This window comes from Manis javanica, chromosome 12 (genome assembly GCF_040802235.1).
Source record: "Manis javanica isolate MJ-LG chromosome 12, MJ_LKY, whole genome shotgun sequence".
NCBI lineage: Eukaryota > Metazoa > Chordata > Mammalia > Pholidota > Manidae > Manis > Manis javanica.
Genome location: NC_133167.1, coordinates 84,659,952 through 84,775,083, shown reverse-complemented (window position 1 = coordinate 84,775,083; position 115,132 = coordinate 84,659,952). Strand labels below are relative to the sequence as shown.

General features: G+C 43.7%; 2 protein-coding genes across 15 annotated transcripts; both read left to right on the top strand.

The window, feature by feature from the left end:
- Window positions 1-36,693: 36,693 nt before the first annotated feature.
- On the top strand, window positions 36,694-70,884 carry LOC140845311 (disintegrin and metalloproteinase domain-containing protein 5-like; the record flags this gene model as incomplete). Its single annotated transcript, XM_073219290.1, is given in 8 exon segments — window positions 36,694-36,912; window positions 44,163-44,221; window positions 44,223-44,256; window positions 54,639-54,834; window positions 57,315-57,317; window positions 66,682-66,772; window positions 67,288-67,507; window positions 70,631-70,884. Coding segments are annotated over 8 exon segments (1,047 nt in total), but the record flags the coding sequence as incomplete, so codon positions are not given.
- Window positions 70,885-71,187: 303 nt separating this feature from the next.
- Window positions 71,188-112,554, top strand: LOC140845179 (uncharacterized). 14 transcript variants are annotated; one of them, XM_073218934.1, is made up of 15 exons: window positions 72,320-72,480; window positions 76,347-76,541; window positions 77,565-77,727; window positions 102,322-102,410; window positions 103,584-103,702; window positions 104,445-104,719; window positions 104,938-105,104; window positions 105,248-105,573; window positions 106,299-106,511; window positions 106,842-106,945; window positions 107,382-107,448; window positions 108,207-108,269; window positions 109,560-109,681; window positions 109,790-109,893; window positions 110,261-112,554. In XM_073218934.1, exons 3-14 carry the CDS (start codon window positions 77,636-77,638, stop codon window positions 109,872-109,874), a joined length of 1,722 nt encoding a protein of 573 aa, XP_073075035.1. In that variant the 5' UTR covers window positions 72,320-72,480; window positions 76,347-76,541; window positions 77,565-77,635; the 3' UTR covers window positions 109,875-109,893; window positions 110,261-112,554. The 14 variants fall into 14 exon arrangements, 7 of the variants coding, with proteins under 7 accessions (XP_073075029.1, XP_073075030.1, XP_073075035.1 ...); XM_073218933.1 differs by having other exon boundaries at window positions 76,347-76,772; XM_073218932.1 differs by having other exon boundaries at window positions 76,347-76,874.
- Window positions 112,555-115,132: the final 2,578 nt, after the last annotated feature.

Sequence of the window (115,132 nt, the reverse complement as noted above, 5' to 3'; positions counted from 1 at the left end):
AGGGAAGATACACACACACACACACACACACACACACACACTGCATGTGTGTGTATACACATACATACATTCTGTGTGTATATATATATATATTCTATATATTCACATATAGATATATCTATAAAGAAATATGTATTTACCTATACAAATATATGAAGTTATATGAAATTTCACATATGAAATGATAATGTTGGATAATAATAGGTGCTATGAATAAAAATAAAGTATGACAAGATAACAGAAAGTGACAGGGTCAGAGAAGGCATCTCTAATAAAGTGAGAGTTGAGCAGAGAACTGAATGAAGATGAGTGAACCATGTAAAAGTGGGGGAAAGAGCTCGGTAGGCAGAGGGAACTGATGCTCTGTGAAGAACTCAAAGGCGGCCAGTGTGGCATGGAGCAAATCTTGTAAAACCTTGTGAGCCATTATAAGGACTTTCACATAAAGAGTGAAGCCAAGGATGACCTCAAGTCTTTCGAGTGATCCATTTAATGAGATGGGGACACTGGCAAAGAAGCAAGTTTGGAGAAGGAAATTATTTTGTTTGGTCACGTTAAGCTGCCAGTGCCTATTAGATACCTAGGTGGAGGTGTTGGGTAGGCAGCTGGCTTAGCAGTCAGCTTAAAGATGGTATTTAAAGCCATGGAACTGGATGAGCTCATCTTGGGAGTGAAAAAAAACACAGAAAAAAGGTCAAGGAATGAGCTCTAGGATGTTCAAAGAAAGACCAGCAAGGATGCTGAGAGGGGGCTAGCGAAGGAGAAAGAGAACCAAGAGACAGTGGGTGTCCCAGGAGCCAAGTGAAGAAACATTTCAAGAATAAGTCAACCAAATGTCAAATACTGATGCGAGGTCATGCAAGAGGAAGCTTTAGAATTCACCACTAGGTTTCGAACCACAGAGACCTTTAGTAGGCAGTTTCCATAAAGTGATGGGGATGACTGCCTGCACACTGAGGAAGTAGACCAAATGTCCAGACAATTCCTTTAAGGGTTTTGCTAGAAATAGATGCAAAGTAATAAAACAGTAGCAAGAGAGGGATACAAGGTTGGGTGCCAAGGAGCTAATTACAGAACTGTGTATGCTGGTGGTTCAAATCTAATGAAGAGAAATTCGTGATGCAGAGAGAGAAGGGAGCAAAGCCCTCAAGTCCAGGCCCCCTCGGCCCCCTCGGTTGGCTCCACGCCCCTGGGGTACCCCATCACAGCTCTTATCACACTTGTTCCTTTGTCACTTTCTCTCCTGATAATAAGCAGCTGGGGGAATAGACAGGGCTACATTTAGGAAGAAAAAACCAGGTTTGCCTAAGAAAACAAAGAGTATGTATATTTTTTTAAATAATTCAAAGATTGAGTACATTTTAACCTCTTCCTCTTCCCTTCCCCTCCTTTTCCCCAACAGTTAGGCCTTTGCCCCACCTCAGATGGGCCTCCCTGGCAGCAGGTGGCCTGAGAGAGCCAGAGACCAGCCAAGGCCCAGAACCTGCTGGCTTCGAAGCACCTTTGTGCCTCCTCCCATCCCTTCACCCAGGCTTCTGCTTTTGAGTACACGTTCTCTGTGTCTTTGCTAACTCAAAGCTTCTACCTTCGAGGCCTGGCACACAGAGCCCAACAAACATGTTTAGAATATCGAACCTGCTCATTGTTGCCATAACTCAGACTTCCTCTTTCTCTGTTACTAAACCCCACTTACCTTTCAATGAGGGATGTCGAAATGAGGAGGCAACAATGTGAAGGAGGCACTCCCTGGTCTGACAAATAAAAAGAATAGCCACAGGTACCCGAGTTTAGTGTGCAGTAGCTATATGACCTCCTTTATGTGCATTAACTCATTTCATCCTCATAGAAACCCAGTAGAGGAAACACTATCTCTATTTTATATATGAAAAAAGAAAGGCAGAGCGATTAAGTAACTTGCCCAAAGTCACCCAGGAAATTAAGCAGTACTACACAGGTTCAAACCCAGGCACCCTAGCTCCAGAGCCTGCTAACCAGTGAACCATACTGCCTCATGGATGACCTCTGTCTCCTATACCTCCCCCTCCCCCAGTCACTAATCAGCCCCACCCCTAATTACTCTACCTACAATAATACTTCCACTAATTTCAACCATATCAATTCTAAATTAGAAATTCAGGTTACACAGACCAAAAGTCTTCAAAGCTCTAAGCAAGCATAAAACACTTAATTTCTGATCCTAAGGACTGTAAGACTCTATCCTACATCACTTGAATGCAAATCAAACACTTTTCTTAAGCTAAATTCTCACTAGATTGATGGGATACAAACCCATGAAACTTTAGTTAACAGCTAAATATAATAATCAACTGGCTTCAATCTACTTCTCCTGCCATAATAAAAAAGGTGGCAGGAGAAGGCCCAGCAGAATTGAAGCTGCTTCTCTAAATGTGCAAGTCAGTATGTAAAACACCTCAAGACTTGGCAAGAAGAGGACTTTACCTCTATCTTTAGATTTACAGTCTAATACTTATTCAGCCACCTTACCCATGTTCATCAATCGTCGATTATTTTCAACTAATCCCAAAGACATCGGCACATTGCACCTTCTTTTTGGTGCTTGAGCTGGAATAGTGGGCACCGCTTTAAGCCTCCCTATCCGTGCTGAACTCGGCCAGCCTGGGACCCTCTTAGGCGATGACCAGATCTGTAATGTAACTGTAACTGCACACGCCTTTGTAACAATTTTCTTGATGGTGCCATCAAGTATCTTTAGTATATACTAACATTATATTGGCATTTATTATTTTCCTCATAGGAATACTGATATATCGACCACACCTTATATCCTCACTACTAGGTCTAGAGGGCATGATACTATCTTTGTTTATCATACTCGCTATTACAATCTTAAATACCCATTTCACACTAGATAGCATAGTATCCATTATTCTGCTCATATTTGCAGCATGCGAAGCTGCCTTAGGCCTGTCCTTACTAGTATTAGTATCCAATACATATGGCACAGACTACTCACAAAACTGAAACTTCTCCAATGTTAAAACTAATTATTCCCACAGTTTTATCTAATCTCCCTAACATGATTATCAAACAAGAATATGGTATGAATTAACGTAACATCTCACAGCATGCTCATTGGCCTTGTTATCTTTATCCACCCTAAATCAGCATGACAGCAACAGCCTAAACTTTTCACTTTTTTCTCTGATCCCTTATCAGCACCTCTACTAACAACAGGACTTCTACCTCTACTACTAATAGCTAGTCAAGCCCTTTTATCTAATGAGCATTTAGCCTGAAGTTATGTCACTATATTAATTACACTTCAAATACTACTGATTATAACATTTACCCCCTCTGAATTTATTATATTTTATATCCTATTTGAGGCAACACTTGTACCAACTCTTACCATCGTTACGCGCTGAGGAAATGAGACCGCTTAAATGCAGGATTTTACTTTCTCTATACAAGAGTAGGCTAACTTCCTCTCCTAGTAATCCTCATGTACACTCAAAATATAATAGGAACTCTCAATGTACTACTACTACAATACTGAGCAAAACCTATAAATGACTCGATCCAATATACTGATTCGACAACATGTATAATGGCATTTATAGTAAAAATACCATTATATGGCCTACACCTTTGATTGCCCAAAGCCCATGTTGAAGCCCCCATCGCGGGATCCATAGTGCTTGCAGCAGTCCTACTGAAGCTTAGGGGATACGGAATATTACGCATTACTATTATACTTGAGCCAATAACAACTTTCATAGCCTATCAGTTTCTAATATTCTCTCTATGAGGCATGATTATAACAAGTTATATGTTTATGACAAACCAATCTAAAGTCACTAATTGCCTACTCATCTGTAACTTACATAGATAGCACTTGTAATCATAGCAAGTTTAATCCAAACACCATGAAGCTACACAGGGGCCACAGCCCTCATAATTGCACACATCATCTATATTATTTTGCTTGGCCATCACAAACTATGAACAAATTCACAGTCAAACTAATATACTAGCACGAGGATCGCAGACACTCCTACCATTGACAGCTGCTTGATGCCTTCTAACAAGTTTAACCAACTTAGCACTGCCGCCTACAATTAACTCAACTGGAGAACAATTTGTAGTAATAGCAGCATTTTCATTACCTAACGCTACCCTTATTCTAATAGGAACAAAAATATTATCTGGCCATCTACTATTGATATATATTAATATCTACTCAACAAAGTAAATATACACATCACAGTAACATTAAGCCCTCCTTTACACGAGAGAATACTCTTAATAGTCCTACACATACTGCCCCTCATAATACTATTAACCCCAAAATTATCCTAGGCTTACTTTATGGTAAATATAGTTTAACAAAAACATCAGATTATGAATCTGATAATAGATGACTCTGACTTCTTATTTACCTAAAAAGCATGCAAGAACTGCTAATTCATGCTTCCATATGTAAACATATGGCTTTTTCAAACTTTTAAAAGGATGGTAGTTATCTATTGGTCAAAGGAATAAAAAAATTGGTGCAACACCAAATAAAAGTAATTATTATCCTAGTATGCTCTTCACTTATGTTAGGAAAGAGCATAAAACCTAATGTGATTTATGTAAGAATATAGTAGTTTATCCTTCATTTACCCCATGGTCCCAAGCACATAAGCCAGTGAGAATTATGCCTGGGCTTGCCTGGGCTTACCCTGCCTTATGCCTAAACATCCCAACCCTCCCCCAAAGCAACAGGCTGAGCGGATCTGCCACAATAAAAGGCACCTGGCTGCTGCCCTCTCTCTCTTTTTTTGTCTCTGTCTCTCTTTCCTCCTGCTCTCTCTCCCTCTGCTCTCTCTCTCTGCTCTCTGTGTCCCACTGCTCTCTCTGCTGCCCCCCCCTCTCTCTTTCTCCCCATCCCCTTCTGGGGCACCCACTCTCTCTTTCAGATAATAAAGTCTGTTGCGTGGGCCCGTGTCTCCTGAGTCGTTCTGAGTAAGGAGGGTCGCAGCGAGATACCCTTTCAATTTCTTCCCACGAAGATGTTTAAACATTTTAACAGTAAGGTATTAACAAATAGCCACATGGTGGAAGATGCTCAGGCTGAGAGTAGGGGTGGAGGGGGGAGGAACTGGTAAGGGCCTGGCTCTACCTGTTTGAGTTTTTTCAACTTACCAATAAAATTAAGACAAATGTAAGGGAAAGATATAGCTGGCTTAGGGATGTCAGGAAAGAATGTGATCCCTGTAGTACTCAGCCAGTGAGGAACCAGGGTATGGACTTGCCCTTTAAGAGATAAATTACTGGTACCAAACTCCCCAGGTGTGCCTGCTCACCAGACACCAGATCTTGCAAGACAGTCATTAAAGCCTCACTCCGCTGTTTTCTTCGTCTCCGTGTCCACTCATTGAATTTGGACGAGTGTGTTTCTCACACTTATAACACTAACAATATTAGTTGTGCCAATCTTAATTCGTCCTATCAGTATGTACGTAAACAAAAACTACCCTTCATACGTAAAAAATACAGCTGCATTTGCTTTTGCTATTAGCATAATCCCTGCAATAGCATTCAGTTACTCAAACGAAGAAACAGTCATTTCTAACTGACACTGGGTGTTAGTCTGGGGAAAGGAAATCCCAGGGAAAAATACCTCTAAAAACCGAAATCAGTCAAAGGGAGAAATAAAGTTTAAAACCCGCTTATTGTTCACAAACTGCAGTTTGGCCCATCTCTCCTGCTCAAGAAGCAGCAAAACCGGCCCTCCCCTTCACCTCTCAGTTACAGATAAACCCCCAGTTGCACAGGTAATTACCCACTGATATGGAGATGAACTTCTCCACCCCTGAAGAAAGCTGCAAATGCACTAAAGCCAGACTTCTTTCCGCCTCTGAACTCTTGTTGATATGCAGATGTACTAAAGCCAGGTGAGATACTCTGGAAATATTTCAATCTTACCCAATTTACCCCCACTGGATAACAATCAAACCATAAAAATATCAATAAGCTTTAAATTAATTATTTTTCTATGACACTTATCCCAGTAGCACTGTTTGTCACATGATCCATCATAGAATTCTCCTTATGGTACATAGAGTCAGACCCTTATATTAACCGATTCTTTAAATATCTATATTATGTTTCTTAATCAGTAATAATTCTAACCACCGCCAACGATCTATTCCAACTTTTTATTGGTTCAGAAGGAGTTGGAATCATATCCTTCCTACTCATTGGCTGGTGATATGGGTGGACAGACAGATGCAAATACTGCTGCCACACAGGCAATCTTACACAATTGTATTGGACACATTGGATTTCTTGTATCTACAGCATTTCTTTCTAACCTAAACTCATGAGAATTTCAACAAATTTTATTCTTAATTCTGAAAACACAAACAAACATTCCTCTAATTGGACTATTACTGGCTGTAGCTGGAAAATCTGCACAATTTGGCCTACATCCGACTTCCTTCTGCTGTAGAAGGGCGAACCCCAGTATGAGCACTGTTTCACTCTAGCACAATAGTTGTTGCAGGGGTATTTCTCTCTTTTAATCCGATTTTACCCTCTAATAGAAAACAATAAAAAAATTCAAACAAAACGTTGTTTAGGAGCCACCACAACTCTGTTTACAGCTATTTGCGCCCTTTATCCAAAACGACATAAAAAAACTGTAGCTTTATCAACTTCAAGCCAACTCGGCCTAAAAGTTACCATTGGCATTAATCAGCCACATTTAGCCTTTCTACATATCTGCACCCATGCCTTCTTTAAGGCCATATTGTTCACATGCTCACGGTCAATTATTCATAGTCTGAATGATGAACATTAAGTTTCTTAACAGTCTTCCCGTTATTTACAAGACATTTACTGCTCTGATTTCCTCCCAGGAAAGCAGATATCCTGGTGTGCGAGCCTATCAATCAAAACTGCCTGCTTTGGTGGGCTGAGTTATCATTTGTTAAACAGTATGTTAAGAAACTTACTTTTTTTACTAATTTTAAATTTATTTTAAATGCAATCTTATCTGTAAGGTGGAATCCTTCCTGTTTTTACTACATGTTTATTACTGGGCTTGCTTGCTATATCGCTGCTGGTTGCAAATTGTTTTGGTAGGGGTTTCATTGAACATTGTTACATTTTTCTGTGATTATCTTGCTTTATTTTTTTCTGGAGGCCCTCAACCTACTGGTCCCCGTCTCAACTGGAGTCCAGTGGAATGTGAGTGATCCATGTGAAGTGGAAATCTAGAGGGATTTTCTTCAACAATTCAACTGGCACAGTCCCCATATCCTTTTTGAAGCCAACCTGTGCATTTGCCCTGCTGGGCGCTGGGTGACAGCTGCTTGCTTCTGTGGACCAGGGCCTCTTCCTACTAAATTACCCCCCAGAGCAGGCCTGGTGGTTGGGGAGTGGGATGCAGAGCAAAGTGGAAATTTTCCCTGTGCACCCATCACCCAGAGGATTTGTTCAAATGAACGAATTCTTCCTTATGTCTGAAAATACTTGGGATGGAAGTAAGACAGGCAGGGGCCATGGCTTTAGACAGACTAGGGTGAGGGCCTCTGGTAAAAAAGCAAAGCAGATTAATCACAGTCAGAACAATATAACAATGTGCAAAGAAACCCCTACGAATGTTAAACATTAAGCAAAATCAGTCACATTAATTCTTTAAGGTAAAAATATCTAACAGAATATAGGCATTCTTCAGTGAAATGAGTTAAAACTAAAAAGCCAGGAATAACTTGGCCTAGAATGTTTGAATATCCCCCAGATAAGAAAATACCTCAGTATAGCCCAAGTCCTCATTGTGTCAGTTAAGTCATACTACGGTAAGATTTACTTGACCTGCTGAAAGACCCAGCTTATGTTTTTAACTTTACTCAGATGCTGCTTTTCCTCCGCCAGCCCTAATGAAATAATTTGCAACCTGGGCAACTGATTTCAGCAAACAAGCCCAGTCATTCATGTAGTAAAAACAAGAAGGATTCCATCTTAAAGATAAGATTGCATTTTAAAACCCAAGATGTTAAAAAGTAAGTTTCTTAACATACTCGTTAACAGACAGACAATAACTCAGCCCACCTTGAAAGTAGAGCAGGCCGTCTTGGATGATATGCTCCGAGACCAAGAAGCTGCTATCCTGAGAGAATCAGAGCAGTACATTTCCTGTGCTAAGCAAATTTTGCGTAAGACCGATAAGAAACTAATGTCTCCTCAACGATAAACATTTTGGGACTGTAACGGGAGTGCAGAGAGCATCAAGAGTCAGGAAAAAGAACTAACTAATGACACTTAACCTGACTGCCTAGAGCGAGAACCACCCAGTCTTTTCTTGTGTAAATTACCCGAGGCTTCTGAGAAATGCGCCTACCCTAAGTTAGATAACTAGAAGTGGGCAATAACCTGGGAACACCTGGGGATGTAACCCGTGATAAGTCGCATAGACATGCTTGGGTAAGCAAGAGATAACAATTGAAGCAGGCAGGCAACTGGTGCATTCCCTAAAAAGGTTACAATGTTTCCCATTGGTTACAATATAGAGTGTGTTTTAAACCTATTAGTTGTAGAACTGTGCAGGCTTTGGTGTAATGGCTGTGAAGATCCTATATAATCAGTACCCAAAGTTGCTTCGGGATCAGCAGCTCGGACTCAGCCTGCATGTCAGGGGAGGTGCTGTCGACCTCAGCTTGTTGGCTGAATAAAGACTTTGCTTGGATTTTCATCTCCGTGTCCGTGTGTCTTGTTCCCTGGGAAACTCCGGAGTCCTAGACCCTAACAGGGACCACTTAGCAAGTCTGCATCCCTAGCCCTTTATCTCTCAACCGCCCATAAATCCCCTACAAAACACACCACCCTGGACTCTCTTGTCCCCTCCCAGTGTGAGCCAAAAGCTCTGTCATCAAGCTTAATCTCTAAATAAAAGCCTCTCCCTTGCTCTCCTACTCTGAGTGTTTGCCAAGTTCATTCTTTGACTCCATGAACAAGAACCCACGGAACAGAAGGGTTCATTTATGAGTTAGGAAGCTGGCCTTAATGGGTTGCTTAGCCAGCTGCCTGGAAGGTGGGAGTTCTGGTAAAGGGAGGGTTGGGGCAGGAAAGGAAAGCAGCTTCGGTGGGGTCGTGAGGGGTGCGTTTTGCCTGGAAGGGAACTCCCTCCCTGACTCCATGGGGCACGCCCCTTGTCCCTGGCCTTTCCATTTTCCCCCCAGTTCCAGCTGTAGGAAAAGGGACTCAGATTGACTGAAATCTAGCTCCACAGCTGCTGCTTAGGCCCCAATTCCCCTCTGGGGCCAGAATAGGCAGCTCTGGTCTCCTCTTCTGGCCTCCCCTTAAGGCCTCAGAATGTCTCTATGATTACTGCCTGGTGTGGTCTTTTTCCAACCAAGTCCCTCCCTTCTTAGATTCTTCCACTTATTTCCAGACAGCCCTCCTTTGGCTCTACGTTTTCATCTGCTCACAGGCCATCTCTGCCTGGACCTTTATGGAATCTTCCACCATGCTCATGAGTGGGTAAAACTGTAATATTTTCAATATATCTCGCCTGGTTTTAGTACATCTCCATATCAGTAGGCAATCAGAGGAGGAAAGAAATATGGTTTAGTGCATTTGTATCATTCCTCAGGGGTGGAGAGGAGTTCATCTCCATACCAATGGGTAATTAGCTGCGCAATGGAGGGCTTATCGCTGTACCTGAGAGGAGACGCGGAGGGCTGCTTTTGCTTCTGCTGGAGCAGGAAAGAGAGAAGCCCACAGACTGCAGTTTGTAAGCAATAAATGAATTTTAAACTTTATTTCTTCCTTTGACTGATTTCTGTTGTTAAAGGTATTTTGCCCTGGGATTTCCTCTCCCCGGACTTACATCACAGATCCCTCTGCCACCAGCAGCCAACCAGGAGGCCAGGCAGAAAGGGATAGCTGGCCCCAACTTCTGTCCCTCCTGTCATCCTTTCTCCTGTAGATGCTGCAGCACTCCAGGTACCGCACCTTGTAGATCTGGAAGAGAATCAGATGTGAGCATAACGTCATCAAGATAATGAAACAGGTGCACTGTTGGCAGTTTCTCCCATGCTGCAAAGTCCTGGGCTACAAATCCGTGACACATGGTGGGACTGCAGAGGTGTCCCTGCAGATAGACAGCGAACATCCTCAGCCAGCCTTCCCACATGAAGGCAAACTGTTCCTGGCTCTCCTGTGTTATGTCAATAGAGAAGAAAGCATTAGCAAGGCCCTCAACATGATGTGTCACACCAGGGAAGTAAAAGGACTATGAGTGCACATTATGATGTCCACCTTCTCCAGCTCCTCTAGGGTTTCTCCGATTTCTTTGTGCCCCCTGGCAATACATACTGCTTAGCATTCGTCACTTGCCGAAGCGAGGTACAGACAGAGCTATGGGCGAGTGCTTAGCAAGTCCCCTCCGAGCTGCCTTTACCACACAAATCCTGTCGGAACTCACCTGCAGTGGTCTGTAACCACAGGTCCTGCAGGGTATCCAACCCCAAAATATATATTCAGGGATTGTAGAAATATACACAGTGTACTGCTTTGGGGGTAAATGCCCCATTCCCAATGTATTTTAGGCTTTCTTCACTCTAACTGCCTTACCCCTGAGCATCTATCACAGTAGGAGTCCCAGGAAACCACTCAGGGTTACCATAAATCAGAGAACATTCAGCTCCACACTCCACCAGTGCCAGAACACATTGTACATTCACTGCGGACCAGTGAATTGCTAATTGTACATGTCATGTGGCCTTCAGTCCTCACCGCGCCCACAAAGTGGGGGCCTTGACCCCCCCACAAAGTCAGACTGCAATCCCCAATCACCCTCCTGTGGGGTCAGAGACCCAGGAAGTCCTGCAGGCACATGGGCCAGAAGAGGGGCTTTGCCTCTGGCTTCCGTGTCTTGTACGTCAGAGGCTTGAACCGCTGCTTTGGCTTTAATTGGTGCCACAGTTCTAGGAAGATTCTACTGGGCTCTCCATGGAATATTTCTTTCACTGCCCCCGCCTTTATCAAATCAACCCATAATCTGGGCCCTGGAGACCTTCAAAGGGCCCTGTAAACCTCTTCTTTCAGTCACAGACCATATTACCTTCTGAGCTCTTCTGATTTCAGCCTCTCCCAGATCTGAGCAGCAGGAGTGACCTCACTTATGGGTTTTCCTACGTGGAGGAGCAAGAACAGTCACTAGGGACCCAGAGAAGGATGGAGGAGCTGTAGGGAGCACCAGAGTCCTCATCCCCGTGAACAACCCCTCACAGGGGCCCTGTCGGTCCACATAACAGCTGACACTTTCCATGCCCAGCTCCCCAGCACCTGCTGCAGTGCTGCATGTTTTCCAACTAGCAGGGAAAGACAGCAACTCACCCTAATTAGGCCAAACTGCCCTTAGGGCTGCAGTCTGGCAATTCAAAAGTACATCATTCCCTGGTGCTCACAGGCATTTTGTATCCTATGCCAGAGATATGGGTGAGTCATCAGGGAAGCCACTTTACTCATTTCTGACCCAGATGGAACAATGCCCTCTACTTCTAAACCCCAAAGATGCAAAGGCCGTGTAGTAGGAGGCTCCAGCTCGGCCTGGGTATAGGCGTGGAGCGTGGAATGCTCGACAGTGGGGTGGGGTAGGCTCCACTCAGCAAAGAACCTGAGGTTGTTGCATCTTTAGTTGCCTAACAAACTGGGTAGGCCTTCAATATGGGAGGGTTGGTGCCTCAGGCAGCAGACTCAGCAAAACTCTGTCCTCGGCCCCACCCCGCCATTGTCCCCTGCACCTCCTACCCTGCCATGTGCTTGGCTGAAGGCACCACCTCATCCTCCAAACCCCCCCCCACAAGGTCTCTATCTCTGTGCTGCCCCCTCCCTTCCCACCAGTATGTCTCTCAGCAGTGGGACCTGTTTTCTTTCCCTTCTAAGACCACCCCACAACTCATCTTCCTGGACGCTTGCCACTGGAGGGCATTTCTCTCATTAGTAACCCTTTCTAATGCTGTGAGAAACAACCACCCCACTTTTCTTGCCACGTTATGGCCACTCAGTTCCCGAGTTCCCCATTTTACACGGGGCTGACTCCACTGCCTCCAGGGTCCCCATTTTCCCCAGATTCTGGGGAGAGGCCCACTCCTCCAGGAGGCACTTTCCCGCAGACACCATCCCCACTGTGGGATCTCCAGGTGAAGCCTTGCCACCCAAACGGGAATCCCCTGGGGAAGTCCTGCCATCCCTAGGGGTGTTCCCAGATGTATCCCCACCGCCTCTAGGGAACTAAGAGTACCTCCACACCATCTATAGGAGCAGTCCGCACCAACAGGGAACCATGAGGACCGATTTCAGGTTCACCAGATCCTGCCAACTATGCCAGGGCGAGTCCCCCTATGAGACTGCAAAACTGAAATCAGTCAAGGGAAAGGGCAGGTAGAAAGGCTTTTATTTGTTACGGTCGCTAGCCAGGCTCAGCACCATCCATCTCGTCCAGCCGTCGATGGTGCTCTCCTTCCCCTACCCGCCCCTTCTAGCAGGAACTCCGTGAGTGGGTTTTTGGTGCTTGGCAGATGCCAGACCAGTTCATACCAGGAATGGACGGGAGGAGAGAATGGCCATTTCCTCTCCACTCCTTGTCCTGGAGGTTGCAAGGCCCTGCACTGGTTACAACCATTGATCTGTAAATGGACTATGCCTACGTGGGAGGTTCTGGAAATTCTGCATTGACTCCCTTAGCTCTGTGCCCTCTGGAGCTTACAGACAGGTTAGAGGAATGTAACAATAGATTTATACTAACTAGATGAAGCACTTGTGATGTGCCAGGGCTTCCAAGCCTTCTTCCCAGGGTAACTCTTTCAATGTTCTTTCTCTGTGACCTCATGTAATCAAGATCCTATGATGATGGCCAAGGGACGGGTGGAGAAACTGAGGTCCATGCTAACAATGTCGGTGACTTACCCACAGTCAAATGCCTATTAAGTGGTTAAAGCTGGATGTTGAACATGAGCTAGTAGCTCCCTCCCTATTCTGCCATCTTAACCATAACATTTCTTCTGTAAATATGTCACACCGTGAACAAAATGCATGAATGTATCCATTTTCTTGCTGCATCTAAATCCCACTCCCTTACGTCTGAAAAATAGAATATGTGCGTAGAAGCCGTAACACATACACACTGATATGGGCTACCAAGCTCACTGCCCTGGGCAGTGTCAAGACCCTTTTGTACAGAAAGTATGAAAAGTGGGGAAGTGACTGCTTGTCATGCAATGTGGCTGTGACAGCACATCCCCTTGGCTGTGCTGTTCACACCACGCAGTGGTCGCAGGGTATGTGCTTTCTAGGAGGGATTACTTGGTTCACCATACAAGGATGCCCACCACATATGTCAACGGGAGGCCCTTGGGTATGGTCCTCAGAGAACGGAGACCTCTGAAAGGTGGATACCATGGGAGTAGATGACAACCCTGGGTCTCCTGTCATTGCCACTCCTTCAAGGTGCACACCTGAAAATGGCCTAGAGGGGGGATGACTTGCTCAAGATCTCATGCCCCGAACCCGGGCCTGACTTGTGTAGTATTCCACGCCCCATGCCAAGCCTGCTTGGCATTGTTCCATCTCTGAGCCTGTGTGTCAGACACACATGACACCAGCCCCCAGGAGTTGGAGGTGTCATCCATATATCCCTGAGGATGTCCCTAGGGAGAAATGTCTGGCATGACCCTGCCTGTGCAGGTTGGGACATTGGGTAGCTCCTGGGAGGCACTGTGGGTTCAGCAGGACAGGGACCTGGTGAGAAAAAGAGGTCTGAGCTCAGCTCGTCTCCTCAGAGATGGGACCCTAGAGACATAGCCAAAGAGCGAGGGGAGGGCTCTGGTGGAGATTTGTGTAGTCATGCATGGCAAGGGGGCCAGGTGGATGGGCAGTCAGCAGCCCAGAGGGGCATGTGGCTGTGTTTGAATGCAGGGAGGGGCCCACGAAATGGAACCTTCAGGAAGTGATGTCACTGATGACACGCCCAGTAGAACCTGAATAGTGACCTGGTGCCCAGTTCCTGGACACAGACCCCAGTCCTGCTCACTTAACCGGAGACGCTCGACAGAGCAACATACGGTCTTGTTGTGCAGAGCCTCCTGAAGGCATGGAAGTCAGGGAAGCAAAGAGGGACAGTCTTCCTGCTCGCTGTGGGCATTGGCTCAGAGACCACCTCCAATGCCTCTGTCCGTGTTGTCCAAGGAACCCCAAGGTTAACACAGGACAGCCCAGAGCGGGCCACTCCAGGTCCAGGCCCCAAGTGTGACCCATCCCGGGATAACCTTCCCCTCCGCCCCTTCTGTGTGTGTGTGTTGGGTGTGGGGTATGGGCAGGACTGAAGGCTGGGGAGGAGGGGGGCCATTCCTGGGTGCCAGCATGTGGTGAGGTGGTGGCCCCCTCGTGGGGCAGTCAGTGTCACACCTCTGCTCTCATCATTCAGGACAGGAGGTGAGTGTTGGGACCAGGTACTTCCACCCACGTGTTAGTCCTGAGCCCAGGGGGTGTCCTCTCCTTCCCTCAGGGACGAGTCCTGTGCAGATGGCCTTGTGTACTGATGTCAGAGGCAGGGACTGAGGCCCATATTTCCCCGAGGGGAGGTCCAGGCAGTCCCGGGTGGCACCTCCCAAGCTACTAGGCACTAGCTTTTCGGAGCTCCACCCTGGGGAGCGTGGAGGAGCTGGTGGATGGATTCACCTACTCCATCTCTCTAGGCCCGGGGCAGGCTGTCTACACCCAGGACCCCATTCCAAACCTGGCGGCCTGCCAGGGCCCTCCCAGGGCTTCCCCACGAGAGTGGTTGACAGTCCCACTCCAGAGGGCCTGGAATCTCATTCCCTGGGGGCACCCCTTCCGTCTCCTTGATCGCACCCCAGAGGGCTGGGGACTCTTGGGTGTGTTGCAAACCTCCCTCGTCCTGGTGGTTCCTGGGTTTCCCGCTGACGATATGCCCCCTGCCTCCTTCAGCATGAAGAGGAGTCAACTCTCCGTGGGAATAAGGTCTGCAGGCGGAGGGCTCCCTGGACAGGTGTGAGGAAGAAATGGAGAATGAGGACAGCACGAGAGACCCCTGTGCTGGAGCTACGTCCGGTGTCACCTGCTTCAACCCCTGCAGAGCCAGAGGATGTCCCACCAGTGGCCTCAGCCCTGGGGCCCAGAGGACCTGCCGGAATGGCACCGGGCCTGGCAGAACCAGCGCCAGGTCCAGAGCCCACCAGCCCCTGTGGGGCGAGCATCTGGGACATCCCGGGAGTGGTCTTGGCCCCCAAGGTGGAGCCCCATGAGCCTTCAGAACCCAACAGGTGACCAATCTTTGGATTCCCACAGGCGGGCTGCTGACTGGGGACTTCCTCTTTGGGAGGATGGGAAAGGATAGGGTCCCAGGACAGACACACAGGGTCAGGAAGGGGAAGGAGCAGTTCCCTGGACAGGCAGGGGAATGAAGAGTGGCCAGGCCCACACAAGGGTGGGCTGGGAGGGCAGTGTGGCTGGGAAGACCAGGCTTCTCACTCTTCCACCCCCAGGCCTTCCCACAGCCCCGGGATGGGCCGGGCTAGGCGCCATGCCTGGGAGCCTGATGATGTGACCAGCGTCCTCCATGGCAGCCAGCTTTCATCCATCCCAGAGGGCCGAGTCCTCCACCACTTGGCCCAGGAGGAGCACCTGGGGCCCACTGTGGCAGAGCCGGAAGGTGAGGGGCTGCAGCCAGGGAACCGTATAGGGTGGGCTTCCCGGACCGGGGTTGCCTTCAACGCAGTGAGGGCTTTTCTGTCATTGTAAGGTGTGGGGAATCAGCCCCGGGGTGACCCTTTCTCTGTGGCCTGCCTGCTCCAGAACCATGGCAGACGCAGCTGGCTCCAGAGACACAGGAAGGGCTGGCTTCATGGCTAGAATCAGTTCAGGAGCTCCCTGAGACCCCTGTGCTGGAGCTGCGGCCAGTGTCACCTGTTTCAGCCCCTGAAGAGCCGGAGGATGTCACAGCAGTGCCCTCAGCCCCACCGCGGAGCCCTGAGCTTGAGCCCCATGAGCCCTCGGGCACAGGGCCCAGGGCACCTGCCAGAATGGCACTGGGCCTGGCAGAGGCAGAGCCAGCTCCAGAGTCCACCATCCTGGCATTCCCGCCCCGCCTGGTGGCCGAGCAGCTGACTCTGATGTATGTGGTGAGTGGAGCGGGATCGAAGTTGGGGTGGGCCTTCCCTGTGCCATGGGCTGCCCCAGACCTGCTGTCCCGATGTGCACTCCTGTGATCTGGGCCCACGTGCCACCTTCCCACCATGTGCCCTGAGAAACTCTCCTCACTCCCAAGTCTTCACTGACCACAGGGACAGTAGGGCTGGCACTTAAGGATCCTTGCAGACCAATGAGAAATAGCAGAGGGAAGGTGGGCAGGGCCTGGCTGGGGTGGGAGGGGCAGTGTAGTAGAGGGGTGCTCAGAGAGGTGCTGCCATGGCATTAGGTCCTCAGGCCATTGGCCTGGCAGGCCTCCACAGCCTCCACACTTCAGAGGCCCCTGCCATGTACCTGACTGCATGGGAGACACAGACAACAACAAAGGCCTGGTTGGAGTTGTTTTAGGGGTAACTGCACCTGAGTGGGTAGCGGGATCCACAGGGTGACAGAATGGGAGGCAGATGCCCCAGGACATGCAGGCCTGAGCTGCCTTGTGCTGTAGGGACGAGGTGAGGGAGGATGCCTGTTCTCAGTGAATCCCTCTGTTCCCCACCACTGTGGGGTCCAGTGCATCCGTTCCTGGGTGCCTCAGTGGATGGAGTCCAAAGCCTGGATTGCCATAAGGCTCACACCACATCCTCAGTGGCCTGGGCTCCAGCTCTGACAGGTTACTGCCTGGGCCCAGGGGCACTGTGGACACAGCTAAATGATCCCCCCTTGTTATCCCCAGGAACTGTTCACCAAGGTGGCAGTGCCCAACCGCATGACCCGCTACGGGAGCCAGTCATATAACGGAAACGTTGAGCACCTGGCCCCCACCGTCAATAAGATCATAAAACAATTTGATGACGCAGCCAACCTGCTCATCTCCTCCTGCCTCGGGGGCCCAGGCATGACGGCGCAGGACAGGGCCCAAGTGGTAGAGTTCTGGATCCGGGTGGCCAAGGTGTGCCATGGAACAGCCCCCAGGGTCCATCCTGGCATGTTGGGACCTTCTTCCCTCCTTAGCCAACTCTCAGGATGGAGTCCTACAGTCTGACTCTGCCCAGTCCCTGGGCCCCTCCTGCCAGGGGTGTACTGACCTGGACTCTCAGGCCGCGGGGGTGGGACAGCCATCCCTGGCCCCTTCCTTGGGTTGAGATACAGTCCTCCACCCAGGAGGGCTGCTCAACAGGTCCTGGGTGTGCTGGGCTCCCTGGGCATCTGTCTCCTTAAGGACAGGAGTTCATAGGGGGACAGAAGCAGGCCATGTTCACAGCTCTGTCTTCCCTCCCAGGAGTGTCTGGACCTTGAGAATTTTGCACACCTCCACACCATTCTCTTGGCCCTGCAGAGCCCTGCTGTGAGTCGTCTGCAATGCACCTGGGGACATGTTTTCTGGTAGGTAGTCCTGTCACTGGGACCAGGTCACCTGAGGGGACCAGGTCACCTGAGTGGACCAGAGACACCACCCCTAGGTCTGGCAGTGTCCCCTCAGTCGGCTGGGGCTCCTGGGAGGCAGCAGACCCTGGGGACAGGCGCTTACAGGATGGCGGTCTCTCAGAGCCCCCGTGGGTTAGGCCAGCGGTTCCCCCTCAGGAATCGGGTTTCTTCGTCAGGTGTGGGTTGAAGCCAATGGGAGATGTTCAGCATGTGTTCTGCAGCAGGAGGTCTCTGCCCGAAGGACAGGCACCTGTCCCAAAGTAGACCCGCCCCCAGGAGAACTGCAGGCCTCAGATTCCCCAGGGTTAAGAGCCATGGTGGAAAGCCTCATGCAGGCTAGTGGAAAAGGGGTCCAACACCACCAAAGCCTCCACCTGTTGGCCACATGTCTCCCTCCTCTCTCCTCCCCTTCAGAAGAGCTCCAGGATGCATAAGAGGCTAATAGAGGAGAAGTGGCTTAACCAGAAGTGGCTCCTCAAGGTAAATGGAGGCTAGAGGTCTGGAGGGAGGGGATCCTTGGGGCAAGCCCTCTGCCGTGCTGTGGCCCAGCCTAGGGGCTGACTAGAGGTGTGCATGGTGAGAGGGGACAGCTGATGGGAGAAGTAGGCTCCGCCTGGCCCCCAAGGTGTCCTGTTTGTCTCCCTCCCTGGCTCTACTTGACTGGAGGCCTGACATCCAGTGAGGACCCAGAAGACAGGCTCCTGGCCAGGGCTGGGGCTGGGGCTGGTGCTGGGCTGGCAGCAGGGGTGGGGCCTATGGCTGAGCAAGATCGGCCCCTCCGTAGGGCCCCCTGAGCCCATCACTGCCCCTCTGAGGCCTCAGGCTCCTCATCTGGTCATGGAACGTTGTCACCCTGGGGTGTGGGACTCCCAGGTGGGCAGGGTCCAGGGAGCACAAGATGGCCTTCAGCTTTGTGCCCATCCCACCTGGTCGTGTGTGGGGAGCCGTGGTGATAGCCAGGTGACAGTGAGTGCTCAGGCCTCCCTGGGAGGCAGAGGGAACTCCCCTGACCTTCTGCAAGTGAGGAAGCCTCTCAGGGTGGCCGGCCGTGGCCCAAGGACACCCATGAGTATGAGTGTGTGCTGGAGCTGCGATCGCCCTCAGCTGAGAGCCTGCTGGAGGTGGCGACAGCATAGTACCAGGGGACTCGGGCGAGGCATCCACCAACCAAGGTCTGGTATGTGGGAGGCCATGTGGGAGGGGAGCATGAGCACCTGAGTGTCCTGGACCTTGCAGGAGGGGACCTCCATGGTGACGCAACAGCATCGTTTCCTCCGGGGATCCGAAGATAGGCAGGAGGTAAGAGTGGCCTGGCCAGGGTCATGGCAGTGGGGGCGACCCTGCACTTGCTGCTGGTGCCATCAGCCCTGAACTGCCAGCACTGGGGTGACCAGGAGGGAGAGAGCAGCTGGGTACAGAGAGAAGTTGGAGGACGGGTGCAGGGACCACAGGTCTTGGGGATTGGCCAAAAGCCAGCCCTGGGAGGGACAGGAGGGGAGAGCAAGGCCAAGGGAGGGGTGGGAGGCAGCACAGAGTGGTCCAAGGGAAGCTAGGGGCTGCGAGTGAGGGGTTCAGGGGAGGCTCTACAGGCGCCCCTGAGGTATACAGGGCACCTCCCCACCCCAGTGGCACAGCATGGTCCCCTTCTACGGATTGTTCATGGCTGGCCTGCGGGTCGTAGACAAACCCCTGGAACATAATGATGTCAGTGAGCCCAGAGGGGCACACGGTGTGCAGGATGGTGAGCTTTGAAGAGGAGAGAGACCCTAGTGAGGCAGAGCTCTCAGCACCAGGCCACCTGCCTCTTGGGAGTCTCCCCTCCACCCCAGGGGCTGGGCTCCTTGGAGAGGACAGACAGAAGGACCCTACCCTCCCTTAAGCGCAGCTCCTGGCCCCAGGGCAGGTGGGGCTGAGGGCTACAGTCTGCAGCCTCTGAGCAGGATGGCCTCTCCATCAGGCCATGCCCACGGGGAGGGATGGTGCTCCTTCAAGGCAGGAAGCACAGGAGGGGGCTGCCCATGCCTTCCTGCCTGAGGCCTCAGTCTCCGTGTCATCACAGAGTCATCAGAGAGAGTTGCATGGGAAGCTTGGCCTCAGCTCCCCAGGCCAGTCCCTCCTCCTCCTGGCCTAGGTCTGGGTGCTGTTTCTGGCAGGCCTGTCACCTGGAGGGCCCCAGTGGTCCTCCAACTTGAGAAAGGGTGAGGAGGTTTGGGCCTCGTTCTCGGTGCAGGGGGCTGTTTCTGATGCACTTTGGCTGCCTTGGTGCCTTCTAGGGTGACAGGATGAGAAAGACAGAGTTGAGCTACTGTAACACCCCGCCACAGAAAGTGAGAGGGGGTGCAGAGCCCCTGGGCAGGACCCTGTCCGGCCCAACTCCTGGGTCTGACATGTCTTCAGAAAGTTAACACACCCAGAGCTGAGGACACTCAAGGCTTTGTCGGGTGGGGGATGGGGGTGGCATCAAGATGGCCTTCCTGGAGGAGCAGCTAGAGACCCAACAGTGGAAACAGGCAGGGCTGGATAGCATTGGAGGGAAGGCGGGTTCCCACGTGAGCAAAGATAAGGGACCATCCCAGTGCTCCGCTCCTCACGCCCCTCCTTGTGTGCATCCTGTCCTTCCTCTGCGTCAGGAAAGTACGAGTACCATCGTACGTGAGATGCTCATACACAAGTACGTGGCCATGACGCATCACCTCGAACCCTAGGAGCACTTCAGATCCTTCTTTCAGACCGTGGAGACCCTGGATGAGCAGAAGAGGTGAGGCTGGGCAGGAGTCACGTGTGGGTTCCAGCTGCTGGCAGGCTCTGGGAGAAGGGCCCCCCTGACATGTGGCTCCAGGGACTCACAGGTGCCCCTCTGTCCTGCAGATACACCCTGTCCTGCCAGCTGGAGCCCCCAGGCCAGAGGGCCGGCAGAAAGGGACTCTTGTTCTTCAGGTCCCGCAACATTTAAACTTAGTGGCCAGAGCCAGGTAAGTTTCTGGCCTGGGGCCATTCGCAAGGGGTGGGCTGCTCCCCAGCCTCAGGGAAGCTTTGGGCCATGTTGGGTGTGGGGGGTTGTACTAAAGACAGGTTGGGCTGGGACTCTGCTCCACCGCGCAAACAGGCCTGTCAGGCTCAAGGGTGATTCCCCTCCCTCTCTGGGACCCAGTTTCCTCCTCTGTGAGTGGGTGATGCTCATGCGCCTCACCATGACAGGGACCCTACGGGTGACGGTGATTGACAGGACCCTCTGCATAGGGCCAGGAGCACAAAGGGTAGTGAGGACAGGGTGGAAGAAGGATAACGGGGGGAACCTGGGATAACCTGCCTCTTCTGTTCACCTGCATGGCCCTGTAGCTGCTGTCATCAGGCCCACGACCCAGCTGGTACCCTGGCTGTGTGCGGAGGAGAGCTTCCCCTTTGGACAGGAGGCACCCGGCGCCCCAGGACCCTAGTCTGCTTCCTGCTCCTCTTCCTCCCGCTGCTCATCCTGAGCCTCTGCTGGGGCAGGTGCTCTTGCCCCTCTTCCATCAGCAGACTTGGGCAGCTTCCCAGGCTGCTGCTGCAGGCTCAGGGACCCGTACGTAGCTGCAGCCAATGGAACAGACTGGAGAGCCCAGATACACATCCAAGTATATATATGGTCAATTAATACATGATAAAGGAGCCATGGACATACAATGGGGAAATGACAGCCTCTTCAACAGCTGGTGTCCACATATTGGATAGCTACGTGCAGGAAAATGAAACTGAATTATTGTCTATCCCCATACACAAAAGTAAACTCGAAATGGATCAAAGACCTGAATGTAAGTCATGAAACTATAGAACTCTTAGAAGAGAACATAGGCAAAAATCCCCTGACTATCAGCATGAGCACCTCTTTTCTGAATGCATCTCCTCAAGCAAGAGAAACAAAAGCAAAAATGAACCGATGGGACTACATCAAACTTAAAAGCTTCTGTACAGCAAAGGATACCATCAACAGAACAAAAGGGCATCCTACAGTATTGGAGTATATATTTGTAAACGACACATTCGACAACGGGTAAACATCCAAAATATATAAAGAATTCACAAGTCTCAACACCCAAAGAGCAAATAACCCGATTAAAAAAATGGGCAGAGGATATAAATAGATAATTCTCCAAAGAAGAAATTCAGATGGCCAACAGGCACATGAAAACATACTTCACATCACTAATTATCAGGGAAATGCAAATAAAAACCACAATGAGATATCACCTCACACCAGTTTGGATGGCCAGTATCGAAAAGAGTAAGAACAACAAATGTTCACGAGGATGTGGAGAAAGGGGAACCCTCCTACAGTGCTGACCGGCATGTAAGTTAATTTGACCGTTGTGGAAAGCAATATGGAGGTTCCTCAAAAAACTAAAAATAGAAATACCATTTGACCCGGGTGTTCCACTCCTAGGAATTTACCCCAAGAATGTAATTTCTCGGACTCAAAAAGACATACCCACCCCTATGTTTATTGCAGTACTGTTTACGATAGCTAAGATATGGAAGCAACTTAAGTGTCCATCAGCAGATGAATGGATAAAGAAGATGTGGTACATATACACAATCGAATACAACTCAGCCATAAGAAAGAAACAAATTCTACCATTTGCAACAACATGGATGGAACTGAAGGATATTATGCTCAGTGAAATAAGCCAGGGGAAGAAAGACAAGTACCAAATGATTTCACTCATTTGCGGTGTATAACAACGAAGGAAAACTGAAGGAACAAAACAGCAACAGACTCAGACTTCAAGAAGGGACTGGTGGTTACCAAAGGGGAGGGGTGAGGGAGGGCCGGTGGGGAGAGAGGGAGAAGGAGATTCAGGGGAATTTTGATTGGCATAGATGGTGGGGTGGAGGGAGCCGGGGGATAGACAGTGTAGCACAGAGAAGGCAAACAGTGACTCTGGCATCTTACTACACTGACGGGCAGTGACTGCAATGGGGAAGGGGTGGGGCACACGATAACAGGGGTGAATGTAGTAACCACATTGACTTTCATGTGAAACCTTCATAGGAGTGTATATCAATAATACCTTAATAAAATACGTAAATAAATAAATAATCTTACTTCTTGGCAAATAGTGAATCTGTGGCATCTTACTTCACTGATGGACAGTGACTGCAAAGGGGTATGGGAGGGACTCGATAACATGGGTGAATGTATTAACCACATTGGTTTTCATGTGAAACCTTCATAGCGCTGTATATCAATAACACCTTAATAATAATAACAACAAAGAATCTTACTTCTTCCTGAGTGTTAAAATACAATCTATCTTTAAGATGGGATCCTTCCTGCCTTTCACTATGTTGCTGTGACTCGGTTTACTTGCCATAGTAATCGCCCAGGTTATGTATTACTTGATTAGGGGCTGGAGGAGGAAAAGCAGCATCTGGGCAAAGTTAAAGATAAACTGGGCCTTTGAGCAGGCTAAAGTAAATTTTACAATAGTCTCATTTAATTGACACAATGAATACATGGGCCATGCTGATGTATTTTCTTATCTGGGGGATGTTCAAACCTTCCAGGCCAACTTACTCCTGGCTTCTTAGTTTCAACTAATCTTCACTAAAGAATGCTTATACTCCTAGTTTGATATTTACTTTGGAGAATTAACATGACTCTGATTTTGCTTCATTGTTTAATAGGGAGTTTTGGTAGGGGTCTTTTTCCAGAGGCCCTCACGCTACTCTGACTACACCCACGGTTCCTGTCTCAGAATCTCTGTGGCTGGTTATAAATTACTCAGCTGCAGATTACAAACCGAAATGACAGAAAGATACCAACTTTTAAATACAAGAAAATGGACTGTCAGTTCCCAGACCAAGGAAAGAAACTTCACTCCCAAGTAAAAAACACGAGATACCTCATGAAACATTTTTTAATTTTAAAGGCGCTTCCTCGGGGCGGCCTCTTCCCCGCCGCCCCGCCGCGGGTCACACTTGAATTTCAGCTCGCCCGGCCCTCGCCCTCGAGGCCCCCGCCGGGATGAATCCACAAAACGCAAAACGCCCGCCGGCCTCCCCGCGCGGCCTAGCCCGGTCCCTCCGCCTGCGGCCCCATCCCGGGCACGGAAGCAGGGCGGCGCCGCAGCTCCAGGCCGGGCGGACGCGCGCAGCGGACCGGAGAGCAGCCGCGTTCACCAGATGGGCCCGGACAGACCAGCAGCGGCTCCGACGAGCCCCGCCCCCTGCCACGGCGAACTTCGCCGGCCACTCGGACGTCCGCTCTCGGCGCACCCGCTCCCCTCGCTCCCTTCCCGGGATGCCCCTCTGGCGGGGCGCGCCGACACCCGCCCCCCGGGTGGGCTCCACGAGCCCACCACCCTCGTCAGCCGTTTCCCGGCCGCACGGGCCACGCGCCGCCCCCTCACCGGCTCCACCTCGACCTCAGGCGGGGGCAGGGGTACCCGCGCCCCGTCTGGCTCCGGCTGCGGCCAGCGGCTACCTACCTTCCAGTCCGCAGGGACGTCGCCGTCCCCTTCATCCCTGAAGTAGGTCCCGCTCTGGACCCTACACCGCAGATCTGCGGCGCCGGGATCTCAGCGGGCGCGAGGAGGCGATCCGAGGCTGGGGGCGAAGTTGGTGCCGCCAGCGGACGCGCACCTGGAGGAAGCCGCAGCCGAGCACTTCGCGGGCCCAGAACTTCCCGGGTCCATCAACATCTGGTCTCCGCCGGTTCCGCTGCGCAGACGAGACGGTGGGCCCGGGGCGCCGGGCCGCTCCTACGGACAGGGCCAGCGGACCGAAGCACGCAAGGTGCCGCCAAGACCGTGCTCTCCCGCCGGCGTTCTCCACAATACTAACTGTTGAATACTGCGGCGGCAGTGCCCGCAGCTACCACGCAGCCGCCGGACTTACGTGTTTCCGCGAGCACCCAATGGCTGCCTTCGCTGCGGCACCGGCCCACCTCTGACTGACGGCGCTGCGGGACAGGCAGCCATTGGGAGCGCGGCTGGGTGGGGCCGGGGCGGAAGCCGCGCAGGGTCGTGTTTTTCTTCACATACCGGCTCGCCACCTCGGGAACGCTTCTGTGTTCCGGGCCTTTTATGGTGTCTTAGGCCCCCGACCGCGCAGTGCGGGGCCGAGCGATCGGGGAGCTCGCCGGTCCGCCTCTCCAGACCTCCGCGCGCGGCCGGGGTGGCGCGGGGTTCCACTCTGTATAGTAGCACCACAGCATTCTGTGTATTAATTTTGTATCCTGTAACTTTGCTGAATTCGGATATTATCTAGAGGTTTTGGAGTGGATTCTTTTGGGTTTCTATTATATACAATATCATGTCTTCTGCAAACAGGGACAGTTTGACTTCTTCCTTACCAATCTGAATACTGGTTTTTATTTCTACCTGGCACAACTTCATTGGGTAATTGCCATTCATATTGAAGTGCTAAGGTAACTAAAGTACTACAGATAAGTAACATATCAGGAATGTGCATTTTAAAATAAGTTATCCGGTTTTTTTCTTTGTATATATTTTTTTCAGATGGATTGCAATTACCGTGGATATGTTGCAGGTTCCCAAATTCTCTTGTGTCACTCAACACTTATTCAGGACTCAGGTTGTAGCCTATTTAAAGATATTCCATGGGCAGTATTAGGTCCTGGTAGTCTATGAGCTGACCCTGTTTTTCTTTTTTTTTATTAATTAATTAATTTATTTATTTATTTATTTTGGTATCATTAATCTACAGTTACATGAAGGACATTATGTTTACTAGGCTCCCCCTTCACCAAGTCCCCCCCACATCCCCGTTCACTGTCACTGTCCATCAACATAGTAAGATGCTGTAAAATCACTACGTGACACCAAGTTCACAGTCACTGTCCTTCAACATAGTAAGATGCTGTAAAATCACTACCTGTCTTCTCTGTGTTGCACAGCCCTCTCCGTGCCCCCCAACACTATACGTGCTAATCGTAATGCCCCCTTTCTTTTCGTCCCACCCTTATCCCTCCCTTCCCACCCGTTCTCCCCAGTCCCTTTCCCTTTGGTAACTATTAGTCCATTCTTGGGTTCTGTGCTTCTGCTGCTGTTTTGTTCCTTCAGTTTTCTTTTGTTCTTATACTCCACATATGAGTGAAATCATTTGGTACTTGTCTTTCTCCACCTGGCTTATTTCACTGAGCATAATACCCTCTAGCTCCATCCATGTTGTTGTGAATGGTAGGGTTTGTTTTTTTCTTATGGCTGCGTAATATTCCATTGTGTATATGTACCACATCTTCTTTATCCATTCATCTGCTGATGGACATTTAGGTTGCTTCCATATCTTGGCTATTGTAAATAGTGCAGCCATAAACATAGGGGTGCATCTGTCTTTTTCAAACTGGAGTGCTGCATTCTTAGGGTAAATTCCTAGAAATGAAATTCCTGGAGCTGACCCTGTTTTTCTAGTTCTAGTCACCTTTATTATTTCAGTTCCCTAGAGGGTGAACCAGACTTCCAATAAGATAGAGTTGATCACTGTGCCAGCCTCTGTTCACGAAGGGAGGCTGCATATTGATTGTGCTGAGATCTGCTGCTTGAGGCTTTGAACAATCCTGAATGCAAGAGGTGTTGACTGGTCTCTCTATACTCCTTTAGTTTTCCCAAATTCCTTCTTTTTACCAAGTTCTTAATTTCCTGTTATGCGTAATAATTGTAGAATGCCTGGATCTGATGGAAACTTTGGCTCTGCTCCCATTAATTTTTAGATGAGTAGTATCTTCAGCCCACACAAAGAAATTATTTAGGACATTGAATGTCATGCGGGACCTGTCTCATGTCTCAGAAAGAAGAAAGGGACCTAAGACTAAGGAAGAGAGTGCCTAAAGGTCCTACAGGCTATCTATACCTGAGGAAGGGGCCTTAACCAGTATAAGCACATAGATCCATGCCCCCAACATACTTTCTTTTAGATGTTCAAATATTTCTATTAGAATATTTGTAATATAAAACATTATGCGTCCTGTGGTATTAGTGGTCCAGCTCTGGGGTAACAGAGGTAAAGAAGAATTAAGAGGTAGAGTAGAAAAACCAGGGTGACTTTAAATGTAAAAAAAATATTCTGACCTAACTTTCTCATTAGAGTATTAGATTATGGTTTTGGTAGAATCATTTCAGACTTGTTTGATTATTTTAACATTCCAGGGAACACTGCAGTTTAAAAACATCTCATATGGAATTGAACCAATGGAGACTGTATCAGGATTCGTGCACATCATTAATTAAGAAGAAAATGATAACCCTAATATTCCTCTCCTGGAGACAATGACACATACAGCCATAATAATTTGCAGTATCAAGACAGTAAAAGTTCAGAAGTAAGTGTTGGTTTTTTAATTTTATCTTATTCGGTATAATTTTGTGAAATGAAAAGCATTTCCAGAGCAAAATTTGGTGACTTGCAAATGTTCAAGTCATTTTACTTCATGAAGGCCCTGCATGATTTTTAAAATGGATAGAGAATGAAATTAAGCTTTTTGTTATTCTTGTTATTAGGTGAAAATTTAGCAAGAATGTAGGTAATCAATCTTGGAAACAGATATACGAACATAGGATTAAAGAAACCAAAGATTTAATTTTCACATGTGGGTATTTGGATAATTAATGTAAATTATTTCATTTCCTGAATTATTCTGATAATTTAGGTGAAAATACTATGTGATCTGGATTTCTAAGTTAAGTCTTTGTTTCATGAGAGTTCAGAAATGAATCATATTAGTGGCCTACATAAGGTGCATGTAAAGCAAAGTGATGAATTCTTCCTCCACAAAGACCTGTAAACTGTCATAGAAACATTCCCAGCTCAAGTGAACTGCCATTGATCATAGACTTTAGCAATATTTTTCTAAACCATATTTTTTTATCATGATATTTGGTAGTAGGAAAATGTGCCCACATGGAAGGTTACTATGAAAATCCAAGATTAAGGAAAGAAAGATTTATGTTATAAACTTAATATTTCCAGTTTCAGCTATTGCTCAACTCAGATGATTCCTGGCTTATTGTATAGCTTGGGATCTCATTGAAAATTCTTACTAACCATGGGCACTTTTTGGCCTGGAATTTTCTTAATAGTACCTAACTTTTGTTTTTGAAAGCAGTCTTGTTATGTAATCAGTAGCGACACACCTCTCAATTTATCTCTGAATATAATTTCAACAGAAGGTAAATTTGGGCAAATTCCTCAGAATTCACGTGTGTTTTTCAGAGACCCAGAATTTTTAAGTTACTCCCTCGATATCTTGCAATGCATATTGTTGTGGAAAAAAATCTGGTAGGTCCTTTTTTATGCATTGTATTTTTAAATGATTTACATTTGTCTGTGATTTCAATAATGTAATAAAAATTTTGACCTTTTTTGGATAAATGTTTATTTTGCTTTTGCAGTTAAGTTCTTTGAAATTGTAAATAAACCAAGTGTTTGTTGATTCATTTATTATATGTATAGGATGTCTAACTACTTTTGTAAAGTGAAACATCTTTTCATCTACTAAAACTTGTCAGTTATTTTTCTCATTTTCAAGAAGACTACCAGTGAAAGTATAGATTAGAGCTCTCTCTTATTCAGCTAAGTCAGTGCCTTTTTCATGTCTATAATTAATCTTTTTTTAGGGGGGTGGTTTCTATTAGATTAACTTCTCATTTTATTCATATGTTATTTTCCTAATATTGTGTGTTCTTGTAGACCATGAAACTTTCTTAAGACAATTATTCTGAATTCTTTTTTTCTGATAGAGTCTAATCTTATTTCATTAGGGTCAGTTATTAAAGCTATAGGTTTCCTTTGGTAGCTTGTTTTCCCTTTTTTCCTGATCCTTTGAATTCTTATGACAAAATCCATTCATTTGAGTAAGTGGTCTCCTCTAGTTTGTGCTCTGGTAAAAATTAACCCCAAAATCTTAGTGGCCAAACACTGCTTATTTTCCATTCATGCAATGTCAGCCTCTCCAAGGCAGCTGTCTTCCAGGTGTTGGCTCAGTGCTCCAGAATGCTTAGATAAAATTATTTTGGCATTTTTATATTGATAGCTTCTTTTCCAACTGTCAACGCAGTAGAAGAGCAGACTAGAGACCTGGACCGCAGTAAGGAGATACTGCCCATCTGAAGCGACAGTCACCACTTTTGCCCTCATTTTATTGGCCAGAATGAATCACCTGGCTATGTCTGTCTTTAAAAAAGAAAGGGTTCCTGCACCTTAGAAGAGAACTGAACATTGGTAAATAAGGATAATGCCTACTACAGAGGACAGTACCAAAACTAAACACAAAGGGAATTCATATTCTTGAAAGAATTTGCTATTAGAAAAGTAAGGGTGAAAATGTATGAACAGGGTTTTCAACGGAAAAACTAAAAAAGAGAAATGTAAGAGAACAGGCAAATAGAGCGTAAGTTGATGATAAACAGAAACATTAAAATCAGCAAGTAAATTGACATCTGGTTGGTACAAAAGAAAAAAAATGGGTAGAAAGTATAATTAGGCAAAAGAGAAGTAAACTTGTTAGGGTACTAAAAAGGATAAATGATGTAACTATGGCTTTGGAGAATATTAAAACAAACCAAATTCAATATTAAAACAAATTTGCAAGTGCAAATTTGATTGTGTTGTATACCTTAAACTTACATGATGTTATATATAAATTATATATCTAAAAGCTGGAAAAAAAAGAATTTGGATCAGTTACCAGTATTAGGTATAGCTTTGAAGGAGAGTTCTTTAAAACATTTCAGGAAGTCATAGTTCATATGCTAACACTAGTTCTAGGATATAGGAAAAGCATGGTACTTAAATTTAGGTGGACTGCGAATATTTACTAAGCAACATTCATTTGCTTAATTATGACAGTGTGTACATGCACACACACATCCTAAAGCCACAAATGTCTAAACAAAATATTGCATTAATTTTGATAGCATATTAACAGAATATAATGATCTGGTCAAGAAATATGATGGTTTAATATTAAATAATGTTACTGAAATACGTCAAAAGACAAAAATCATTATGAATCTTTATCAAAAAAGCCTTTGATAATAATTGAACTCCCAATTTTTATAAAGACTTTAGTATAGGCAGATTTACTGAACATGTATGTAGTGAATTGATAAACATTTAGTAAATAGGTGTTTCTGAACATGACCTAGAAGAATACTAATCTTAAACAGAGCTCCACTTAATAAATATTTGAAGTTTTCCTGTGAAAAATTGGGAGCACACCTCACCTAGGTGGCATAACCATTGCTGCTTAATCTTGTCCTGACATTTTTAAGTAATTAGACATAGAAAGAGATTATTGAAATAAAGATTACATTAGAGCACGAGTTAATATGGTAACGTGAAAGGATGTATTCAAACACAGAATCCAGGATCACTTCAACAGTGAACCTGTCTTGAAGGATTCTCCCTCTCTATGTATATATTTTTTGATTTGTAATATTTTAGAAATAAGTATTTTTTGAAACATCACATTTAAAAAAATGTGGTACCATATTCATCAACAATAAGTAATGCCACAAGTTGGGTGCATTAACCATTGTCTAAAAAATAAAGCTGTTAAATATTTTTATGTATTTTTATAGAAATTAACATAAAAGTTATAGCAATATCTATAATTATATATAATTTTTCAAGTCATAAATTTATTCATTTATAAATTATTTTAATCATTATTTATGCACCAGTATTGATTTTCTGGATTTCAGTTGGAATGTAGGCTATTTTAGAATATAACTAATTGTACATTTAAAGGGTATATGATGTGTTAATGACATCCACTAGTTTTTAGAAAAATTTATCTTTTTCAGTTTGATTACATGGGCGCTGATATCAAGTCTGTATGTAACACAGAAGGTTATTCAGATAATTGGCTTTTTTAACACTAAGTTTTGAAAAAATATTTTGTTTGTATATTTTTTAAATATAGGCAATATTAATTGATATGCACAGTATTTTGCTGTGCTGTTGAAGAGTTTCCATAATCAAAATACTGAATTAAATGTCTTACGTATATTTTTATAAAAGTTTAATGTTGAACTTTATTAATTTTTTCATTTATCTTTTACTTTTAGATGATTAACCAGTTAAAACTGACTGGTATAATATCTTCTATAGAAATATGATCACATAAAAACAAAATTTCTACTACAGGGAATCCTAATAATTTATTATGAAGATTTTTAGAGTGGAAATATAACCACCTATACCAACCTCATCATACTGCATACTTACTTGCGTGAGTATAGTATTCCATATTTGTACAGCATCAAAGGAGCCACCCAAAATGATTTCATATGCTAATTCTGAAAAATAAGCATTTCCTTCATTTATACTTTGTTCTATAAATTTGACAGACACCTTGGGATGGGGAAAAAATAGTAGTTAAAGTATTTGTCCTCAAGGAACTAGTGTGCGACAAGACTGAAAAACTTTTATCAACAGATACAAAATAATCTGATAAAGGTAAAATTTCATGCAAGTATTGAAATAACAAGATTAATTATGGATGTAACAATTTCTTTGATTTCTCTTGTCTTATGAACTTTAATTACCTCTTATCTCTACATTCTTGTCTCTCATCTGATTAATTCTTATGTTTTTATTTTTTAATAACATGAGTATATTGAATACACTATCTAGAACCTAATGCACAGAAAACTATTCATCTTTAATGAATAAATAATTCATTATTGATCTTTAATGAATGAAGAGATGACAGAAAATTGAATTTTCAGTGCTTTAAATATAGAGGAAAAAGGATAAAAATTATAACCATTAGCACATTTTGCATAAACTGTTAGGCCTCATCCTTATTATACTTCTGGATGTTTATCAAATTCATATTTTACAAATATATATTAAAATATTCTTACCATTGAAGGTTTGAGAAAATGTATTAAATAGTTTAATTCAGAGTAGTATGGTGCTTAGGACATAGTAATTGTTCAGTAATGTTTGCTGCTATGAAAGTTATTATCATTAATAATGCCACTCATAAATGCAACTATTAGGAAAATTAATATTTTTTAGCTTTAAGAAACATCCTAGTTTTATAGGGGCCACATTTCCTGGAAAAATATGTAATAAGAATTTTGCTGCAGGAGTTGCTCTGGTATGTAATTATTATCCACTTAGCTCTCATTATTTTCATATTTCAAAAATTTTTAATACATTAAAGCATGAATAAATATATTACATAGTTTATACATCTTTTAATAGTTTTTTGTATTACTAATTTGGACCATAAAAGTTAAACTGTATATAATTGCTTTTAAAGAGGACATTGAACCGATCATAATGTCATACTGTTTTTAAAAAACATATTTGATCTTTGTAAGTCAAATTGTTTCCACAGTGGTATTAATATTTATGACATAATCAGTGCAACTTTAATGTTAATATTAAGCATATCATCAATTTTCTTCTCAAAATTAATAATTGGTATACATTCATGTGCTTTTAGATTAAGTGACATTCATTGCTTTTTCTGCTTTACGGTAACATTAGTGCGTTCAGCTCTTTACTGTTTGGGAGGAGCATACTCCCATAGGAAGAAAAGCTACCAAATATTCATAGTCTACTGTTTTCTGGTGAAAATGAGAATGAGATCCTACTCAGGGTTATATTCCTTTTCCCAGGTTATCTAAAAAGTAGGAAAGGGAGCTAGCAGAGTGCCTCAGAAAAAGAAGTCTGTGCTATGATTTCTCTGCTGGCCCATTTGTACAGTGGTTGACTTCCAGTAGCCCGTACAACAAAGTAAATTACCACTGACGGGTTAGACAGATTAAAATCAGTTTTGGTATGTACTTGTTACCATTACTAATAAAGACATATTGATGGACTAGAGAAATCTAAAACCAGTTCCAGGGGTTATTTGTTACCATGGCTAGAGAACAGACATTTCCTAAGGATTTGTTTTTATTCTCAGACCCTGCCTTTCTTTGGTCTTCCCGCAGCCAAAGTTTAGGAAAGGCCATGAGCAGTTCCCCAGGTCTTCAGTACTATTGTTAATTCTCCCTGAAAGCAATGTTCTGTTGCTGAGAACTAAGTTTTAGATTGTGTGTGCAAATAAAGCAGAAGATAAAAATTATTAAATGTAAGTGGTTGGTTAGTATGTGTGTTTTCCTGGTGCCATTCTTCAGACTTTAATTTTCATTGGAATTTGTGTAATAAAAATTTGTAAAGGAAAAGAAGTAATTTATGAGTTAAGCAAGAATGCTGTAAAAATGTCAGTATAAGATTAAAATGTGAATATGAGACTGAATTGTTTTTGTTTATGCCAGCAATGAAGCGTTTTAGTTTCAAAGCAGAACTGAGGGGAAGGTACAGAGATTACCCACAGGCCCCCTGCCCCCATGCCTGACTCCCCCATTGTCATCACTCACCAGGGTGGTATTTTGTTTCTTACCAAGGATGAACCTACACTGACCCATCAAAATTACCCAAAGTCTATAGCTTACCTTAGGGTTCAATCTTGATGTTGTACTTTTTGGGTTTGGACAAATAATGACATGTATCCATCATTATGGTGGTATATAGAGGATTTTCACTGCCCCCAAATCCTCTGTGTTCTGCCTACTAATTGCTCCCCTCCCTGCCTGCCACCATGAATTTTTTGTCTTCCCAGAAGGTCATACAGTTGGAATATAGTTGGAGTCATGTAGTTGGAATAGCATGGAGCCTTTTCAGACTGGCCTCCTTGATTTAGTAATATGCATTTAAGGTTCCTCCATGTCTTTTCATGACTTGATAGCTCATTTCCTTTTCAGGATATTAATAGTACTATTCTCCTGTCTGAAATGTACCATGGTATATTTATCTGTTCATGTGCATAAATTGGAAATGACACAAATGAGAACAGCAGTGCCTCCAGGGAGAGTATTAGTTTTCTGTTGCTACATGATTGACTGTCCTGGAATTTCAGAGATGAAAACAGCACAGTTCTGTAGGTCAGAAATCTAGGAGCAGCTAGGTCTGTAGTAATCTCGAGGTTCAACACGGAGAGGGTTTACTCCCAAACGCAGTCATGTGGTATTGACAGACCTCAGAAATCTCTTTTCCAAGCTCAGTCACATGAACCTCTTCAAAGGCCTACTTTATGACACGGTAGCTGGCATCCCCCAGGGAATGAGACATAAAATGCAAAATGTCCGCCTTTTTATACCTACCTTAGGAATGATGACCTATCACTTATGCTACATTCAGTTTATTAGAAACAAACCAGTAAGCCCAGTGGAGTGGGAAAACACAGGACCTAAATACCGGGAGGCAGAGATCACTGGGACTCATTTTAGAGGCTGCCTGCTACAAAAAGAATCTAGACTTGATTATTAAAATAAAAGATTAAAGGCATTTTGTTTAAAAATAAAGTCAAAGAAGCAAAGCAATGTGTTTAAGATTCTATTAGATATGCTAAGATAGTTAATATTGTCATTAAGCAAAAGTATTTTGAAATTAAACTTGTGTTTATTCATCCACGTTTAATCAGTCTATTGTCTAAATGCTTATAACTCAACTATACTTGCTTCTACATAGGTATCTTGGATACAGTGATACATTTTAAAAATGAGTCTTACAAATTTTGATTATAGTAAATATTTTTTTAAGTGAGTAGGATTCTTACTAAACTCTTTTTGTTTTTCCTTATATTTAGTATCCAGAGGGTTTATCCTTGGAGTCATACACTATCAGCATCGTACAGTTGCTTGGCTTTAATGTGGAATTAAGTTTTGATGATTCTGACACTTGTTATTGTTCAGTAGATGTTTGCACAATGTCACCAGAAGCAGTGTAAGATTTTGTTTTTTTATTAAATAGATATTCTTTTTAAAAACATTTTTTTGGTTAGGAACTTTTATGTTTCTATTAACCAAACTCAAGTGATTGACAGTTATAGAACAATTTACCCCAAACAACTGCAGAATACATATTCTTTGCAAGCGCAGGTGGAACACGCACGAGAAGAGGCCCAATCCTTCCCCAGGCCTCTCCGTGCCTGGGGAAACCTCTGCCTCCTTCCTACATTCCAGAGTCTGGCTTGTGTATTCTTTTCTGGCCAGATTGAAAGGGCCCTTTTGATACGAAAAGCCATATGACTTGTATAATTGCAGTGATTCTGCATAAAGTTAAATGCTTTGATATTTGCATTTAAATTGGCATTGTAGAACGTAAGGATGAACAGCACAATTTACGTTAACAATTTAACTTACAAGTGCTTTTTTATTTAGGAAGACATTAAATTACAAATAAGTAACACCGTGACCCATTGAGAGAGACTGCTGGAGAAGGGAAAAAGTTTTTTATTTTAGTAACATTAATAATACTTTTCCCCTGTTTTAAAAACAAGAGGCCCTGCGTTTCCATTTTGCATTGGTTCTCATGAATTTGTAGCCAGTCCTGGTTGTTGCACATCACCATCAGCAAGACTTGGTAGCCCCACCATGTTTCATTTAAATCATCTTAGTGGGTATGTTGTATTTATTGGCTTTAATCTGCATTTCCCTTTAAGCTAATGATGATAAACATATTTCCATGCTTAATAGCTTTGCATACCTTCTTTGGTGAAGAGCCTACTGAATCTTTTGTCCTTTTTTTTTTTTTAATAAAAATTGAGATTTCATGCTTTGGAATTATAAGAGTTGTTTCCATATTCTGGCTATGAGTCTTTTACCAGATTCATGATTTTCAAATATTTCCTCTTTATAATGCCTTTTTTGTGTGAAAATGTTTTTAATTTTGATGAAGTATAATATATCTGTTTTTTCTTTTATGCATCAGGATTTTATAGGTCTTATAATCAGTTATATAATACATTTAAGTTAATTATTATTATGTGTTTAAGTTCATTCTTATTTTTGTCATTCTCCAGTTATTCCAATACCATTTGTTGAAAAGCCCATCCTTTCCCCCAGTTAATTGCTATGGCAACTTTGTCAAATCAGCTGCCCATAGGTTGTGGATTTTTTATTAGAATCTCCATTGTAAATCTTTCCTATGGAAAAGCACACTGTATTATTGTAGATTTATACTGAATTTTGAAATCAGGTAGAGCAAGTCCCCAAGTCTTTTCATTTTTTCAAAATTGTTTTGGCTATTCTAGGTCCCTTGTATTTTCATATACATTTTATTATTGGGTTTCCAATTTTTCTGAAAACTTCCGAGATTTTGACAAGGATTGTACTGTCCAATTGCATCTTAACAATATCGAGTCTTTTGATTGAATATGGCATATGTCTACATTTATTTAGGTCTCCTTATTCTTAGCAAAATACTGTTTTTTGCAGTTCACCAGTCTTGTATTTGTTTTGTTAAATTTATCCTAAAGTATTTTATTTTCTTACTATTGTGAATAGAATTGTTTTCTTAATTTCATTTTCAGATTGTTCATTGCTAAGACACAGAAGCATAATTGATTTGTGTATGTTCACCTTATGTGCCGCAAACTTGCTAAACTCTTTGGAAATTCTAGATTTTATTTGCTACTTAAGATTTTCTATGAACACAATCTTATCCATAAATAAGAACAGTTTTATATTTTTCTTTCCATCTATTCCCTTTTTCTGGCTTTTTTACCATCTTTTTTAGTGTTTTATTTGTATACCTTATAAAAAACAAATTTATTGAGGTACTATTTGTCCACAATAAAATTCACTCTGCCTACAGCTCTCACTCTGTCAGGACTCTGTCAGGGAAGGACTTCTGCTGTGCCTCTCTCATAATGTGGCTCCATGAACAGATTTTTAATTGAAAAATGTTTAATTATGGAGATCAAAGCTCTAAAATATGCTACTAAAGTCAATACAAACATGTTCACATTTACAAACCAAATACAAAAATGTCATGAAATGGATAAAAATTATAGTAAATACTGATGCCAAAAATTTTTAATTCAATTATTTGGCTCTGGGAAGATAAATAAGAATAACACAGGTCCTATGTAAATAATAGGTCTTGTTTAAAAAAGGAATAGATGGCAAAAAAAAAGATTTTGGAAATTTCTTTCATTTCATGATTTCCATGAAAAATGCTCTTTAAATCTTTCTTCAAAATGCCATGCATTAGGAGACATGAAGAGATACACAGTAATAACTTTTGTTACACCCATGTTTTTTGTATTTCAGGCAATCTGGGGGTGTCAAGGATTTTAGCACCTGTAGCTTAGATGACTTTAAATATTTTGCTTCACATTCTGGCCTTGGATGTCTTCATAACATTTTTCCTGATATACCAGTTTATCAACAAAAACCAAGGAGCATATGTGGCAATGGAATATTGGAAGAGGGAGAACAATGTGATTATGGAAATGTAGGAGTTCATAGGAATTAAAAAAAAATTTTTTTAACTTCCTGTATGTATAATAGATGGAAAAGAAGACAAAGATGTTGTCTGTGAAAATGACCTTCTTTGAGAAAGATGGAAGCCTTTAAGTCTTCTTATTTTGCTCTTTTTCACAGTAGAGACCGATAGTCCTTTAGATAATGTTTGTCTTCAGATATTGCCTTCTCACATTCTTTAGTGTATGCATCAGCTCCAAATTTATAGTTAGTGACCACAAAGATTATCCAAGGAGTTGAAGAAATATACCTTTAACAATGAACAGTAACAAAAACAGACATGAACATCTAAAGACCGTAGACCATTACCGATGGGACAGCAAAATGCATTGTTTGCTAATACATGGAGAAAAAGTTTTCTATTGATGGGTGATCCAATTAAAAATCTTTTTAAAAGTGAAATCTATCATGTGTAGAAAATGTAAAAATGTAGAATTAGGATCAAATTAAAACAGATGAAAGGTGACAGAGGCACTATAGACAACAAAGTGAAGTAAGTAGTCATGTGAAAATTGTCAAAGATAGCAATTGTAAAATATGGAATATATTATACATAAATACATTTAATATATATTCTTAAACATATTTTATGTCATTATATATTTAAACTATTGTTCAATATATATTTAATCTATAGTAATCTATAATACATCATTAATACCTTAATATATTACTAATATAGCATATAGATATATTGTATATTTTAATATATAAAACGTTTTCTGATGTTTGATTTTATATATATGTACATATGTATATTATTTAATGGCACTAGAGTAATTCTAAAAGAAGAAAGAGGCCAGAGAACAGTTTACTTTTGAAAAACTGCAGCTGGAATAGATAAGAACTGTGAACTTATATTTTCCTAGCCTAAGGGTGCTCCTCCACTTTCATGGCTATGACAGAAGTAAATGGCTGTGAAAAATCGCAGCTCAACTGACTCAGTGTAGCAAAGAACAGGGTTTAGGGACAAGGAACCACTGGAAATTTAAAAGGAAAATGCTGACAGTGAGAGAACTGTGAAAGTGGCAACACCTAAAATCTTATTATTAACTGTACAAATACTTGGCTGACTGCTAAAATATGCATGGACCAGAAATACCCTGTGAGGCAAAAAAGAAGGGTGAGATCTGGAAAGACAGGTGCAACAGGTGAGCTCTGTGAGTTTGATAATTGTTTTACAGAATATTTTCTGACCATGTGCAACTCAGGCAGAAGAAATCTCAAGCCTTACTGGTTTCAGATTTCAAAATATATAGCCTGAGACTGGCAATGTAACTGGAAACGAAAGAGGAATCTTCAGAAGCAAGGAAAATACAGAAAGTTGTACTCTGAAGTCTAAGTGCAGTCTACCTACATCTGTGGCCAAATGCCAGGTTACTTCAGGAAATAAGGTTAAAAATTCATCAGTTGGAAGACATATAAATTGAGGAGAGATTGATGGAAATTGCAAGGGAGATACAGTTTACAGTTTATGCCCAGATAACTTAACTTACTATGGTCATCATATCATTTTATTTATAACATCCAACTTGTTAAACAAAAATTACTGGACATTCTTCAAACAGGGAAATGTGTTCCATATTCAGGAAAATAAGCAGTTAAGGGAAACTGACTCTGAGTCTAGGATACTACAGCAGATAAAGACTTCTTGGTAGTTATTTTTAATATATTAAGAGAATTAAAGGAAATTATGCTCAAATAAGGAAAAATTATCTTAATGAGTGTGCAACTCACTAAGGGAATTTCAACAAATAAGTATTAACTATAAAAAATATAAACTTAAAATCCAGAAGTGAAAAGAACAATAATGACATGAAAAATTAGTTGGAAGTTCTCCAAAGAAGATGGAATATCAGAAGCCAGAAGACATGAACTTGACAACAGAAAAATGAGAGTCATATAACCTGTGAAGCAGAGAGAAAAAAGGGTGAAGAAAAATGAAGAAAACCTGACAGACATGAGAGGGAATATTAAGTGGAAAAGCATAGGTCTAATTAGATTGCAAGATAAAGAAAAGAGAGACTATGGCAGGAAAAAAATTTGCAGGCACATGCTGATTTTTTTCCAGATTTGACAGAAAACATTTACTTACAGATCCAAGATTCTCATCAAACTACAAGCAGATACGTAGATAACCACTTTTATGTGCAAGATAAAACCCTCCAAAGCCCCAAGATAAAGGGACAAATCTTGATTGCAGCCTAAAAAAGGCATATTAGGTACAGGACACAGGGATACAAAATATGAGTGACTCCTCATCACAAAAAGTGGAGGTCAGTACACCTAAGAATGACAAATTAAAGGTGCTGAAGGAAGAAGAAGTTACCAATCAAGAATGTTATACCCAAATACATTATCTTTTAAAGTGGAAGCAAAGTTGTTTTCAGTTAAGCAAAAGCTGAGACAGTATGTCACCAGTAACTTGCACTACAAGAAACTCTAAGAATTCAGAGTTCTCTAGCCTGAAGGACCAAGGCAGTAGACGACCAGTGTGATTACAGAAAGGAAGATGAACACGGAAATGGTAAATATGTGAGTAAATATAAGTAATTATATGTATGCTTTTCCTTTTCTGCCCTTAATTTCACTAACTACATTATATACATGTACATCTATGTATGGGCATGAATGTGTATAAGGATGATACATACATCCATATACACAAACATACACCTGCATATATGCACACATACATGAGTATATATCTATCTATACAGGAGGATGATAACACTAAAGATAAAAGGGTAAATTGAAATACACTCTTGTGAGGTTTCTTTCATTTACTTGACAAAATAAGTACTAACCCTAAGTAGATTATGGAATAGCAAGATACTTACTGTAAATTCCAGAGAAAATATTGAAATATTATGCAGAGAGGTATAGCTAAAAAGCCAATAGAGAAATTAAAATGAAATATTAAACATATTTCACTAACAAAATAAGGTGAGAAAGGAAGAATAGAGGAACAAAGGATGAGATAAATAGGAAACAAACAGCAAAACAACAGATTGAAATGCACATATTAATTATACTAAATGTAATTAGGCCAAACACTCTGATCAAAAGGCAGAGGTTGTCAGACTAGATAAAAAACAAGAACCAATCACATGCTATCTGTAAGAGGGAGATTTTAAGCCCAAAAAAGCCTTGTAAAGTAGAAAACAAAAGAAGGTTAAAGGATATAACAAGGAGCAGTACATATGAGAGATATAGTGACAGTATTAATATAAAAAAGATAGTAATGCTTCAAAATGATAAAAAATAGATAAGGAAGGTAAAACAATAAATGTACATTTATAAAAATACATTTACACACACACATATCAGATCTTAAAATTTCATAAAGTAATCGCTAATGAACTAAAGGGAGAAATTGAAAAATCCACTCTCATATTTGGAGATTTATTTCACATTTTTCAGTAACTAATAGAACCACCAGAAACAAAAATCAGAATATAGAAGACCTGGACAGTACTATAAACTACGTTAATATAATTGATACTTGAATCACTATATTTAACAAGTATAAACATTTTTTTCAAGTGTACTTGAAATATTCATCAAGATAGATTATTCTGTGCCATGAAATAAATCTCAATATATTTATTTTGTGTTAATAATTTAATTAGAAATCACGAATAAGATATCTTGAAAATCCCCAAATATTTAGAAACTAAACTATCACTTCTAAACTAGGCATCTAAATGGTCTGTAGCTCAGAGAAGAAGTCAAAAAGGTAATTGGAATGTATTTTAACTGCATGCACATGAAAACATGCCATATCAAAATCTTTGAGATTCAGCTAAAATTGTGTTTTAAGGAAAATCTACAGCTTTAAATGCTTATATCAGAGATGAGGAAAGATCTAAAATCAATTATTTAGAATGCTATTTTAGGGAAATAAAATACTAATCTAAATTAAATCAGAATTAAGTAGGAAAAAAGAATGACAACACTGAAAGCAGAAATCAATGAAGTAGAAACCAGAAAATGAAAACCAATGAAAATAAAAGCTGGTGCTTTGAAAAAAATCAATACACTTGATAAAACTCACTGTGCTAATCAAAGAACAATGAGACAAAAAACAAATTACCAGTATCAGGAATGAAAGAGGGGTATTACTACATATCCTACATGTGTTGAAAATAAGGAATATTAACTATATTGTAAATAAACTTGGCAATTCAGGTGAAAACTGGCAAGTTTGTTAAAAGACACAAATTATCATAACATATAAGAAAATTTGAATAGCTGTATATTTAGTGAAGAAATTAAGTTTGTAATTAAAATATTTTTCACAAAGAAACTCCAAACCCATCTTATTTTGTTAGCAAATTTTACAAGGAGACATATAAGGAAGAAATAATGACAATTACACATGCATCTTCTTAGATAATAGATGAAGGAAGCATTTTACAACTCATTTCATAAAGTATTGTTCTGAACTCATAACCAGAGAAGATATTAAAAGAAAAATCACACCAATATCCCTCATGAACAACATATAAATGGGTTAATATGTCTTGATTAAGAGGGGTTCATCCCAGGAATACAAGGTTTAACATTTGAAAGTCATTCAATGTAATTTGCTGTAATAACAGAATAGATGAAGAAAGAAAAACATTTGAGAAAACTTAGCACCAATAAACTCTCTCAGCACTCGAGGAATGGAGGAGAACATCCTCACCCTAATAAAGCACGTCTCTAAAAAACCTACAACTACCGTGGTGGTGAAGGACTCAAATTCCCCTAATATCTGGAACTGGCAGTGATGTTTGCTTTCAACGCTTCTGTGAAACGTTGTAGTGGATGCTACACCCACTCCACTAAGGCAAGATCAAACAAACAAACATAATGATTAGAAGGGAAGAAGTAAAAACTGTCTTTAATCAAACTCATCTTGACCACATGATAATAGAATTCCTGAGCAATCTCCCCAAAAGAGCTACTAAAACTAGTGAATGTAAGCCACTGGATACAAGGTCAATACAATATACAAAATTCAATTGCATAAATGTATAAGCAATAAACAAATGGAAATCAAAATAAAAAGTATAGTTCATATACATTCTTTCAAGAAACATGAAATAGAGATAAATATAACAATATTTGCAAGACCTGTACAATAACAACTTAACATTGCTCAGAGAAATGAAAGAAGATTGAAATGAGTGGAGGAGACATATCCATGTCATGGATTCAGAGACACAATGTTAAGATGTCAGTGCTACAAAAATCGACCTACACATTCAATACAATGCCAATCCAAACCCCAGCTATCTTTTTGTAGAAATTAGCAAGCTGATACTATAATTTACATGGAAATGCATAGGACCTAGAATAGACAAAGGAATTAAAGGAAAAAGAACAAAGGTGGAGCGCAAACTAATTTTCCATAAATTTCAAATTTTTTCTCTAAAGCTAAAGTAAGACAATGTGGTATTAGTTACAGCATAAAGATATATCCTGATGGAACAGTAGAGAATCCAGATAGAAGATGATATTTATGTGGTCTATTGACTTTTTACCAATATGGGAAAGGAATTCAAGATAAATAAATTATTTTCAACAAAGGTGTTGAATGAACTGAAAGATCCATGTAAATAAAATACACCTTGACCACTCACCATGACAAAATTAACTTGAAATGGATTAAAGAACTAAATATAAAAGGTGAAATTCTAATGGTTTTAGTATAAAACAAAGGAGACGATCTTTTTGACTTTGTGGTAGGCAAAAGTTTCTTAGATATTGTAAATAAGAATGAAGTTTCAAGAAAAAATGGTAAATTGTACTTCATGAAATTTAGAAACTTACACTGTTAAAAATAAAATGGCAACCTCTAGAATGGGAAAAATCCAATTCACATGTATTCAAATATATATGAACATATATAATAAATCTATTCAAAAACCAATTCAAAAGACTTTTATTAAAATACATAAAAAAAGGCAATTAAGAATTCTGGTTTCTTGTCTGTCCTATGTGAAGTTTGGATGTCACCAATCCTTACAAGTAAAAAGCTAAACACATTGAAAAAAGCAACTCTTTTTAGATCAATCAGAGAAGTGAGGTTACAGAGTAAACCACTGCCACCCAAATTGGAAAGACTGATAGATGAACACAGAGGACTGAGCAACAACCTACAAGGTGAAACCTTTTGGGAACCGGTGCCTGGGTAGGAAAACCTGACCTGTAATTGATAAATTGCTGGCGACTCAATGTGGACAAGTCTGAGAGTTAAAAACTCCAGGGGGACCCGGTCATAGGTAGGCCCCCTGACTTCTGTGAGTTTTCTCTCCCAGAGTTCAAACTGCTGTCACAGTGAATATTGGAGAAAAATCTCATGCTTCAGCAAAGATAGGGAAGAAGGAAGCATTTTTGAAATAGCTGAAGGAGTCTATTCTAAAAGGGTCTGTCCTTAAAAATACAAAGTTGCATTTAAAAAAGAGAGAAGTAACCAAACATTTGATTAAAAGAAACAGTATGGAAAAAACTAAGAAAAAATAATTAGATTTTGAGTACATGAGTCAATATGTGATGTAATGAAATTTTTAGAAGTTCTGCCTTTGGTCAAGCCGTTGATTGAAGATAGCAATAAAAATAAGCAATAAGGAAAAAAGACAACACCAGGAAATTCTAAACTTCTGCATCATTTAGAGCAAACATGCTACTGAAGACGAGCTGATTGAACGCATTGAATGTTACAAAATACAAATAAGTACGAGGCCGGCATCCCAGTGACATCAGAAGTCTGGACAGCTCAGCCTGGCTTCTGGGACCACTTTCTTTAGGGTAGGGGGTTTGGGGTTTTGCCATCTCAGAGAAGCTGAGGGCCTGAATGTTGCTTTTGACAACTTCACATCAGAGAAGCTCTATATGTGAACAGGTTTGGCTTATACAATTTAGTATAAAAGCAAGAGTGTAAAATGTTTAAAGTGCATGGTAGTCATGATATTTAATAACTATTAAATAGTTATTTCCTTCAAGGTTTCAGATTCACAGTAGTATGTTAATATTATTCAGATTATATGAAATGTAGTGAAACAACATGTTTCTTATACAGATTAGCAAATGAGATGTTGATTTCTATAAATCTCACATAAAGAACGGTATTAGTGAAAATGAATTTAAGAAAACTCCAAAATTTGTAAAGAAATTCTGTGATGTAGTTTCATTTGATGGCGCCTAGTTATACATGATTGACACAGCATTTGTTTCCAGAATTGTGTGCATAAAGACTGCTGTGACCCTGCAGAGTGTGTACTGAAAGCCAACAAAGACTGGTTCTGGGGAATGCTGCACAAAAGATTGCAAGGTAAGAGGCAATCTGTATTTTATAATAGCTCAGGATAAAATTTCTTGAAATACTGTTTCAAGGAGACAGAAAACATGCCAATACCGTATTCAGCTTTAACCATTATATTACATCTTGAAACATTGGACCCACTCACTCCATTCAGTAATCTGTCACTTCTGGGGCTTCATGGACATTATGCCTGATGACTGTTCTCTCCTGATTTGACTTCTCAATGCTGTACCTCGTTACAAATCTGTCATACCCATCGAGATTTCTGTATCACCAACAAAAATCTGGAGCAACCCTCTGGAGGTCTTTCTTTCTAATACCCTACCTCACATGGGGTCAAGAAGTTACATTTATTCTTTCCACTGGCTAAATTCTCTTCACTGTCTTCTGGTAAAATCCTATGTTCCTTTGCACTTTTCACTTACTGTTACAATCATTCAGTCCTTTATTAAAAGCATTTAAAGAATTCATGAATAATTGTCCCACACCTAGAACAAGTCACTGGAATCCTAAGGAAAAAAGAAACTCCTGGACAAGGTATATGGCAAACATCCATAAGATTAGAGGAAGAATATGTTTTTATTTAAGAAAAAATTTCCCAAACTTTATTGAGATAAAATTGACATACACATTGTGTAAATTTAAGGTGTACAACATAATGATTTAATATAAGTATATATTGTAAAATGATGAAAGCAAGAACATTACTTATGCATCCACCATTTCACTGAGCAAGAACGTTTAAGATTTACTATCTTAGCAACTTTCAAGTATATAATACATTATTGTTAACTGTGAGTTAGATCCCCAGACTTTCTCACATAATAGCTGAAAGTCTGTATCCTTGACCAATCACTTCCTACTTCCCCACCTAGCAGGCCCTGGCAACCATCAATCTACTCTTTCTGTTTTGATGAGTTTGGCATTTTTTCATCCCATACATAAGTGAGATCATTCAGTACTTGTATTTCTCTTGCATGACTTATTTCACTTTTTATATGCCTTCAAGTTTCATCTTTGTTGAGAATGGCAGGATGTCCTTCTTTATCATGGCTGAATATTATTCCACTGCATGTGTGTGTGATATATATTATATCTAATATATATATTACTTTTACTGATGGAAACTTATGTTGAAAAGATAAAATAGCAAACTCCCATGAATTGCTTTTACTGCATCCCAATGCTGCAATAAACATGGGGGTGCAAATAACTCCTCAAGATATTGGTTTTATATCTCCCAGATACACACCCAGCAATGAGATTCTGGATCAATGGTAGTTTTATTTTTTAAATAATATGAAATTTATACATAGATTAATACTTATTAAGTTAAATTTTATATCTATAAATAGAATAAAATGAAATAGGATTTTACAATCATTTTCATAATTTATTTGTAAATGTATAGAAATGCAGTGATTTTTGTACTTTGGTTTTGTATCCTTCAGCTTTACTGAATTTGTTTATTAGTTCTAGCAGGTATTATTTTTATTTCTCTTTTAGGAATTTCTTTATATAAGAGCATGTCATCTGCAGAAACAGTTTTACTTCTTTTTTTCTGATTTGGATGCTTTTTACTTCTTTTTTTGCCTAGTTGCTCTGGCTAGGACTTCCAGGACTATGTGGAATAGAAGCAAGAATGGACACCTTTGTCTTGTTTTTGTTCTTAGAAGAAACTTTTCAGCCTCTCATATGAAGTATGATGTTCCCTAAGGCTTGTCATATATGGCCTTTTTTATGTTGAGACATGTTCTATAGCCAAATTGTTGAGAACTTTTGTCATGAAGGGGTGTTGAATTCTGTAAAATGCTTTTTTCTGCATCGCTTCAGGGGATTATATAATTTTTACCCTTAATTCTATTAATGAAGTGCACCATTTTTTGATTTCTGTATATTGAATCATCCTTGCATCCCAGGGATAAATCCCACTTGATCATGGTATATGATCCTTTTAATGTGTTGCTGAATTTTGTGTGCTAGTATTTTGTTGAGAATTTTTGCATTTATACTCTTCAGGGATACTGACCTATAATTCTCTTTTCTCTGTCTTTGGTATCAGAACACTGCTGTTCCTGCCTCTTCAATTTTTTGGAAGAATTTGAGGAGATTTAGCATTAATTATTTACATATTTCATAGAATTCACCTGGGAAACAGTCTGGTCCTAGAATTTTCTTCGCTAGGATGTTGAATAACAAGTCAATCTCTTTAGTTGTGATTGGTCTCTTTAAGTTTTCCATTTCTTCATGGTTCAGTCTTGGTAGGTTTTCTGTTTCTAGGAAGTTATCCATTTCTTCTAGGTTATGAAATTTGTTGCCATATAGTCGCCTCATATGATCCTTCATGTTTCTGTGGTGTCAGTTTTAGTGTCTCTTTCCTTCATGATTTCATCGTTTTGAGTCCTCTTTCTCTTGGTTAGTGTAGCTAAAATTTTGCTATTTTGTTTATCTTTTCAAGAACTCTTAGTTTCATTTATATTTTTCCCTGTTGTCTCTGTAATCTCTGCTTCATTTATTTCTGCTCTGATCTTTGTTATTTCCTTCCTTCTACTAACTTGGGCTTAGTTTGTTCTTTTTTAATTCCTTTAGGTGTAAAGTTAAGTTGTTCATTTGAGATCTTTTTTTTTTAATATAAGCATTTATAACTATAAATTTACATCTTTGAATTGCTTTTACTGCATCCCATATATGTTGGCATGTTTTTATTTTTGTTTATTGCGAGATACTTTCTGGTTTCCCTTTTATTTCTTCTTTGCTCTGTTGGTGGTTCAAGAGTGTGATGTTTAACTTCCAAATTTTGGGACTTCTGCAGTTTTCCATCTGTTACTGGTTTCTAGTTTCATACCATTGTGGTTGGAAAGATACTAAATATCATTTCAATCTTCTTAAGTTTCATAAAACTTGCTTTGTGGGCCAACATATGTGTGCTAGCTTGGAGAATGTTTCATGTGTGGTTGAGAAGAATGTGTATTTTTTTCTTATTTGACATAATGTTCTATATATGTCTTTAAGGTCCATTTGGTCTGTAATTTTATTCATGGTCACTATTTTCCTATTGAATTTTTCCAGTTGCTCCATCCAATGTTGAAAGTATGGTATTAAAGTCCCTTACTATTATTGTCTACTTCTCCCTTCAGTCTGTCAATATTTGTTTTAACTTTTAAGGGGTCCCAATATTTGGTGTACATATAGTCACAAAGGTTTATTCCCTTGAAGAACTGACCGCTTTACCATTATATAATGCCTTTATTTGTCTTTTATGACTGATTATACTGAAAGTCTATTTCATCTGATGTAAGTAAAGCAAAGCCTACCCTCTTTTGGTTACCATTTTCATGGAATGTCCTTTTCTTCCCTTCCCTTTCAGCCTAGGCATGTCCTTAAAGCTAAATTGAATTTCTTGTAACCACCATATTGCTGGATCTTGTTTCTGATCCATTTGCCATTCTATGTCTTTTGTTCAGCAAAAGAAATTTATATTTTAAGTAATTATTGATAGGTAAGGACTTTTTTATTGTTATTTTGTTAGTTGTTTTCCTTAAAAAATTTTTTTTCCTTGCTTCCTCTGTTCCTGTCTTCCTTTAGGATTTTTTTGTCGTGGTATGCTTTCATTCATCTCTCTGTGTCTTTTGTGTATCTACTATAGAGTGCTTCTTTGTGATTATCATGAAGCTTATATAAAACACTTTTATAGACATGACAGTCTACTTTAAGCTGAAAACAACATACCTTCAATCACATACAAAAGCTCTACATTTTACATTCTCTTCCCACACATTTTATGTGCTGTTATATTTTGTCTCTTTTTTATATTGTGCATCCTCTTACAAATTATTGTAGCAATATTACTGTATAATAATGTTGTCTTTTAACCTTTGTGCTAGAGATAAAAGTTACTGCCACCATTATAGCACTAGGGTATTCTGAATTTGACTATATTTTTACATTTACCAGTAAGTTTTACACTTGCATATGTTTTCATGAGTTAGTGTCCTTTCATTTCAATTTGATAAACTCAAAAGACTTTTAAGACAGGTCTAAAGGTGATAGACCTCCTTATCTTTTATTCGTGTGGGAATGTCTTTATCTCTTAATTTCTGCAGGACTATTTTGCCTGGTACAGTTTTATTGGTTGGCGATTTTTTCCTTTCAGTATTTTGAATATATCATCCCACTCTGGGTTTGCATGATTTCTGCAGAGAAATCCACTGAGAGCCTTCTTGGTTCCTTTGTATGTGATGAATAATTTTTTTCTTGCTGCTCCAAAATTTTTCCTTTGACTTTTAACTTTTTGATTTTAATTTGTTTTACACTAATCTTTGAGTTTTTCTTGACTGGGTTCTTTTTAGCTTTCTGTTCCTGGCTATCCATATCTCTCCAAAGATTTGAGAAATTTTCAGCTATTATTTCTTTAAATAATCTTTCTGCTCCTTTCTCTCTTTTTTCCTTCAGGGACTCCCATGATATGAATATCATTTGCTTGATGATGCCCTATAACTCCTGTAGACTTTCTTCACTCTTTTTTCTTTTTGTTCCTCTAACTGGCTAATTTCAAATCAATAGTATTCCAGTTTACTAATTCTTTCTTCTGCAGGAGTGATTCCTTTGTTGAATTCATTTACTGAGTTTTTCCTTTCTTTTAACTGTTATCTTCAATAAAGAATTTTTGTTTGGCTCCTTCGTTGTGTTTTCTAGTTCTTTAATTATTTTCTTGTATGTTTTCCTGAATTCACTTAATTGTTTGTGTTCTCTTGCATTTCACTGAGATGATTATCTTGACTTTCTCTTGAATTTTTGTAAGGCAATTCATAGATCTCCATTTCTTTGTGGCTGATTACTGGAGCTCTGTTAGTTTCCTTTACTGGTACCACAGTTGCCTGATTCCTTTTGATCCATGCAGTCTTCGGTTGGAGTCTGTGCAGTTGATAAAGCAAACCGCTCTTGGTTGGAGCCCATTTATAAGGTTGTTTTCTGGATCTGCAGTTGATGAGCTTGTTACAAGGGTCTTATGCAGGCATGGTCCCTGTCTGGTTCCTGGGTATATGGGACTCCCTTCAGTGCCTTGTTCAGTAGTCACACTCAGACAAGGGTCTGCCTCAGGGTCCACAGCTGGGTACCCAGACAGTGGCTCATTATCATATTTGTGGATGGGTGTGACTCCTAGGAGGGCTCCTGCCAAGGTGGATCCCTGTGTAGGTGGGATAGACCCTGACCTTTGAGTGGCTGGAATTGAGTCCCAGGGCTGTTTTAGGGTCTACAGTCTAGATTGAGGTTTGCAGATATGGCTCTGGAGGCACAGATAGGTATGTATCCTGCCAGGGCCCTGGGTGGACTCGACAGCTCTCTGCCTGTGGCTGCAGGGGCTTGATCCAAGTATGGGGCCATGTTGGGGTCTTCTTAGGCACAGTCTGGAACATCTCCTGCTTGGTCCCTGTGATATCAGTGATGCTTGGTGAAATATGGCTGGTAGGAGTTGAAGCTGTCCCCGGAAGTTGGGCCCTTTTCTGATCTTCAGGAGCACAGGTGGGGAATGTGTCCTGCTGATTCCCTGGTCCAGCAGAACTTCTGATAGACTAGCTGTGAGGAGGCTGGAGTCAAGTATAGGACCCTTTCAGGATCTCCAGGGCCATAGACAGGAGGGTCTCCTGCTGGGTATCTTTGCCAGCAGGACTGTTAGTAGACTGTGGCTGAGAGGAGGCTGGAACATAATATGGGGACCCTTCTGGACTATCAGACACAGAAGGGGGTGTTCCCTGTTCGGTCCCAGGGTGAGTAGGACTGTTTGGGGTGCCTGTGAGGGGGCTAAAGCTGAGTATAGGCCTGTCCTAGGTCTACAGTGTTGTGGATAGGATTGTCTCTTGCTAAGTCCCTGTGCCTGCAGAACTGACTGACTGTAAACTGTTGCTCATAGGGGCTAGAACACAGTTAAATGGTACTTTTGAAAACAGTCAAACAAAGTTTGGTGTGCTTACCTCCAAATACTCAGGGACTGCAGCTGACTCACAGGCCACATCACGGCCGCTTCTGGGACTGGGGTGTGTGTGCCTGGTACTTGAAGCATGGATGGATGTGACTCTTTGTTGGTCCCTTGGCATGAGATGCTTGTAGCAGGATCATTGCCAAATGGGGCTGTAAGCTGAGTCCTCAGGGGTAAGGAGCCATTTCTGGGAATAAAGACCGTGCACAGTTAGTAAGTGGCTGCCTGGGTGAGGGCTTGCCTTTTCAAATTGGCTCTCCTCAGTCTTAGACTCCTCAGGGTTTCAACATCTCCTACCTGGATTGCAAAGCTCCCACAAAGGACTTTTTTTCTGTAGCAATCTAGTGTTGTTAAGGGGATATATGAGCAGAAAATCCTTATTTTGCCCCCTTGTGATGTTGCTCTTTGAATATACTTTTAAAATTAAGTTACAGGATCCAGAGGTACCAAGAATCTGGGTGTAGCTTTGTTGGGTCCTCTGGCTCAGGATCATCCACAACCGAACTGAAAATCATTGAGGCTATAGACTACTTCTCCCACACTGTCAAACGACTTGACCAAACTGACATTTAATGAACACTCTACCCAGCAATAGCAGAATACACATTATGTACAAGCACACATGGAACATCTTTGAGAATGACCATGTGCTAGACCATGATACAAGTCTCAAGATTTTAAGACTGAAATAATATAGACTTTATTCTCTGGTGGCAACAAAATTAAATTAGAAATCAACAAATGAAGGAAATTTAATAAACCACAAGTATTATGAATTATACACCACATTTCTCGATAATCAATGTGTCTAAGGATCATTGAAATATTTTGAACTGAATGAAAGCTGAAAAACAACACATCAAAATCTATTGCATGCAGGTGAGGTAGTGCTTAGAGGGGAATTCTTAGCTTTAGATACCTATTTTAGAAAATAAATCAATAATCTAAGCTTGTTCCTTAAAAATCTATAAAAATTAGAACAAATTAAATCTAAGGCAAATATGAGCTTTATTTTGTTAAGTATATTGATTCTTTATGTTCCTTGAAGCCTTGCACTGATATCTTTACATTTGAAGAAGTAGCTCTCTCCTCCAGTGTTTACCAACTGGCTTTGGGAGAGAAAAAAGCCAGTCATCAGTCAGCTTAGCTAGGGTTTTGGGGGCTCCCTCAGGCCTTTTCTCTGGGTATGCTTGCTCCACTATTTTTATTCTCTCGTGGGAGTGGGGTGAAGCTTAAGACTGTGTGTCTTCTCTCAAACACTGAGCCAGTCTGAGTGCAGAGAACCTCCCATTTATTTTCCTAAGGTATTACCGTGGAGTGTTCAAGATCATGCAGCTTCTCCCAGTTCAGCAGAGCCACCCAGCTGCTGATTGCTGTCTGAAGGATTGTGCACTGCTTTTGTGCGTAAAATCTGGTGGTGAGCACAGGGTGCTGGCTTCAGGGTGTGTGTGTGTCAAGTGCTGCAGGCTGATGGGTGGTTGTGGGTGAATGCTGGTGAAGTGTCCAGTTGGTTCATGGGTGTGGCTCTTGCTGGAATTTGTGAGTTAATAGACTACATAGCTGGTTGTTATAATCTACACATTTGCTGTGAGTCCCTGTCCCATTTCCCTACTCCTCTGTGTCCCCAGACTATTCAACTGTGCCAATTCCCCCAACATTCTGGGTAAGATGAGACAAAAGTGGGCCTCTAGGGTCGTGTTTCACAGCACTGGGGAAACTAGGTTCTCATATCCCTTTTACTTCCCCCTCTCAGAGAAATTATGGGCCAAGAAGGTCTCTCTTGGCATTGAGTGTGCCACCTTGGTGGAGGGGTGATGTGGATAAAGTGAAACCTTTCCTCTTACCACCTTCAATGAAGCTACTCTCAGATTTTTTGCTTCACCAGGGGACTGGAATCTTTCAGTTGGATTCCCAGCTCCCATAAAAGTATTCTTATCCATAGTAGTTGCTAAAATAGGTGTTTCCATGTGGATACACAGCCCGGAATCTCCTATTCTACCATATTGTTGATGTCACTCTCCTCTTCTTTTCATTACTGGACATATCTTAATTCTTCATATTAACTGTGACTTTAATAAAATTAACTAACCTACCAGCAGAATCATAGAACCCATGAATGGACTAACAGTTACCAAAGGGAAAGGAACTGGGAGAATGGGAGGGAAGGGAGGGATATGGGTAGGGAAAAAGAAAGGGGGTATTACAATTAGCATGTATAATATGGGGGGGGCATGGGGAGGGCTGTGCAACACACAGAAGACTAGTGATTCTACAACATCTTAGTATGCTGATGGACAGTGACTGTGGTGAGGTTTGTCAGGGGCACTTCATGAGGAGGGGACCCTTGTGAGCATAATGTTCTCCATGTAATTGTAGATTGGTGATATCAGAAGAAAAAAAATTAACTAACCTACCAAACATAAGCTGTATAAAAGATAACCAAATTCCCTGTCATTGCTGCACCAAAAGAGAATACCTTTTCTGCTGCACAACCAGATTCAGACATCCACAGAGATATGTGAACCACTTCTGTTGAGGCTGTGGTAATAGTTGTGATTCTTATTGTCCTTGGGCCCAGTTATCACAAGGTGCTAACCATGAGTTTTCTGACATACACACTGCTTTCTTTATTGTGCAGTCAAGGATCATATGGTGGTCCAAGGCAATAAATTAATCCACCCATTCCTGGTTCAGTTGTGTAAAGGGACACAGCCCTTATCTTGAATTATATAGTACATATACAGACTGACAGTCTTGCGGAGAAAATATTAAAAACTAAAATAAAAACAAAATTAAAAGAGTTTAGTAGAAACACTCAGAAATAAGGAGTTAGCAGTTTAAAAGTTTTATGGCCATTTGGATGTTAGCCAAGGAAAGAAAAATCAGTGGAAGAGCAAGTGAGATGCTAAAGTTTGGCTGAAAGAGCATTTGAGGAACTGGGTTTTTATGGTTCTTGAAAAAGAAGTTGGGTGAAAGAAGCTAATCTGAAAAGGCTAAATACTGTATGATTCTAGCTACATGACATTCTGGAAATGGCAAAACTACAGAGACAGTAAAAAGACCAGTGGTTGCCAGGAACTGAGGGACAGATTAATAGGCAGAGCATGAAGGATGTTCAGGGCAGTGAAAATACTCTGTATGATATCAAACCAATAGTTACTTGTCATTATACATTTGTCCAAACCCATGGAATGTGTGACACTGAGAGTGTGTGTAATGTAAACGATGGCTTTGAGTGGTGGTGATATGTCACGGAAGCTCATCAGTTGTAGCTGATGTACCACTCTAGGGAGACATGGATAACATGGGAGGTATTGCATGTATGGAGCAGGGGTTATATGGAGAGCCTCTGTACTTTTGCTTTATATTTTCTGGTATAAGAAGTAACGCTTTATTAACAAAAGAAATTGGAGTAAAAGTAAGACTGCCATTGATACACATTTATAAAAGGAAGCATATTCTGAAGAAACAAGTACTCATATTTTTCATTATACTTATATGTATTTTCCTTTGGAAACAATTTTGATTATTGGTTTTGATTTGGATGCTAAGTCCATAAGCTTGGGTGGCACACACATTGTGCTTTGTACTCCCACCCATCACTCGGAGAATTTGTATCAGATTTGCTATAGGTAGCAGATCTTTGTTGACAAAATGAGAAAAACACACAGAAAACCTACTGGGTGGGGCAAATGTTATATAAGCTGGGCCTCTAGTACCTTTGAAATCTAAAATAAATTTGACTTAACTTGCATAGGATAGTGATGATAGCCATGAGGATTTGGGCTTTCGTTGAGGAAAGTGTTTGCAATGATGATGTTTAGATGTTTCTTGGCATAAACAAGTGTACAGAAAGGGAGCCCTAAAAGCTATCAGCTAATGCTTACGTGCTGAAGAGATATTTAATTAGGGAAAATTTTTTTTCAGTTGTTTGCAGTGTGGTAAGTGAAAGAAACCTTTCTCTTTGTGTCCTTACATTATCTTCTTTTAAGATTTACACAGTTTTTTCTAAATGTTTATGATGTGTATTTATTGTTTTTATAAATGGTTGCCGATTTCTGCTTTAAGGATGGCATATGGGAAAATCAGATGCTGCCTATGTGAGCATAGGCATAATGAGTTGAAAGTAACATATATTAATTCCTTAGCTCTACTTTCTTTCTTCTTCATCGTTATGGTAGTCTGCTTATTTTGAGTTTCTCACTTCTTTCACTAGCATTTCCATTCCTTTATGCAAAATAAATTCCATCACCTAAATTTCTCTGCGATGCTTAGGTAGCTGACAAGGGGACTCAGAGTCTCCTCAGTGGTCTTATCAACTTGGAAAAAAATGGATGGAAATGTAAAGGCTATGAAGAAAATAAACTTGAGCATCACTGATGTGTAATCTTTTTATGTTCCTTTTCCCTTCTAGTTGATGCCACTTTGTAAAATGTGTAGGAAATCATTTGATGAAGACTGTGACTTCCCTGAATATTGCAGTGGGGTTTTCTCGTACTGTGTGCCTGACACTTACGCACGCAATGGACAAACTTGCGATTCAGGTGATTCCTTCTGTTACATGGGATGATGTCGGATGTTTACCAAACAGTGTAGAAATTTAGTTGGAGGTAATTTAGAGGAGGTAATGACCATAACTTTCTTCTTGGTTCCTAAATCCTGATTATTCTAAGCTCCATTATTCAATTCTGTAAAACAAAAATGTAAATGTACTTTGTTAGTGAGTTGAGTCTTGCTAGTGGTATTAGTGTTAAAGGAAATCAAATTCTCTTGATTCTGAATAACAAAAGTGAATTTATATGGAACTATTGTTTTCACAGGGACTAAGCTTCAAGTGGAAATGTAGTTATCTAGGGGATTATATAGAATTTGTGATGGTGGGGTTTAATTAAGTGAACACAGCAAGGCTAATCACTGATTGAGTAGAATTCAAGAGTGGGTCTGTTCAAAGCCGCTTGCTGATAAGTGATGGCTTCAGCTTATGGCTTGTATAGTCCAGTTTGCTTAAGCTTCCTACAAATGTGTGGATCGTTAGCTTCATCAAAATATACAATTTCTTGCACACCCACAGTTCATGTTCTTTGAGAGTGAAATTTTTCATTCTTAGTCCTCTCTTTAGGCCTTCATTGTCCAGGTCATAGAAGAGAATTCCAAGTTATTGTCCAGATCAATATAAACGCCAGGACTTCAAGGAGGAGATGAGATACAGTTTTTTGTGATTATTATAATTTTGCTCTGCTCTTCTGCCAGAATCACCATTGCACCATCTAGCAAGACGATGGCTACAGTAGTCTTTAAACGTAATTGCAATATACCTAACCAAATGACCATGAAAATTAGGAGGAACAGAAAAGTACTCCAGATCCATGATTCAATGTTTCTCCTATGTGAAACCAGAAAAGCAAATCTCAGTGCTGACCAGATACGTTTAGAGCAAGACAGTGAGATGTCAGCTAGTGTCCCTCAAGTTATTTACCTTATTTACTGTTTCTTTAGTATTAGAAGTGATTTTGAGTGCTTTTTAAAGCCCTCTGTGAGAACTAGAGGTCTAAGTGCAACAGTCGTCCCCCAGAATACTACAAATTTATTCTTGGTGGCAAGTATAACACCTAAAGCATCTTTATTTCAAAGAAATGTCTGTCCAATCCTAGTGACCACTTGTGTTGATGCATCCCGTACGTAAGTCTGGCCTGTCAATCAGCCTGTATACTTATTTTTGGAAAAGAGTCCCACTTTGAGAGTCTAGTAAACATAATTTTCTTCATGTAATTGTAGATTAATGATAACAAAATAAAATAATAAATAATTTTTAAAAAAAGAGTCCCACTTTGCGTACCTCCTGCAGAGCTTGGGAGCAAAAGGAGGCTCGATCATTACTGTATTTCAATCCAAATTTATCATAATCCTTTGATTATGTCATACTTCTTGGACTAGTTAATTGGAATGTTCTGGAGTAGGATTTGATATAATTCTGTAATAAGGTTTAGCTTTCCAAGATAAAAACATGACTTATAGGCAATAGCCAATAAAAATCCTATTCCACAGACCTCGTACAAGTCATCACGTGCTGCCGCATTACTGGTTTCTTGCCAACATATGCTTATGGGGTTGTAATGTTGAATGACATAGATTATGCATGAAGCCATATGATTTAAAGTTGGGAAATATATAAAGATATATGGTAAAGAACCTTGAGTTTAAGTAGTAAGTCTTTTTTTCTATTAGATCAGTAAAGACACCTCAACTGGAAACGTGTGACTTTTTTTTTAAGTTCCTTGCCAAATTCTTCAGTGATACTTATGACATGCAACTTCCTGTTCTAGGTGTAATATAAAATGATGCTAAAGTTGTCATTTAGTTTGTGGTGAGGTTTGTCCTCTAGGAGATAGAAAGTCTCACTAATTGTAAAGTCATATACATTATTTTTGGGATAATTGTCACTAAATTGAGTTGTGTGGTACCTAGTGGGGTGTGACTACAAACCCAACAGTTACCTCAGTGTTTCTTCTCAACCTCAGCATTGATGACATTTTATGCCAGACAATTCCTTTTTGTGAGAGGTGAGGTGAGAGATTGTCCTGGGCAGTTGTGTCATATTTAGCAGAATCCATGGCCTTTGCCTACTAGACGCAATGCCTGCAGACATTTTTGGTTTTCACACCTGGGGTGGGACTGACACGGGCTCCTAGAGAATAGAAGTCAGGAGCACTGGTTAACATCCTAGAAGGCACAGAACAGTACCTAGAACAAAGAATTTATCTGGTCCCAAATGTCAAGATTTACTAATGCCATCGTGTTAATTGCTTTCTGGTTGTTTTGTAGTTCTAATGGTAGAAATTATTTGCAAACCATATATCTGATAAGAAATTAATGTCCAGAATATATAGAAAATTCCTAAAACGTAACAAAACTCAGAAATGGGCAAAGGACTTGAGTAGACATCTCTCCAAAAAAGATATGCAAATGGCCAATAAGCACGTGAAAAGAAGCATCATTAGGGAAATGCCCATCAAAACCACGGTGAGATACCACCTCACACTCACTAAGGTGACTACTACCAAAGAAACAGAAAGCAACAAGCATTGGTGAGGATGTAGAAAAGCTGGAACCCTTGTGCGTACTTGGTAGGAATGTGAAATGGTACAGCTGCTTTGGAAAACAGTATGAAGTTTCCTCAGAAAATTAAAAATAGAATTACTGTATGGCCAAGCAATCCCCTTTCTGGGTATATACCCAAAAGGATTAAAAGCAGTATATGAGAGAGGTCTCTGTATATCCACGTTCATAGCAACAGCATTCCCAAAAGCTAAAACTTGGAAGCCACCCAACTGTCTATCAACAGATGAATAGGTAAAGCGGAATGCGGTCTCTACAAACAACAGGATATTACTCAGCCTTAAAAAGGGTGGAAAATTTGCAGAATGGATACAATGTGGATGAACCTTGAAGACATTCGCTATGTGAAATAAGCCAGTGACAAAAAGACAAATACCGTATGACTCTACTGATACAAGGTACTTAGCATAGTTAATTAACATCGACAGTAAGTATAATGGTGGCTGCCAGGGGTCTGGGGAAAGGAGGAATGGGGAGTTATTCTTTAATAGGTGTGGAGTTTCAGTTTTACAAGATGAAAAAGTTATGGGGATAGAGGTAGTGATGGTTACACAACAGTATAAATGTATTTAATAGCACTGAACCATACACCTAAAATGGTTAATGGTAACCATTTTATCTCTTCAAGATTCTTAAAAATAATTCAGCTAAAAAGATTTTTAAAACTTGATTATATTATTTCCTTATTCTGGATGTGATTAGCAATTAGTGTTTTTAACACCAAATTTTGTGTTTATATCTAATATTTAATTTCTTAAAGCTTGGTAACTATTTTTCCCCATAACTAGTTGATGTTATGGCTGGAAGTTTGTACTCTGGCCAATATTTCCCTATTTCCACTACCCCAAACCTCTGATAACCGCCATACTACTCTCTATTTCTCTGAGTTTGACTTTTTTATATTCCACACATAAGTGATCATACAGCATTTGTCTTTCTCTTTTTGACTGATTTCATTTAGCACACCTTTCAGTTTCTACCAGTGCTCTCAAATGGCAGGAATTCCTTCTTTTCCAAATAATTTGTATATATAATTATACATAGTATAATTATATGTCTATATATAATATACACAGTATAATTATATGTCTATATATAATATACATAATATTTTCTTTTACATTCATTTACCAGTGGGCATATAGGTTGTTTCCCTATGTTTGCTATTGTGGATGCTGCTGCAGTGGACGTGGGAGTGCAGAGGTCCTGATTTCAATTCGTTTGGATAAACACCCAGACGCTGAATTGCAGGATCATATGGTAGTTCTATTTTTCAGATTTTAAGGAGCCTCCATACTGTTTTCCATAGTGGCTGTACCAACTTATATTCCCACCAACACTGTCCCACCTTTTCTCTGCATCCTTGGCAACACTTATTATCTTTTCTTTTTGGTGGTAGCAAATGTGACAGGTGTGGGGTGATGACCTCACTGGGGTTTTGATTTGCAGTTTATTAGTGTTGTGGAGCACTTGTTAATCTACTGTTTATTATTTTTTTGTCTTCTTAGGAAAATTCCTATTTATATCCTTTGCCCATTTTCCACTCTTTTTATTTAATTTTTGCTATTGAGGTGTATGAGTTCTTTATATATTTGGGATATTAATGCCTCAGATACATGATTTGCACATATTTTCTTCCCTTCTGCAGGTTGGTTTCTCATTTTGTTGATTGTTTCTTTTACTGTGCAGTAGATTTTTAGTTTGATGCTGTTCCACTTAGTTATTTTTGCTTTTGCTGCTTGGGCTTTTGGTGTCATATCCAGGAAACCACTGTCAAGACCAATGTCAAGGAGCTTTTCCCCTATCTTTCCTTCTAGGGATTTTACTGTTTTAGGTCATATGTTTAAGTCTAATTTGTTTGAGTTCATTTTTGTGAATGGTGTAAGATTAAGGTCCCATCTCATTCTTCTGCTTGCAGTTCTCCAGCTTTCCAAGCACCGTTTACTGAAGATACTTTCCCTTCTCTATTGAATTTCCTGGCTCGCTTGTCAATGTTAGTGGACTGTATATGAAAGGTTTGTTTCTGGTTTCTCAGTTCTGTTCCTTTGGTCTATCTGTTTATTTTTATGCCAATATCATATTGTTTTGATCATTATAGCTTTGTAGAATAGTTTGAAATCAGGAAATGTGATGTCGCTGGCTTTGTTCTTCTTTCTTAGGATTGCTTTGTTTATTTGGGGTCTTTTGTGGCTCCATAAAAATTATGATTGTTTTTTCTATTTCTGTGAAAAAGCCATTGGACTTTCAATAGAGATTGCATTGAATGCATAGATAGCTTTGGGTAACATGGACATTTGACAATATTAATTCTTCTAATACACAAATGTGGGATATCTTCTTATGTGTCTTCTTTAATTTCTTTTGTCAGTCTTGTTTTCAGTGTACAGACATTTCACCTCCTTGGCTAAATATATTCCTAAATATTATATTTTTTAGATGCTATCGTAAATGTGATTGGTTACATTATTTCTTTTTCAAATGTTTTGCTATTGGTGGGTAGAAATGCAACTGTCTACTGTATGTTTATTTTGTAGCTGGTAACTTTACTAAATTCATTTATTAATTCTAAGATTTTTTTGGTAGAGTATTTAAGAATTCCTATATAAGAACATATCATCTGCAAGCAAAGGCAATTCAATTTCTTCCTTTTTGATTTGGATGCCTTTTATTTCTTTGTCTTGCTTAGTAGCTCTAGCTAGGACTTCTACTACTATATTGAATAGGAATGATGAGAATGAGTCCCATTACCTTTTTCCTGATCTTGGATGAAAAACTTTCAGCCTTTCACCACTGAGTATGATATGAGTTTGTAATATATGGATTTTATTGCATTCAGTTATATTTCTTCTATACCCAATGTTTTGAGCATTTTTCATCATGAAAGAATGTTGTATTATGTCAAATGCCTTTTTTGCATCTGTAGAGATGATCATATCTTTTTTATCTTTCATTCTATTAATGTAGTATATCCATTTATTTATTTGCATATGTTGAATCATCCTTGCATCCCAGAAATAAATCCCTCTTGATCATGGAGAATTATGCTTTTGAATGTGCCGTTGAATTCAGTTTGCTAATATTCTAGTGAGAACTTTTACATCTTTGGTTATTGGTCTGTACTTTTCTTATACTGTCCTCATCTGGCTTTGAGAGCAGGATAAGGCTAGCCTCATAAGTTGAGTTTGAGAGCATTTCCTTCTCCAGGTTTTTGGAATAGTTTGAGAAGAACTGGGTTAATTACTCTTTAAATTTGGTAGAATTCACCAGTGAAAACCTTTAGTCCTAAAGTTTTCTGTGTTGAGAGGTTTTCAATTACTGACTCAATCTCCCTATATGTTATTTGAGTGTTTAGATTTTTTATTTCTTCATTATTCACTCTTAATAATTTTTATGTCTATTAGTACTTAATCCATTTTTTCTAGGTTATCTGGTTAGCTGACATATAATTGCTCATAGTAGTATCTCATGATCCTTTGTATTGCTGTGATATCAGTTGTAATGTCTCCATTTTAATTTCATTTATTTTTACTTATTTGAATCTTTTTTTCCAACTTAGTCTAGCAAAAGTTTCGTCAGTTTTATTTTTCTTTTCAAAAAAAGAGCCCTTAGTTTCAGTGTTCTTTTCTATTGTTTTTTTGTTTCTATTTCATTTATTTCTGCTCGATCCTTGTTATTTCATTCCTTCTGCTAGAATTGGGCTATTGTTTTTCTAGTTCCATGTAGGGTAAAGAGAGGTTTGTTTATTTGAGATCTTTTTCTTAATGTAGGCATTTATCATTATACTCTTTCCTCTTAAAACTGTTCTGCAGCATCATACAGGCTTTTGTATGTTATGTTTCCATTTTTGTTTTTTAAGGTATTTCTTGATTTCCATCTTGATTTCTTCTTTGACACACTGGTTACTCAGGAGCATGTTGTTTAGTCTCTAAATATTTGTTAATCTTCCAGCTTTACTTCTGTTATTGATTTCTAGTTTTATGCTATTGTGGTCAGAAAAGATACTTGGTATGATGTCAGTTTTCTTAAGTTTGCTTACTTTTTTGTGATCTAACATGTATTCCATACTGGAGAGTATGCCATGTGCATTGAGAAGAATGTGAATTCTCCTGCTGTTGGATGGAATGTTCTGTATATGTCTGTTAGTTCCTTCTGTGATGCAAGTCAATTGTTTCTTTGTTGATTGTCTGGTTGGATGATCTATGCATTTTGATAGTGTATTGTATTCCCCTGTTATTATATATTGCTGTCTATTTCTCCCTTCAGAATCTGTATTTGCTTAACATATTTAGGCACTTCCTTGGGTGTGTATATATTTAAGACTGTGATATCATGTTGATGGATTGATCTCTTTATTGTTACATAATGACCATTTTAATCTTTTCTACTGTTTTGACGTAAAGTCTATTTTGTCTGATAAAAAGATAGCTATCCCCTCTCTTTTGGTTCCCACTTGCATGGAATATATCTTGTCATCCCTTCACTTTGAGCCTCTATGTGTCCTTAGAGCTCAAGTCACTCTTTGGTAGGCAGCATAGTTGGGTCTTATTTTTTATCCACCTGGCTACTCTGTGCTTTTTGACAAAGTTAAATCTGTGAGTATTTAGAGACTTATTGATACTTAATGACTAACTAATGCCATCTTATTATTTTCTGCTTGTAGTTCCATTTCTCCTTCCTTTGTAAATTGATGAGTTTCTATAGTGGCGTGCTTTGATTCCCTTCTACTTATCTTTTGTGTATTTATTTTAGTGTTTGCTTTGTGGCTCACATGAGGCTTACATAAAACATAGGAATAATAGTCTATATTATGCTGATAGAAATTTAACTTTGATCACATTAAAATCTATCCTTTTATTCCCCCCTTCAAAATTGTTGATGTCACCATTTGTATCTTCCTTACTGAGGCATAATGGACATATATCATTATATTAGTATCAGGTGTATAACATAATGACTTGATATTTATATCTATTGTGAAATGATCACTATAATAAGCCTCGTTAATGCCTTCCAACATAGTTATAAATTTTATACTGTGCATCTTTTTATACTGTGTACCCATAACAAATGGTTGAAGATAGAGTTATTTTTAATACTTTTGTCCTTTAACTTTTATATTAGTGTTAAGTAGTAGTAATGTATTCTGAGTGTTGTATCTTACTTTGACTAGTATGTCACATATATTCATATATATTCATATTATTGATTATCATCCTTTTGTTTCAGCTTATAGAACTCCTTTCAGCATTTCTTATAAGACAGGTTTGGTTTTGTTTATTAGGAAAAATCTTTATCTCACCTTTACTTCCAAAGGACAACCATGCAGGGTAAAGTATTCCTGGTTGAAAGTTTCTTTCTTTCAGCACTTTGAATATAACATCTCATTCTCTACAGGCCGGCAGAGTCTGCTGAGAAATTCACTGATGGCCTTATGGAGGTTTCCTTGTATGAGGGAATATTTTTCTCTTGCTGCTTTTGTAATTATCTTATTTTCTTTGGTTTTAGATAGCTTCATTATTATGAGTATTGGAGATCATATTGAGTTGAAATTTGAGGTATCTATTAGCTTCATGATTGGATATCTAAATCTTTCTCTAATTTGGGAAGTTATTAGCCATTATTTCTTTTTTATATTAAATACTTTTTAAAAATTAAGCTATTATTGATATACAATCTTATGAAGGTTTCACATGAGCAATGTTTTAGTTACAACATTCACCCATATTATCAGGTCACCCCAACACCCTATTACTTTCACTATCCATCAGTGTAATAAGATGCTATAGAGTCATTACGTGTCTTCGTGACATATACTGTCTTCCTGCTAACCTACTTATATTATGTGTGCTGATTATAATGCTCCTTAATCCCCTTCCCCAATCTCCCCACCGAGACTATCCGAACAATTCCCTTTGGTAACTACTAGTTCCCTCTTGGAGTCTGTGAGTCTGCTGCTGTTTTGTTCCATCAGTTTTGCTTTGCAGTTATACTCTGCAATTGAATGAAATCATTTGCTACTTGTCTTTCTCTGCTTGGCTTATTTCACTGAGCATGATACCCTCTAGCTCTATCCATGTTATTGCAAAAGGCAGGATTTGTACTCTTTTTATGGCTGAATAATATTCCACTGTGTATATGTACCACACCTTCTTTAGCCACTTGTCTACTGATGGACACTTACATTGCTTCCATATGTTGGCTATTGTAAATAGTGCTGTGATAAACATAGGGTTGCATATGTCTTTTTGAATCAGGGATCTTGTTATCTTTGGCTAAATTCCTAGGTGAGAAGTTACCAGGTCACATGGTATTTCCACTTTTAGTTTTTTGAGGAACCTCAATATTGCATTCCACAATGGTTGAACTGTTTTACATTGCCACCAAAAGTGTAGGAGGGTTCCCCTTTCTCCGCATCATTGCCAGAATTTGTTGTTCGTTGTCTTTTTGATGTTGGCCATCCTAACTGGTGTGAGGTGATATCTCATTGTGGTTTTAATTTGCATTTCCCTGATGATTAGCAATGTGGAGCATCTTTTCATGTGCCTGTTAGACATCTGAATTTCTTTTTTGGAAAAGTGTTTGTTCAGATCCTCTGCCCATTTGCTAATTAGGTTATTTGTTTTTTGGGTGTTGAGGCATATGAGCTCAGGGAGGACTTCATGAAAGAGATAGAAACTTTGAAAAATACACTATCTGAAATGAAACATACTATGGAGGGATTTAAAAGCAGATTAGATGAGATAGGGGAGATGGTAAATGAAACAAATTAGAGAACAGCTACTACAAAGCCACAGTAATGAAGACAATTAGGTACTGGCAGAAGAACAGACCCATAGATAAGTAGAACAGACTAGAGAGCGCAGATATAAACCCATATATATATGGTCAATTAATAGATGATAAAGGAGACATGGATATACAGTGGGGAAATGACAGCCTCTTAAACAACTGATGTTGGCAAAACTGGACAGCTACATGCAAGAGAATGAAACTGAATTATTGTCTAACACCATACACAAAAGTAACCTCAAAATGGATCAAAGACCTGAATGTAAGTCATGAAACCATAAAACTCTTTGAAGAAAACATAGGCAAAACTCTCTTGAATACAAACATGAGCAACTTCTTCATGATCATATCTCCCCGGGCAAGGGAAACAAAAGCAAAAATGAACAAGTGGATTATATCAAACTAAAAAGCTTCTGTACAGCAAAGGACACTATCAGCAGAACAAAAAGGCATCCTACAGTATGGGAGAATATATTCATAAATGACAGATCCAATATGGGGTTGACATCCAAAATACATAGAGAATTCACATGCCTCAACACCCAAAAAGCAAATAACCCAATTAAAAAATGGGTGGAGGTTATGAACACTTCTCTAAAGAAGAAATTCAGATGGTCAACAGACACATGAAATGATGCTCCACATCACTAATTATCGGGGAAATGCAAATTAAAATCACAATGAGATATCACCTCACACCAGTTAGGATGGCCACATAGAAAAGACTAGGAACAACAAATGCAGGTGAGGATGTGGAGAAAGGGAAACCCTCCTACACTGCTGGTGGGAATGTAAATTTGTTCAAACATTGTGGAAAGCAATATTAAGGTTCCTCAAAAAACTAAAAATAGAAATACTATTTGACCCAGTAACTCCTCTTCTAGGAATTTACCCAAAGATAACAAAATGCCTGATTCAAAAAGACATATGCATCTCTATGTTTATCATAATACTATTTACAAAAGCCAAGATATGGAAGCAACCTAAGTGTCCATCAGAAGATGAATGGATAAAGAAGAGGTGGTATATTTACACAATGGAATATTATTCAGCCATAAAAAGAATACAAGTCCTACTATTGCAACAGTATGGATGGAGCTGGAGGGTATCGTGCTCAGTGAAATAAGCTGGGTGGAGAAAGAAAAGTTCCAAGTGATTTCCCTCATTTGTGGAGTGTAACTACAGAACAAAACTGAAGGAATAAAACAGCAGCAGCCTCACAGAACCCAAGAATGGACTAACAGTTACCCAAAGGAAAGGGACTGGGCAGGGTGGGTGTTGAGGGAGGGAGAAGGGGATTAAGGGCCATTATGATTAGCACACATAATGTATGGGGTGGGGCACGGAGAAGGCAGTATAACACAGAGAAGACAAGTAGTGACTCTAGCATCTTACTATGCTGATGGACAGTGACTGAAATGGGATTGGGAGGGACTTGATAATATGGGTGAATGTTGTAACCATAATGTTGCTCATGTGAAACCTTCATAAGAATGTGTATGAATGATACCTTAATAAAAAATAAAAAAACTACATCACTATATAAGGTTGTATGCTTAAGAGAAGCCTTTGCTAACAGCAGATGAGAGGTATATTCGAAAATATATCTGATGAATGTAAAACTTTAGTTTAATCCCAATTATTTTAGATGAGTGAGATAACCAGAGTTTGGTTTCTTAACTTCTCCTTACTAAGAAATGAGGCTCAAAGAGGTCACACACTTGCCCTATATCACACTGTTTACTGGAAAGAGATGTATCTAAACACTCATTCCTGACCCCATTCAGTGATTCCCTCTCTTATCCATTACACCCTCCAGTCTGGAGTGGCTGTTAAAACACTTATATAGCTGTCCCATCAGTTTTTATTAAACATCTCAGTTTTATTACCTGTGATATGATCAATGTGACCTGCTTCTAAATCCCAAAGACAAAGTGATGGGACAGCTATTGTATACATTTGAATTTTTCAATATATTCTAAGTCAGACATAACATATAATTAAGCTAAATGAAGGAGGTGAACATTGGTGTCCTTCCTAATTTCAAACTCAGTAGTTCTTAGTTAGTGATTGTTGGGGTACCGGGGAACAGAGATGAGGACTGTAGTGTGGAATGAGAAGTGTGAAGTCAATTGCTGTCTGAGTTTCTGATCAGTATTGCATTATAGTTACTACTACTTTTTGTTACATCTATGTAATATAGATAGTATACTGATTCGTTTGGAATAATCGCAAACTACATTTCAACTTGGATAGGAAGCTAAGGCAGAAGAAACAAGGCCATGGCTGTTTGTTTTTTTTTTTAACAATATAGAGCCATTTGGATAATGTTGCTGTTAACCTTATTTTCGATTTGGGTACAGAACAAAGTCTGCCAGGCTTAAAGAGAAGCTATTTTTGTAATTCTTGATCTACCTACCCCAGAAGCTTTTTAATATTGAGTAATGATAAATCTCCCTAGGGGTACATCATACTTTCTAGAATGAGTCTATTATTCCTGCAGTGATTATTGGGATAACATAATTTGCTTAAGCTTTTCTTTTTCTTTTTAGCTTCTAGAGGTGCCTCATTTGCTTGTTTTGATGAAATAAATTCAAGAGTTGATAGATATGGAAACTGTGGCCAAAATTCTTGTAATTATGTGTATGTATTTATAAATTATAATTTTGTTTGGAATGTAGGTTATATATTGCTAAGATCCTAGAATGTACTGTTAGGTACACACTAAAATGGCATGTTACACCAGCTTTTCTTTATTTCAAGATCTGAGTTGAACAGTATCACCCACTGCCTGCAAATAACATGTGTTAAGCACCAGCAATGATGGAACAATGATACTCATAGTAACAATTGTTTATCTTATTTTACTAATGAAAAATTTAAAGACCAAGTGACCATTTGCTCATATTTCAGAAGCTAATATAAAAGGAGCAGGGCTATCACATTCTAAATATCTTTAGTTTTTCCCTTGCCACATTACTTCACAAAATGAAAAGAGCCATATCACATGTAAGTAAGGGTGCTCCAAATATTTACTGAGAGAGAATTGTTGAAGCTTGGCTTTTAAATTATTACAACACGTTTTAAACTTAGCTCTATCAGAAATTATGTTATTTTATTAAATACTAAGAGATTTTTTTTCTGCCTTATGCTTCTAGTAATCTTCTATGTGGAAAATTAGTTTGTGCCTGGCCACACAAAGCATTAGTATCACATACAAATCTATCTGTGATTTACTCACATGTATGAGAGGAAATGTGTGTGTCTACATTTTGGCACAGAGACAAGCCAATTAGAAATACATTCACGACTATTTCTGCCCCCAAAGATAGAGATGATACATATGTAGAAGATGGCACTGTGTGTGGTCCTAATATGGTAATTAGAACAACAAAATTTCAGATGTTTTTAAAGTTATTCTTTACGGTTATACTCATTTTGACAATTTGCCAACCAGTGTGTTTTTGAATAGCTTTTTTGAGATATCATTAACCATGAGATTCCCCTTATAAGTAACTGTCACCTCTTTCTTGCTGCTCTTAAGATTCTTTCCTAATCTTCGATCTTCCCAAATTTAATTACTATGTGTCTTGGTGTTGTCTTACTGGGATTCATCTTGTTAAGGGCCTCTGTACTTCCAGGACCTGTATGTCTATTTCTTTCCCAAGATTGGGCAAGTTTTCAGGTATTATTTCTTCAAATAAACCTTCTGCACCTTCGTCTTTCTCTTCTCAATCTGCGTCCCCTACTATGCAAATATTGTTCCATTTGGAGTTGTTACGCAGCTCTCTCAGCATCTTTTCATTTTTAGAAATTATTTTTTCTCGCTATTGCTCAGCTTGGTTGCTCTGCTATTTTCTCTCCTCCATCACACTGGTTCTTTGCTCTGTTTCCAGCTGTCTGCTATTCATTCCCTCTCTTTGACTTTTTCATTTCAGTTTTTGTGTTCTTCACGCTGAGTGGCTCTTTTTTATATTTTCTGTCTCTTTGTTGGAAGTTCTTGCTGAGGTCACTGATTCTTTTCCCCAGTTCAGTGAACATCTTTATGACTGTTACTTTGAAATCTTTATCAAGAAGATTGCTAATCTACAATTTTCTTTATCCATTCAAGTGACTTTCATTGTCTACTTTCATATTCTGAAACAGTCATATAACATTAGGGTAAAACTGTTCTGCCCTTTGTGTATATATACACAATCAAAAATATATACAGATTGTGGCCAGACAAACTAACTTGTTCAGGCATAAGAAAAAAACAACAACAACTCCAAAACAACAAAAAACAACGAGAAGAAAAAAATCCAGAAAAATAGAAAAGCAGACACGTGGCAATCACCCCCAAAGCTAAGAGAGTACAAGAAAAGACATGTGTATGCTTAAACGGTTCAAGGTGAACATTTGTTGGGCAAGAAATGTATTTGATTTAGCAGATGCATCCATGTAGGCATCTCACTGGGGTCATAAAAACTGTCAAAATATGTTTAAAAACATGACTTATACAAATATAAATTGGGCACATATTAAATACTTATTTAGTTCATTAATGAGCGAATTAAGTTGTTAAAGGTAGTTTGGAGTGTTTGAAGAATTGTATACTTAGAGGCATTAGGAATACAATGTCGAAATACAGTTGCTGGATTTTATGTAAAACCTTGATAATGATGAAAAGAGGAATGAAACCATAATTTGGGGGGTTATCTTTTCAGTCAGACAAAAATCATTTACATACCTGCCAGACAAAACTACATGTTAATGTATAACTTCACAAAATGTAGGCTTCTTTCAGTAATGAGAAGCAAGTTAAACAAAGCACCTTCCCCTAGATAAATAGTCTTTAGTTTGGCCTCAGATGGATCTCCTAATAAATGTTCAAAAATGACATTGAAAATATGCATGTTTCTTTATTTACATGTTGTAGACAATTTTTCTTTACTAAATATACTAGCAGTATTCCAGTAATGTTTGTTAGTAATGATCTCCACACTTGTGTTTAATAGTAACATACTTCGAAATAATTTTTTTACAAATCATTTTTGATTTTCTGTAATATGCAATCAAGTGATTTTACAAACATAGGGAGTAAATTTTTAGCCAATATTTGAAGATCTTGTTTGAAAGCTACTTTTGGTGGAGTAATGATTAAGCATTTTGGGACTGTTTTTGCTACATTTTTTGAATTGTATTTAATTGTTTCAGTAGAAAAGCCAAATTTATATTCATTTTAACTTTTCAGAATGGACTTTGATTTTTTTCTCAGTAGATGGATTTTTTACTTATACTGAATACTGTTATTATAATATTATATTCTGCTCCAAAATAATCCATATAAGACAGTATTAACAGCTAATAGCATAATAATTAGAAATAATTAGAAAGTTCTAATCTCTATATTTTTAAAATATAAAAAGTTTAATATTCTAATTAATCCTAGAAAGTATTAATTCCAGAAGATAGTATGGAAAGTTAAATTAACACATTTTTTGAGAGAAATTCTCAGGGTGTGCTTGCTAAATTCAAATTTACTGCTACATAATGTATTTTGATAATAGCACATGCAAATAACCAGAGTATCTGTTACATCTTGCTCATTTGGAAACATATGGAATACAAGTATCATCTGAGGTCTCTCTCCTCCTTGAAATCTAAATGATGTTTACTCAAATTTCTATTCCAGAGTCTTGATCATTCTTTTTCTGTTTGCCCTGTTAGTATGATCCCAAGACAAAACACAAAACCCTTTCACAAAGTATCAAAGTAAATGAAAATTTTTATATGATTGAGAAAGGTCACAAAAATTAGTGCCATAAATTAGAACAATGTAAATTCATACATTAAACATCATTTTTCTTGGAAGGCCTTTTAAGGCATCTCACCGGTGGGAGTCTCTCATTGTCCTGTGACCTCATATAATTGTCTGTTGTCCTTGCTTTTCTCTTTCTCCTCTTTTTTTTTCACATGGGATGGTAAACCGTCTCCCTTTGCTGCTCATACCCATGATTTTAAGACCTCAACCTTGCACCTGATGGTTCTCAACCCTGACTGTTTACAATAGCCACTGGACCTGGCCCCGGAGCTTTTGATATAAGTGTCTCAGATGAAACCCAGGCATGGATATTTTTAAAATGCTCTTCAGATAATTCTTGAATTCAAGAGAATAATCAAGTTATTCTTCCAGATATTTCTCTTTCTATATCTAATTTTCTAAGTATAAGTTTGTATTGTTCTATATCAACACTGACCTTCTTACTAAGAGAACTTCTGGAGCTCGATGATAAGAAAATAAAACTTACAACTTCTTATATGATCACATCTTTACCATCTGAAGGCACATAGCTTTTCTCACATTTATTTGAAGGCAGTCACAATTATTATTCCATCGTTTGGATTTTTATGCCAATTTTTGGTAATATGAATTCTTAAAATTTCTTGAATCTTTCTTATGTGTTATCCATGTGCACAATCTAATTGTTTGATTGACTTTTCCACTTGTTTTGTTTTTAGTTTTATATCAACTTCAGCTGTGTAGAAATCCCATACCGGGTCAATTATGTGAGCTGTAATAATTCTTTACATTGCAATGACCATGGAGTAATTCCCATCTTTAAACACCATGCTTTGAATAATTTAATAAACAGTTCAGAGATTTTAAAAAATCAGTCATGCTGCTTGTTGTCACTTAAGTCTGTAATTACAGCTTTAATCTTATTTTCTTGTGAAATCTTGTGAAATTACTTATTAGAGAGGATAAAATAGAAGCACTTAAAGTGATTGTGGATGTATAAAATGGGAAAATATATGGGTTGGATGTATCATACATACCATGTAGGAAGAATTATATAACCAAAATGATCAGTTTTTCACAGAGAGAAGGCATAACCTGGCAAATGAAAGTCCTCAAAATTTTCTTACTAGTCTTGCCTGTTGGTTGAGAGTCTGGGATGTTCTTGAAGCTAGGAAGTAAGTGATAACTAGTAGCATGTTACTGGTAATTGCCAATATTTGGATCTGGCTGTGAAAGAATAAAAAAAAATGACTTGGCAGCAGAAGCTAAATGAACTTGACAAAGTACAGGCAATTTCAAGCGAAAATTTGTGAAAATTTATTGAATTTGTTGATTTAAGATAAATTCTCTGAAATAAATTATCTGTTGAATAAAAGAATATTAGCGTTTATCTGGCTCAGGCAGGCGACACTCACCGCGCGGGGGGCCCGCGGGACGGGAGCCAACGGGTCGGGGGAAACGAACAGACCAGCCCACGCGCCCACCGGCCCAAGCTGAGGGGTCGCGGGCGGAGCCGAGAGGGGGCGACCGAGTGGAATCCCGCGCCGCCCCGGCCGCGCGCGGAGATCGCGAGAGGCGAAGCGGCGGGCTCCCAGGCTCCCCGAGCGCTCGGCCCCGCACCTCAGTAGTAGCAAAGTGTCGCCGCCGCCGCCTGCACGCGGGTCCACGGCTGGCAGCCACAGCGCCGCGCGGTCGAGGGCCTCAAACACGCGAAGGCGCCCGGAAAGCACAAGCGGTCCCAAGTTGGCGAGCCGGAATGTGAAGAAAAACATGGCCCTGCCCGGCCTCCGTCCCGACCCCACCCAGCCGCGCTCCCATTGGCCGCCTGCCCCTCAGCGCCGCGGGATCATTGGCCGCGGGGTCCGTCAGTCAGGGGCGGGCCGGTGCCGCGGCGAAGGCAGCCATTGCGCGCTCGCGGAGAAACATTAAGTACCGTTAGTACCGTTGCTACCGTTGCTACCGTTGCGAGTGCCGGCGGGAGAGGGCGCTCCCGCGGCACCCTGCGTGCTTCGGTCTGCCGACCTTGTCCGCCGTCCCGTCTGCGCAGCGGAACCGGCGGAGACCAGATGTTGATGGACCCGCGAAGTTCTGGGCTCTCGGTGTGCTTGGCTGCGCCTTCCTCCAGATACACGTGCGCTGGCGGCACCGACCTCGCCCCCAGCCTCGGATCGCCTCCTCGCGCCCGCTGGGCTCCCGGCGCCGCAGTTGCCCCTTCTCGGCTTTCCCGTAGCGGGCGGAGGGCCGAAGCGGTCCAGGTGCTGGAGATCGACCCGGACTTGAGGCCGCTGGCCCGTCCGGACTTCAGCCAGTCGAGCTCTACCACCTCCAGCCGGTGCCGTCGGGCGGCGCGACCGGGAACCCCGACGCCGCGCGGGACTGCCTTCGGCCTCGGCGGCCGCTTAGGGCAGTCGCGCAACGCGTGGGGCAACCTGTCCCACGCCGACCGCATCGCCAAGGCCGTCGAGAGCTCGGCGGAGAAGCGGCTCCCGCTGCTGATGTGCGGTGGAGGGGCCAGAGCGGGACCCACTTCAGGGATGAGGGCGACAGCGACGGCCCTGCACGCTGGAAGGTAGGTGGCCGTGGTGCGCGGCCGGACCCGGACGGGGCGCGGGGAACCTGCCCCCGCCTGAGGTCGCGGTGGAGCCGGTCAGGGGGCGGCCGTGCAAGTGGCTCGGCGGGCAGCGGGTAGCTCGGGGGGCTGGGAAGCGGCCGACGCGCGTGGTGGGCTCGCGGGCCCCGGCCGGGGTCGGAAGTCGGCGCGCCCCGCCGGAGGGGCTGCCCGGGAAGGGAGGGAGCGGAGCGGGTGCTCCCGGTGCGGACGCCCGACCGGCCGGCGAAGTTCGCCGGGACAGGGGTGTAGGGGCTCGCCGGAGCCGCTGCTGGTCTGTCCGGGCCCAGCTGGTGAGCGCGGCTGCTCTCCGCCCCGCTGCGCGCGTCCGCCCGGCCTGGAGCCGTGCCCCTGCTCTGCTCCCGCCGCCCGGGAAGGGGCCGCAGGCGGAGGGGCCGAGCCGGGCCGCGCAGACGGGGAGGCCGGCGGGCGTTTTGCGTTGTGTGGATTTATCCGGCGGGGGGCCTCGAGGGGGAGGGCCCGGCGAGCTGAAATTCAAGTGTGACCCGCGGCGGGGCGGCGGGGGAGGGGCCTCCTGGAGGAAGCGCCTTTGAAATAAAAAAATGTTTCATGAGGTATCTCTCGTGTTTTTTATGTGGGAATGAAGTTTCTTTTCTTTGGTCTGGGAACTGACAGTGCATTTTCTTGTATTTAAAAGTTTATATCTTTCTGTCGTTTCGGTTTGTAATCTGCAGCTGAGTAATTTATAACTAGCCACAGAGATTCCGAGACAGGGACCGTGGGTGTAGTCAGAGTAGCGTGAGGGCCTCTGGAAAAAGACCCCTACCAAAACTCCCTATTAAACAATGAAGCAAAATCAGAGTCACGTTAATTCTCTAAAGTAAAATATCAAACTAGGAGTATAAGCATTCCTCAGTGAAGATTAGTTAAAACTAAGAAGCCAGGAGTAACCTGGCTTGGAATGTTTCAACATCCCCCAGATAAGAAAATACCTCAGCATGGCCCACATCTTCATTGTGTCAATTAAATGAGGCTATTGTAAAATTTACTTTAGCCTGCTCAAAGGCCCAGTTTATCTTTAACTTTGCCCAAATGCTGCTTTTCCTCCTCCAGCCCCTAATGAAGTAATACGTAACCTGGGCGATTAATGTGGCAAGTAACACAGTGAAAGGCAGGAAGGATCCCATCTTAAAGATAAGATTGCATTTTAACACCCAGGAAGTTAAGAAATAAGATTCTTTATTATTATTATTATTAAGGTATTATTGATATACACCCCTGTGAAGGTTTCACATGAAAAAACAATGTGGTTAATACATTCACCCATGTTATTGAGCCCCCCCCATACCCCATTGCAGTCACTGTCCATCAGTGAAGATGCCACAGATTCACTATTTGCCAAGAAGTAAGATTATTTAGTTATTTACTTATTTTATTACGGTGTTATTGATATACACCCCTATGAAGGTTTCACATGAAAAAACAATGTGGCTGCTACATTCACCCCTGTTATCATGTCCTGCCCCCACCCCAATGCAGTCACTGTCCACCAGTGTAGTAAGACGCCACAGAGTCCCTATTTACCTTCACTGTCTTCCCCATGATCCCCCACACCATGTGGGCCAATCATGATACCCCACCATCTCCTCCCTCCCTCCCTCCCCAACCGGCCTCTCCCACCCCTCCCCTTTGGTAACCTAGTCCTTTCTTGGAGTCTGAGTCTGCTGCTGTTCTGTTCCTTCAGTTTTGCATCGTTGTTATACTCCATAGATGAGTGAAATCATTTGGTACTTGTCTTTTTCCCCCTGGCTTATTACACTGAACAGAATACCCTCCAGTTCCATCTACGTTGTTGCAAATGGTAGGATTTGTGTTGTTCTTATGGCTGAATAGTATTCCATTGTGTATATGTACCACATCTTCATCCATTCATGTACTGACGGACACTTAGGTTTCTTCCATATCTTGGCTATTATTGTAAATAGTGCTGCAATAAACATATGGTATTTCTTGTCTTCTGGCCATTCTGACAGTTGTGAGGTGACTTCTCATTGTGGTTTTGATTTGCATTTTACTGATGATAAGTGATGTGGAGCATCTTTGCATGTGCCTGTTGGCCATCCATATGCCTTCTTTAGAAATTTGTCTTTTCAGATCCTCTGCCCATTTTTTAAATGGAATTTTGGGGTTATTTTTGCTTTTGTGCTTTATGAGTTCTTAATATATTTAGGATATTAACCCCTTATCAGATATGTATGGTTTGCAAATTGCTCTTTCTCAGGATTGCTTTGGTTATACGGTCTTTTGTGGCTCCATACAAATTTTAGGATTGTGTTTTCTATTTCTGTGAAGAATGCCATTGGAATTTTGTGAGGAATTGTATTTACTTTATAAACGGCTTTGGGTTGTATGGACATTTTAATAATATTAAGTATACCAATCCATGACCATAGGATCTCTTTCTATTTGTTTGTATCTTCAACTTTTTTCATCAGCGTCTTATAGTTTTCATTGTACTTCTCTTACACTTACTTAGTTAAATTTATTCCTGGGTATGCTATCATTTTTGATGCTATTGTGAAGGAGGTACTTTTTCTTTTTCAGGTGTTTTATTATTATTGTACAGAAATGCAATTGAGTTCTGTATGTTGGTTTTATATCCTGTAACTTTACTGAACTCTTTAATTCCAGCAGTTTTTTTGGTAAAATGTTTATAACTTTCTATATATAAAATCATGTATATTTTTATATGTAAAATCATATGCAAATAATGACAACTTTACCTCTTCTTTTCTGACTTGGATGTCTTCTATTTTTGAATTTCCTAGTTGCTTTTGTTAAGACTTGCAGTGCTGTATTAAATAAGATTCATGAGGCTGGGTATCACATTCTTGTTTCTTGATTGTGGAGGAAAAGCTTTCACCCTTTCACCACTGAGTGTGCTGGTGACTGTGGGTTATCACAGCGCCTTTATTATGTTCAGTTATGTTCCTTCCATATTCAGTATGTTGACAGTTTTTATCATGAAAAGATGTTGTTTTTTAAATTCTTTTTCTCCATCTATTGAGAGGGTCATATCATTTTTACCTTTCGTTCTATTAATACACTCTTTCACATTTATTGATTTGTGTGTGTAGAACCGTTCTTGCATCTGAGGGATAAATCCCTTTTAGTCATGGTGTCTATCCTTTTTAATATGTTGTTGAATTTGCTATTTTCTTGAGAATTACTTCACCTATATTCATCAGGGATATTAGGCTATAGTTTTTTTTCTTTTCTTTTTGTGTGCTTATCTGACTTTGGTATCAGGGTGATACTAGCCTTGTAAAATGAGATAGAAGTGTTCCCTTCTCTTCAATTTTTGGAATATTTTGAGAAGAACTGACCCTAATTCCTCCTTAAATGTTTAGTAGAATCACCAGTGGAGCTATCTGGTCCTGAGATTTTCTGTGTTGGGAGGTCTTGGATTACTACAATATCTATTTTAATCTGTTATGATTTGTTCAGACTTGTTATTTCTTCCTGATTCTGTCTTGGTTGATTGTGTGTTTCCAAGAATTCATTCATTTCTCTTAGGCTATTTAATTTGTTGGCATATAAAAGCTCATAGAAGTCTTTTTTAAACTTACGTATTTCTGTAATGTCAGTTGTAATGTCCCCTCTTTCCTTTCTTAATTAATTTGAATATTCATTTAGTCTAGTTAAAAGTATTCCAATTTTGTTTCTTAAAAAAAAAAGAAAGAACTCTATTTTTTCATTGACCATTCTATCGGGTTCTTTTGTTTCTATTTCATTTATTTCTGTCCTGATCTTTACTATTTCCTTCCTCCTGCTATGTCTGAGGTTAGTTTGTTCTCTTTTTCTAGCAGCGGCCTGGACTCCAGCTTTGACTGGTGACTGCCTGGGCCCAGAGGCACCGTGGACATAGCTGAATGTGACCCCCATTGCCATCCCGAGGAGCTGTTCACCAAGGTGGCAGCTGCCATCTGCATGACCAACTGCTGGTGCCAGTCACATGACAGATACATTCAGCACCGGGACCCCACCATCCAGATCATCAGGCAATTTAATGACGTGACTAACTTGGTCGTCTCCTCCTGCCTCGGGGCCCCGAGCATGACAGCCCGGGACAGGGCCCAAGTGGTGGAATTCTGGATCCATGTGGCCAAGATGTGCCATGTGACATCCCCCGGGGACCATCCTGGCATCTTGGGACCTGCTCCCCTCCTTGGCCAACTAGGATGGAGTCCTGCAGTCTGACCCTGCCGGGTCCTGGGCCCCTGCTGCCAAGGGTGTGCTGACCTGGACTCGCAGGCCCCGGGGGTGGGACAGCCATCCCTGGCCCCTTCCTTGGGTTGAGATACAGTCCTCCACCCAGGAGGGCTGCTCAACAGGTACTGGGTGTGCTGGGCTCCCTGGGTGTCTGTCTCCTTAAGGAGAGGAGTTCATGGGGGGACAGAAGCACAGAAGAAGGCCACGCTCTCAGCTCTGTCTTCCCTCCCAGGAGTGCCAAGCCCTCCAAAATTTTGCGTCCCTCCATGCCATTCTCTTGGCCCTGCACAGCCCTACCGTGGGTCGTCTGCAATGCACTTGGGGACGTGTTTCCTGGTAGATAGTCCTGTCCCTGAGACCAGGTCACCTGAGTGGACCAGAGACACCACCCCTAGGTCTGGCAGTGTCCCCTCAGTTGGCTGGGGCTCCTGGGAGGCGGCAGACCCTGGGGACAGGGGCTTACAGGATGGCGGGCTCTCAGAGCCCCCGTGGGTTAGGCCAGCGGTTCCCCCTCAGGAATCGGGTTTCTTTGTCAGGTGTGGGTTGAAGCCAATGGGAGATGTTCAGCATGTGTTCTGCAGCAGGAGGTCTCTGCCCCAAGGACAGCCACCTGTCCCAAAGCAGATCTGCCCCCAAGAGAACTGGGAATGGAGGCCTCGGGTGCAAACATACAGCCCCCTCCCCAGGCCTCAGGGCCATGGTGGAAAGCCTCATGCAGGCTAGTGGATCTTCTGTGGTCCCCAGGAAAAGCGGTCCGATGCCCCCAAACTCTCCACCTGTTGACCACATGTCTCCCTCTCTCCTCCCCTTAGGAAGAGCTCCAGGATGCATAAGAGGCTTATAAAGGAGAAGTGGCTCAACCAGAAGGGGCTCCTCAAGTTTAATGGAGGCTAGAGCTGTGGAAGGAGGGGATCCTTGGGGCAAGTCCTCTGCTGTGTTGTGGCCCAATCTTAAGGCTGACTCGAGGTGTACATGGTGAGAGGGGACAGCTGATGGGAGAAGTAGGCTCCGCCTGGCCCCCAAGGTGTCCTGTTTGTCTCCCTCTCTGGCTCCACTTGACTGGGGGCCTGACATCCAGTGAGGACCCAGAAGACAGGCTCCTGGTCAGGGCTGGGGCTGGGGCTGGCGCTGGGCTGGCAGCAGGGGTGGGGCCTATGGCTGAGCAAGGTTGGCCCCTCCCTAGGGCCCCCTGAGCCCATCACTGCCCCTCTGAGGCCTCTGGCTCCTCATCTGGTCAGGGAAGGTTGTCACCCTGCGGTGCGGGCCTCCCAGGTGGGCAGGGTCCAGGGAGCACAAGATGGTCTTCAGCTTTGTGCCCATCCCACCTGGTCATGTGAGGGGAGCCGTGGTGATAGCCAGGTGCCAGTGAGTGTTCAGGGCACCCTGAGAGGCAGGGGAAACTCCCCTGACACTCTGCAGGTGAGGAAGCCTCTCAGGGCGGCCGGCGGTGGCCCAAGGACACCCATGAGTATGAGTGTGTGCTGGAGCTGTGATCGCCCTCAGCTGAGAGCCTGCTGGAGGTGGGGACAGCATAGCACCAGGGGACTCGGGCGAAGCATCCACCAACCAAGCTCTGATTTGTGGGAGGCCATGTGGGAGGCGAGCATGAGCACCTGAGTGTCCTGGACCTTGCAGTAGGCAACCTCCATGGTGACGCAATAGCATGTGTTGAGGCAATGGCTGAGGGACCCCTGGGGACTACGGCGTAGGCAGGAGCAGGTGAGAATTACCTGTCCGGGGTTGTGGTGATGGGGGTGCCCCTGCACTTGCTGCTGGTGCCACCAGCCCTGAACTGCCAGCACTGGGGTGACCAGGAGGGAGAGAGCAGCTGGGTACAGAGAGAAGTTGGAGGATGGGTGCAGGGACCACAGGTCTTGGGATTGGCCAAAAGCCAGCCCTGGGACGGACAGGAGGGGAGAGCAGGGCGAAGGGAGGGTGTGGGAGGAAGCACAGGGTGGTCCAAGGGGAGCTAGGGGCTGCGAGTGAGGGGTTCAGGGGGGGCTCTATGGGCACCTGCCCCTGAGACAGGCTGGAACTCATCAACTCCCCACCCCGGTGGCACAGGGCATGGTCCCCTTCTTCGGATTGTTTCTGGCTGACCTGCTGGTCCTAGACAAACTCCTGGAACGTACTAAGGATGTGAGTGAGCCCAGAGAGACACTGGAGGGGAGGATGGTGAGCTTGAAAGAGGAGAGAGCCCCTAGTGAGCCGGAGCTCTCAGCACCGGGCCACCCCGCCTCCTGGGAGTCTCCCCTCCGCCCCAGGAGCTGGGCTGTTTGGACAGGGCAGCCAGAGGGAACCCCCTAAGTCCTGGTCCTGGCCCCAGGGCAGGTAGGGCTGAGGGCTACAGGGGGCAGCCTCTGAGCAGGACTGGCCTCTCCCTCAGGCACTGCCCAGGGTGAGGGATGTTGCTCCTTCAAGGCAGGAAGCACATGGGGGTGCTGGCTGTGCCTTCCTGCCTGAGGCCTCAGTCTCCCTGTGTCATCAGAGAGAGTTGAGTGGGACGCTTGGCCTCAGTTCCCCAGTCCAGTCCCTCCTCCTCGGTACCCCAGATCCTGGCCTAGGTCTGGATGCTGTTTCTGGCAGGCCTGCCACTCTGAGGGCCCCATTGGTCCTCCAACTTAAGAAAGGGTGGGGAGGTTTGGGCCTCGTTCTGGGTGCAGGCGGCTGTTTCTGATACACTTTGGCTGCCTTGGTGCCTTCCAGGGCGATGGGATGAGAGAGACAGAGTTGAGCTACTGTAACACCCCACCACAGAAAGTGAGGGGGGAGTGCAGATCCCTTGGGCAGGACCCAGTCCGGCCCAACCCCTGGGTCTAACATGTCTTGAGAAAGTTAACACACCCAGAGCTGAGGACACTCAAGGCTTTGTCGGGTGGGGGATGGGGGTGGCATCAAGACGGCCTTCCTGGAGTAGCAGCTAGAGACCCAACACTGGGAACAGGCAGGACTAGATAGCATTGGAGGGAAGGCAGGTTCCCACGTGAGCAAAGATCGGGACCATCCCACTGCCCCAGTTCTCATGCCCCTCCTTGTGTGCATCTTGTCCTTCCTCTGCCGCAGGAAAGTTCCATTGTGCGTGAGATCATGATATACAAGTACATGGGCACGATGTACCACCTGGAACCTGACGAGTACTTCAGGTCCTTCCAGGCTGTGGAGCCTCTGGATGAGCTGAAGAGATGAGGCTGGGCAGGAATCAGCTGTGGGCTCCAGCTACAGGCAGGCTGTGGGACAAAGGCCCCTGACGTGGCTCCAGGGATTCACAGGTGCCCCTCTGTCCTGCAGCTATGCCCTGTCCTGCCAGCTGGGTAGAGGATTCTAAGTTGAAGGACCTTCTGTTTCAGTACATTAAATATTTCATGCCCCTCCCTCCTGGTCTGTGGTCTGCCTGAAAAGCCTGCTGATAGCCTGATAGGGTTTCCCTTATAGGTAATCTTTTTTCTCTGGCTGCTTTCAGTACCCTCTCCTTATCCTTAATCTTTGTCATTTTAATTGTTATGTCTTGGTATTGTCTTCTGGGAGTTCTTTTGTTAGGGGCTCTCTAAGCTTCCATGACCTGAGAATATATTTCCTTCGCCAGTTTGGGGAAGTTTTCACCAATTACTTCTTCAGGGAGACTTTCTACGCCTTCGTCTCTTCTTCTGGTGCTTCTATTATGTGAATAGTGTGTCATTTGGAGTTGTCACACAGCTCTCTTAATGTCCTCTCGTTCCTAGAGACTCTTTTTTCTGTTTCTCAGCTTCGTTGTGGTCCTGTTCTCTAATTTTCATCTCATTGATTGTCTCCCCTGCTTGCAGCAATCTATTATTCATTCCCTTCATTGTGTGTTTCATCTCGGTCACTGTGTTCTTCAGCTCTGAGTGGCTCTTTTTCATCTTTTCTCTTTGTGAAGTCCTCCCTGAGATCGTCAGTACTTTCCTGCAGGTCAGTGAGCATATTTATGACTGTCACTTTGAAATCTTATGAAGGAGATGGTGATCTGCATTTCATTTAGCCCTCTTTCTGGTGTCTTATCCTGTATTTTTGTTTGGAACATATTCCTCTGCCTCCTCATTTGTCAGGGTTTCTGTGTTTCTTCCTTTGTATTAGATGGATCTGCTATGCTTCCTGGTCTAGAGAGTAATGAGTTTATGAAGAAGGCGTCCTGTGGTGCCCAGAAGCTCAAGACTCTTTACTATCCAATGCCTGGTTCTCCTTTGTGGTGGAGCACCAGTTGCTGGTGGTGGGCTGTGGGCAGGGCTGCCTTTCTGCCTGTCTGCCTCCAGTGGTCTAGGTCTATCTCAGTCTGCTGAGCATGGCAGTCTGCCTCACCAGGCCCTTTGTGAGCCAAGCAGAGGACCTTCTGTTGGGATGTTGCGGGTGGGACCACCCTCTGCCCTGCAGCACTGTTATTGCTGCTGGGCTGATGGGATGGGCAAGGTGGGTGTGCGTTAGGGGACTGGGCTGGGCTACCCACAAGGAGGAAGGAGTGCTCAGAGCTGGCTCCTGAAGGCATCTCCCCATTTGGGCTGAGACAGGACTAAAAAAGCTGGGAAAGGGGTAGGGGGGTGAAGAAGAAGGGGGGTATTAAGATTAGCCTGCATAATGGGGGGGGAGAAAGGGGAGGGCTGTACAACACAGAAGACAAGTAGTGATTCTACAACATTTTGCTATGCTGATGGACAGTGACTGTAAAGGGGTTTATAGGGGGGACCTGGTATAGGGGAGAGCCTAGTAAACATAATATTCTTCATGTAAGTATAGATGAATGATAACAAAAAAAAAAGAAAGAAAAGGGGGATTACTCCCTGATAGGATAAAACTAACTGTAAATCAATGATTAATGCATGCTTTAAATATCCTTAATTTTGTTCACTTAAAGGGTGTCAGATGATTGGCTATGGAGGTACACTTTTCTGATAATATTCCTTTCTCTTAAAAAAAAAAAATAGCAGTTCCTGTGTGGTGACCTCCAATGAGTTCTACACAATAGTATAAAGGGCATATCAAAGTGTGGGCAAAGGGTCTGTTTGTGTTTATACAGAGGATCAAAGCCTAATTTGGCTACCCAGAAAATGAACTAAGATACGATATGAAGAACTCTCTGGAAGACTCATACCAGAAGATGATCATCAAAAAACCTCAACAAAGATCCAGGCACTGCTACAGCTGTAGCTGCATTCATCCCACCGGTTCCTGGACTTGCCATGGGAATGAAGAAGGAGATATCTAAACTGGCCTGTGCATACAGTAAAACAACAAATTTGACTGGATCTATACTGTTGGAACTCAACCAAGAATTAGGAGAAGTGCAAGTTGTAGTGCTCCAAAATCTTACAACTACAGACTATCTACTGTTAAAAGAACATATGGGATGTGAACAGTCCCCAGGTAAGGGTTGTTTTAATTTGTCTGATTTCTCTCAGACTGTTCAAGTTCAGTTGGACAATATCCACCATATCATAGATAAGTTTTCACAAATGCCTAAGGTGCCTAACTGGTTTTCTTGGTTTCACTGGAGATGACTGGTAATTATAGGTCTGCTTTGGTTATTTAACTGTACTCCTATTATGTCAATGTGTGTGCGCAATTTAATCAGTAGTTTAAAACCTATACATGCTGAAGTTACTCTACAAGAAGGTATGTCAATGAAATAATGTTCCCATGTTTTCTTCCGCCTGCTACTTATATAGCTTTCCTTCTTCCTTCCTAATTACAACCCTTAAATAGAATTTGTGCCTCATATCGAATTTACTGAGTATCATAATTCTTCCAAGTGGTAAAGATACCTCAAGACAAATGCTGGGCATAGAAGCTACAGGGCATAAATATGCAAAGAAGTAAAAAGCTAACCTTTTCAAACAGTATGGCTTCTCTCTCACTTACCAACTTTACATTTCCCTGTATGGCCCCGGAAGATGACTGGTTAGCCAGAGATGGGTAAGATTCCTCAAGGGAGGAACAACCTAAGACAGGCACAGTCGCAGGGGGGCCATCAGGTGAGAAATTGGGGATCGACAGAGGTGAGGCTTAGAACCTCACCCCCCCTGTTTTGAGAGAAATCTTCTGCATCCGTGGATGTTTTGTTGCCCTTGTCTATCTTGGATTAATACTTAGTCTATAGGCACACACCTGATCATCTACATTTGCCCTCTTACAGCACTAAACTATGTTTTCTACCTTTATCTTGCATCTACCTACCACTTCAGCATTTCATTAAAACAAAAAAAGGGAGAAATGTGGGATTCACATATAAATCAAGTATAAAAATCAAATGAATAATCATATCTGACTTGATTATTTATAATTCATGATGTGTGATCAAAACCGAAAGTTTCTGTGATATGACTGCCCTTGCACTGTTCACCATGTAAGAACTTATTCACTATGTAAGAGCTTGTTCACCATGTAAGAACTTGTTTGTTATGCTTCAGAAGATTGGAGACTGATGAGAATTAGGCTTGGGGTTGATTAATGATTGTGCATTGAGTCCCCTATTCAGAATTTTATTGTTGTTAACAACCATATGATCAATAAATATGAGAGATGCCCTCTCAAAAAAAAATCACTTATGTTAAAATACATATAATAAAGTTCAGCATCTTAACCATTTTGAAGTGTATAGCTCAGTAATGCTAAGCCATCTGCACTGGTATAACCATCACCACCACCAACTTCTTTCATCTTGCAAAACTGAAACTCTGCACCCATTAACCAACAGCTCCCCATCCCCCCTCCCTCAGCCCCTGGTACCCACCCTTCTACTTTGTCTCTATAAATTTGACAACTTTAGGTATCTTATATAAGTGGAATCAAACAGTATTTGTCTATGTGTAACTAACTTGTTTCACCAAGTATAATGTCTTTAAGATTCGTCCATGTTGTAGCTTATGTAAACATTTCTTTGCATTTTAAGGCTGAAGAATATTCCAGCATATGTATAGACCTCGTTTTGTTCATCAGCAGACACTTGGGTTGTTTCTGCTTTTTGGATATTGTAAATAATGCTGCTTTGAATATAAGTGTACAAGTATCTGAGTCCCAGCTTTCAATTCATTTGGGTATATGCCCAGAAGAGGAATTGTGGGATTATATGGTAGTTCCATTCTTAATAACTTCTTGAAAAGCTGCCATGTAGTTTTTCTCACAAGTTGTTCCAGTTTACATTCCTACCAGCAGTGCACGGGGACTCCACTTTCTCCACATTCTTGTCAACACTTGTTATTTTCTGGGGTTTTTTTGGACAGCAGCTATCCTTATGTGTGTGAGGTCATACCACTTTGTGGTTTTGATTTGCATTTCCCTAATGATTAGTGACGTTGAACATCTTTTCATGTGTTTGTTGGACATTTGTATGTCTTCTTTGGAGAAATGTGTGTATTCAAGTTCTCTGTTTTAAAAAGCAGGTTACTTGTTTTTTCATTGTTGAGTTGTAGGAGTTCTTTTTATATTCTGGATAGTAACCCCTTATCAGGTATTAATAGAGTTTTTAAGACTGCAAAGCAGGAAGATGGGGAAAAATGCTCCCAGCCAGGGGCAAGGAAACCCTGATCTAAACACTGACTTCTTAACACATTTGTTTATACTTGAAGATACCTTAGACTTCCCAGCCCAGCTTTCCAGAATTTTCTCAGTGCTCTCAGAGGAGAGAGGATCTTGTACTCACAAGTAAGCAATTTTAAAAGAAATGAAATAAGCATTTGGATAAAAGGGACACCACGGCATTTGTTTAGGTAGAAGAGTAAAGAGAAGCAAGTATTGAAAATTCGAAAAGGGTCATGAAGATAGTAAAACATTAAAGATCTCTTTGTTTCCTGAAATTTTTTAATTTTCAGAATTGACTTGAGATTCTCTAGTATGATTTCAATATCAATATCACACTTGTGCACCAGCATGGGGGTGTCTGTGTATCTGAACTATGAGATCAGTGACTTTATGGGAGGGAATGGACCTCATGGGTTATTTAGCCCAGCTTACTTTTTTTTTAATCTCAAGAGGTAGAGTGACTATCAGATTCAACTGCAGACCCCCTGCCTCTTGCCTCGTAAACCATTTCTCTAACTCTGTACAACTCAGTCTCTCCCAGGAGATAGGAATGGAAAAAGACAGAAGTCAGCTGAGATAGCCCAGCTTCTGCCCCCACTATCCTCACACCCACCTCACAGGCAGGAGAATCATCTTTCACCATCAGTGGTCAGGAGGAGGAAGACAGCTTTGAAATGTACCCCAGGTTGGAGAGATGAAGCAGCAGCAAATGCTCCCTTATTTAGGAAGGTCAGGACTATTAGCAGCACCAGAGTTTGTTTAGATGGCGCCAGGGGACACCAGCAGCTCACGTGGACTAAGTCTTCAGACTGAGATCCTCCACTACTGAGCTCAGTAGGGCATTTTGGGGAATATGAATCACTCGGTGCAAACATCCAGGCTTTCCCCTCCCTAACTGCCCCACCCGGGCATGCCTCCCTTGGCTGAGGCCGCAGAAAGTGGGCAGAAAGGAAACCCTTTGACAGTAGCAGATGCGGAAGTGCAAAGATAGGACTCCACGGCGGGCGGGCACCACTCCTGGCTCCCGGGGCCGACGGAGTGGCGAGCTCCTGGAGAGGCCTGTGTGCTTCCAGGGGGCTCCAGTCCGTTGTCAGGCTGGAATGTGGGCCTGGGTGCTTGAATTTCTCATTTGTCAAGAGGAACTGAAAATCCAGTTTTTATGTGAGATCTAGTTTCAAAATGTGGCGACAAAATTAAGATACAAAAATAAAGTCTCTGGGTTAGCCAAACAAAACGTTTATGCAGGTCATGAGTTTGCAGCCTTTGACTAAACACACAGGAGTGATTCCTCCTGTTGGGCGAGGTCCTACAGGAGGGGTAAGGAAGTGCGAGAAGTGGGGAGAGGGTGGGCTCAGAACTGTGGTGGCCCCGTCGCAGGGCCCCGAGAGCATCTACACGGGTGTCCCAGTCCAGCCCCAACCCCCGGGGCCTAGGGTGTGCACTTGTGTGTGGTGAGGGGCGGACAGCAGGCCACAGCGTCTGAGCACCAACCTTTCCATCCCCTCTGACAAGGAAACAGAAATCTGGACCCTTCACAGCACCCAGCCATTCTCAGCCGGAAATGCTGTTGCCCCCTTCTCTCATTCTCTTTCCAGTTGACGTTTGGAAATGTCTAAGTTGGCATTTTTAGTTGCCACAATGTTGGGGAGGTTATTAACAATAGCGCCTGTTGCTAGGGATGCCAAGCATCCGACAATGTGTGGGACAGGCAGGTGCAGCCCCTGTGAAAAATCAGAGCCCTCTTGATGTGAGTTTGGAGCACAGGCCTGTGTACACATGCCAAGCAGGCTTGTTGAGGGCAGCCACATGCCATGCCCACCACATCCCACAATGCTTACCACCTGCCACACCCACCACCATGCCTGCCACTCCCAACACACCCACCACACTTGCCACACTCACCACGCCCACCACACCATGCTCACCATGCCCTGCGGATGGTGAGGCAGGACCATTACCCGTGCATAGGGAAGATGATTGTGTTTTCCTCACAGAGCTGTTTGGAGGGTTGCCTGAGTTCATCCTCACAAGGTGTGCCCTTTCTTCTGTGATTTCCCCTTGTATGCTACATCCTTCTGGCCTGGCTGCATCTCCTCTTTTGCCCAAAGCTGGAACCATCCCTGACTGTTCAGGGGCATGTCTGATTCCACAACAGGCCAGGCTGGCCTGCCCGACAGGGGTTCCTGTGCCTGCAGGTGTGACAGTGTACCACAGTGGGTAAATCGCTGCTCTTGGCTAGTTCTCCCAAACCCAGGCTTGTCCATGAACCAAAAACAATGCCACTTTTATTTTTACTGTTATTTTTTTAACATATGACACAGAAAGTCTTAATACAAAGAGGGAATAATGTCAGGTTAAACATAACTGGTAGTCACAGGCCTGTTAAGTAAATTAATTCACTTTAGTATATAATAGTAGGTGCTTCTGAGAAAGAATTATGACACAATCCAAAGGTTCACAACACCATAAAAATATTACTCTCTGGAAATTGCAGTGTCCCCTGTGGCTGGTTAGAACACATCTTTAAAGGAACCAAGGTCATAGGTAAGAGTCTTCATAACTTTTTTTTTTTTTTTTTTTTTTTTTTTTGAGAGGGCATCTCTCATATTTATTGATCAAATGGTTGTTAACAACAATAAAATTCAGTATAGGGGGGTCAATACTCAATGTACAATCATTAATCCATCTCAAGCCTAATTCTCGTCAGTCTCCAATCTTCTGAAGCATAACGAACAAGTTCTTACATGGTGAACGAATTCTTACAGAGTGAATAAATTCTTACATGGTGAACAGTACAAGGGCATTCATCACAGAAACTTTCGGTTTTGATCATGCAATATGACCTATAAACCATCAGGTCAAATATGAATATTCATTTGATTTTTGTACTTGATTTATATGTTGATCCCACATTTCTCCTATTATTATTATTATTTTTATTTTTAATAAAATGCTGAAGTGGTAGGTAGATGCAAGATAAAGGTAGAAAACATAGTTTAGTGCTGTAAGAAGGCAAATATAGATGATCAGATGATCAGGTGTGTGCCTATGGACTAAGTATTAATCCAGGCTAGACAAGGGCAGCAAGACATCCACGGATGCAGAAGATTTCTCTCAAAGCAGGGGGGGTGAGGTTCTGAGCCTCACCTCTGTTGATCCCCAAATTCTCACCTGATGGCCCCCCTGCGACTGTGCCTGTCTTAGGTTGTTCCTCCCTTGAGGAATCTTACCCGTCTCTGGCTAACCAGTCATCTTCCGGGGCCATACAGGGAAATGTAAAGTTGGTAAGTGAGAGAGAAGCCATATTGTTTGCAAAGGTTAGCTTTTTACTTCTTTGCAGATTTATGCCCTGTGGCTTCTATGCCCAGCACTTGTCTCGAGGTATCTTTACCACCTGGAGGAATTATGATACTCGGTAAATTCGATATGAGGCACGAATTCTATTTAAGGTTTGTAATTAGGAAGGAAGAAGAAAAGCTATAGATGTAGCATATGAAGGAAACTTGGGAGGATTGATTATTTCTTTGACATATCTTCTTGTATAGTACCTTAATTATGTATAGGTTTTAAACTACTAACTAATTTGCACACACATATTAACATAATAGGAATACGGTGACATAAACAAAGCAAATCTATAATTACCAGCCATCTCCAGTGAAGCCAAGAAAACCATTTAGGCACCCTAGGCATTTGTGAAAATTTATCTATGATATGATGGATATTGTCCAACTGTACTTGAACCATCAGACAAATTAAAGCAGCCCATTTCTGGGATCTGTTCACATCCCATATGTTCTTTTAACCATAGATAGTCTATAGTCATGAGATTTTGGGGTGCTACAACTTGCACCCCTCCCAACTCCTGGTTGAGTTCCAACAGTACAGATCTGGTCAAATTCGTTGTCTCACTGTATGCACATGCCAGCCTAGACATCTCCCTCCTCCTTCTTATGGCAAGTCCAGGAGACGGTGGGCTGGATGCAGCCACAACCGCAGCATCGTCCGGATCCCTGTGGAGGCTTTTTGATGATCATCCCCCGGCACGAGTCCTCCAGAGAGTGCTGATGCCGGAAGCTCCTCCTCATATCGTATCTTAGTTCATTTTCTGGGTATCCAAGCTAGGCCTTGATCTTCTGCGTAGAAACAAACAGACCCTTTGCCCACACTTTGACATGCCCTCTATACCACTGTGCAGAACTCATTGGAGGTCAGCACACAGTAACTGCTTTTTTTTTTTTCTTTTTTTTTAATTAAGAGAAAGGAATATTATCAGAAAAGAGTACCTCCATAGCTGATACATCTGACACCCTTTAAGTGATCAACATTAAGGATATTTAAAGCATGCGTTGATCTTTGATTTACCAATAGTTTTATCCTGTTAAGGAGTAATCCCCCTTTTCTTTCTTTCTTTCTTTTTTTTTTAAATTTTTAATCTACACTTACCTGAAGAATACTATGTTTACTATGCTCTCCCCTATATCAGGTCCCCCCTAACAACCACATTACGGTTACTGTCCATCAGCTTAGCAAAATGTGGTAGAGTCACTACTTGTCCTCTCTGTGTTGTGCAGCCCACCCTCCCCTTTCTCCCTCCCCCCCATGCATGCTAATCTTAATACCCCCCTTCTTCTTCCCCCCCCTTATCCCTCCCTGCCCACCCATCCTCCCCAGTTCCTTTCCCTTTGGTACCTGTTAGTCCATTTTTGGGTTCTGTAATTCTGCTGCTGTTTTGTTCCTTCAGTTTTTCCTTTGTTCCTATACTCCTCAGATGAGTGAAATCATTTGGTATTTCTCTTTCTCCGCTTGGCTTATTTCACTGAGCATAATACTCTCCAGCTCCATCCATGTTGCTGCAAATGGTTGGATTTTTCCACTTCTTATGGCTGAGTAGTATTCCATTGTGTATATGTACCACATCTTCTTTATCCATTCATCTACAGATGGACATTTAGGTTGCTTCCAATTCTTGGCTATTGTAAATAGTGCTGCGATAAACATAGGAGTGCATCTGTCTTTCTCAAACTTGATTGCTGCGTTCTTAGGGTAAATTCCTAGGAGTGGAATTCCTGGGTCAAATGGTAGGTCTGTTTTGAGCATTTTGATGCACCTCCATACTGCTTTCCACAATGGTTGAACTAATTTACATTCCCACCAGCAGTGTAGGAGGGTTCCCCTTTCTCCACAGCCTCGCCAACATTTGTTGTTGTTTGTCTTTTGGATGGCAGCTATCCTTACTGGTGTGAGGTGATACCTCATTGTAGTTTTAATTTGCATTTCTCTGATAATTAGCGATGTGGAGCATCTTTTCATGTGTCTCTTGGCCATCTGTATTTCTTTTTTGGAGAACTGTCTGTTCAGTTCCTCTGCCCATTTTTTAATTGGGTTATTTGTTTTTTGTTTGTTGAGGCGTGTGAGCTCTTTATATATTCTGGACGTCAAGCCTTTATCAGATCTGTCATTTTCAAATATATTCTCCCATACTGTAGGGTTCCTTTTTGTTCTATTGATGGTGTTTTTCGCTGTACAGAAGCTTTTCAGCTTAATGTAGTCCCACTTGCTCATTTTTGCTGTTGTTTTCCTTGCCCGGGGAGATATGTTCAAGAAGAGATCACTCATGTTTATATCTAAGAGGTTTTTGCCTATGTTTTTTTCCAAGAGTTTAATGGTTTCGTGACTTACATTCAGGTCTTTGATCCATTTTGAGTTTACCTTTGTATATGGGGTTAGACAATGGTCCAGTTTCATTCTCCTACATGTAGCTGTCCAGTTTTGCCAGCACCATCTGTTGAAGAGACTGTCATTTTGCCATTGTATATCCATGGCTCCTTTATCAAATATTAATTGACCATATATGTTTGGGTTAATTTCTGGGGTCTCTAATCTGTTCCACTGGTCTGTGGCTCTGTTCTTGTGCCAGTACCAAATTGTCTTGATTACTATGGCTTTGTAGTAGAGCTTGAAGTTGGGGAGTGAGATCCCCCCTACTTTATTCTTCTTTTTCAGGATTGCTTTGGCTATTCGGGGTCTTTGGTGTTTCCATATGAATTTTTGAATTATTTGTTCCAATTCATTGAAGAATGTTGCTGGTAATTTGAGAGGGATTGCATCAAATTTGTATATTGCTTTCGGCAGGATGGCCATTTTGACGATATTAATTCTTCCTAGCCATGAGCATGGGATGAGTTTCCATTTATTAGTGTCCCCTTTAATTTCTCTTAAGAGTGACTTGTAGTTTTCAGAGTATAAGTCTTTCACTTCCTTGGTTAGGTTTATTCCTAGGTATTTTATTCTTTTTGATGCAATGGTGAATGGAATTGTTTTCCTGATTTCTCTTTCTATTGATTCGTTGTTAGTGTATAGGAAAGCTACAGATTTCTGTGTGTTGATTTTGTATCCTGCAACTTTGCTGTATTCCGATATCAGTTCTAGTAGTTTTGGAGTGGAGTCTTTAGGGTTTTTTATGTACAGTATCATATCATCTGCAAATAGTGACAGTTTAACTTCTTCTTTACCAATCTGGATTCCTTGTATTTCTTTGTTTTGTCTGATTGCCGTGGCTAGGACCTCCAGTACTATGTTAAATAACAGTGGGGAGAGTGGGCATCCCTGTCTGGTTCCCGATCTCAGTGGAAATGCTTTCAGCTTCTCGCTGTTCAGTATAATGCTGGCTGTGGGTTTATCATATATGGCCTTTATTATGTTGAGGTACTTGCCCTCTATTCCCATTTTGCTGAGAGTTTTTATCATGAATGGATGTTGAATTTTGTCAAATGCTTTTTCAGCATCTATGGAGATGATCATGTGGTTTTTGTCTTTCTTTTTGTTGATGTGGTGGATGATGTTGATGGATTTTCGAATGTTGTACCATCCTTGCATCCCTGGGATGAACCCCACTTGGTCATGGTGTATGATCCTTTTGATATACTGTTGAATTCTGTTTGCTAATATTTTATTGAGTATTTTTGCATCTACATTCATCAGGGATATTGGTCTGTAATTTTCTTTTTTGGTGGGGTCTTTTCCTGGTTTTGGTATTAGGGTGATGTTGGCTTCATAGAATGAGTTTGGGAGTATTCCCTCTTCTTCTATTTTGTGGAACACTTTAAGGAGAATGGGTATTATGTCTTCTCTGTGTGTCTGATAAAATTCCGAGGTAAATCCGTCCGGCCCCGGGGTTTTGTTCTTGGGTAGTTTTTTGATTACTGTTTCAATTTCTTTGCTTGTAATTGGTTTGTTTAACTTTTGTGTTTCTTCCTTGGTCAGTCTTGGGAGGTTGTATTTTTCTAGTAAGTTGTCCATTTCTTCTAGGTTTTCCAGCTTGTTGGCATATAGGTTTTCATAGTAGTCTTTAATAATTCTTTGTATTTCTGTGGAGTCTGTCGTGATTTTTCCATTCTCATTTCTGATTATGTTGATTTGTGTTGACTCTCTTTTTCTCTTAATAAGTTGGGCTAGAGGCTTATCTATTTTGTTTATTTTCTCAAAGAACCAGCTCTTGGTTTCGTTGATTTTTGCTATTGTTTTATTCTTCTCAATTTTGTTTATTTCTTCTCTGATCTTTATTATGTCCCTCCTTCTGCTGACTTTAGGCCTCATTTGTTCTTCTTTTTCCAGTTTTAATAGTTGTGATGTTAGACTATTCATTTGGGATTGTTCTTCCTTCTTCAAGTGTGCCTGGATTGCTATATACTTTCCTCTTAAGACTGCTTTCGCTGCATCCCACAGAAGTTGGGGCTTAGTGTTGTTGTTGTCATTTGTTTCTATATATTCCTTGATCTCTATTTTGATTTGTTCATTGATCCATTGATTATTTAGTAGCATGTTGTTAAGCCTCCATGTGTTTGTGAGCCTTTTTGTTTTCTTTGTAGAATTTATTTCTACTTTCATACCTTTGTGGTCTGAAAAATTGGTTGGTAGAATTTCAATATTGTGGAATTTACTGAGGCTCTTTTTGTGAGCTAGTATGTGGTCTATTCTGGAGAATGTTCCATGTGCACTTGAGAAGAATGTATATCCTGTTGCTTTTGGATGTAAAGTTCTATAGATGTCTATTAGGTCCATCTGTTCTAGTGTGTTGTTCAGTGCCTGTGTGTCTTTACTTATTTTCTGCCCGGTGGATCTATCCTTTGGGGTGAGTGGTGTGTTGAAGTCTCCTACAATGAATGCATTGCAGTCTATTTCCCTCTTTAGTTCTGTTAGTATTTGCTTCACATATGCTGGTGCTCCTGTATTGGGTGCATATATATTTAGAATGGTTATATCCTCTTGTTGGACTAAGCCCTTTATCATTATGTAGTGGCCTTCTTTATCTCTTGTTACTTTCTTTGTTTTGAAGTCTATTTTGTCTGATATTAGTACTGCAACCCCTGCTTTCTTCTCACTGTTGTTTGCCTGAAATATGTTTTTCCATCCCTTGACTTTTAGTCTATGCTTATCTTTGGGTTTAAGGTGAGTTTCTTGTAAGCAGCATATAGATGGGTCTTGCTTTTTTATCCATTCTATTACTCTATGTCTTTTGATTGGTGCATTAAGTCCATTTACATTTAGGGTGACTATTGAAAGATATGTACTTATTGCCATTGCAGGCTTTAGATTCGTGGTTACCAAAGGTTCAAGGTTAGCTTCTTTAGTATCTTACTGCCTAACTTAGCTCGCTTATTGAGCTGTTATATACACTGTCTGGAGAGTCTTTTCTTCTCTCCCTTCTTATTCCTCCTCCTCCATTCTTCATATGTTGTGTGTTTTGTTCTGTGCTCTTTTTAGGGGTGCTCCCATCTAGAGCAGTCCCTGTAGGATGCCCTGTAGAGGTGGTTTGTGGGAAGCAAATTCCCTCAGCTTTTGCTTGTCTGGGAATTGTTTGATCCCACCATCATATTTAAATGATAGTCGTGCTGGATACAGTATCCTTGGTTCAAGGCCCTTCTGTTTCATTGCATTAAGTATATCATGCCATTCTCTTCTGGCCTGTAGGGTTTCTGTTGAGAAGTCTGATGTTAGCCTGATTGGTTTTCCTTTATAGGTGACCTTTTTCTCTCTAGCTGCCTTTAAAACTCTTTCCTTGTCCTTGATCCTTGCCATTTTAATTATTATGTGTCTTGGTGTTGTCCTCCTTGGATCCTTTCTGTTGGGGGTTCTGTATAATTCCATGGTCTGTTCGATTATTTCCTCCCCCAGTTTGGGGAAGTTTTCAGCAATTATTTCTTCAAAGACACTTTCTATCCCTTTTCCTCTTTCTTCCTCTTCTGGTATCCCTATAATACGAATGTTTTTCCTTTTGTATTGGTCACATATTTCTCTTAGTGTTGTTTCATTCCTGGAGATCCTTTTATCTCTCTCTATGTCAGCTTCTATACGTTCCTGTTCTCTGGCTTCTATTCCTTCAATGGCCTCTTGCATCTTATCCATTCTGCTTATAAATCCTTCCAGGGATTGTTTCACTTCTGTGATCTCTTTCCTGACATCTGTGATCTCCTTCCGGACTTCATCCCACTGCTCTTGCATTTTTCTCTGCATCTCATCCCACTGCTCTTGCATTTTTCTCTGCATCTCATCCCATTGCTCTTGCATTTTTTTCTGCATCTCTGTCAGCATGTTCATGATTTTTATTTTGAATTCTTTTTCAGGAGGACTAGTTAGGTCTGTCTCCTTCTCTGGTGTTGTCTCTGTGATCTTTGTCTGCCTGTAGTTTTGCCTTTTCATGGTGATAGAGATAGTCTGCAGAGCTGGTACAAGTGACCGCTGGAAGAGCTTCCCTTCTTGTTGGTTTGTAGCCTTTTCCTGGGAGAATAGCGACCTCTAGTGGCTTGTGCTGGGCAGCTGTGCGCAGACAGGGCTTCTGCTTCCTGCCCAGTTGCTTTGGGGTTTATCTCCACTGTTGCTGTGGGCTTGGCCTGGCTGGGGCTGTTCCTCCAAAATGGTGGAGCCCCGTTAGAGGGGGAGCAGCCAGGAGACTATTTATCTCCGTAAGGGGCCTCTGTGCTCCCTGCTGCCCAGGGGGTTAGAGTGCCCAGAGATCCCCAGATTCCCTGCTTCTGGTCTAAGTGACCTGTCCTGCCCCTTTAAGATTTCCAAAAAGCACTCTCCAAACAAAAACAACAACAGCAACAATGAGAGAGGGAACAGAAAGGAAAAAAAAAAGAAAAAACACGCGATTTTTTTTTTTTTCCTCTGGTGCCGGTCCCAGGCACCCGCGCACTGGTCCTGCTGCCCTGTCTCCCTAGCACCAGGGTCCCTGTCCTTTCAAGGCTTCCAAAAAGCACCCACCCACCGGTCCCGCATGGAAGGAACGCTCAATATTCTTTGTCCTCAGGCACTGGTCCCACGCACCCGCTCACCAGTCCTGCGGCCCTGCCTCCCTAGCACCGGGGTCCCTGTCCCTTCAAGGCTTCCAAAAAGCACTTGGCAAAAAGAGAGAAAAAAAAAGGGGAAAAAACGCGCGATTTCTTCCGTCCTCAGGTGCTGGTCTCAGGCACCCACCCACCGGTCCCACAGGGAAAAATGCGGGATATTCTTTGTCCTCAGGTGCCGGTCCCAGGCACCCGCTCACCAGTCCCGCCGCCCTGCCTCCCTAGCACCGGGGTCCCTGTCCCTTTTAGGCTTCCAAAAAGCACTCGCAGAAAAGAGAAAAAAAAAAGGGGAAAAACGCGCGATTTCCTCTGTCCTCAAGTGCCGGTCTCAGGCACCCGCCCACCGGTCCCGCAGGGAAAAACGGGGGATATTCTTTGTCCTCAGGCGCCGGTCCCAGCCACCCGCTCACCAGTCCCGCCACCGTGCCTCCCTAGCACTGGGGTCCCCGTCCCTTCAAGGCTTCCAAAAAGCGCTCGCCAAAAAGAGAAAAAAAAAAGGGGAAAAACGCGCGACCTCCTCCGTCCTCAGGCACCGGTCTCAGGCACCCGCCCCCAGGTCTCGCAGGGAGAAACGCGGGATATTCTTTGTCCTCCGGCGCTGTTCCCAGGCACCTCCTCACCGGTCCCGCCACCCTGCCTCCCCAGCAACGGGGGCCCGTCCCTCTAAGGCTTCCAAAAAGCGCTCGCCAAAAAAAAAAACTGCTCTGGTTTCTCTCCACCCGCCGGGAGCCGGGGGGAGGGGCGCTCGGGTCCCGCCGGGCTGGGGCTTGTATCTTACCCCCTTCACAAGGCGCTGGGTTCTTGCAGGTGTGGATGTGGTCTGGATGTTGTCCTGTGTCCTGTGGTCTCTATTTTAGGAAGATTTTTCTTTGTTATATTTTCATAGCTCTATGTGTTTTTGGGAGGAGATTTCCACTGCTCTACTCACGCCGCCATCTTGGCTCCCCCTCCCTTAGTTTGTTCTTTTTTAATTCCTTTAGGTGTAAAGTTAAGTTGTTCATTTGAGATCTTTCTTTTTTCAATATAGGCATTTATAACGATAAATTTACATCTTTGAATTGCTTTTACTGCATACCATATGTGTTGGCATGTTTTTGTTTTTGTTTATTGCAAGATACTTTCTGGTTTCCCTTTTATTTCTTCTTTGCTCTGTTGGTGGTTCAAGAGTGATGTTTAACTTCCAAACTTTGGGACTTCTCCAGTTTTCCATCTGTAACTGGTTTCTAGTTTCATACCATTTTGGTTGGAAAAGACAGTAAATATCATTTCAATATTTTAAGTTTCTTAAAACTTGCTTTGTGGGCCAACATATATGTTCTAGCTTGGAGAATGTTTCATGTGTGGTTGAGAAGAATGTGTATTTTTTTCTTATTTGACATAATGTTCTATATATGTCTTTAAGGTCCATTTGGTCTGTAATTTTATTCATGGTCACTATTTTCCAATTGAATTTTTCCAGTTGCTCCATCCAATGTTGAAAGTATGGAATTAAAGTTCCTTACTACTATTGTCTACTTCTCCCTTCAGTCTGTCAATATTTGTTTTAACTTTCTGGTGTTCGAATATTTGGTGTACATATAGTTACAAGGGTTTACTCCCTTGAAGAACTGACCTCTTTACCAATATATAATGAATTTATTTGTCTTTTATGACTGATTATACTGAAAGTCTATTTCATCTGATGTAAGTAAAGCAAAGCCTACTCTCTTTTGGTTACCATTTTCATGGAATGTCCTTTTCTTCCCTTCCCTTTCAGCCTAGGCATGTCCTTAAAGCTAAATTGAATTTCTTGTAAGCACCATATTGCTGGATCTTGTTTCTGATCCATTTGCCATTCTATGTCTTTTGTTCAGCAAAAAAACATTTATATTTTAAGTAATTGTTGATAGGTAAGGACTTTTTATTGTTATTTTGTTTGTTGTTTTCCTTTTTAAATTTTTTTTCCTTGCTTCCTCTCTTGCTGTCTTCCTTTAGGATTTTTTTGTCGTGGTATGCTTTCATTCATCTCTCTGTGTCTTTTGTGTATCTACTATAGAGTGCTTCTTTGTGATTATCATGAAGCTTATATAAAACACTTTTATAGACATGACAGTCTACTTTAAGCTGAAAACAACATACCTTCAATCACATACAAAAGCTCTACATTTTACATTCTCTTCCCACACATTTTATGTGCTGTTATACTTTGTCTCTTTTTTTATATTGTGCATCCTCTTACAAATTATTGTAGCAATATTACTGTATAATACTGTTGTCTTTTAACCTTTGTGCTAGAGGTAAAAGTTATTGCCACCATTATAGCACTAGGGTATTCTGAATTTGACTATATTTTTACATTTACCAGTGAGTTTTACACTTGCATATGTTTTCATGAGTTAGTGTCCTTTCATTTCAATTTGATGAACTCCTTTTAAGACAGGTCTAAAGGTGATAGACCTCCTTAGCTTTTATTCATGTGGGAATGTCTTTATCTCTTAATTTCTGCAGGACTGTTTTGCCTGGTATAGTTTTATTAGTTGGTAATTTTTTTGTTTCAGTATTTTGAATATATCATCCCACTCTGGGTTTGCATGATTTCTGCAGAGAAATCCACTGAGAGCCTTCTTGGTTCCTTTGTATGTGATGAATAATTTTTTTCTTGCTGCTCCAAAATTTTTCCTTTGACTTTTAACTTTTTGATTTTAATTTGTTTTACAGTAATCTTCTTTGAGTTGTTCTTGACTGGGTTTTTTAGCTTTCTGTTCCTGGCTATCCATATCTCTCCAAAGATTTGAGAAATTTTCAGCTATTATTTATTTAAATAATCTTTCTGCTCCTTTCTCTCTTTTTTCCTTCTGGGGCTCCCATAATATCAATATCATTTGCTTGATGATGTCCTATAACTCCTGTAGACTTTCTTCACTCTTTTTTCTTTTTGTTCCTCTGACTGGCTAATTTCAAATCAATAGTATTCCAGTTTACTAAATCTTTCTTCTGCAGGAGTGATTCCTTTGTTGAATTCATTTACTGAGTTTTTCCTTTCTTTTAACTGTTATCTTCAATAAAGGATTTTTGCTTGGCTCCTTTTTTGTGTTTTCTAGTTCTTTAATTATTTTCTTGTATGTTTTCCTGATTTCACTTAGTTGTTTGTGCTCTCTCGCATTTCACTGAGATGATTAGCTTGAATTTCTTTTGAATTTTTGTAAGGCAATTCATAGATCTCCATTTCTTTGTGGCTGATTACTGGAGCTCTGTTAGTTTCCTTTACTGGTACCATAGTTGCCTGATTCTTTTTGATCCATGCAGTCTTCGGTTGGAGTCTGTGCAGTTGATAAAGCAAACAGCTCTTGGTTGGAGACCATTTACAAGGTTGTTTTCTGGATCTGCAGTTGATGAGCTTGTTACAAGGGTCTTATGCAGGCATGGTCCCTGTCTGGTTCCTGGGTATATGGGACTCCCTTCGGTGCCTTGTTCAGTAGTCACACTCAGACAAGGGTCTGCTTCAGGGTCTACAGCTGGCTACTCAGACAGTGGCTCGTTATCACATTTGTGGATGGGTGTGATTCCTAGGAGGGCTCCTGCCAAGGTGGATCCCTGTGTAGGTGGTATACACCCTGACCTTTGAGTGGCTGGAATTGAGTCCCAGGGCTGTTTTAGGGTCTACAGTCTAGATTGAGGTTTGCAGATCTGGCTCTGGAGGCACAGATAGGTATGTATCCTGCCAGGGCCCTGGGTGGGCTCGACAGCTCTCTGCCTGTGGCTGCAGGGGCTTGATCCAAGTATGGGGCCATGTTGGGGTCTTCTTAGGCACAGTCTGGAACATCTCCTGCTTGGTCCCTGTGATATCAGTGATGCTTGGTGAAATATGGCTGGTACGAGCTGAAGCTGTCCCCGGAAGTTGGGCCCTTTTTTGATCTTCAGGAGCACAGGTGGGAATGTGTCCTGCTGATTCCCTGGTCCAGCAGAACTGCTGATAGACTAGCCGTGAGGAGGCTGGAGTCAAGTATAGGATCCCTTCAGGATCTCCAGGGCCATAGACAGGAGGGTCTCCTGCTGGTATCTTTGCCAGCAGGACTGTTAGTAGACTGTGGCTGAGAGGAGGCTGGAACATAATATGGGGACCCTTCTGGACTCTCAGACACAGAAGGGCATGTTCCCTGTTTGGTCCCAGGGCGAGTAGGACAGTTTAGGGTCCCTTTGAGGGGGCTAAAGCTGAGTATAGGCCCTGTCCTGGGTCTACAGTGTTGTGGATAGGATTGTCTCTTGCTAAGTCCCTGTGCCTGCAGAACGGACTGACTGTGAACTGTTGCTCATAGGGGCTAAATCACAGTTACATGGTACTTTCAAAATCAACAGTCAAACTGGCATTTCCTCTCCCCGGACTTACATCACAGATCCCTCTGCCACCAGCAGCCAACCAGGAGGCCAGGCAGAAAGTGATAGCTGGCCCCAACTTCTGTCCCTCCTGTCATCCTTTCTCCTGTAGGTGCTGCAGCACTCCGGGTGCTGCACCTTGTAGATCTGGAAGAGAATCAGATGTGAGCATAATGTCATCAATATAATGATACAGGTGCACTGTCGGCAGTTTCTCCCATGCTGCCAAGTCCTGGGCTACAAGTCCATGACATATGTTGGAACTGCAGAGGTGTCCCTGCAGATAGACAGCGAACATCCTCGGCCACCCTTCCCACATGAAGGCAAACTGTTCCTGGATCTCCTGTGTTATGTCAATAGAGAAGAAAGCATTAGCAAGGCCCTCAACATGATGTGTCACACCAGGGAAGTAAAAGGACTATGAGTGCACATTACGATGTCCACCTTCTCCAGCTCCTCTAGGGTTTCTCCGATTTCTTTGTGCCCCCTGGCAATACATACTGCTTAGCATTTGTCACTTGCCGAGGTACAGACAGAGCTATGGGTGAGTGCTTAGCAAGTCCCCTCCGAGCTGCCTTTACCACACAAATCCTCAGTCGGAACTCACCTGCAGTGGTCTGTAACCACAGGTCCTGCAGGGTATCCAACCCCAAAATATATTCAGGGATTGGAGAAATATACACAGTGCACTGCTTTGGGGGTAAATGCCCCATTCCCAAGGTATTTTGGGCTTTCTTCACTCTAACTGCCTTACCCCCATAGCATATATCACAGTGGGGGTCCCAGGAAACCACTCAGGGTTACCATAAATCAAAGAACATTCAGCTCCGGACTCCACCAGTGCCAGAACACATTGTACATTCACTGGCGACCAGTGAATTGCTAACTGTACATGTCATGTGGCCTCCAGTCCTCACCACGCCCACAAGGTGGAGGCCTTGACATCCCCCCCCACCAAGTCAAACCGCAATCCCCAATCACCCTCCTGTGGAGTCAGGGACCATGGAAGTCCTGCAGGGACATGGGCCAGGGGACAGGCTTTGCCTCTGGTTTCCGTGTCTTGTACTTCAGCGGCTTGGACCACTGCTTTGGCTTTAATAGGTGCCACAGTTCTAGGAAGATCCTACTAGGCTCTCCATGGAGTATTTCTTACACTGCCCCTGCCTTTATCAAATCAACCCATAATCTGGGTCCTCAAGACCTTCACAGGGCCCTGTAAACCTCTTTCAGCCGCGGACCATACTTCCTTCTGAGCTCTTCTGATTTCAGCCTCCCCCAGATCTGAGCAGCAGGAGTGACCTCACTTACGGGTTTTCCTACGTGGAGGAGCAAGAACAGTCACTAGGGACCCAGAGAAGGATGGAGGAGCTGTACGGAGCACCAGAGTCCTCATCCCCGTGGTGAACAACTCCTCACAGGGGCCCTGTCAGTCCACATAACAGCTCTCTCAGTAACTTTCCATGCCCAGCTCCCCAGCACCTGCTGGAGTGATGCACGTGTTTTCCAACTAGCAGGGAAATAAGGCAACTCACTCTCATTAGGCCAAACTGCCCTTAGGGCTGCAGTCAGGCAATCCAAAAGTACATCATTCCCTGGTGCTCATGGGCATTTTGTATCCTCTGCCAGAGAGATGGGTGAGTCATCAGGGAAGCCACTTTATTCATTTTGGACCCAGACGGAACAATGCCCTCTACACCTAAACCCCAAAGATGCAAAAGCCATGTACACAGAGGCTCCAGCTCGGCCTGGGTATAGTCGCTGAGCGTGGAGTGCTCGACAGTGGGGTGGGGTCTGCTCCACTCAGCGAGGAACCCGCGGTTCGCGTAACAAATCAGGCAGGCCTTCAGTATGGGAGAGTTGGTGCCTCAGGCAGCAGGCTCAGCAACAGCTCTGTCCTTGGTCCCACCCCGTCATTGTCCCCTGCACCTCCTACCCTGCTGTCTGCTGTCTCCAGGGCTGAAGGCACCACCCCTTCCTTCACCACCCCCATGGGCTCTCTATGTCCTGTTTTTCTGCTGTCCCGTCCTGTGCCACCAGTGTCTCTCAGCAGTGGGAGCTGTTTTCTTTCCCTTCTCAGACCACCCCACAACTCATCTTCCTGGACTCTTGCCATTGGAGGACATTTCTCTCAGTAACCCTTTCTAATGCTGCAAGAAGCAACCACCCCACTTTTCCTGCCATCTCATGGCCACTCAGTTCCCGAGTCCCTGATTTTACCTAGGGTTGACTCCACGGCCTCCAGTGTCCCCATTTTTCCCAGTTTCGGGGGAGAGGCCCACTCCTCCAGGAGGCACTTTCCCGCAGACACCATCCCCACTGTGGGATCTCCAGGTGAGGCCTCGCCATCCACAGGGGAATACCTGCCACCCCTAGGGAGGGTCCCCAGATGTATCCCCACCACCTCTAGGGAACTAAGTATATCCACACCATCTAAACAAGCAGTCCACACCAACAGGGAACCATGAGGACCAATTTCAGGTTCACCAGATCCTGCCAACTATGCCAGATATAGCCTTGGAGGGATAGATGTTCCCAGGCCAGGGCAAGTCACCCTATGAGACTGCAAAACCGAAATCAGTCAAGAGAAAGGGCAGGTAGGGAGAAAGGCGTTCATTTCTTACAGTCGCTAGCCAGGCTCAGCACCATCCAACTCCTCCAGCCACGGCTGATGCTCTCCTTCCCCTGCCCGTCCGTTCTAGCAGGAACTTTTCCAGATGCCAGACCAGGAATGTTACATACCAGGAATGGAGGGGAGGAGAGAATGGCCATTTCCTCTCCACCCCTTGTCCTGGAGGTTGCAAGACCCTGCACTGGTTACAACCATTGATCTGTAAATGGACTTAAAAGGACTGCTGGATTCCTTACGGGAAGAGATAACCACACCGAGAAGCAGATATCCAACCAAGAGATTTATTTAGCGGCAGCTACGTGGCTGCCCGTGAGAGTGAGAGCAGTAGCGCGGGCTGGGGAGCTTTGGCTTATATACCCTATTAAGGCACTGGCACCAGCTAATTGGCTATGGAGTCATTAGGGTTAGCTGGTGGCACTTTATTGGTCTGCGTCACAGGTGTTCACTTGTCGTGAGTGGGAAGCTGAACTTAATTCTGGGAAAGTGAAACTTAATGGCCACCACCTTAGATGGAAGAGTGTGGGGGTTGGGCACCAATTTTACTAACAGGACTATGGCTAGGTAGGAGGTTCTGGAAATTCTGCATTGACCCCCTTAGCTCTGTGCCCTCTGGAGCTTACACACAGGTTAGAGGAATGTAACAATAGATTTATACTAACTAGATGAAGCACTTGTGAAGTGCCAGGCCATCCAAGCCTTCTTTCTTCCCAGGGTAACTCCTTCAATGCTCTCTGTGACCTCACGTAGTCAAGACCCTACGATGATGGCCAAGGGACAGGTGGAGAAACTGTGCTACCAAGGTCGGTGACTCACCCACAGTCAAATGCCTACTAAGTGGTTAAAGCGGGATGTTGAAAATGAGCTAGTAGATCTTTATTCTGTGATCTTAACCACGACATTTGTTCCGTAAATATGTCACACCACGAACAAAATGGATGAACATATCCATTTTGTTGCTGCATCCAAACCCCACTGCCTTATGTCTGAAAAACAGAATATGTGCGTAGAAGCCGTGACACATACACACTGATATGGGCTACCAAGCTCACTGCCCTGGGCAGTGTCAGGACCCTTTAGTACAGAAAGCATGAAAAGTGGGGAAGTGACTGGTTGTCATGAAATGTGGCTGAGACAGCACATCCCCTTGGCTGTGCTGTTCACACCACACAGTGGTCGCAGGGTATGTGCTTCCTAGGAGGGATTACTGGGTTCAGCATACAAGGCTGCCCACCACATATGTCAACGGGAGGCCCTAGGGTATGGTCCTCAGAGAACGGAGACCTCTGTAAGGTGGATGCCTTGGAAGTAGATGACAACACCTGGGTCTCCTGTTATTGCCACCCCCTTCAAGGTGCACACATGAAAATGGCCTAGAGGCAGGGGTGACTTGCTCAAGATCACATGGCCCGAACCCAGGCCTGACTTGCGTGTTATTCAACGCTCCATGCCAACCCTGGTTGGCATTGTTCCATCTCTGAGCCTGTGTGTCAGACACACATGACACCAGCCCCCAAGAGTTGGAGGTGTCATCCATATATCCCTGAGGATGTACCTAGGGAGGAATGTCTGGCATGACCCTGCCTGTGCAGGTTGGGACATTGGGTAGCTCCTGGGAGGCACTGTGGGTTCAGAAGGACAGGGAACTGGTGAGAAAAAGAGGTCTGAACTCAGCTCGTCTCCTCAGAGCTGGGACCCTAGGGACATTGCCAAATAGTGAGGGGAGGGTTCTGGTGGAGATCTGTGTAGTCATGCATGGCAAGGGGTCCGGGAGGATGGGCAGTCAGCAGCCCAGAGGGGCATGTGGGCGTGTCTGAATGCAGGGAGGGGCCCATGAAATGGAACCTTCATGTCACTGATGACACGCCCAGTAGAACCTGAATTGTGACCTGGTGCCCAGTTCCTGGTCACAGACCCCAGTCCTGCTCACTTGACCGGAGACGCTCGACAGAGCAACATACGGTCTTGTTGTGCAGAGCCTTCTGAAGGCATGGAAGTCAGGGAAGCAAACAGGGGCGGTCTTCCTGCTCGCTGTGGGCGTTGGCTCAGAGACCACCTCCAACGCCTCTGTCCGTGTTGTCCAAGGAACCCCGAGGTAACACAGGGCACCCCAGAGCAGGCCACCCCAGGTCCAGGCCCCAAGTGTGACCCATCCCGGGATGACCTTCCCCCCGGCCCCTTCTGTGTGCGTGCGGTGGGTGTGGGGTATGGGCAGGACTGAAGGCTGGGGAGGAGGGGGGCCATTTCTGGGTGCCAGCATGTTGTGAGGTGATGGCCCCCTGGTGGGGCAGTCAGTGTCACACCTCTGGTCTCATCATTCAGGACATGGAGGTGAGTGTTGGGACCAGGTACTTCCACGCACGTGTTAGTCCTGAGCCCAGGGTTTGTCCTCTCCTTCCCTCAGTGACCAGTCGTATGCAGATGACCCTGTGCGCCTGATGTCAGGGGCAGGGTCTGAGGCCCACATTTCCTGAGGGGAGGTCCAGGCAGCCCCAGGTGGCACCTCCCAAGCTACTAGGCACTAGCTTTTTGGAGCTCCACCCAGGGGAGCGTGGAGGAGCTGGTGGATGGATTCACCTACTCCATCTCTCTAGGCCTGGGGCAGGCTGTCTACACCCAGGACCCCGTTCCAAACCTGGCAATCTGCCAGGGGCTTCCCCACGAGAGTGGTTGACAGTCCCACTCCAGAAGGCCTGGAATCTCATTCCCTGGGGGCACCCCTTCCCTCTCCTTGATCGCACCCCAGAGGGCTGGGGACTCTCGGGTGAGTTGCAAACCTCCCTCGTCCTGGTGGTTCCTGGGTTTCCCACTGACGATACACCCCCTGCCCCTTTCAGCATGAAGAGGAGTCAACTCTCCATGCAAATAAGATCCACAGGGGGAGGGCTCCCTGGACAGGTGTGAGGACGGCACAAGAGACCCCTGTGCTGGAGCTACAGCCGGTGTCACCTGCTTCAGCCCTGGGGCCCGGAGCACCTGCCGGAATGGCACCGGGCCTGGCAGAGCCAGTGCCAGGTCCAGAGCCCACCAGCCCCTGTGCGGCGATCTCGGACATCCCGGGAGTGGTCTCGGGCCCCGAGGTGGAGCCCCATGAGCCTTCAGAACCCAGCAGGTGACCCATCTTTGGATTCCCACAGGCGGGCTGATGACTGGGGACTTCTTATTTGGGAGGATGGGAGAGGATGGGGTCCCGGGACACACAGGGTCAGGAAGGGGGAGGAGCAGTTGCCTGGACAGGCAGGGGAATGCAGAGTGGCCAGGCCCACACAAGGGTGGGCTGGGACGGCAGTGTGGCTGGGAAGACCAGGCTTCACACTCTTCCACCCCCAGGCCTTCCCCCAGCCCCAGGATGGGCCAGGCTAGGCGCCATGCCTGGGAGCCCAATGATGTGACCAGCGTCCTCCATGGCAGCCAGCTTTCATCTATCCCAGAGGGCCGAGTCCTCCACCACTTGGCCCAGGAGGAGCACCTGGGGCCCACTGTGGCAGAGCCGGAAGGTGAGGGGCTGCAGCCAGGGAACCGTCTAGGGTGGGCTTCCTGGACCAGGGTTGCCTGCAACGCAGTGAGGGCTTTTCTGTCATTGTAAGGTGTGGGGAATCAGCCCCGGGGTGACCCTTTCTCTGTGTCCTCCCTGCTCCAGAACCACGGCAGACGCAGCTGGCTCCAGAGACACAGGGAGGGCCGGCTTCATGGCTAGAGCCAGTTCAGGAGCTCCCTGAGACCCCTGTGCTGGAGCTACGGCCAGTGTCACCTGCGTCAGCCCCCGCAGAGCCGGAGGACGTCCCAGCAGTGCCCTCAGCCCCACTGCCGAGCCCTGAGCTTGAGCCCCATGAGCCCTCAGGTACAGGGCCCAGGGCACCTGCCAGAATGGCACCGGGCCTGGCAGGGGCAAAGCCAGCTCCAGAGTCCACCCTCCTGGCATTCCCCCCCCGCCTGGTTGCCGAGCAGCTGACCCTGATGTATGCGGTGAGTGGAGCGGGATCGAAGTTGGGGTGGGCCTTCCCTGTGCCATGCGCTGCCCCAGACCTGCTGTCCCGATGTGCACTCCTGTGATCTGGGCCCACATGCCACCTTCCCACCATATGCCCTGAGAAACTCTCCTCACCCCCAAGCCTTCACTGACCACACGGACAGTAGGGCTGGCACTTAGGGATCCTTGCAGACCAATGAGAAATAGCAGAAGGAAGGTGGGCAGGGCCTGGCTGGGGTGGGAGGGGCAGTGTAGTAGAGGGGTGCTCAGAGAGGTGCTGCCAGGGCCTTAGGTCCTCAGGCCATTGGCTGGCAGGCCTCCACAGCCTCCGCACTTCAGAGGCCCCTGCCATGTACCTGACAGACAACAACAAAGGCCTGGTTGGAGTTGTTTTGGGGGTAACTGCACCTGAGTGGGTAGCGGGATCCACGGGGTGACAGAATGGGAGGCAGATGCCCCAGGTCGTGCAGGCATGAGCTGCCTTGTGCTGCAGGGAGGAGGTGAGGGAGGATGCCTGTTCTCAGTGAGGCCCTCTGTTCCCCACCATTGTGGGGTCCAGTGCATCCGTTCCCGGGTGCCTCAGTGGATGGAGTCCGAAGCCTGGACTGCCATAAGGCTCACACCACATCCTCAGTGGCCTGGGCTCCAGCTCTGACTGGTAACCACCTGGGTCCAGGGGCACCGTGGACACAGCTAAATGACACCCCCTTGCCATCCTCAGGAACTGTTCACCAAGGTGGCAGTGGACGACCGCATGACCCGCTGCGGGAGCCAGTCATACAACGGAAACGTTGAACACCTGGCCTCCACCAATAAGATCATAAAACAATTTCATGATGCAGCCAACATGGTCATCTCCTCCTGCCTCGGGGCCCCAGGCATGACGGCGCGGGACAGGGCCCGAGTGGTAGAGTTCTGGATCCAGGTGGCCAAGGTGTGCCATGGAACAGCCCCCAGGGTCCATCCTGGCATGTTGGGACCTTCTCCCCTCCTTGGCCAACTCTCAGGATGGAGTCCTACAGTCTGACCCTGCCTGGTCCCTGGGCCCCTCCTGCCAGGGACGTGCTGACCTGGACTCGCAGGCCCCGAGGGTGGGACAGCCATCCCTGGCCCCTTCCTTGGGTTGAGATACAGTCCTCCACCCAGGAGGGCTGCTCAACAGGTACTGGGTGTGCTGGGCTCCCTGGGTGCCTGTCTCCTTAAGGACAGGAGTTCATAGGGGGACAGAAGCAGGCCACGTTCTCAGCTCTGTCTTCCCTCCCAGGAGTGTCTGGACCTCGAGAATTTCGCACACCTCCATGCCATTCTCTTGGCCCTGCAGAGCCCTGCCATCAGTCGTCTGCAGTGCACCTGGGGACGTGTTTCCTGGTAGGTAGTCCTGTCACTAGGACCAGGGGACCTTAGTGGACCAGAGACACCACCCCTAGGTCTGGCAGTGTCCCCTCAGTCGGCTGGGGCTCCTGGGAGGCGGCAGACCCTGGGGACAGGGGCTTACAGGATGGCGGGCCCTCAGAGCCCCCGTGGGTTAGGCCAGCGGTTCCCCCTCAGGAATCGGGTTTCTTCGTCAGGTGTGGGTTGAAGCCAATGGGAGATGTTCAGCATGTGTTTTGCAGCAGGAGATCTCTGTCCCAAGGACAGCCACCTGTCCCAAAGCAGATCTGCCCCCAGGAGAACTGCAGGCCTCAGATTCCCCAGGACTAAGAGCCATGGTGGAAAGCCTCATGCAGGCTAGTGGAAAAGGGGTCCAACACCCCAAAGCCTCCACCTGTTGGCCACATGTCTCCCTCCTCTCTCCTCCCCTTAGGAAGAGCTCCAGGATGCATAAGAGACTTGAAAAAGAGAGGTGGCTTAACCGGAAGAGGCTCCTCAAGGTAAATGGAGGCTAGAGGTCTGGAGGGAGGGGATCCTTGGGGCAAGCCCTCTGCCGTGCTGTGGCCCAGCCTTGGGTGCTGACTCGAGGTGTGCATGGTGAGAGGGGACAGCTGATGGGAGAAGTAGGCTCCGCCTGGCCCCCAAGGTGTCCTGTTTGTCTCCCTCCCTGGCTCCACTTGACTGGGGGCCTGACATCCAGCGAGGACCCAGAGGACAGGCTCCTGTCAGGGCTGGGGCTAGGGCTGGCACTGGGCTGGCAGCAGGGGTGGGGCCTATGGCAGAGCAAGGTCAGCCCCTCCCCAGGGCCCCCTGAGCCCATCACTGCCCCTCTGAGGCCTCAGGCTCCTCATCTGGTCAGGGAAGGTTGTCACCCTGGGGTGCGGGCCTCCCAGGTGAGCAGGGTCCAGGGAGCACAAGATGGCCTTCAGCTTTGTGCCCATCCCACCCGGTCGTGTGAGGGGAGCCATGGTGATAGCCAGGTGACAGTGAGTGTTCAGGGCACCCTGGGAGGCAAAGGGAACTCCCCTGACACTCTGCAGGTGAGGAAGCCTCTCAGGACGGCCGGCAGTGGCCCAAGGACACCCATGAGTATAAGTGTGTGCTGGAGCTGCGATCGCCCTCAGCTGAGAGCCTGCTGGGGGTGGGGACAGCATAGCACCAGAGGACTCAGGCGAGGCATCCACCAACCAAGCTCTGATTTGTGGGAGGCCATGTGGGAGGGGAGCATGAGCACACCTGAGTGACCTGGACCTTGCAGGAGGCGACTTCCATGGTGACGCAACAGCATCGTTTCCTCCGGGAATCTGAGGATAGGCAGGAGGTGAGAGTGGCCTGGCCAGGGTCATGGCTGTGGGGGAGACCCTGTACTTGCTGCTGGTGCCACCAGCCCTGAACTGCCAGGACTGGGGTGACCAGGAGGGAGAGAGCAGCTGGGTACAGAGAGAAGTTGGAGGACGGGTGCAGGGACCACGGGTCTTGGGATTGGCCAAAAGCCAGCCCTGGGAGGGACAGGAGGGGAGAGCAGGGCAAAGGGAGGGCGTGGGAGGAAGCACAGGGTGGTCCAAGGGGAGCTAGGGGCTGCGAGTGAGGGGTTCAGGAGAGGCTCTATGGGCTCCCCTGAGGTAGACGGGGCACCTCCCCACCCCAGTGGCACAGCATGGTCCCCATCTTCGGATTGTTCATGGCTGGCCTCCTGGTCCTAGTCAAACCCCTGGAACAGAATGATGGGAATGAGGCCAGAGGGGCACAGGGTGTGCAGGATGGTGAGCTCTGAAGAGGAGAGAGACCCTAGTGAGCTGGAGCTCTCAGCACCAGGCCACCCGCCTCTTGGGAGTCTCCCCTCCACCCCAGGGGCTGGGCTCCTTGGAGAGGGCAGCCAGAAGGACCCCCTGCCCCCCTTAAGCCCCAGTCCCAGCCCCAGGGCAGGTGGGGCTGAGGGCTACAGGCTGCAGCCTCTGAGCAGGATGGCCTCTCCCTCAGGCCCTGCCCAGGGGGAGGGATGTTGCTCCTTCAAGGCAGGAAGCACAGGAGGGGGCTGCCCGTGCCTTCCTGCCTGAGGCCTCAGTCTCCGTGTCATCAGAGAGACTTGCATGGGAAGCTTGGCCTCAGCTCCCCAGTCCAGTCCCTCCTCCTCGGTACCCCAGATCCTGGCCTAGGTCTGAGTGCTCCAACTTGAGAAAGGGTGGGGAGGTTTAGGCCTCATTCTGGGTGCAAGGGGCTGTTTCTGATGCACTTTGGCTGCCTTGGTGCCTTCCAGGGTGACGGGATGAGACGGAGTTGAGCTACTGTAACACCCCGCCACAGAAAGTGAGGGGGGGGTGCAGAGCCCCTGGGCAGGACCCTGTCCGGCCCAACCCCTGGGTCTGACATGTCTTGAGAAGGTTAACACACCCAGAGCTGAGGACACTCAAGGCTTCGTCGGGTGGGGGATGGGGGTGGCATCAAGATGGCCTTCCTGGAGGAGCAGCTAGAGACCCAACAGTGGGAACAGGCAGGGCTAGATAGCATTGGAGGGAAGGCAGGTTCCCACGGGAGCAAAGATCAGGGACCATCCCATTGCTCCGCTCCTCACGCCCCTCCTTGTGTGCATCCTGTCCTTCCTCTGCCGCAGGAAAGTTCCATCCTACGTGAGATGCTCATACACAAGTACGTGGCCATGACGCATCACCTGCAACCCGAGGAGCACTTCAGAGCCTTCTTCCAGGCCGTGGAGACCCTGGATGACCAGAAGAGGTGAGGCTGGGCAGGACTCACGTGTGGGTTCCAGCTGCTGGCAGGCTCTGGGAGAAGGGCCCCTGACATGTGGCTCCAGGGACTCACAGGTGCCCCTCTGTCCTGCAGATACACCCTGTCCTGCCAGCTGGAGCCCCCAGGCCAGAGGGCCGGCAGAAAGGGACTCTTGTTCTTCAGGTCCCGCAACATTTAAACTTAGTGGCCAGAGTCAGGTAAGTTTCTGGCCTGGGGCCATTCGCAAGGGGTGGGCTGCTCCCCAGCCTCAGGGAAGCTTCGGGCCATGCTGGGTGTGGGGGGTTGTACTAAAGACAGGTTGGGCTGGGATTCTGCTCCACCGCGCAAACAGTCCTGTCAGGCTCAAGGGTGATTCCCCTCCCTCTCTGGGACCCAGTTTCCTCCTCTGTGAGTGGGTTATGCTCATGCGCCTCACTGTGACAGGGACCCCACGGGTGACGGTGATTGACAGGACCCTCTGCACAGGGCCAGGAGCACAGAGGGTAGTGAGGACAGGGTGGAAGCAGGATAACGGGGGGAACCTGGGATAACCTGCCTCTTCTGTTCACCTGCATGGCCCTGTAGCTGCTGTCATCAGGCCCACGACCCAGCTGGTACCCTGGCTGTGTGCGGAGGAGAGCTTCCCCTTTGGACAGGAGGCACCCGGCGCCCCAGGACCCTAGTCTGCTTCCTGCTCCTCTTCCTCCCGCTGCTCATCCTGAGCCTCGTCTGGGGCAGGTGCTCTTGCACCTCTTCCATCAGCAGACTTGGGCAGCTTCCCAGGCTGCTGCTGCAGGCTCAGGGACCCGTACGTAGCTGCAGCCAATGGAACAGACTGGAGAGCGCAGATATACATCCAAGTATATATATGGTCAATTAATACATGATAAAGGAGCCATGGACATACAATGGGGAAATGACAGCCTCTTCAACAGCTGGTGTGCGCAAATTGGACAGCTACGTACAAGAGAACGAAACTGAATTATTGTCTATCCCCACACACAAAAGTAAACTCGAAATGGATCAAAGACCTGAATGTAAGTCATGAAACTATAGAACTCTTAGAAGACAACATAGGCAAAAATCCCCTGAATATCAGCATGAGCACCTCTTTTCTGATTTCACCCATTTGCAGAGTATAACAACGAAGGAAAACTGAAAGAACAAAACAGCAACAGACTCACAGACTTCAAGAAGGGACTGGTGGTTACCAAAGGGGAGGGGTGAGGGAGGGCCGGTGGGGAGAAAGGGAGAAGGAGATTCAGGGGTATCATGATTGGCACACATGGTGTGTGGGGGGGAGCCGGGGGATAGACAGTGTAGCACAGAGAAGGCAAATAGTGACTCTGGCATCTTACTACACTGATGGGCAGTGACTGCAGTGGGGTATGGGGGGGACATGATAACAGGGGTGAATGTAGTAACCACATTGTTTTTTCATGTGAAACCTTCATAGGAGTGTACATCAATGATACCTTAATAAAGTAAGTAAGTAAATAAATAAATAATCTTACTTCTTGGCAAATAGTGAATCTGTGGCATCTTACTTCACTGATGGACAGTGACTGCAAAGGGGTATGGGGGGGAGTCAATAACATGGCTGAATGTATTAACCACATTGTTTTTCATGTGAAACCTTCATAGGGGTGTATATCAAGAATACTTTAATAATAATAATAATAATGAAGAATCTTACTTCTTAACTTCCTGGGTGTTAAAATTCAATCTCATCTTTAAGATGGGATCCTTCCTGCCTTTCACTATGTTGCCTGTGACTGGGTTTACTTGCCACATTAATTGCCCAGGTTATGTATTACTTGATTAGGGGCTGGAGGAGGAAAAGCAGCATCTGGGCAAAGTAAAAAATAAACTGGGCCTTTGAGCAGGCTAAAGTAAATTTTACAATAGCCTCATTTAATTGACACAATGAAGACATGGGCCATGCTGAGGCATTTTTCTTATCTCGGGTATGTATGTTCAAACATTCCAGGCCAGGTTACTCCTGGCTCCTTAGTTTTAACTAATCTTCACTAAAGAATGCTTATACTCCTAGGTTGATATTTTACTTTGGAGAATTAACGTGACTCTGATTTTGCTTAATTGTTTAATAGGGAGTTTTGGTAGGGGTCTTTTACCGGAAGCCCTCACGCTAGTCTGACTACACCCACGGTCCCTGTCTCAGAATCTCTGTGGCTAGTTATAAATTACTCAGCTGCAGACTACAAACCAAAATGACAGAAAGATATAAACTTTTAAATACAAGAAAATGCACTGTCAGTTCCGAGACCAAAGTAAAGAAACTTCATTCCCAAGTAGAGAAAACTGAGAGATACCTCATGAAACATTTTTTAATTTTAAAGGCGCTTCCTCCAGGCGGCCTCTCCCCTGCCGCCCCGACGCGGGTCACACTTGAATTTCGGCCCGCCCGGCCGTCGCCCTCGAGGCCCCCGCCTGATAAATCCACACAACGCAAAACGCCCGCCGGCCTCCCCGTCTGCACGGCCCCGTCCCGGGACGGCGGGAGCAGGGCGGCGCCGCGGGGCGGAGAGCAGCCGCGCTCACCAGCTGGGCACGGACGGAGGAGCAGCGGCTCCAGCGAGCCCCTCCCACGCTGCCCCGACGAACTTCGCCGGCCGCTTGGACGTCCGCTCTCGGCGCACCCGCTCCGCTCCCTCCCTTCCCGTGCGGCCCCTCCAGCGGGACGCGCCGACTCCCGATCCCCGGCCGGGCCCCGGGAGCCCACCACCCGCTTCGGCCGTTTCCCGGCCCCACGGGCCACGCGCCGCCCCCTCACCGGCTCCACCACGACCTCAGGCGAGGGCAGGGGACCCCGCGCCCCTTCCGGGTCCGGCTGCGCCCCGCAGCCACCTACCTTCCAGTCTGCAGGGCTGTCGCTGTCGCCTTCATCCCTGAAGTGGGTCCCGCTCTGGACCCTCCACCGCAGATCTGCAGCAGCGGGAGCCACTTCTCGGCCGAGCCCTCGACGGGCTTGGCGATGCGGTCGGCGTGGGACAGGTTGCCCCACGCGTTGCGCTGCTGCCCCTCAGCGGCCGCCGAGGCCGAAGGCACGCCCACGGCAGCGTAGGGGTTCCCGTTCGCGCCGCCCGACGGCGCCGGCTGGAGGTGGCAGAGCTCGACTGGCTGAAGTCCGGCCGGGGCAGCGGCTTGAAGTCCGGGTTGATCCTCACCACCTGGAGCGCTTCGGCCAAGGTGACCGCCGCCCTCCGCCGCCGCGGGAGTGCCGAGAAGCGGCGCCGTGATCCCAGCGGGCGTGAGGAGGCGATCCGAGGCTGGGGGGCGAGGTCGGTGCCGCCAGCGCACGCGCACCTAGAGGAAGGCGCAGCCGAGCACTTCGCGGGTCCATCAACATCTGGACTCCGCCGGTTCCGCTGCGCAGACGGGACGGCAGGGCGCTCCTTCGGACACAGCCAGCGGACCGAAGCATGCAAGGAGCCGCGAGAGGAGCCTCTCCCGGCGGTATTCTCGATGCTACTAACTGGAATACGGTGGCGGCAGCTCCTGCAGCTACTACGCAGCCGTCGGACTTAGGTGTCTCCGCGAGCGCCCAATGGCTGCCTTCGCCGCGGCACCGGCCGCCTCTGACTGACGGACCCTGCGGCCAATGATCCAACGGCGCTGCGCTGGCAGCCACTGGGAGCGTGGCTGGGTGGGGCCGGGGCGGAGGCCGCGCAGGGCTGTTTTTTTTTTTCACATCCCGGCTCGCCACCTGGAGACCGCTTCTGCTTTCCGGGCGCCTTCGCGTGTCTGATGCCCTCGACCGCGCGGCGCGCTGTGGCTGCCAGCCGCGGACCCGCGTGCAGGAGGCAGCGGCACTTTGGTTACTGCTGAGGCGCGGGGCCGAGCGCTCGGGGAGCCGGGGAGCCCGCCGCTCCGCCTCTCCCGACCTCCGCGCGCGGCCGGGACGGCGCGGGGTTCCACTCTGTATAGTAGTGCCACAGCATTCTGTGTATTAATTTTGTATCCTGTAACTTTGCTGAATTCAGATATTATCTAGAAGTTTTGGAGTGGATTCTTTTGAGTTTCTATTATATACAATATCATGTCTTCTGCAAACAGGGACAGTTTGACTTCTTCCTTACCAATCTGAATAGTGGTTTTTATTTCTACCTGGCACAACTTCATTGGGTAATTGCCATTCATATTGAAGTGCTAAGGTAACTAAAGTACTACAGATAAGTAACATATCAGGAATGTGCATTTTAAAATAAGTTATCTGGTCTTTTTCTTTGTATATATTTTTTTCAGATGGATTGCAATTACCGTGGATATGTTACAGGTTTCCAAATTCTCTTATGTCACTCAACACTTGTTCAGGACTCAGGTTGTAGCCTATATAAAGATATTCCATGGGCAGTATTAGGTCCTGGTAGTCTATGAGCTGACCCTGTTTTTCTTTACTTTTTTTTTTATTTTTTATTTTTATTTTGGTATCATTAATCTACAATTACATGAAGGACATTATGTTTACTAGGCTCTCCCCTTCACCAAGTCCCCCCCACATCCCCGTTCACAGTCACTGTCCATCTACATAGTAAGATGCTATAAAATCACTACTTGTCACCAAGTTCACAGTCACTGTCCTTCAACATAGTAAGATGCTGTAAAATCACTACTTGTCTTCTCTGTATTGCACAGCCCTCCCTGTGCCCCCACCAACACTATACATGCTAATCGAAATGCCCCTTTCTTTTCTTCCCGCCCTTATCCCTCCCTTCCCACCCGTTCTCCCCAGTCCCTTTCCCTTTGGTAACTATTAGTCCATTCTTGGGTTCTGTGCTTCTGCTGCTGTTTTGAGTGAAATCATTTGGTACTTGTCTTTCTCCGCCTGGCTTATTTCACTGAGCATAATACCCTCTAGCTCCATCCATGTTGTTGCAAATGGTAGGATTTGTTTTTTTTCTTATGGCTGCGTAATATTCCATTGTGTACATGTACCACATCTTCTTTATCCATTCATCTACTGATGGACATTTAGGTTGCTTCCATACCTTGGCTATTGCAAATAGTGCAGCGATAAACAGGGGTGCATCTCTCTTTTTCAAACTGGAGTGCTGCATTCTTAGGGTAAATTCCTAGAAGTGGAATTCCTGGAGCTGACCCTGTTTTTCTAGTTCTAGTCACCTTTATTATTTCAGTTCCCTAGAGGGTGAACCAGATTTCCAATAAGATAGAGTTGATCACTGTGCCAGCCTCTATTCCCGAAGGGAGGCTGCATATTGATTGTGCTGAGATCTGCTGCTTGAGGCTTTGAGCAATCCTGAATGCAAGAGGTGTTGACTGGTCTCTCTATACTCCTTTAGTTTTCCCAAATTCCTTCTTTTTACCAAGTTCTTGATTTCCTGTTATGCATAATAATTGTAGAATGCCTGGATATGATGGAAACTTTGGCTCTGCTCCCATTAATTTTTAGATGAGTAGTATCTTCAGCCCACACAA

Excerpts from the sequence above, each read along its gene's own strand:
- LOC140845179 (XM_073218928.1), top strand. The coding sequence starts at position 71,978 with ATGTTGATGGACCCGCGAAGTTCTGGGCTCTCGGTGTGCTTGGCTGCG. Across the intron at positions 106,946-107,381 it reads ACCTGGGGACGTGTTTCCTG|GAAGAGCTCCAGGATGCATA; the intron begins GTAGGTAGTCCT and ends TCCTCCCCTTAG. Across the intron at positions 107,449-108,206 it reads ACCGGAAGAGGCTCCTCAAG|GAGGCGACTTCCATGGTGAC; the intron begins GTAAATGGAGGC and ends TGGACCTTGCAG.